The following is a 144,179-nucleotide window of genomic DNA, read 5'->3' as shown; positions in this document are numbered from 1 at the left end:
CGTGTTGGACTTTCTGCGCAGCTCCTCCTGGTACGTGGAGAAGTCCTGACTCAGCTTCGCGATCTCCTCCAACACCTGGCAAGGAGGCCGCAGCGCGTCGTGACACCGAGCTCCCGAGCTACGACTCCAGTCCGTTCACTGGCTTCCAGATCCAACCCCGGATCGAATTCAGTGTCACAGTCACCCGCTTCAACGTCCTCCGTGGGCTCCTTTCCGCCTACCTCTCATCTCACTCTACTCCCCTCCACGCACTCTCATACTTCTGCCCTCTCATCTCACTCCACTCCCCTCCACGCACTCCCCTACCTCTCCCTTTTCATATCACTCTACTCCCCTCCACGCACTCCCCTACCTCTCCCCCTCTCATCACACTCTACTCCCCTTCACGCACTCCCCTACCTCGCCCCTCTCATCTCACTCCACTCCCCTCCACGCACTCTCCTACTTCTGCCCTCTCATCTCACTCTACTCCCCTTCACGCACTCCCCTACCTCGCCCCTCTCATCTCACTCCACTCCCCTCCACGCACTCTCCTACCTCTCCCCTCTCATCTCACTCTACTCCCCTTCACGCACTCCCCTACCTCGCCCCTCTCATCTCACTCCACTCCCCTCCACGCACTCCCCTACCTCTCCCTTTTCATATCACTCTACTCCCCTCCACGCACTCCACTACCTCTCCCCCTCTCATCACACTCTGCTCCCCTTCACGCACTCCCCTACCTCTCCCCTCTCATCTCACTCCACTCCCCTCCACGCACTCCCCTACCTCGCCCCTCTAATCTCACTCTACTCCCCTTCACGCACTCTCCTACCTCTCCCCTCTCGTCTCACTCTACTCCCCTTCACGCACTCTCCTACCTCTCCCTCTCATCTCACTCTACTCCCCTTCCTCTCTCATCTCAATCCACTCCCCTTCACGCCCTCCCCTACCTCGCCCCTCTCGTCTCACTCCACTCCCCTCAACTCACTCTCCACTCCAGCATCCAAGGCGTTCTGTCGAAACCCCCGATCAGTCAACCAATGCCAAGTGTGTGGTCGCTCATAGCCGACTCACAACGCGCTCCACCACCCACCCTCCCCCCCAACCAAAGCGCCCGATCATCGGACGTTGCTTTGCATTTTCTTATAATTGTTATTATCAGCACTGTGCAGTACTAGTGCCGTTTGAGATCGTCGGGGTGCGCACGGACCCACGTGGCTGTGGGTTAGTCCCCGGGCCTGCCTGGGTGGGGTGGAGGTGTCGGGGAGGGTGGGTGGCGGGGGGGGGCGGTGTGGGGGGGAACCGTGGCAGAAGTTGTCACCCACCCCGCTGAGACACGCAGCCTTCTTCTTCGTCTTGTGCCTCCCGTTCGGAGGCTCCGTCTCCTTGGGGCGGGCAGCCCTCGCTCCGACGCCGCCGCCGCCGTCGCGTTTCAGCAGCTGGTCGAGCGTGAGGATCACGTCCCCACCGGCGACTCCTCGCGGGGTCGCACACGTCGGGCTCGCCTTCTTCGGGGGGGCCCCGAGGACACGGGGACCCTCGGGGCGGCTGCGCAGCGCGAGCATTGCGTCTGCGCTGGGCACGCACAAAGGCAAAGGTCCCCCGTGAAGCCTTGGCGGACTGTTGGGGCAAGTGCGTGTTCGCGAGCACACACGAAGGCCGCCACGGCGCACGAGGGGGTGGGTGGCCAGCAGCACCACGCCTGGCCGCTTTTGTCTTCCCCATTACTGATGTTTACGCATTGCACCACGCAGCCATCATGCGTCACGAACACACAAAATATAAAGATCCCACTTAGAGCCCTGTTGGGTCAGTGCTCTTAGCACGGCACACGAGGGGGTGGATCGCCACCACCACGTACAAGCGACTTTTTGTAACCCCAGCGCTGATATTTGATACACCACACCAAGGTACTAATTTAAGGCTGAGTCGACCTAGGGGAGGCCCAGGACCGGTTCAGATAATCGTCACTGGTGTCGGCCGTGAACGGGAATCGAACTTGGATGGCCGGTTTCGTAGCGCAGCTTGATAACCACAAAGACAAAGATGCACCGTGTAGCCATTACAGACTGTAGGGGCAAGAGCTTTTGGCAAGCACCACCGATGCAGACTGCCACGGCACACAAAGGGGTGGGTGGCCAACACCACGCCCGGCCAACTTGATCTCCCTGTTGACTTCACACACACACCACATCAGGTGCCCATTTGAGGCTGACTAGACCTAGGGGAGGCCCAGGACCGGTTCAGATAATCGTCGCTAGTGTTGGCCGTGAGCGGGAATCGAACTCGGGTCGCCGTGTGGACGTGCTCGGTGCCAGGGCGCTGTGAGCGGGCACCTCTCAGTCGCCGGCGTCAACTCGCTCCGCACTCGAGTGCGCGCATCGCGGACGCGGGGGGTTGTGTGTGTGCGTGCCTCCGTGCTTTTTTGAGCGCCCCTCATACCACGTGCCAAGAGTGTGTTTTGAAATGTACGCTAGAGGCCGAACGAAATTCGGTTTCGGCGCCGAAAGTTGGCAAATTGGCCTCTTTCGGCATAGTTTCGGTTTCGGCCGAAATCAATTTTTAACTTTCAGTCTGGTTTTGTTTTCGGCCGAAACCATAAATTCAGTTTCGGTCGGCCTCTAAAGTACACGCGCGCGCGCGCGTATGCGACTCCGGGCAGCGGCGGCGGTGGTTGATGGCAGACGCTCCTCACTCTCTCCGCGATCGCAAGCAGCGCACACACGCACACTCAAGCGAGGATGGGGGTGAGAGGGGGTGAGGGGGGGTGAGAGGGGGTGAGGGGGGTGAGAGGGGGTGAGGGGGGGTGAGGGGGGGGTGAGAGGGGGGGTGGTGGTGGTGGGGGGGGGGGTGAGAGGGGGTGAGAGGGGGTGAGGGGGGGTGAGGGGGGGGTGAGAGGGGTGTGGTGGTGGTGGTGGGGGGGTGAGAGGGGGTGAGAGGGGGTGAGGGGGGGTGAGAGGGGGGTGGTGGGGGGGGGATAAGACAGACGACGGAGAAGAAGAAGAAAAAAATAACTTCGGGGCCGTCCATAAATGACGTCACGCGATTTTGCTGTAGTGAAAGCAGGTACCACCACAGTCAGTATGTACTGCTGTAGTGAAAGCAGGTACCACCACAGTCAGTATGTACTGCTGTCATCATACAGGTACCACCACAGTCGGTATGCACTGCTGTAGTGAAAACAGGTACCACCACAGTCGGTATGTACTGCTGTCATCATACAGGTACCACCACAGTCGGTATGTACTGCTGTAGTGAAAACAGGTACCACCACAGTCGGTATGTACTGCTGTCATCATACAGGTACCACCACAGTCGGTATGCACTGCTGTAGTGAAAGCAGGTATCACCACAGTCAGTATGTACTGCTGTAGTGAAAGCAGGTACCACCACAGTCGGTATGCACTGCTGTAGTGAAAGCAGGTACCACCACAGTCGGGATGTACTGCTGTCATCATACAGGTACCACCACAGTCGGTATGCACTGCTGTAGTGAAAACAGGTACCACCACAGTCGGTATGTACTGCTGTCATCATACAGGTACCACCACAGTCGGTATGCACTGTTGTAGTGAAAGCAGGTATCACCACAGTCAGTATGTACTGCTGTCATCATACAGGTACCACCACAGTCAGGATGCATTGCTGTAGGGAAAGCAGGTACCACCACAGTCAGTATGTACTGCTGTCATCATACAGGTACCACCACAGTCAGGATGCATTGCTGTAGTGAAAGCAGGTACCACCACAGTCGGTATGTACTGCTGTCATCATACAGGTACCACCACAGTCAGTATGCACTGCTGTAGTGAAAGCAGGTATCACCACAGTCAGTATGTACTGCTGTCATCATACAGGTACCACCACAGTCAGGATGCATTGCAGTAGTGAAAGCAGGTACCACCACAGTCAGTATGTACTGCTGTCATCATACAGGTACCACCACAGTCAGTATGTACTGCTGTAGTGAAAGCAGGTACCACCACAGTCAGTATGTACTGCTGTCATCATACAGGTACCACCACAGTCAGGATGCATTGCAGTAGTGAAAGCAGGTACCACCACAGTCGGGATGTACTGCTGTCATCATACAGGTACCACCACAGTCGGGATGCATTGCTGTAGTGAAAGCAGGTACCACCACAGTCGGGATGTACTGCTGTCATCATACAGGTACCACCACAGTCGGGATGCATTGCTGTAGTGAAAGCAGGTACCACCACAGTCGGGATGTACTGCTGTCATCATACAGGTACCACCACAGTCGGGATGCATTGCTGTAGTGAAAGCAGGTACCACCACAGTCAGGATGCATTGCTGTAGTGAAAGCAGGTATCACCACAGTCGGTATGTACTGCTGTAGTGAAAGCAGGTACCACCACAGTCAGTATGTACTGCTGTCATCATACAGGTACCACCACAGTCAGTATGTACTGCTGTAGTGAAAGCAGGTACCACCACAGTCAGTATGTACTGCTGTCATCGTACAGGTACCACCACAGTCAGGATGCATTGCTGTAGTGAAAGCAGGTACCACCACAGTCAGTATGTACTGCTGTCATCGTACAGGTACCACCACAGTCAGTATGCACTGCTGTCATCGTACAGGTACCACCACAGTCAGGATGCATTGCTGTAGTGAAAGCAGGTACCACCACAGTCGGGATGTACTGCTGTCATCGTACAGGTACCACTACAGTCAGGATGCATTGCTGTAGTGAAAACAGGTATCTCCACAGTCAGTATGTACTGCTGTCATCATACAGGTACCACCACAGTCAGGATGCATTGCTGTAGTGAAAGCAGGTATCACCACAGTCAGTATGTACTGCTGTCATCATACAGGTACCACCACAATCAGGATGCATTACTGTAGTGAAAGCAGGTATCACCACAGTCAGTATGTACTGCTGTCATCATACAGGTACCACCACAGTCAGGATGCATTGCTGTAGTGAAAGCAGGTATCACCACAGTCAGTATGTACTGCTGTCATCATACAGGTACCACCACAGTCAGGATGCATTGCTGTAGTGAAAGCAGGTATCACCACAGTCAGTATGTTTTGCTGTCATCATACAGGTACCACCACAGTCAGGATGCATTGCTGTAGTGAAAGCAGGTATCACCACAGTCGGTATGTACTGCTGTAGTGAAAGCAGGTACCACCACAGTCAGTATGTACTGCTGTCATCATACAGGTACCACCACAGTCAGTATGCACTGCTGTAGTGATAGTAGATACTGCTATCAAGTCGGTAGATACTGCAATATCGAGTTAGCAGATACTAAAACAGTCAGTAAAACCCACGACAGTCAGTCAATACTGCTACAGTCAGTATCTACTACTATACAGTCAGTACATACTACTATGGTCAGTAGCTACTAGAGTCAGTAGATACTACTATACAGTCAGTAAATACTGCTATAGAGTTAGTAGTTACTACTATAGTCAGTTGATACTACCATAGAGTCAGCAGATACTACTATACAGTTAGTCGTTACTACTGTAGAGTCGGTAGATACTACTGTAAAGCCAGTAAATACTACTACGGTCAGTCGTTACTACTACAGTCACTAAATACTACTAAACAGTAGCAACTACTGGCTCAGTAGATACTACTGTACAGTCAGTAGATACAACTGCAGAGTCAATCGATACTACTTACTCTGTTGTATGTAGGGTGTGTAGGTATATATTCCTACGTGGGGGTAAAGATATTTTCAGAGGGGCGGGGGTCGACAATTTTCGGAAACCTTTTACATCAACTACTTTCTATAACTTTTTGAACTTTTGCAAACCTCTCATAATTTTGTTGGTGGAGAAATGGACAAACGGCCCACTGGGCTTTCACAATACCTTAGTATCTGTGTATGTATATGTAAGGTTTTTAAGAAAAATTTTGAAAAATATTTTTCGCCCGGGCAACGCCGGGTACTTCCCGCGAGTATATCTATAAGTGTGTGTGTGTGTTTAAATATGAACACACTGCTCCATAAGAGTTTGTTTTGGAACGTGGGCGCGGTGTGGTTGTGTGGTGGTGGGAGTGGTGGTTCGTGATGAAAGTGGTGATCGTGGGAGGGGTGGTGGCGGGAGTGGTTATGGCGGTGGAGGTGTTGGTGGAGGGAGAGAAACAGAGATTTGTTAAACTAAACTTAGTGAATTGCCCAGTTAAGTTCTACATTTGAAGCTTTCGTGACTGCATGGATTAATAGTCTTAGGTTTTTTCGGTAAAGTCACGTAGGTAAAAAATAATGATAGAATAATAATAAATGAAAATAAATTCATTTAGTTATTTTCATTTATTATTATTGATAGAAAAATAACTAAATTAATTTATTTTCATTTATTATTATTCTATCATTATTTTTTACCTACGTGACTTTACCGAAAAAACCTAACAGTAACACCAGTTAGGGTCCACTGAGCTATTTAGCTATTTTTCCATAAGCAGCCTGGCCTCAAATGAAAGCTCAACCAAGTGCCTTATAATCACTTGGAAATGTATAGCAGCCAAACACTCCAAACGCATGTTGCTAAATGTGGAGGGGAAAACCGGAGCACCCGAACAAAAAAATCCACGCGGCCACGAGGAGAACACGCAAACTCCAAATATACAGCAGCAGGCGTCACGGTCGGGATCGAAACCCACGACCTCCTGCATACCAGGCAAGGTTATTAACATCTCGCCACAGTGGCGCCCCTTAAGAAGAGAGGAAGGAATGGAGATAGCGGAGTGCGATTAGAGATATATATAGAGCGCAGGAGCGAGGGAGTGAGGGAGAGTGGGCGAGAGATGGATGGGAGAGAAACGGAGCTGTACGGAGGAAGCGGTAGGTAGGGTGAGGGGCTGGGGAGATGGAGGTAAAGAGGGTGATCATCGTGGGAGGAAGAGAGAGGGAGCCAGCTTGGGATGAGTGTGCGTGTGGGGTGTAAGCGTGTGCGGGAAGCGGTTAGCGCGCTGCACTACGAACCCAGCGACCCGAGTTAGATTCCCGCTCAAAGCCAACACCAGTGAACCGGTCCTGGGCCTCCCCTAGGTCGACTCAGCCTCAAATGAGTACCTGGTAATATATGTAAACATCGCCACTCGGGAGGTGGCCGGGCGTCGTGCTCGCCACACGGGCCTTCATAGGTGCTCGCTAACAGCACTTGCCCCAACAGTCTGTTAAGGCTACACGGGAGATCTTTGTGTCCGTGTGTGTGGTGCTGGGTGGTGGTGGTGGTGGTGGAGCGTTCGGAAAGACCCATCAGAGGCACGCGCCGCTGTGTTAGCGGGGAGGCCCCTGCTCGTCGTGCGCAATGGAAAGAGAGGGAGGGACCCCCCGGGAGCGCCCCCCCCCTAGAGAGTGCAGGGAGCCCCCCCCCACCACCACCACCTCTCCGCGTGCCACTGCGCGTGCGACATCGTGGCGCTATTCCTGGCCCGAGCGCGTCGCTGCGCGGTGAGATCAGCCCTGACACGCGGCCCAAAACACTCTCATCATCCCTCCTGCTGCAGCAGCAGCGGCAGCAGCAGCAGCGGCAGCAGCAGCGGAGGCAGCAGCAGCAGCAGCAGCTCCGCGTTGCGATGATCTAACGGGCGCGCGATCGCTCGCGAGTTCTAAATCCCTCCCCAATGGGACGGTCGTCCGATGGTCGAGATCGACCGGGAACGCGCGTTTCGCGATGCAGTGGGCCACTCCGCGTCTTGGCTGCGGTGCATTGGATGCGAAATACAAACTCGACGCTAGTGTCAATAACACTGCCTTGAAAGGGAAAGGAAAAAAAACCGAATGGTTAATGCGCCGTGAAGGAGGGCCGTTACCAGTAATGCCGCCTATTGTTTTGCTTTTTGTTTTGTTTATGAGCAGTTTTAATGACGAATGTCTTGCTGAGTCGATGAACGTTATGGTGACTCGCTCAAGATTGCAGCGGGGTTGTTTTTCTTTAGAAAGTGGGCAGCATACGGGCAAGCATGGCAACGGTGGCGTAAACAGTTTCATCATCACAAGAACCTACCGCTGGGCAGTCTGCGTCACGGGATTTTTACATCGTGGGGCTTCGAAGCACGGTGGTGGTCAGGGGGCAGCAGTGGCGGAGTGGTTAGGACACTGCACGATTGAGTTCGCTTCCGAGTCACGGCTAACATCAGTAGCGAGTGGAATGTGAGCTGGTCCTAGCCCTCCCGCTTATCCATCCCGCACTGACCAGCGTGGTGAAGTATAGTCGAGTCAAACAACCACCCCCCCCCCCATGACCGTCTAGGCTCGGGGGGAGACCCTATCCAACAGTGGAATAACAGTGCTCGTGAACACGGTCCACCTTTGAATGCTTACCAGGTCTGCCATAATAGAGGTTTTTTTAGGGGTTAGATCACGTAAATATATACGTGTCGTTAAAACCCGCCACCACCCGACACAGCCAACCAGTGAGGGTTGTCACGTAAACAGAACGTGGCCAATTCGTCACTAGTACAGCACACCGGTGTGTTGGAGAGCCAAACCACAACATTTACAATCTTAGCAGGTATCTACGTTCGAAAACAAATCAAGCGTCGTTACGCGCGGCACGCGTCTGATGATTGATACACACGTTCCACGTAGCGTAGAGAGCGCCGGTTCAAATTGCTCTGATTTTAATTAGGCGTTTGTAGTGACATCGAATCGTCAGGCGCGTGTAGCGTGTAAAGACTTAATTAGTATCTGTACGAGGATACGTTTGCTATACTGCCACCTGCTAGCCTGGCTTTCTCAGGTTGTCGCTCAACCAAGTGGTAACCAGGCTGAAGCCTGATTGGCTTCCAACATCTGACAAGTTCGGACGCGTTCAGAGTGATTTCAGTTTCAAATGTGTTTGGTTTAACCAGGTGAGATCTCAAGAAGCCAGGGTGTGTATCATTTGCTCGAGTGACTTAAGTCACTGCAATGGCAATAGCAAAACAAATATAATAAAGTACGGTCATTTATCCAGAACTAATCGCTGACATCATTCCATACTCGCGAGACATTACCCGTGAGCGTGCGACATTCTAGAAAGAAAAAAAACAGACAAAAGTCGAATGCATTTTCTGATCGTAACGCTCCATTGGCATAACCACCACGATCACCACCAACATCCTCATTACCACGAGCGCCATAATCACCACGAACACCATCATTCACCAACGTTATCATCAACGCAACTACCACCATCACCACCACGAGCGCCATAATAACCATCACGACGAAAACCCATCATCATCACCACCACCACCAGCATCACCACCATCAGCATCACCACCACCAATCAGAACCACCAACAGCACGATCACCACGATCACCATTACCACGACCACCAACGCCACCGCGGCCAGCAAGCAAAGCAAAACACCACCACCACCACCTTGGGTACTGAACGAACGAGGGGCTTCAGCGCATGCAGGGTGCACGGTGAACGTGACGGGTCCGTGCTTGACGCACCTGTGGCAGGCGGCTGCGTGAAGATGCTGGCTTCTGGGAGGCACTCCTGGCAACACCTCGCGTGTCTTGGTCGCTCAAAGCGCTCTCTGGCGAGAGGAGACGTGCCGGGGTGAGGAGATGAGGGTGGATGGGGTGGAGGGGGGGGTCCTCACCACGAGTCGGAGATGCGAAGCGTCCTCCACACGCGAGGACAAGCGAAGTGTTCTCGCGACGACCGCTCGAATAAAATTCTACACCGTGGAAACCAACCCCACTCGTTGACGTCAGGGGTATCTCCTTTTGGGGGAGGAGGATGATGGGGGGGGGGATGAGGAGTAGGAGCAGGGCGAGAATGGGGAGGAGGAGAATTTGGAGGAGAATGGGGAGGAAAATAATGGGGGCGGTGGTGGGGGGGGAAGTGGAGGAAGAGATTGGGGAAGATCAGGAGGCCGATGGGAAGCAGGAAGAGAAGGGAGATGAGAGGCGGATTTGCGGCTTAGGGTGTAGCGGGGTGGGTGGTGGTGGCGATGGTGGTGGTGAGAGATTGGTAGTGTTTGGTGGAAGAACTGGTAGTGTCGGTGGTGGTTGTGGTAGAGGTGGTTACTGGTGGTTATAGTGGTGTTCGTGGAAGTAGTCGTTGGAGTTGGAGTGGGTGGCTGTGGTTGTTGTTGTTGCTAGTGGGTAATGGTTATGGCTGTAGCGATTGGTGGTGATGGGTATCTGCCTGTACCTTGCAATCCTCCCTTGTATGTATGGTACGTTGAGCTTCTTTCGCACCGTACGTGGCCAACTGTGCTAATCTGAGGTGCGATATAGGGTCTTGCCTCTGATCTTCACCGTGCGTGTGTGCTGTGTGCAGTGCCGGATTATCCTAGTAGCACAAGTAGCTACAAATGCTACGGGCCCGCACTTTCAAGGGCCAAGCGCTAAATGCTTTCAAGCTATCAATTCCGGTTCAGTAATTATGTACTTGCTGTATTACTATAGTACTATACCGCCTTCAACTTTTATGAACGACTGGGTGTTTACGGTTAGCAATTTGTTGTATTATCTGGCTGTATCGTAAATGAAAAAATACAATGACTTTACTATGCAAGTTAAACATTTGTTTTTAATATTTAAGTGTGTTTTTTTTTTAATTTAGGGCACCTTTATAACATATGCTACAGGCCCCACACTAGCTTCGTCCAGCACTGATTGTGTGTGTGGTGCAGCGGTCAGCGCACTGCGCTACGAACCCGGCCACCGGAGTTTGATTCCCACTCACGGCCAACACCAGTGACGGATATCTGCACCGGTCCTGGGCCTCCCCAGTCTCGAATGAATAGCTGGTGCCGTGCATAAAAAAATCGCCACTCGGGAGACAAAGGCGGCCGGGTGTGGTGCTGCTCACTGACCCCTTCGTGTGTCGTTCCGGCCTTTATAGCTGCTCGCTATAAGCACTTTCACCAAATGTCTGCTATGGATATACGGGGGACTTTTGTATTTGTATGCCTCGGGAGAGTATAATTAGTTCAACCAGTGGGAAGGCGAGGGGGGTCGAGTCTGTGAATGCAGTGAGTGTGTCTGTGTGTCTCAGTTTGTCTGTGTGTGTTGATGTGCGGTGTTGTCTGTGTCAATGCGTTGATGACCAGCACGGCGGATATAAAGGCGACCAGGCAGTCGTGTATTATGTGATCAAGTGCCTGTTTACGTCTGCGTGCGTGTCAAACGAAAAGCTCTCCCTTCATCACGCAGACAAAGATAAACATCCCCCCCCAGTATAGCCTTAACAGATTTTTGGGGCAAGTGCTGTTAGTGAGCACCTATGAAGGCCGGAACGGCACACTAAGGGGTGATTGACCAGCACCACACCCGGCCGCCTTTGTCTCCCTAGTGGCAATCTTTTCACACATCTCACTAGGTACACAATTGAGGCTGAGTCGACCGAGGGGAGGCCCAGGACCGGTTCAGATAACCGTGTACTGGTGTTGGCCGTGAGCGGGAATCGAACTTGGGTTGCTAGGTTCTTAGCGCAGCGCGCTAACCACTACACTACCGCCCCCCCACATCACACAGGACACACACGCGCATATATACATACACACAAGTACTCCGTTTTTATTTGAACTAGAGCTACGTAAACATCGACGTGCGACGCGATCACCAATCAACAGGCGAGTCAAGCGCATCACAACTTCATTTCCGTTTGAAGGGAGAAGAATCGTAAACAACGGAAGGTGGAGCGCGGGGCATGGTTGGTCGCCAAGGGCTGGAATCCAGGACCCCCCCCCTCCCCGCTAATGATGACCACTATTTCCTCGCGTTCTCGGGATTTCTCCGGGCCACCGTGTGGGAGTATAGGGTACCGTGAAGGTTCGGTGCCTCGACTGCCGCATGAGGAAGGAAGCGATGGTGGCATCAGCAGCAACGCTGTCCGTGATGACCTCTATAACTTGAGCTGCCTCCGAATTGGGAGAATGCATTAGTGGAGTCGGGTGGGGTGGGGGGGGCACAGCCCTTCGACCCCATCAAAGCTGTCACAAGCAACGCTAGGGGGCCCGAAGCAGACGCTATTTATTCGTGTGTGTCCCTCTCTCGGCTGATATCACCCTCGTCAGACGGCGACAGACGCGACATTGACAAGTGATACAGATTAATAGTCATGTCGAGAAAGACGAGAAGAGAGTTGCAGACAAGGCAGAGGCGAGAGTCTAATTTGATGTTAATTATCGCGGTCTGCTGGTGAGGATTTGAATTTGAGTTGACACACAATCTATATGCATCCCATATAGATATGCATCCCATATAGATTGTGTTGATGAAACCGGGGGTCTCTCTTGGGTCACTTTGGAGCCGAAGCTTTGTATTGGATTTGCTTCTGCCTCCCGTTAGAACTATTGTCACGCGTGTGTAGCCTTAATAGGCGCTCGCTAACCGTGCCGTGTCTGTCCCAAGAGGTCACGCGGGCTGTAAGGGGACCCCTTGCAGGCTTTGTTGTGTTGAGGGTGTCCCTCCCGGAGTGCATGGGATCATCTTTTCCATTACCCGAGCGTGCCGACTATGGGATGGAGAGAATACTGGGACAGCGTGTGACTTGGGATTATTAATATACGGCGCTCGGCTACGTATAAGCTGAGTGCCGAAGAGGACTTTCAAATAACTTTTAGGCGGTCTACAAATTTGGCCGTGGCTAAGTTGCATTGACCGTGTACTCAGTGCAGTACTTGAACACAACCGGTGACGACGAAGTGTCCGTGATGTCGTATCAGCATCGTGCCATCCATCTCCAGTATCCGATCAGTGCGGCTGCTACACTTGAAGTGATTGATAATTATGGTTCGCGGGGCATTTCGAGGTTGCTCGGTCGACTCAAAGTGGCAACGGTGTCGTACGAAATCAAGTCAGTGGGCCGTTTGGCTCACCACCCTGGACCTACCGTGACTTTACTCCCTACCTGTCAACCCCGTATCAGTGCCTACATTGTTACAGACCAATTCAGACCGTATTGGTCGCCCCGTGCCCTTGTAAATCTCAACGTTCATCCTACAAAGTCCCATCACAAGGAAGAGACACAAATAGACAACAAGATCAAGTTCATTGATTAGGTATAGCCCATGTGAGCCATTCGGCTCTTGAATCGGGTGCAACCGCAACAAACAAAAAACTAAAACACGAACAAGAAAACATCTTAAAGTGACTATGCGCAAACTGAAAATCGCGTTGCCCGTATTGAAACGGCTGTACGCCGTATGGACTTGAAAACTCAATTCCCCTGTACAAGAATCCGGGTGAACCGTATGGGTTGACAGTTGCTACTCGGACTCTAGATCATTGTAGCAGCGAGCTCTTGGTACAATCTGAGGAATTAGCACAGCTGCCTGAAACTCTGTCGAGCCCACCCTGCTGGATTTTCTGATCAGATGTCGATATGTTAACGTGAGTTACGTATGTAAGTTGAACTTCTTTCGCACCGTACGTAGACAAAAGTGATCATCGGAGATACCAGAGCAATGTCGTATCTGTTATAGATTACAATACACGTACGTCACAAAAAAGTGGAACTAAATCTTATTGTTGAGAAAGTAAAACGTTCAGTAATCGATTGAATATAAACTCTTAAGATAATACATCTTGTATCGGTTCACCTGAACTAGGCAATGTGAATGGTTTAAATCTCAAGGATGTTTGTAAACATATTTTGAGTCTGTACCTAGAAACAATGGAAACGTTGAATGCTTAAGATGCGGATAACAACACGAAGACGTAACAATAGAGGGCGGCATCACCCTACTTTTGTTTCCGCTAATAAACCTCCAGATACAGTAACACGCTTTCGTTTGTCGAGATTAAGGGACCGAATATTTAATGCATTTTTCGTGCGCAGCACGTACATCCCATGTGCCACTCCGCTGCTGGATGAGGGCCACCCTTCGTTGCGTGCTGATGGTGCCAACCCTCGGTGGACTGGCACGTCCACCGCACCTCCGACTAGCACGGTTGGCTTGCGTACGGTGCGAAAGAAGTTCCAACACTCACCTAGTACATACATAAGGGGCAGTCTATAAATGACGTCATGCACCTGGGGGGGAGGGTCAGACATTTGTGACGATGTGTGACGAGGAGGCGGGGGGGTTGAGATATGTGACGTCACGTGAAAATGCGCAACTTTAAATAAATATAGACAACACGTTATACTTAATAAAATCGACTTTTTAATAAATGTTTTCTCCTACAACATCAGAGTGCAGCGCCACATTAAATACGCACTACAATGACAATAGTTTAAAGCGATTTGAAGCATGTTTTATTTGGGGGGGGGGGGCAGAGCTTTGTGACGTCATATTTGAGGGGGGGGGGGGTCTGACTTTTTGTGACGTGTGACGAAGGGGGGGGGGAGTCAAAAATAGTCCAAAATCGCGTGACGTCATTTATGGACGGCCCCTAAAGCAGCAGCGACAACAACAACAACGGCCGTACTTCAAACACGCTGGTCAGTTTGCGGGTTGATTAATAGGGGGGGGGGGGGGGCATAGACATGGGCGCACATCCGGCGCAGTGCAATGTTGGGTGATGGCCTTTGCTGCACCGCCCTCTGCTGCCCGCCGGCCCCCAGGGGCCTGGCTTGGCCTCACGTGGGTGACCGCCACAGTCAAGATCGGACGCATTTCCAGGTGATTTCCCCGCACCTCCCGGTAACCGCGTACGGTGCGAAAGAAGTTCAACGTTACAGTGACAATCCACTGCTGGATGAGGGCCTCCCCCCCACCCCCACACGTGTGCGGGGCCCAAGAGAGGTTATTTGGGTTACGTGACCATACTTCACCGTGCTGGTCAGTGCGTGCCCGTGGCGCAGGAGGGGAGAGAAGAGACCGTCTGCTGCCTCTCTGCCAGGTCCCCTCCACCCCCGTGTGCCCCCCACCCCCCACCTCGGTCTCCCCCCACCCCACAATGCCCCCCCCTCCACCCCACGGTGCCCCCCCTCCACCCCACGGTGCCCCCCCCCCCTCCACCCCACGGTGCCCCCTCCCCTCCACCCCCGTGTGCCCCCCCCCACCTCGGTCTCCCCCCACCCCACAATGCCCCCCCCCCCTCCACCCCACGGTGCCCCCCCCTCCACCCCACGGTGCCCCCCCCTTCACCCCACGGTGCCCCCCCTCCACCCCCGTGTGCCCCCCCCCACCACGGTCTCTCCCCACCCCACAATGCCCCCCCCCCCTCCACCCCACGGTGCCCCCCCCTCCACCCCACGGTGCCCCCCCCCACCACCACCCCACAATGCCCCCCCCTCCACCCCACAATGCCCCCCCCTCTACCCCACGGTGCCCCCCCCCTCCACCCCACGGTGCCCCCCCCCTCCACCCCACGGTGCCCCCCCCCCGTACACCTCCCCCCCCGTCCCCCCGCTCCGGCCCCCGACCCCCTCCGGTCGCCCCGCCCCTTTAGCTCGCGCTGCCACGTGAGGCGCGCGCACGTGGGCGAGCGCGTGGACAGTGCCGTGTACAGTGCGGTGTGATTTTGACGGTGCGTGCAGTCGGCGTCCTCGAGAGAGGAAGAGAGAAGCGAGGTGAGGGTGAGAGCGCAGTGAGGTGAGGGTGAGAGAGCAGTGAGGTGAGGGTGAGAGAGAGAGGGGTGAGAGAGGGGGGGAGATAACTGAGGTGAGGGTGAGAGAGAAGTGAGGTGAGGGTGAGAGAGAGAGGGGTGAGGTGAGGGTGAGAGAGGGGTGAGAGAGGGGTGAGAGGGGTGAGAGAGGTGAGAGAGGGGTGAGGTGAGGGTGAGAGGAGTGAGGTGAGGGTGAGAGGAGTGAGGTGAGGGTGAGAGAGAGGGGTGAGGTGAGGGTGAGAGAGAGGGGTGAGGTGAGGGTGAGAGAGAGGAAGAGAGAGGGGTGAGGTGAGGGTGAGAGAGGGGTGAGAGGGGTGAGGTGAGGGTGGGATTGAACAGCGCCTGCCTCGCAACGCCGGAGTAGTTCGCTCCAGCCTTTGTGCAATCATCACGACCCCCCACCATCCTCCTGGTACTCACATTCACACTTTAGACACCCCACTCCGGCCGCACCGTTACACTCCGAACTCACGTCCCTCACTGTCGCGACACACAGACACGCACCCACCCCCCTAACAGTAGCCACATCACTGCCCTTCGTACAGTTCCCAACTCGCACATCACTGGCGTTTACCCGACGACCTGAACGCCAGCACCACGTGATGCTATCAAAGGCCCCCGTCTCGTATTCACGCGCATTGCGACTCTATTATTGCCTTAAAAAAAAACACGAATTCGAAAAAATGTCTCTTCCTGTTATGTTGGTTGTCGATGCCTGCACTCGCCCTACCAGTATGTATGTGGAACTTCTTTCGCACCGTACGTAGCCAACCCACCGAACCGTAGCCTTAACGTTATTATCGTTAACTATAATACTAACCGGAGTGCTAACCTTACATCTAACCCTAGTATGAATCCTCGTCCGATCCAAACACCAACCCCTTGCCTTTCACTCACCATTTATTAACTCTTGCTCCTAAGCCAGTTAATTAAACCTCAGACCCAACCAAATCAGACCATAGCCCTACTTATAACCCTTACCACAATACTCAACTATATAGTAACCATACCCGTAGCCCTAACACTATTAGTCCACCAGATACAGGAGCGGGTAAGCATTTCCTTATTGAGGGCCGAACAGCATTTTTCATATCACTGAAGATTCACACATTAACACGCACACATTCGCATTCTGCAACAATGGGGAAAATAATTTCTCGGCAACTGGGCGTGTTAATATTAGAAACAAGAGACGTGGCCAAGTCGAATCTATACCCCTCGAGTAACTAATCAGTGCCGCTACGACGCTTTCAGTGACGGGGGTCTATTCAAATTCTGCTTAAAACAAGACCCTTGACGGTTTTGTGGATAAATATTTAAATGAACCGTTGGTAGCTTATTCTCCCGGTCGCACCATGAGATCAGCGAATGCTGGCTGAACTTTTGGTAACTATAGGTCCTAGAAGTCGTTTAGGTTCGGGAGGATCGATGACCTCGAGTTGCTATGCTCCCTGCCGTTTGAACTCTGTCCCATGTCATATCGGGAATGCAGGCACAGGCAAGGCAAAGTAAAACAAATAATGTTCGTGCATTAGCTTATCCTTGAGCTGGATTGATTGGCCAGAACTATTTTATTCATTATTATAGTCATAGTTTATATTGCAGAGATGCTCTGTGAGAATATTGCTGAATACAAAAGCAACTGTATTGTTTCAGAGTGACAGGGCTTCCAAGTATGAAATGAAGTCACGGGGCCGTGTCGAGTCCCGCGGGCTCTAGGTCCCTTAATGATCGATTTAGACGCCGTTTAACTCTCATTGTGTCACTTGTGTGTTGTGCTTTAACACAGAATCTCCCTACTGTGGTTGGCTCAGCTGGTCACTGACGGATTCCCCAGGCCAGCACCATGCTGGGGCTGCTGGGCGTGGCGACGCTGCGAGCGGCACCTCGTCTCGGTGGCGGGGCTCGCGCCGCTCTGGGGGGCTCTCGCAGTCTCCCCCGACGAGGTCACACAGCTTCGTGCCTGGTGTACGCCGAGCACGGGGAACCGGCCAAAGTGGTGAAGTGCGTCACGTTTTCGCTCGCGTTACGCCGCGTGCGGGATGTTGCGAGCGTCGGTGAATGGGGACGGACATTGGAGTGGTCTCCACAAGTCTGGCAATCAAGGAGAGGAGAAGACCTAAGACCTTAAAACCCATCTTTTCTCCCGAGCCCATCCTACTGCTACTTCCTGCCCCAACGCCCCATCTACGACCAAGCCTACCCCAACCCCTCCTTAACCACTCCCACCCGTCCTCCTTTCACCATAACCACATCAGCACTTTTAATAACCCCACTCCGTATTTGAACCACTATCATCTAATGTACAAATTTATCATTGTTGCAAAACGCCTTGGAATAAGGTGTTGTATACATCTATATAAGATGGGATTAGACCAGATGGTGGTGGGAGACGGTGGAGGGCAGTTCTTGGAGATCGTGATCTGCAGAGGCTGCGGGATCTGGCGGAGGGTAGAAAACGAGGAGGTGTGGTGGCATTCTCGGCTTTGGCCAAGGTGACATGTTGATCTTTATGATTTGGATTTAGAAGCCTCTGGGCAATTCACCCAAAATGCACCAAATCTCGTCATATCTCAGAAGTCAAGCTGTGTTGAACCTGGATGTTGCTTGGACGTGTGGCGACCGTGCGTAAAAACACGTTGTTATAAAGGGGCTGAGTTGGAAGCAGAGAGCTGTGCAGCAAAATCCATTGTATTGTACTTCTACGCTCCAACGTCTGTGCTGCCCACCTTCACCAACCAACATTGGCCAGCGTGATTAAATATGGTGAAATAACCTCCATATCCCACACGGCGTGGGACGGCCTTCATCCAGTAGTGGATTGACAACCGGGCTGTGTGGGTACAGGGTTACAGCCCTCTAGATGTGGTAGACAAGTCCTAGACGTGGGTCATTGACCAACTCTCAATTATTGGTTTTAATGTGTGATGAATGCATAGCACCAAGAGAATAGTAACTCAAAATCCCCAAGATGGCTCAACAACGTGCATGGACTGCCATTTCCTGGTCAACTCGTGGCCACCTCAAAGCCTCCCTGGGAATGCCATAGCGCACGATGAGATGAGTGCGAGCCAGCAACCCCAACTCGAAAGCGTAGAATAATACTTTCATTCCACAACGCGGTACATGAATTATATACGAGGACGAAATTCCATATACATCCACTACCAAGCAAATGTAAACCTTACTACCAAGCAAAATCTAAAATGAATAAACACATTTAGAAATGGCACCAAAACAAAAAGCACAAACAACAACAAAAAGTCATCACAACAAAGAAATTAGTCCATGAGGTCTACACAACGTTCCAACCAAGCCAGGGAACGTTCACAGGAGGGACGGAGGCGTGGGGCTGGGATCTATCGACTCATTTACGCTTTGGAACACTGTTCAGCAGCGCCCAGAGCCCAGCATCCCTCGAGTCACCTGGGTCTCGTTTCTCGTGACAGGATGGAGGAGCAGCTGCTGCCCCCCATTGGCGAGAGGGAGGTGCTGATCCGCATGCTCGCTGCTCCCATTAACCCCGCCGACATCAACATGTTGCAGGGTGAGAGAGGCAGGGCGCGGACATCGCTCTCTTGAACAGAATGGCACATTTCGATTGGCAGTTTTGTAAAAAACTATGCACTTTGCTTTCCAATTTGCATTTTACCGAAGGTCACAACGAGAGATCGAGAGATTCTGGTTGATATAAAAGCATTTGTAGATCATTTGTAGTTGAGGAAGATGTGGATAAATAGATATGCAGTGCGTTCCTCTAACATTTCCAGTACCTCTAATTGTTTAGCAAATTTGTTGTAGATAAACATTGACGTTGCTTATTTATCCTGTGCCCAACTTTGCAGTCTTCCTGATGAAGTTCTTATACCGTTTACTGTGGGAGAAGCTATATAGATTAATTCCTCGTTAAAGAACACGGGCGGCGAGCAGTCGGGTTCAGTGAGTGTGTCGCGTGTGCGTGCGTGCGTGTGCTCATGTGGCAGGAAAGTACGGGATCCAGCCCCCGTTGCCGGCCATCGGGGGGAACGAGGGAGTGGGGCAGGTGGAGGAGGTCGGGTCAAAAGTCACGAAGGTGAAACCAGGCGACTGGGTCCTCCCAGTGGGCTCGGTGTTTGGTGAGTCAGAGCACAGTCATATCAAACTATGTGTGTGTGTGTTGTGTGTGCGCGTGCAATGCTGGCAGTGTGCTATGAATTAGAGCATGCTGGTCTGTGTGGTATAAGTATGTGCAGGATGGGTGGTGTGTGCGCATGTCTTTTGCTGTGTATGGGGAGCGGTGGTGCAATGGTTAGCGCACCGGGGGCACTGATCTGATGACCCAAATTCAATCCCCACTCATGACCAATAACAGTGGCGAATATTTGAATCGGTCCTAGGCCTCCCCTAGATGATTGACTCCTTCAACAAGTACCTTGTGCAGTGTGTAAACATCATCACTGGTGCGGTGTGTAAACATCGTGGTGTTGGCCACCCACCCCCTCGTGTGTCGTGCCCACCTTGATAGGTGCTTGCCAACAGCATTTGCCCCCAACAGCCTGTTAAAGGCTATACGGGTTTGGGGGGTGGTGTCGGTGTCTTTGTGTTCGTGTAGGCACGTGGCGGACGGCTGGCGTGTGTTCCGAGGATGCCATGGTGACGGTGCCACGTGACCTGCCGCTGCTGTCCGCCGCCACCATTCACGTGAATCCGGCGACGGCGTACCGCATGCTGCACGACTTCACTCCGCTAAAACCAGGCACCCCTCACAACGGCACCGTCACTCTCCTGTCATTGACACCATCACCGGCACCGTCATTCCCTCTACTTTCAATAGCACCGGGATTAGCAGCGGCACTCACCATCTTGTCATTGGCACCATCATTGGCACTGTCACTGGCACTCTTGTCATTGGCACTGGCTTTGTTCCTTTGGTTGACACTCATTTCACTGGCACTTGTCACTGACATTGTAATTAGCACTGTCAGTCACAATTCTTACATTGGCACTGCCATGGACACTTTCACTGCCATTGCCATTAGCACTATCATGGCCATGCCACTGGCACTCCTTAAATTGGCACGGTCATCGTTACTGTCACTGGCACTTACAATAGCACTCTCAATGATGGTTGTCTCCGCGCTTTGCGCACAGGCGATGTGGTGATCCAGAATGGGGCCAACAGCGCGGTGGGGCAGGCGGTGATCCAGATCGCGGCCTCCATGGGCGTAACAACGGTTAACATTGTCCGAGACAGGTGAGCTCACCTCCTTACATCGAACACCACAACCTCGCCACGCCGCAACACACCCCTCCCTCCCTCCGTCCCTCCCTCCCACCCCACCCACTGACCCCGTCTTCCCGTGTCCCGGCTGGATGTTGCCTGTGTCTCTAGTTGAAGTTGCTCCACCATGCCTGACTCCCTTCCTCCTGCTGCTCACCCACTCACTCGCCCACAAAATTCACTCATCCACCCTGCTCGCTTGACGACTCGCCCGCTCGCCCACCCGCTCCGCTGGTTGTTTGACCACCCACTCGCCCACCTGTTCGCCCACGCACCCACTCATCCGCTCGCTCGCCCGCCCACCCACCCACCAACCCGCTCGCGAACCTGGCCAGGCCGGAGCTGGGGAAGTTGGTGGAGAAGCTGAAGGTGATGGGCGCAGACTTCGTCCTCACTGAGGAGGAGCTCAGGAAGGTGGAGGCCAAGGAGCTGTGGAAGGTGGGGGAGGTGTCCTGATAAAACTGCTCGAGGGTTTGTGTGAGTGTGAGTTCCTTATAGTGGGTTAACAACTACTGGACAACAATCGTGAATGAGTGCGTGAAGAGATAGTGAAGTGCTTGGCACACTGCGCTACAAACCACAATATGGCCGAATGTGGTCCTGGCCACGCCATCTCTCGTGCATGTCGGCCTTCATAGGTGCTCGCAACCGGCACTTGCCCCAACAGCCTATGTAGGCTATGAGGGGTGTCTTTGTCTTATCTTTTGTATGGGTACATGAGTGTGTGTGTATGTCTTTGTAACTGTTATTTTAACACCTGCATGAGAACATTCAGCATAAACATTGTGAGTATCGGGTTCAGTGCCCTGACGCTGTAACCCCCGTGACCGTGGACTTGTCCCCGCCCGTGCTTTTCTGAGCAGAAGCTCCCCAAGCCTCGACTTGCGTTCAACTGCGTCGGAGGGAAGAGCGCCACGGAGCTCCTTCGCAATATCGAGTGAGCGACGCGCCTCAAGAACCATCGACCCCACGTACCCTTACATAGAGACACATAGACACACCGATCGAATTTTAATACAAACCACCGCCAACTTTTGGCTTAAAATACAAGAAACAAAAGTGTGTCTTTCAATCTGGAGAATATGGCACAACATCGAGAGATCATCGCGGATAACAGCGCTGATGTCACCGCGCCTCGCCGTCGACACTCGGCCTCACCGTGTCCCGATTGAGCTTTGAGAGACAGCCACCAGTATTGGTACCCGTATTTCGGCAGCGTTAAAAGACATCGGTGGGCAGATAGGTGTTTTCTGGAAGTTATTAAAATTCATAATTTATTTTTGGGCTAGGCCACCTAATCATCCGACCAGATGTGTCTCGAAAGACCCTCTACCACACTGAACATAGCCAAACAATATGTATGTTGAACTTCTTTCGCACCGTACGTAGCCAACCGTGCTAATCGGAGATACTAAACAAGTTGTATTGTCACACGTACAAGTGTTCAATTCACCAATTAATGTTGTTTCGGCTCGCCGGTAAAGTTGAAGAACAGTTCCTACAAATAAAAATGTTTTGCTTGAAACTGCGCAAAGCGTCTTCAGGAAACATCAAGGAAGTCAGGTGGATTGAGGGCGACCTAAGCAACACCAGGTGATGAAGTGACACGCAGTCAAATTCGAATAATTTTGAAATGTGAATTTTAAGCAAATCGGCAGATGCCTATAAACAAAGTCAACTTCAGACATTGTTTGAGCGGGAGGTTTTTGATGGATTACATTGCTTCGACAGATGCTTTCAGATATGTGAATGTTGTAGCTGATGAGTAAATGGGTGAGATGTAAATGGGTGAGGTGTATGAATGTTGTAGGTGAGATGTGTGAATGGCTTAGATGTGTGAATTGGTAAGGTGTGTGAATGGTTGATGTATGTGATTGCTGTAGCCGGTGAGTGAATGTGTGAATGGGTGAGATGAGTGAATTGATGGAATATGTAAATGTTGTAGCTTATGAGTAAATGGGTGAGATGTTAATGTGTGAGTGTGTGCATGATGCAGCTGACGAGCGAACGGTTGAGACGTGTGATTGGGTGAGGTGTGTGAGCGGGTTTGCTGAGATGATGTTCGAGCCCTGGAGCTGACGAGTGATTGCGTGTGATTTCACCGCTTGTGTCACACGACCCCCGTGCCGCGACAGGCGATCTGGCACCATGGTGACGTACGGAGGGATGTCGAGGCAGCCCGTCGTCATCCCCACGGCAAGGGCCTTGCGACCCACACAGTGTCAACGCTGACATTGTCCGCCCGTGACACAGTCCACCTTGAACTTTCTGCCACTTGCACATTCTCCTGCCAAAGACAACATCCCCCCACACCCGTACAGCCTTGACAGACTGTTGGGGCAAGTGCTGTTAGCGAGTAGCACCTATGAAGGCCCGTACGGCACACGAAGGGGGCGGGTGGCCAGCACCACGCCCGGCCGCCTTTGTCTCCCCAATAGCGATGTTTACACACTGCGCCGGGTACTCATTCTGCTGCCACTCACACTTGCCACTTGCGCTGTCAGGGTAGGCAGTGTGAGTGCAACAGTCTGCCACTCGTGTTAACCCACCCTCACATAGTCCACCAGTGACACAGCTCCACTTTTAACGCGATGAATAAAATGTAGAAACTTGTGGTGCGCAGATTGTAACATCTTTTCATCTTGCTACAAATTGCCCTGTCGTCTCCGCTGCAATAGGCGACTGTATTCAGCAGTTAAATGACGTCTTTGTCATCGCGCCCTCAGGTCTCTGCTTGTATCGTTTGTCTCCCACAGAGTGCGCTCATCTTTAATGACGTCAAGGTCCTGGGATTCTGGATGACCCAGTGGAAAAGGCAGTATGCTCAGGGTGAGCTTAAAGGACGGTGCATCCAAAATGAACGATAATTTGATTCTACATGTGTACACTGACACCACATTGTATCAATCCACTGCTGGATGAGGGCCTCGCCACACCATAACGTCACCAATACTGGCCAATGCGGATTGGTGAAGGCAGGGAGCAAGGACTTGGTGGCATAGAAGTACGGTACCGTCGTAGACTTCACTGCACTGCCCTCTGCTGCTCACAGCATTGCCCTGCAGCAGCCTGTTATGCATTGTGGTCACCCAATCCAAAACTTACGCAGCCTCAACCTTGGTCAGCATTGTTTTGTTTATATATGTTTTTATATTCATATTGTATGCTAGTGTTGAGGCTGTGTGTATTTGTGTGTGGATCGATGTGTACATTATTCTATATATGTGTGTATCTGCGAGTGTGTATTTGTGGGGAGCGGTGGCACAGCTTCTAGCGTGCTGCGGTACGAACCCGGCAAACGGAGCACTATTCCCGCTCACGGCTAACACCAGTGAGGATTATCTGAACCGGTTATGAGCCTCCCCTAGATTGACTCAAACACAAATGAGTACCTAACGCGGTGTGTAATCATCACCACAGGGAAGACAAAGGCAGCCGGGCGTGGGTGATGGCCACCCACCCTCTTATTCACCGTGCCAGCCTTCATCGGTGCTACTTGCTAACAGCACTTGCCCCATCAGTATGTTACGGCTATACGAGCGTCTTTGTGTGTGTGTGCGTGAAAACAGACGGTGAGCGGCAGGCACGCATGCTGTCGGAGCTCTGCAGCCTGGCACGCGTGGGGAAGCTGACGGCCCCCATGTGCAACGAGGTCCCTTTCCACGACTTTCAAGTTGCTCTCGAGGCCGCGGTGAAGCCCTTTCTGTCAGAGAAACAGATCCTGGTCATGTGACCCCTCCCCCAAACATATGCCGCCACTTTCACACGCCAAGTTGCCAAGACGCGGCTGAAGGTTTTCCCAGCCAGTTTCTAGGTCACATTGAGGTCATAGTGTCTCCATGCTTGATCAAGCAACAGTGCAGACCTGAACCAGTTAAACATTTCACATTTCCATGGTAGAGCCAGTCTATTCATGATATTGTAGTGGACTAGGGTGCTCTATATGCAAATTAGTCCGGGGCGAAAATGGGAAATGAACTTGAGCCCTGCCAAACTGTTTCGAGTTGTACGTCGTTGACGTGGCTCGGTGACTTGGTGAGTTCGTGAAGTACATGTCAGAGAGCTGAGCTGACACTGCAGAGACGCTGAGTTGAAATCCAGAATGAAGCCATCCACGTATCAACCAGGTTCTCCGGAGTAGCCAGTTGATGGTCTCCACGCAGTCACCAGTACATTTACAAACAGCACTTTTGTCAGTCCACTTCTGGATGACTTTACCACACCGATTTGGTTTCCAATTCGTAGTAATCTTGATTCTTAGTTTAAACATTTGGGTTTGACTGCCATGCGGCGATAATTTGTATAGCACGGTACGTGGAAAAGTGCAATATCCCTTGGTGTGTGGATGAGGGTAACGTGAATGAATTTCAACAGTAGATCTGTAATATCTACGTCCACAGGCCGTTCTCTGAATGAACCCTTTTCATAACGATGCCGATTGCACACGCAATGTTATATTTTGCCACGCAACACTCCACATGGCAACCACTGAGTGTGGGTAAGCCCCTATAGACCTGAGAACATAAATGTTAGTGACGTCATCTTGTTTAGAATCACATTCCCTGACTTGATGTGAAGCTACGCCCGCTCATTGTGAGAGTTGCAAATGGTAATATATTCGTTGTATAGCATTCCAGTTTATTAATGCCACGATTATAATGCAGTAAAAATGTATTGATGACACAAACAACGGAAATTGTACACTGTCTTGATGTGCCATAAGTCACACTGGTGTAAATTGTTTTTGATACAATAAATATAAGATATCCTCCCACAGTACAGTGGTTAGCACACTGGACTATGTAATGATGAGTGATACATAATTTACATATAAATAGCAAAATTCACAAATATACTCTCACGCACATGAATTGCTGAATGTATCATCGTGATCTTAATCGGTTGTAATCGATGCGTCGTCACGTCCCCAACGGACGCTGCCGCAGTGGTGTAATGTTAGCACGACGCTGGACTTGTAAGGTAGAGGCTGCCGGTTCGATTCCATATCCCGACGCTGCTGTCGAAACAGTGGTGCGAGTGTCTTGAATTCCCCCGCTTCTGGCCACCCAGCGATATAAAATTTGGTGGAATAAAGTGTGGGCTACTCCCGCATCTTGCAAGACGTCCAGGCCAGCGTGTAGAAGGAGTAGGACTAAAAGGCCGTCTAGAGCAGGGCTTCTCAAACTTTTTTTAGCCTGCGGATCCCACTCAGCCGATGCAAACATTTCCGCGGACCACCCAGCCCCCCCACCCCTGGTGACAAAACACATTCACTTCTCTCTCTAAATACCACGAATACAAAAGAATTCATATTACGAACATAATTTTTTTTTAATGCAGCAGTAATGTTTTACTGTTTTTAGGTGGTGGTGCATTTAGATCATGCTTAGGGTAGTTTAAATCAGGGTAGTTTACCTAAACTTAATTTTTTATTATTAATTATCACGAGTAAAATATCAACCGACGTCCAAAACAAAGCGTGTAAACATCGTCATTATTTCCGGATCAACCCGCATTTGCACCACAGCCCCGCGGATCAATTGGAGGGATGTCGCGGACCGTACTCTTGAGAACCGCTGGACTCGGGGGACTCTGCATCGCCTCCTCTCGTGGATGCCCTTCCGCCAGAAGTGGCGCATGCAAGCAAAATTGCGAGGCTGAATTCTTTATTGTAAACGTCCACCGCGAAGCGATCTGTACACCGCATTTGCCTATTTGTTGTGATTGCACACGCCTCTGTTGACGTTCAATATGTGCGCGCGTACGCACACGCGCACCGAGTCTCGTAGGAAATGAGACCTGATTTGTATGTGGCCCGCGGCGTGTGTGTGCGCGCGTGTTTTTGGGGACCTGATTTATGCGCTCTGACTGCGCTCATTCAGTGGCCGCGCAGCCGAGCGTACAGATACAAGAAGCGCAGCCAACTCCTGCTGAAATAAGCTGCGTAAACACCTTTTCATTATCTGTCACTCACACACGTACACATACCGAGAGGTGCCTTGCTCTGAAATTGATGCATTCTTGCCTCGGATGAACAATGATGGAGATTTTTTGTAAATAATAAATGTGCATTATGTTCTTGAATCGTACGTATATATTTGTTTTGTTCCTCTGGCTTCTCCCATGTCTGCTTTTCTCGAGACAGATGGGTAATATACAGTTCGTTTGTCAATCCACTGCTGGATGAGGGCCTCCAAATGCTTTGTTGGTCATGGGGTTGTTTGACCATACTTCACCACGCTGGTCAGTGTGAGTTGGTGAACGCGGAGAGCACAGACATGGGGGGGCCGTATGAATCAGAATCTTTAATTAGACTGGAGGAATCCGATGAGCTACGAAGCTCTTTTTCACAGATGCCCAGCAGGAGTACAGCACAAGGGGTGGCTCTTGCTTCACTGCCCTCGGCTGCCCACAATGCATCATTGCAGCGGCCGATAATTCTGAGGCGTGACGAGATGGGGCCAAATTTCGGGTGATTTCATCACGGGCACGACGATTGACAGCTGGGTGGACATCTCGGAGTCTCGCTGCGGCCAACAGCACCGCGTCGTTGTCAGCGCGGGCCGAGCGGAAACGCTCTTAGGGGCCGTCCATAAATGACGTCACGCGATTTTGAACGATTTTTGCCCCCCCCCCTCTCGTCACACGGCGTCACAAAAAGTCAGACCCCCCCCCCTCAAATATGACGTCACAAAGCTCGGCCCCCTCCCCCCCAAAACCATTTTCCATTTTGAATATAAAACATGCTTCAAATCGTTTTAAACTATTGTCAGTGTAGCGCGTATTGATGTTGTAGGAGAAAACATTTATTTAAAAAGTCTAATTAAGTAGAACGTCTTGTCTATATTTACTTAAAGTTGCGCATTTTTATGTGACGTCACATTTCTCAAACCCCCCTCCCCCATCGTCACACATCGTCACAAATGTCTGACCCAACCCCCCCCCCCCCCCAGGTGCGTGACGTCATTTATGGACGGCCCCTAAATATGAGCAAGGCTCGTGGTGTGGTGCGTGACTGTGGTCCGGTACTCCGGACGCAAGGGTCGGTGGATCACTTCGAGATTTGTGACCGAGTGATGTCGGTACAGGAGATGGATTCCGCTAACTCGGCTGTGTGGATTTATACAGAGTTGTTATCTCTGTAGGAGTGTAATATGTCTGGACCTACACAGCGTGCTATCTCTGTGTAGGAGTGGAATATGTCTGGACCTACACAGAATTGTTATCTCTATGTAGGAGTAGAATATCTCTGGACCTACACAGCGTGTTATTTCTGTGTAGGAGTGGAATATGTCTGGACCTACACAGCGTGTTATCTCTGTATAGGAGTGTAATATGTCTGGACCTACACAGCGTGTTATCTCTGTAGGAGTGTAATATGTCTGGACCTACACAGCGTGTTATCTCTGTGTAGGAGTGTAATATGTCTGGACCTACACAGCGTGTTATCTCTGTGTAGGAGTGTAATATGTCAGGACCTACATAGCGTGTTATCTCTGTGTAGAAGTGTAATATGTCTGGACCTACACAGCGTGTTATCTCTGTGTAGGAGTGTAATATGTCTGGACCTACACAGCGTGCTATCTCTGTGTAGGAGTGTAATATGTCTGGACCTACACAGCGTGTTATCTCTGTGTAGGAGTGTAATATGTCTGGACCTACATAGCGTGTTATCTCTGTGTAGGAGTGTAATATGTCTGGACCTACACAGCGTGCTATCTCTGTGTAGGAGTGTAATATGTCTGGACCTACATAGCGTGTTATCTCTGTGTAGGAGTGTAATATGTCTGGACCTACATAGCGTGTTATCTCTGTGTAGGAGTGTAATATGTCTGGACCTACACAGCGTGCTATCTCTGTGTAGGAGTGTAATATGTCTGGACCTACATAGCGTGTTATCTCTGTGTAGGAGTGTAATATGTCTGGACCTACACAGCGTGCTATCTCTGTGTAGGAGTGTAATATGTCTGGACCTACACAGCGTGTTATCTCTGTGTAGGAGTGTAATATGTCTGGACCTACACAGCGTGTTATCTCTGTGTAGGAGTGGAATATGTCTGGACCAACACAGAGTTGTTATCTCTGTGTAGGAGTGGAATATGTCTGGACCAACACAGAGTTGTTATCTCTGTGTAGGAGTGTAATATGTCTGGACCTACACAGCGTGTTATCTCTGTGTAGGAGTGTAATATGTCTGGACCTACACAGCGTGTTATCTCTGTAGGAGTGGAATATCTCTGGACCTACACAGAGTTGTTATCTCTGTGTAGGAGTGTAATATGTCTGGACCTACACAGCGTGTTATCTCTGTGTAGGAGTGGAATATGTCTTGACCTACACAGAGTTGTTATCTCTGTGTAGGAGTGTAATATGTCTGGACCTACACAGCGTGTTATCTCTGTGTAGGAATGTAATATGTCTGGACCTACACAGAGTTGTTATCTCTGTGTAGGAGTGTAATATGTCTGGACCTACACAGCGTGTTATCTCTGTGTAGGAGTGTAATATGTCTGGACCTACACAGCGTGTTATCTCTGTGTAGGAGTGTAATATGTCTGGACCTACACAGTGTTGTTATCTCTATGTAGGAGTGGAATATGTCTGGACCTACACAGTGTTGTTATCTCTGTGTAGGAGTGGAATATGTCTGGACCTACACAGCGTGTTATCTCTGTGTAGGAGTGGAATATGTCTGGACCTACACTGCATGTTATCTCTGTGTAGGAGTGTAATATGTCTGGACCTACACAGCGTGTTTTCTCTGTAGGAGTGTAATATGTCTGGACCTACACAGCGTGTTATCTCTGTGTAGGAGTGGAATATGTCTGGACCTACACAGCGTGTTATCTCTGTGTAGGAGTGCAATATGTCTGGACCTACACAGCGTGTTATCTCTGTGTAGGAGTGTAATATGTCTGGACCTACACAGCGTGTTATCTCTGTGTAGGAGTGTAATATGTCTGGACCTACACAGCGTGCTATCTCTGTGTAGGAGTGTAATATGTCTGGACCTACACAGCGTGCTATCTCTGTGTAGGAGTGTAATATGTCTGGACCTACACAGCGTGTTATCTCTGTGTAGGAGTGTAATATGTCTGGACCTACACAGCGTGTTATCTCTGTGTAGGAGTGTAATATGTCTGGACCTACACAGCGTGTTATCTCTGTGTAGGAGTGGAATATGTCTGGACCAACACAGAGTTGTTATCTCTGTAGGAGTGTAATATCTCTGGACCTACACAGAGTTGTTATCTCTGTGTAGGAGTGTAATATGTCTGGACCTACACAGCGTGTTATCTCTGTGTAGGAGTGTAATATGTCTGGACCTACACAGCGTGTTATCTCTGTAGGAGTGTAATATGTCTGGACCTACACAGCGTGTTATCTCTGTGTAGGAGTGGAATATGTCTGGACCTACACAGCGTGTTATCTCTGTGTAGGAGTGCAATATGTCCGGACCTACACAGCGTGTTATCTCTGTAGGAGTGTAATATGTCTGGACCTACATAGCGTGTTATCTCTGTGTATGAGTAGAATATGTCTGGACCTACACAGCGTGTTATCTCTGTGTAGGAGTGTAATATGTCTGGACCTACACAGCGTGTTATCTCTGTGCAGGAGTGTAATATGTCTGGACCTACACAGTGTTGTTATCTCTGTGTAGGAGTGTAATATGTCTGGACCTACACAGTGTTGTTATCTCTGTGTAGGAGTGTAATATGTCTGGACCTACACAGCGTGTTATCTCTGTGTAGGAGTGTAATATGTCTGGACCTACACAGCGTGTTTTCTTTGTGAAGGAGTGTAATATGTCTGGACCTACACAGCGTGTTATCTCTGTGTAGGAGTGTAATATGTCTGGACCTACACAGCGTGTTATCTCTGTGTAGGAGTGTAATATGTCTGGACCTACACAGCGTGTTATCTCTGTGTAGGAGTGTAATATGTCTGGACCTACACAGCGTGTTATCTCTGTGTAGGAGTGTAATATGTCTGGACCTACACAGCGTGTTATCTCTGTGTAGGAGTGTAATATGTCTGGACCTACACAGCGTGTTATCTCTGTGTAGGAGTGTAATATGTCTGGACCTATACAGCGTGTTATCTCTGTGTAGGAGTGGAATATGTCTAGATCATCCGATTACCTCTAAATGGGAAAACAACTCCTTGAACAGGAATTGTTTAGGGCCGACACCGCAAAGAATCCTGATATTATGTTGGCAATTCTCAAGTACAGTAATAGCGATTCGATTGTCTCAAGACTCGTCACTCTTGGGTGTTTTTTTGACTTAAGGTAATTTCCAGCTCTTACGAAACGTTTGGTTTGCATGTCGTGTGATGAGCACTCGTGTGGCAGGGAGTGTTCGCTACCACCCCAAGGGCCCCTTAGAAGTAGTTCTGCCGTGTTATCTGGGTTGGGAATGCCTTTGTCTTAAGACATCGCGCTCATAGGGGCCGTCCATAAATGACGTCACGTACCTAGGAGGGGGGGGGTCAGACATTTGTGACGATGCGTGACGACGGGGGGGGGGGGGGGTGAGAAATGTGACGTCACATCAAAATGCGCAACTTTAAATAAATATAGACAACACGTTCTACTTAATTAAATAGACTACTTAATACATTTCGATTTAAAGCTTTCGTGACTGCAGGGATTCATCTTCTTGGTTCTTTCGGTAAAGTCACGTAGAAGGGAAATAATAAAATAATAAAAATTAAACATAATAACATACAATTCTCACGACGTTTCGGCCACAACGCAAGCAGCCGTCCTCAGGTGAAGAACAGGTCTGTCTTAATACTTAATACATGTTTTCTCCTACAACATCAGAGTGCAGCGCCACATTAAATACGCACTACAATGACAATAGTTTAAAGCGATTTGGGGCAGAGCTTTGTGACGTCATATTTGAGGGGGGGGTCTGACTTTTTGTGACGCCATGTGACGAAGGGGGGGGGGGTCATAAATCGTCCAACATCGCGTGACGTCATTTATGGACGGCCCCATAGCAACAACTGGAGTTGGGAGGACAACATTACAACAACAACAAATACCGCAGGACACAGTTCCACCGAGTCCTTTGAATAAATGATAGCGAGAGAGAGAGAAAATAGACGATACTATGTCCGTGAGCAAAGCTCGAGAAATCCGTGGAGGGATTATAAGAGTCACAGTTGTGCATATGGGGAATACGTGGATTTGAGTGGTCCAGAAAGAGCCATTGTGCAGCCATGCTGTGGCTCACGGGCGGATTTAAATAACAAAGAAAACTCAACACACCCGTCAAGAACAAATACACAAAAGGCGGCATTTCGGGAGATGTATGGATGTAGGACTTCTTTCGCACCGCACGTAGCCAATCCTGCTAATCGGAGGTGCGGGATGGCCCTTATTATGGCTAATTAACTATGGAGGACGATAGATCATGAGCGATGAATGAGGGCCATTGCCCGAAACGTCGCCCTTATTTTTATTGTATTTTTAAGCCCGTTTTATTGACCAACGTGAGATAGAGGGGGTGGAGGGTTGAGGGGCGGGGCTGCGCGGGGGTTTGCGAGGTGGGGGGCTACGGGGGTTGAGGGGCGGGGCCGTGCGGGGGTTTGCGAGGTGGGGGCTAGTGGGGTTGAGGGGCGGGGCCGTGCGGGGCTTGCGAGTTGGGGGGCTCGGGGGGTTGAGGGGCGGGGTTGTGCGGGGTTTGCGAGGTGGGGGCTACGGGGGGTTGAGGGGCGGGGCCGCGCGGGGGATGGGGCGGGGCCACTGGGAGCGAGGGGCGGGGCCGCAGGGGTTGTCCCTCCCTCCGCCATCTTGAATCGTCTCCGCCTCCGCGCATAGCGGGAACGGGACATCGAAACAGAGCGAAATTAATAAAGAATAACGCCAAAATAACGCGAATATAAATCTCGTTAGGGTCAAGATAGCGCGCAATAGCCTGCAAGCACCACTCTGGGATCGCCGCGAGGCCCGGGGGCGGCGGCTGCTGCTGCGTAGAACCTGATTGGTGAGTTGAGGCCTGTGGGGTCGCGTGGTTAACACTTTGTGGTGGTTTTTGTTGTTAAATAATTTCGTCGTAAATTTCTCGCGATTGAATGGGACGTGTCGTGTGTTGTTGGGCTTGCAAACGCCGCGGCCGCACGCGCGTTTTTATTAAAAATGCGCGAGCCACGCGTTTTTTTGTTGGTGGGTGTAAAAAGAGAAGAAAAATACACGAAAAAAGCCACTTTAAAGTTACCTGCGAACGCTTCGTAATAGCGCTCCGGTGACGTCACTGGCCGGGCTACTTTGTAAAGCGGTGGCGTCACCGGAGCGCTATAATCGATCAATTTGGTTTTATTCCCCGTCCCTGGCCCACAATAACTCTACACACTCGGCTTAAAGAAAAGTCGAACACTTACTTACTTACACGTTTGTTGTACAGACACCGTTGCGGACAACTTCGTTGGCTCGAAACAACATTGACGTAAAATTTTGATTTAAAGCTTTCGTGACTGCAGGGATTCATATTATTGGTTCTTTCGGTAAAGTCACGTAGAAGGGAAATAATAAAATAATACAAATATTAAACAATAATATTATTTACCGAAAGAACCAAGCATCGCATTGACGTTCACGAGTGGCCATGCCACTGTTGTGTCATTCTCCGAATGTGACGGTGGCATTGCGGTGACTTTGGAGTCCTCGCCAAAGTGAACTTTTGCGCTGGGTCACTGCTGTGGCCTGTCGCTGCTAGATGGGGTCACTGCAGGTTGTGGTCACTGCAGGATGGGGTCACTGCTGGATGGGGTCACTGCTGGATGGGGTCACTGCAGGATGGGGTCACTGCAGGATGGGGTCACTGCAGGATGGGGTCACTGCTGGATGGGGTCACTGCTGGATGGGGTCACTGCAGGATGGGGTCACTGCTGGATGGGGTCACTGCTGGATGGGGTCACTGCAGGATGGGGTCACTGCTGGATGGGGTCACTGCTGGATGGGGTCACTGCAGGATGGGGTCACTGCAGGATGGGGTCACTGCAGGATGGGGTCACTGCAGGATGGGGTCACTGCAGGATGGGGTCACTGCAGGATGGGGTCACTGCAGGATGGGGTCACTGCTGGATGGGGTCACTGCTGGATGGGGTCACTGCTGGATGGGGTCACTGACCCGATTTCAAAAGTCTGTGTGGGCCCTCTTTTTTTTGTACGACGCTTCAGACTCTTATCGGGAAATGCGACTTCACGTCTGCGTGCCCGAGGTAAATAGATTACGAGCGATGGCGTATTTAATAGAATAGGTGTGATTTTTTTTTAAATACGCCGTAATTCATGCGGTTTATCCGTATTCTTGTATAGGGAAATTGAGTTTTTCAGGATTGTACGGCGTACAGACGTTTCAATACGGGCAAAAAAGTGCAAATTTGTATGTGTTTCTCCCTTGTGATGGGACTTTGTAGGACGAACGTTGAGATTTATAAGGGCACGGGATGACCAATAAGGTCAGAATTGGTCTGTAATAAAGTAGGCACTGATATTGGTTTGACAGGTGTGATATGCATACCTAGTTATTATAGGCTGCGCGGCTACCCTTGTGAACAGACAATGAAGAAATGTCCATTGTTAGACTCCACTACGACTGTATTCGTATGCTTTCTCTCGTCGGTGCTGCGCGCCTTACAGTTTTCCGCACTTGCTAGCGTGGTGAAGTATGGTCAATGTAACACCCCCCCCACGACCTTCACTGCGTGGGGAGGCCCTCGTCAAAGAAGGGATTGACACAAACGCTGCACATGTTACACATGACACACGGTATTCAAAAACATTGTGTCAGACCATCTGCTCACCGATGCCTGTCACGAATAAGATATGCTAAGGGGCCGTCCATAAATGACGTCACGCACCTGGGGGGGGGAGGGCAGACATTTGTGACGGGGGGGGGGATGAGAAATGTGACGTCACATCAAAATGCGCAACTTTAAATAAATATAGACAACACGTTCTACTTAATTAAGTAGACTTTTTAATAAATGTTTTCTCCTACAACATCAGAGTGCAGCGCCACATTAAATACGCATTATTTTTTTTTCAAAATGTAAATATGGTTTTCGGGGGGGGGGGCAGAGCTTTTTGACGTCAAATTTGAGGGGGGGTCTGACTTTTTGTGACGCCGTGTGACGAGGGGGGGGGAAATCGTCCAAAATCGCGTGACGTCATTTATGGACGGCCCCGACGGTGTGTTGAGGTTTTGTTTATTGATACGTACTTTACTGCTATCTCATGATAACATCACATTGTAATGGTGTAGGCCAATCAGGTGTAGGCCAGTCAGTTTCAAAGACAATGTCATATATTATGAGAGCATGTTTGTTTGCATGCTCACCACAAAGTACTTGTGGTTAATGCGAACTTGATTACTTGCAAAAGGTTTTTATTTGGTGTTTGAACATCTTAACACCTCCTGTTTTATTACCAGAATGGGTAAAACCTTTTTTTTTAAATCATACTTTGATACTGGAACACAAAGGTCCCATTTTATCTCATTTGTATTGCAAATTTTGTAAAGCAATGCATTACAGTGCAAAAAGCGGTACTTTGTGTTTAGTCAAAATCATTACAATGTGATGTTATCAATTACCACTACAGTGAAGATTTCATTGATTCAATGAAGATAAGTAGACAACTGAGGAAATAAAGGTGGTGGTGATGATGGTATAATAATTAGGATATCAAAGCAACCCTAAGTATTACTGCATTGCAATTACAGTTCTGAAAATCTTAGAAAGTTATCATGGCAACATCACAATTGTTGAATTATTACACAGTCGCCACGCTCATATATTTTTAGATGTAATAATTACATGATAGCACTATGACTCGAGAGTAATCGTCATCGATTTTGTGTGCCGTAGTTTATCCACTTCTGGATGAAGGTCCCCCCCCCACCTCCCTGTTGTGTGCTGTGATGCCACAATCAATTTCACACGTGCACGTGAACTGGTCCTCATTGCTCCATGTCATCTCTAGTCTCATCCATCGCTCATCATCTCTTCTCAGGGGGATGTTTTCTTGTCCATACTTAACATTCAATGACATTCGTTTGTTCTCTTATATAATAATTCAAATTTATAATGCGCATTCCAACCTAGGATCCCAATGTACAATGCATGAATGGCAGGAAACAAAAATAGAACCAGGGCAACCGACCAAACTAAAGAGGGAAGGCGAGTTTAAAGAGATGGGTTTTCAAAGCAGACCTAAATATATCTACCGACTGATTGCCTGATTTCAAGTGGCGAAGCGTTCCATAGCTTGGGTGCCACGCTACCAAGAGCCCGATCACCAAAAGAGCGGCAACCTAGACCTGGGAGTGCTGAGCAGTTGGAGATCAAAAGATCTTAAAGACCTTTATGGATTATAGCAACATTTATTAGTTCCTACAAGCAATGTGGGGTGAGCCCTTATAAAGCCTTATAGGTTAATAGCAGTATCTCGAAATGCACTCGGAATTTGACCGCTAGCCAATGAAGAGATTAGATGTCTGGTGTAATGTGCTCACGGAAGTGTACGTGTAAAAGTCATTTAGCAGCTGCATTCTAGACAAGCTGGAGTCTGCCCACTACTTTGCTCGGTATCCCAACCAGTAAGGCGTTGCAGTAGTCGAGTCAGTGTCATTTCAAGGGTTTATTCTCTTAAAGCTTTTGTTGCCATTATGCACTTTACAGATGAGGAAAAGATTATTCTCCCCTCGGATATTGGGTGTGCTCCTTTAAAATAATATATCCAGTTTACCAAAAGCATGCCAACACAGTATGACAGAGAGGGATTATGTTAATTCAGTGGAAGGTCCTGGAACACAAAATGCTATTTAAACAGGATAGTTATTGAAATGGGTTAGTTGGGAATTGTGGCCCTTGTACTTATTATAAACTTTAATTTATCATAACAATGACATAAGTTGTTAAAGATAAATTAATTAAAATACAGTAACAGATAGTCGTAGTAAAAATGTGGATGGTGGTACCTTAATGATAATTATATTTTTAACCATTTCAATACTGTAATGAGAGTGGCATGAATGGATTATTTTCCATAAATGACATTAAATTGTTAGCTTAAAATGTTAGTGTAATTTCACTTTTTTAACTTAGCCTTGCCCCAATTTTTGGATTACATTGTTAAATGTCGTCTATATTTGTTCAATCAAAACTAGTTACAAATATTGTGTGCACTTAAAACTACTTACAGATAGCCCACGCAAAATAGGCATGTGCCTCAATAGGTTTATTTCATCACTTGGTTAATAATAGCAATAGAAAGTGTAATTAACACGAATAAGGCAATGGGTTTTAATTTAGATTTTTTCATATAAGTGATGCTGTTTATAGAGTGAAAAGGTTAGGACAAATCTATGGGATGGAATTAATTATTCTGCATTTAAAATTATATCCATTTGAAAGTGCAGGACGTATTTACACGTAATCTTTTTTCACTTGCATGCCTTTAGGACAGTGAATTAGGCGAGGTTTTTGTTAATGAATTGATATTGAGTAATTGATCTTCTAATTGGAGATCCATTGAGCTACTTATAATATGTTATTACATTCAGGACTACAGTATAATTGATAAAGGGAATATTAATACACAGACATTTTAAAGGACAATGCTGAAATGAATACTGTCATTTATGACTTTAAATTACCTTAAGATTTTCTATATAATTATATAGGTCATGTTGCCAATAGCAGTGATTGTGTAACCTTATACCAATAGTGTATTTTAAAGTGCAGTACAGTACTGCATGATAACCGCTTCTCTTTTGGTATGAACACTGCCATCATTATAACTCAAAAATATACACTGACCCTAACGTTTTTGGCACTGGTCTTTCTTGAGCGCATGATTCATTCTGTCAGTTGACTTAGAAACATAATGACTCATATTCTTTGCAAAATATATTTGGTGCCAAGTCGCACGTTGTATCGTTGTGGAGCAATAGTTGATTTAATAAACACCTTCAGGCAAGTTTGTCACTCATCACAAATGATCAGGTTTTTCTGCATCGTCCAAAAGGAATCTGCACCTTCGTTTTAAAATAAAATCGCTTGACAAACAGACACACTTGTGACTAATTTTGCAATGCAGCGGCTCGCAAAGCATTTTTTTAATATTCCATAAACGTCCATTGCACTGTGCAGTAGTTGTATTTTGCATAGCATCATTACTGTGGTCATAGCCAATGCGTTGATTGCCTTGCGGGTTGAATGTTCATTATGGTGCGGAAATGTGCCAGGGTGGATCTAACGTACTTCCATAGAGGGAGAGAGACTGATGGTAAAAATATTTCCCATCGCAGTACGGTTATGGGGCAATTTGTTGAATGCATAATATGAGTGAATTGCTTGGTTAAGGAAACACCCTTCTATGTGCTATTACGTTTGTTTCACGAGAACTTTCTGGGAACATAAAACAAAAGTCTCCTTTTGTAGGCATGCAACGTGATAGTTTATTGATTAATTTAGACTCCTACGCTTGTAATCACACCTAAAATCGTGTATGAACGAATTAATAATTCATTATGGAACATATTGCTGATACAGTTAGGCCAGTGGAAAAAAAAAAACTAAACTACAAATGAGACAGACAAAATAAGGAAACAATGTATATGAGACATTCAAATGAGACTAAAAATAAATTTTCCTTGAATGGAACCATGATGCTGAATCATGACAATTCATTGCATCTCTGGGTGTGAACAGAGCAATTCACTGTTATAATGCTGTACTCATTACACACAAAGTGCTTTCCACAAAATAACCACAATACCTTGCTGATCTCGTCAAGAAGAATAAATCATCACACAAACTCCGGTCATCCTCGCCGCTGCTTTTGGCTAACCATCGAACAAAGATGGTCACTCATCGCGCACTTTCATATACGCTTCTGCGGCTGTCTGGAACACTCTTATTTCTGATATTAAGAAGCCACTGGAGCTATGCACTTTTAAATTTAGATTGAAACAAATTGTTTTAGAACTGCTTTTTGTGTTTCGTTTGTCCTACCCCCGCACTTCCAATAACACGGTTGGCTACATACGATGCAAAAGAAGTTCAACGTACACACATGCAAACACTTCTGTATTTGTCTTATTATTATTCACGTTAGACACTGCACAATGTGGATCCGTTAATGAACCCGCTGGGTGTCTGCACAATGCATCACAGCCAGGGCTTAATTTCTCACTTAGTATTTCCCAGGTCGCTGGTAGGCTCTAGCAGGTGGCACGGGACCAGTATCCACAGCCGGGTGTGGTGTGCCGGGGCGCGCAAATATTTTCTGCATCCCTGACCTGGACATACACCAGCTGAAATTAAATCTTGGGCACGGCGCTGTGTGGCTCGCCCGCCTTTCCCCTAGGCTCATGGGGACCACGTGTGCTCGGGAGAGATGAGCGCTGGGCAGCTTGTGGGCGGCAGGACCTCTGAGCAGCTGGCGGTCTCTCTCTCTGCGTGCAGCCCACAAGGTCCTTTTGTTTTGCACCGTGACGGGGGTGGGAGTCACAGTGGACATGTGTGGGTGGCATGCAAATGTGAGCCGTGATATACATGGATCGGGCAGCATGAGGGTGTGGCATTGAACCCTGTGTTTTACTGAGCCATGTGTCAATAGCTTTGTAGATTATTTAAAATTAAAGCAGTGCTGTACTAGGTTTTGTTGTGGTTGTGCAGTATTGCTTTAATGTTTATTCAGCTTCTACCACATTCTGCATGATGGCTGATGTCTTGCACCATGTGCTGGGGTAAATTCCTGAATAAGCTCCGAACATGTGGAACAAAACGTCGTGCATCATGCAGAAAATAACAGCACAACCCAAAAACACATCTGAGGTTTTATAGGTTATTTAGAATTAAACCACGGCCTATTTTAAAGCAATATGAGCACTGACTATAGGACTCCGTCCTATATTAATGTGAGTATATGGTGTAGTGTTATGGGAGTAACAGTTAGAACAGTTTAAAGTTAGATGCAGAGCTATATTTGCCATTCCTATTTTATGACTGAATCATTTTAGATTTAACACTGACCAAAGTCTGCTTAACACTGACCATTTTGGTTGCCGCTATGTTACAATAGGGCTTTGACCTACACGTGTCGAAAATCGATATTATTGTGCTAACATATTTAATAGCATCTCTTACACACCTGATTGTGACATGAACATTTCAAATCTAGTTACCAGCTTTGCTGATCAATGTGTGTTGGTGAAAAGTGGGGGCCCCCAGGACCAAGTTCAGATAACATTTTCCACTTATTTCAGCTGGTGCCGGGAATCAAACCGATATCAGCGGGTGCAGAGCACAGTGCACTAACCAGTGTCATTGTTCTCCCATTGCACTTCCCGTGATGGATATGTTTTGGTCAGGTTTCTTTCAATGTACCTATAGTCAAATATCATAGATCGTACATTTCTTACCATCATTAACATAGGTTCCTGGTTCCTCCCAGACAAAATAAGCCCTCACTTGACTCCGTACAACAGCAACAATTATCAAATAAGTGTTACGACTGATTGACAGGCTGATGGACAAATGAAGCATCTTTAAATGTAAGGATGTCCTTTTTTATATCTGCAGCACCTCAGCTGAGTGAGGCATTGGCCAGTGAGGGACCTGCCGTGTCATCTGACCCAGCGGGGCTGCTTGTGACTGTAAGTAGGGTTGGTAGTGCGGGAGTCACCCCCCGTCATTTAGCGCTACCTGTGTCCAGTGCCTCCACTGTAAACAATGAGGCCCTGGCTCACAGCAACCCAGTGGGGGTGGTAGGTGGCAGCTCGTCATGGAGGAAATGTGGAAGTGAGCACAGGAGCCGGAGCGTGGAGGATGATGTCAGCGCCGCACACGACCCGGTCGCGGGAGCCCGCGCAGGCGTGGGCCTGAGGTCATTTAAGAAGCAGGATATGATGTATGGTCCAGCGGTGCAGTCTGGCTCGGCGAGTGGGATCCTGCCAGCTTTACGACAGAGAGGGATGTGCCATCAAGGAGCGGAGATGCACAAGGAGGTGGCGAGTGCCGGAAGCAAGAGTCACCTGAGCCAGGGCACTGGTGGTGGTGAAATGAGCCAGAACAAGAAACTGTGTCTGAGGAGAGGCTCGGAGGGAAGCTCCTCCAGCCAAGACTTTGATGTGATCAGTGCCATGGAGTGGACCAATGGCATTGCCACTCTACCCGGAAGTTCTATCAAGGTACTTATATTTGTTTTTGTTATTAAATTGTAAAGTGAGGCAGTTGAGTGACTCAGGGGGCTAATACTACGTCAGGTTAAGTAAGTCATCAGCTTTCAGAACCTACAACCACAACAAATACATCCAGGTTTCAGAAGGTCTGTGATTAAACTGAGGCTTAACTTGATGCTAAAACAGTTCTCGGATGAGTGGCCACCATGTACAAACAGGTTGTCCTAGGGCTTGCAGTGCAAAGTGGTGGGCAGCAGAGGGCAGTGCAGCATAATCCATCATGTACTATACTTCTATGTAGGCTCCCATATTTATGCTCCCCACCGTCACCAACGCGCACTGACCAGCTTGGTGAAGTATGTTCAAACAACCTCTGCGATTTGCCTGGTGTGGGGAGGCCCTGATCCCCAGGTGGATTGACAGATCGGTTGTACGTGCCTGGCATTACTGTGTAATTGATATTTCTTAAGAGAGCAAATCCCGAGAGCGATTAACGCGTAACGCTGCCTGTTTGCTATCCCGTCGTTAAAGTTCTGCATGAATGAAATTGGAGCTTTGGAGGTGCTGGAGGAGGGACGAGCGAGTGGCAGTTCTGCTGCTGCCACTGCTCAGAAAACAGGTATGAGCCACTGCTGGGAGCTGTCCATGGTACTAAGCTACATGGTATGGCAAAAACGTCAGTAGCCACATCTATGCAATAAACTACAGCAGCTGCTTGAAGTGTGCACCGTTTGCTTATACACACACACCTCTCAGTCGGTTTCACACAGAATGCTCTGAACATTTCTAAACACGTCCACACTGATTTAGCAAACTCAGCTCGTATTTACAACACTATCTATTGAGCCTGACTATTGCCACAACCTGTAACTAACCTCTCGTCCATGTACCATATCAGACATTGTTTCTTCTTGAGGTAACAAAACAAAAGTTATAGCCACTTGGCAAAAACTGGTAAATCGGTGTTTTAGTTTTGTCAATTTTTGTTTTTTTGCCAAACAACTCTTTTTACAACTCACAGTGTAATGTTTCCCATAATGCAGGTTTTACGCGATCTGACCCAAAAAACCTGTATTATGGATGATATTGGTCGCGAAAGCCTAGGTGTTAAAGTGAAATGTGTTTTCTTGGCCCATGGACTAGGTATTGGTGCAGAACTCCCAAGTGTGTCCATTACAGTTCTTTGTGTCACTTGCTGTTACAATTATTCATTGTTTTAACTCGTTCCCAAAGGTCCAGGTAGTTATGTTTACCTATCAGCAAACACCTGCACAGTGTTAACTCATTTATATTTCATTAGAGGGAATGTTGTTAAGCATTGCACAAAATACAGGCTGGGGGGGGGGCAGGTATACGGAGTGGAGTTGAAAACCCCTTCTGTAATTAATCCTACCGTGTGTTGTTCGTTTTTCATACCATAAGGATCAATGTGTTGACTAAAGCACTGCTGAAAAGTTATTTCTGAAAGTTAATATAATCAATGAAAGTGCTTGGCAAAAATCTATGGTTAAATGTTCCATTAATACATCCCAAAAAAATATTTTCCAGGTGGCTTGCACACTTTAATTGTAATTGCATTTTTCTTCACATGGTTTATACTCATCGTTTAATTTTCGAATCTGATTTGGAAGCAGTTGCACGGAGCGAGGTTTGGAAATGCTTTGGCAAAAGCTTGGAGTCAAAGTGTCACCGTACTCTGCTGTGCAGTGACGACTATAGCAGCCGAAAACTGGCAAGGTTAGTTTTGATGTGTGCCGTAGAGTGCGATACCGCTTGTGCAATCATTGGATGATGGTATTTTCATTTCCTGTGTTGTGTGGGTGTTTCAGCCCGATCGTTTGTGTTTTTGTGGGTTGTGTTACTTGACTGCCGATTATACGTAAAATGGTTTATATTGATGATATTTCATTATTCATAGTATGTTTATAACATGGTTTGTGAATGTTTATGAGTCAAAAGAGTTTTGTTTATTTTTCAACTTCATGTTGTTGAATTTATACTAGGCATATAATGATTCGCCTGGCTAGGGATTCGATGAATTGCCACTCTCCAGGTTTGTGATTGATTTCAATAAAAAAAAATCATAATTGTGGGGAGGCCTTCATTGAGCAGTGGATTTACAAACTTGGCTGTACGTGTACTGGTGTGTACCTTTAGAGATTGTTGACAGTTGTTGGTGATTGTTATTTCTCTCTCCAGCAGGCTCGCAGAAGGTGGCGGTGTGGGCAGGGTTAATGCCTCGGTGATTGAGCGACTAAATAAGAAGAGGAAGATCGGGAGGAGGAAGCTGAGCGTGTTGCTGAAGTGCGAGCCGAATGATAAGCCAAACTGGAGCGCAAGGTTTTGTGAGGTGCGACCTTGGCATGAAAATTCTGTATTTGTTGAATTGTGCACCCAAAATAAACAATCGTTGGCAGCATTTAAACGTTGCTGAAATTAAAATTAGAATCTGAATATCTTCTGCTGAGATATATTGAGTATAATACGTCGATCAATAACAAAATTAATCTTTAAACTATTGAAGACAATTGACCAATTTGAAATTGTATCACGGGAAACACTTTCTTTTGCAAATGTGACATTTGGACCCTAATTGCTTTGGCACCAAAGTTTCCGAGCCTGTTCTCCTGCACTTGATCGTTAATTCGTATGTCAAGAAAAAAAAGTTTTATCTACTATTGAAAAATAATGCTTTCACACTACTGGATAAAATTTTAGCATGAAGCTTTTTATTTGACATTTGGAATAGGTTTGTGAAAAGTTTCGTGAATGAGTTATACCATTGGTGCAGTTTCATTGCTCAAAAAAACAATAATCATTTAAAAAAAATTTTGAATCAAACTTTTCCCCCGCAGAGTCTTTCCAAGGACAGAAGTCCCAGGACGGTGAAAATGAAGTGCAAGTCGTCTGAGCATTTGCCTGAGATTCCCTGTAAGCAGAGACGCGTTTGTGATGGTATGAGGCTGTACATTTAATGTATTATCGTTAGCCATGTTCTATCCACAGCTTGATGAAGGCATCCCCAAGCCACCACCATTTTACAATGCATCAACCCATCAATTACCTGCACTTGAGCTGATTTATTCTCTGCATCTGTAAACATTTTTTTTGGACGTGTTCCATCTTTTGGCTGTCGCTCCCATCATCGGTCTCGGCCATTTTTTTTACTTTTTATTGTATGTTGCTTTAATACGTACGCATCTGACTAACATTCCTCTTGTAAATACTCTCTTGATTCATTACTTATAAAATGAAAAAATACAGATTCACATGCATTCTTTCCCATTTTTAAGTTACTTTCTGGCTCCTGAGAATGGCAGGAAAGCCTGTAAAAAGCCGTAATAATTGCATGGATTAACAGAAAGAGATAATGTTGGTTTAGAAGTCATTGGCAAACTTGTATTCAAGATAGATTTTATACACGCAACTACATCACTCCTGGTCTATTTTACTTGATCAAAAATGCATAAAATGAAAGAAATATAACATTGCACACCATTTTATATGTGTATTGAATTTGTGGACTGTTTTTATATGTTGTGTTTTTATCTCTTTCGTGTGTTTCATTTATCGTTCTTTTGCATCTTTGTACGTTTTACAGCTATAACCATCGTACTGAAGACTCCACTAAAACATTTACTAGTTTCAAATGTAAATCCAATTGTACGAAAAAATAACTTACAACTCCAGCTCTAAAGAGCATCAGTGCAATACATTCGCTTCATAATGTACCTAGCTCTGGCACAAAATCTCCTCTTGGCTCTAAAGCCGTCATAAGTTTCTTATGTTAGCCGAGTTTGTTTCATGGCTTAGTAGCGGTTAAGAAAACAGTACCGTATAATCCCAACTGGCAGATCAAATAACATAACCTGGTGCCAACAGTTGGCAAAATGTTCGATTTAAGAGACCAGTATATTATTTAGATTTCCAGTGATATTTTAATTGTGTTATTGGTGGAACTATCACAGTGAGCAGAGCACCATATTGTGTCGGAATGGCTGTTGAATATTGGAAGTGTCACAGAAGAACTTTTGAAATCACTTCCATAGTTCTCATCCAACGCTAGATGGAACTTGTTTCCTGCAAACAGTGTCACTATACCGACATTTAAATGTTCACTGCCAGAGCTGGAATATTGCCAAATTAATAGAAAACCCCCAGTTTCATATTTGGGCTTAACACCGCAGGTTCATTTGACCGAGCTGAGACCATCAACTGACAACACTTGAGAGGACACTGTTTAATCATGCGTGGATTGGCACCGTGATTGGAAACCAGGATTTAAGTATTGTCGGCTTTGTGCTCCGACACAGTCATTAACCACCTGAGCCACTCGGCCTACTATAGGGACAAGCATTTTAAATGTGCTTATGGCATTAATCATCTGATAATGTAATGGCTTTACAAACGTGGTTGCTTTGCGCCTCCCATGCCTGCATTTCTGCGTGTGTGTGATGCAGCACTCCAGGCAGCCAGGAAAGAGGACTGGTCCTGGGATGCCTATATTAAAGCGGAACAGGCGATCGCCGCACCCCTAAAACTCTTCACAGAGGTTAGAGTTGACGTGCGGAATAGTTGACATCGCGCAGAGCAACACGTGGTAACAACCCGAAAACACATTGGAGAGCTGTACAGCACAGCCATGGAAACCTTTGCAGTCAATCTTAGTTTCGGGGCCGCTTGTAGGGAAGCAGTTTTTGCGGTCGTTCAAAGATTCAATGGCTGATCATAAGAGCTTTTGACTCGGAATTCGTAGGTTGTGATTTTCGAATCTTGGGGGACAATTCATGCAATCGTCAGCTTTCAGGGGTCGATAAATTAGCATCACTGTGGGAAGTTAACAATTGTAGTCCAGTGGAGAGACTGGGCCCCGCAATGAAATGCTTGGAATTTTCATCTCCAGCCCAATTAAAAAATACCCTTAATTAATAGCAGTCGATTGAAATGCTTGGAAATTTTTAAAGGAAGTAATGGAACTGTTGATTGCCCCACTAATGGATGTGCGCATCACCTAATGCTTTATCCATGGGGATATACTTTTACACTTTTACTCATCATCAGCCATGATCTATCCACTGCTGGTTGAAGGCCTGTCCAAGCCGTTGCCATACCTCACGATCCTGCGATGTCACATTTTGTCATCTAGCTCCTGGCGGGAACTAGATGGAGGTGATCTCATCACTGATCTCATCAATTAACTCATCACTCCATCTTCAGGGTAGACTCTTTCTCGCTTGTCATGTTTCCCCCTTTCAACTGCTACTCTGTCATTCGTCTGGACAACCGGCTGTTATCCCTTGTAGTGATGTGCCATGTCCACTTATGTTAACAGACAGAATGATTTTAAAGACATATTGTATTAACTATGATGCGAGTTTTAAAAGACCATTATTAAGATAAAATCCAAATGTTTATCCACAGCGAACGAAGTATTATTTAAATGGCATTCTGTGTGTTTAACACATAGGCTTTCGTGACCAATATCACCCATAATAGAGGTTTTTGGGTTTGATCGCGTAAATGCATAAATGTGTCATTAAAACCCACCACCACCCAACACAGCCAACCAGTAAGGGTTGTCACGTAAACAGAACATGCCAATTTGTCACTAGTACGGCACACCGGCATGTTCTGTTTACGTTACAACCCTTACTAGTTGGCTGTATCGGGTGCTGGTGGGTTTTAACGACACATTTATGTATTTACACAATCTTACCCAATAACCTCTATTATGGCATTCTGTATGTATGTTGAGCTTCTTTCTTACCGTACATAACCAACCGTGCTAATCGGAGGTGCATGACTGACCTATGTTTGCAATATGGCTATTTGTGGGATTTCTCTATGTGTATATAGGCCACCCACCCCCCTCGCATGCCATGCCGGCCTTCATAGGTGCTCCCTCACAGCACTTGCATCAATAATCTGTTAAAGGCTACACGGGGTGATCTTTGTCTTTGTATCGTTCGGTCCGTGAGCAGTGCCAGACCTTCCCAACGAGCAGCAACGGGTTCCAGGTGGGGATGAGGCTGGAGGGGGCTGACCCGCAGCACCCATCCCTTCACTGCGTGCTCAGCGTCACTGAGGTCAGTGCGCGTTTGTGTCCGCTCGGTGCTTTTGCAGGTAGAAGCGGTGCAGAAAAAAACTTGGGCACTGTTTTACTGCCTGTGATGCAATGAACCGGGGTGATGGGATGTCACCTTGTGAATGGGGGCACCTTGTCTGTGGGTTGGTGTTAAGGCTGTAGGTTATTTTCGAGGCTGTTGGTTAGTGCCAAGGTTGTGGGTTAGTGTTGAGGCTGTTTGTGTATGTGTCTGTTTAGGTTGTAGGTTAATGTTGAAGCTGTGGGTTAGTTTTGAAACTGGGTTAGTTTTGAAGCTGTACAGATGCCCCACCACACAGCTGTCTGGTTCAGTAATAGCATATTAGTTAATTGTCGGGGGAGGGAGGGTTCACTTTTATTGCACAGTTGAACACAGCCAGACTAAGCCACCTTTAAGATTATTAGGCTTCACCATTAAAGCCCACAGCTCATAAGGCCAGTACCAAGAGCAGAATAGCTGCAGGAAACCACCTCGAATTTTATATGTTGAGGATTTATCGCGGGTGTTAGTGGATAATGGTTTCCTTGTGTTCCGATTTTTCTCCACCTACACACATTCGCAGGTTTTAGGCTATCGTCTGAGGCTTCATTTTGATGGCTACTTGGAAAATTATGACTTTTGGGTCAATGCCAACTCGCTGGAAATCCACCCAGCCGGCTGGTGCAACACAACCGGGCACCGCCTCCTACCACCCAAAGGTGAATCTATTAGAAGTCGATGGTTGAGCTGTTAATGAAGTGCAAAATTTAACAATCATCCATTTGTGATGGCTGAGGAGTCACGAGTGCCAAGCTGGCAGCACCGAGTTCCTGGTTCGAATCCAGGCAGCTGGCTGTGATTAAAATGTCTTCTCAAATGTAGTGAGTTGATGGTCTCAGCCCAGTCACAATGATTGCAAAAAAAATAGCGCATTAAATGTGGTTCTGCAATTAATTGTGACTAAGTTCCAGCTCGTGAGAAATAATACCATAAGTTTGACCGCCATGCAAACCAACATTACTCTCAGTGGCCTAGCGGGTGGGAAAGTACAGTCCAATAATGTGTGGACCAGAGATTTACTTGAAGGCATCTCGGAGGTAGCTCTGCGATATCCACTTTCACGTGCTGTTCCCGAACAGAAGGAGTGTACCACACTCCGAGAGACCTGAGTGGGTTCTTCATCTCGTGACATGATGCCGATAAGACAATGAAGATGAACTTGCAGGGGGCAAAAACAAATGAATTATTTGAATGTGCCCCCTGTCATTGATGTGCAGGTTACTCGGAGGAAGAGTTCAGCTGGCCTGCCTACCTGAAGGTGTGCAAGGCCCAGGCTGCCCCGAAGCATCTTTTCAAAGGCCAGAGCAGGGTGAGTGGAATACAGGTGCCACAATTCAGCTCTTTGGTTTTGTAGATAATGTTATCTGTGTAGTCCGGGGACCAGGTTTCACAGTGCGCATTTTGGTAAATATTAGGCTGCCGTTTTTTTAATCATATCACTTTGACATGTATGCAATGGAAATACATTTTTTGGCATAATTTTTTCTTCGAAAATTAGTGCGCGGTTACGGGGTAAAATTTTTTTTTAATTGGCAAGTGTTGAAATGTAGTTGGTGTTGTAGCTCATACCATAACCTAAACCGCTACTGCCAGAATTTTCGCGTGTCACTCAGCCCAATCTTTCAATTACACTTGGGTGCGCATTGCATTTTTGAACTTGCCGCTTTGCTGTTGGTTATCATCTAGCCGGCAACTACGCACAGCTTCGAGGAGGGAGCGAAGCTTGAGGCGGTGGACAGGAAGAACCCGTCGCTGGTGTGCGTTGCCTCTGTCGCAGACCATGCTGACAGCCGCTTCCTCGTGCATTTCGACAACTGGGACGACACCTACGATTACTGGTACGATCGCTCGGTGGCATAGTGTCGGTGGCACGGGCCTCAGTGCAAGGAATTCAATGGACTCTCCTCTGTTTATTTCCCCGGCTCTTCGTAGCCTGGTGCGCAAGCTCCCAGTGCAGTTTTATCGCCTGCACACTCGATATGTATGTATGTTGAACTTCTTTCACACCATACATAGCCAACCGTGCCAATCGGTGGTGTGGGTTAGTTATGCCACCGATGTAAGTCTACGTAGGTCAATAGGTGTCTATGCAAGTGATTAACGCTGGCGTGTTTGGCATGAACCCATTGAAAAACAATATTTGAAATGAGGCTCTTTCAATTTACCCTCATTGTAGCCTGGTGCCTGGGCCCTAGTGCAGTTTGACTTCCTCCACACTTGGTAATTGCGCAGTAGCTCGCCGTCAATTAAACACCCTGATGTCTGCATCATGATTCCATTCAGCAATAAAATTGTTTATTTTCCCCCATTGTGGTCTCTGTAGAATTTATAGTGGCTGCAGGGTTTCAATGTATGAATAACAAAGCCATTTGATTGTCATAAATAGAAGATGTTGACATGTATTTGGAATTTCAACAATTCCTGTCAATGGGTGTCAGGTAACAACATTTTAAAATGATAACATAATATGAAAAATTCATGTTCATGTTCAGGACATTGACCCATTTGAAATTTGACAGCTGCATTGTGAGTGAGAGACATACTGTGCTAGCACATGAATTTTAGTGGCGGTTAAATGCAGAATTACAGTCTTTGATAGAATTTGTATAAACCCTTAGGTTACAAGTGATAATGTGCATATTGCTGCGTGTTAAAGTGACTCTTGCTGGGATGACCACATCAAAGAAGCATTTATGAAAGTATGTCTTCAACGTTCTTGATATATTCCTCTGTTTTAATGTGGTAAAAATGTAAGTATCATCGGACTCTTCTGAAAAGTATGAACCAAGAAAACCTATGAAACCTCTGGTGACAGAAATAGACTTGCCAAGTCATGCGTTTGTCTATGAACCCGATGCTTCCCCGTATTTCTGTGCCCAGGTGTGATGCAACCAGCCCGTACATACACCCCGTTGGCTGGTGCCAGCGGAATGACGTTCCCCTAACCCCACCTCTCGGTGAGTTACCGGCCACTTGGTCGACTGTTTGACCTAATGGCACCCTTGAGCCGGCAGCATAGGTTCCCTCATTTACAGTTGTAATATGAGGATATATCCGGCTCACTGACGTATCACAACTTGTCATGGTGATTGGCTCTGCCGGTCCTGGTTTACAGCCAATGGGGGGAAGCCTGGGGGCATGGCCCTGATGTGATGGAAAGGTGACAGCTATAAGGATTGGTTCTGCTGGCTTTGGCCACAGCCAATGGGGAGATGAGCCAGGGGCGTGGTCCCGGGAGCTGACGAGGGAGCCTGAAAGTTTCCATGCAGGCTAACGAGGATTGGCGGAACCGTACCACGTGACCCGGGTATTAAATAGGGGTGGAGACGAACGACACGTGGTCAGAACGGGAACGAACAGAGGAAGGGGGGCCACGCGGGAGCGGGGCTCCGGGTTGCCACGTGGCGGTGCGTCTCTCTATCTGTCCCTCTCACGCTGCCTATCAGCAGCGTGAAGTAACTGTAACATAAGTTGAATAAAAGACGGATTCCAGAAGTCGCCTCAACGAGCTTTATTACACAGTTATCCACTTTGTCTTCAACTTGAAATATGATATGACAAATTCCGTTGGTCATGATATATTTACCGAAAATGTCTCTCTGCCATTGTCACAAAACAGGGTGTCAGATCCCCAGTTGACTCGCCCCTGCCTACCTCTCCCCTTTCATCTCTCCCTATTTCCCTGCACGCACTCTCCTACTTCTCCCCTCTCGTCGCACTCTTTCCTTCACGCACTCTCCAATCCGGCAACCAAGCATTTATTTTGAAGATTGCAGTCAACCTTTGATCAGTAGGATGTCACCGATTCCCTTTTGGTGCACTCATTGTCTCGAACTCCCTGCCCCCATCCATCAGGCCAGTGACTCCGTGCACCTGATCAAGTCCATGCTCAATACCTTCTGCCTATGATTGACTGCCTCTTTCTTTCTACAAAATAAATATGCCCACTCCTCCTCTACAGTGCCTTGAGTAGTGGTCGCATTTATATGCCATATATATCCAAGTTGTGCCAGCGAATTATAAATCCACAACACGGTGGTCAGTAGCCCTGATCCAGCTACATGTCTATGATGTAAGACAACAATTGTGTTAAGATACTCAACTTAGGGATCGTTAGCGTGATCAAGATTCGTCATGAGTATAAAAATCGTGCAGAAGGGAAATTGTCTGAAACCAAGCCATACGCTTAAAAAACACACCGGAAGACTGATGAAGCTCTTTCTCCTACAATCAGTATTTGACGTTATATTTTTTTGCAGAGTACGGAGGGGAATGTAAAAAAGTGTATCCTTGGTAGACTTTTGAAAATAATATTGATTGTTACCTTCCTGCGTGTTAATTCTAATTAACTAGTATGGAGTTCACACAGTCTTTCGAAGTTTGTATCTTTTCCTACTTACATTGCTAATCACCACGCACATCCGGTTGTTTTAGGCAATAGGGCCATGTGGTGAGCACAGAGGGCAGTGCAGCAAAATAATTTGTTGTGCTTTACTTCTATGCTCCCATGTCTGAGCTCTCCAAATGCTCTAGTATCCTGCACCATCTGTAAACACATTGGCCGAAAACATTTTAATAGAGGACTCCAGAGTTTGGGCCATTGTTGGTGCCAGATTATTGCCTGGCCGCCTTGCTGCTTGACTGTCGTTTTGTTGCCGTGTGTGAAGACAGCGAGTGTGTGTGTTTTCCCAGGGCACCCCGAGGACAGGGAGTTCAGCTGGGAAATATATTTGGAGGAAATGGGAGCCGATCCAGTGCCTGCGAGAGTCTTTAAGCCGGTAACGTTAGCCTCTACATACATGTGAAGGATGGTGAAATTTTTTTGAAAATAGTGAAAAAAAATCTATACTTATTCAACATTAGTACTTCCAAAAAGAATGCCCTTTCTTGAGTCATATTAAAACATTTTCAGAAGCGTCCTACATTGCAATTTTTGGCCAATACATTCATTCGTGTTTTGCATGTGAGAGAAAACTGAAGCACCTAGATAGAACCCATACAGATAGATTAGCACAGATAGCTCTGCACAGATAGATTGCAAAATAATCTGCATAGAAAGATTCAAGAATGCACTTCCTGTTCTGTCATCTCTTGGCCACCTCACAGCTCATCCCGAATTACTAACCGGGCTAAACCCTGCGAAGTTATCAGGGCCACAACATGTTCAGACGCATTCAGGATGATTTGATATAAATCAGCATACTGCAGACATAAATGTTCATATGTTACGTGATTGATTCAATAATAACGTACCGAGCAGTAATTGGCTTTACATTTTTGTAAGCAACTTCATTGTCAAGACATATTTGATTTCCCCTCCATTACAAGGATATTAAAACATTTTCTGCCTTGTTGCCCTGAAACACTTGTCCACCTCCAATTTTTGTGTTCTCGATTTTCACGTCAGCGTCCACCCCACGGGTTCCGCATTGGCATGAAGGTCGAGGTGGTGGATCGCCGCAACCCCGTGCTCATCCGCGCAGCCTCAGTAGCGGCGACGGATGACCATCACATCAAGGTAACAGATATTTGCGTTTACTCTGGGACGCTCAATGCACTTGGCATTGTGGCTGAAGTGACAAACCAATGCATCCTTCTGCTCAAAGGAGCAAGAGATGGGGCTCACCTTTGTTGATAGTCTTGAGCCAGCAGTAGACATTGCACATATCTGTGATAGAGGCCACTTACTCCACAGGACAGTCTCGTGACTTCCCACAAAGTGTTTTTTTGATTGTGGGCTGGTGTTCATCTCATTTGGTGGCCCTGAACCAGTGCTAGAAATTCCTCATAAAAACTTTCCCAAGTTTGGAACTCTAACCACAGTGCCTCATATGGTCCACGGGGCCCCCAGTTGAGGAACTCGCATGTGTGTTTGCCCGGAGGTGCGTTTCGACGGTTGGAAGGCTCTGTACGACTACTGGCTGGAGGCGGACAGTCCGGACATCCACCCCGTCGGCTGGTGCAGCCGCACTGGTCATCCTCTACAGCCTCCCATCGGTGAGGCCGAACCCCGTTTTAGAAACAACCACTGCACACAGGGCTGTCCATAGGGGGGTGCGGGGCCCGGGGCAAATCACACCGTGTGGACCCCCTGGTGCCTTCAAACTAAACCAGCAGTATTTCATCTTGACACCGTGACGTCAAAACGTGGCGCCCCACCCCCTCCCCCCCCCCCGAAAGCGTGGGGCCCGGGGCGGTCGCCTCGATTCGCCGTACCCTAAGGACGTCTCTGACTGCACATCTGCTCAGCTTGTTAACAACGAATGTTTATGGGCATAATTTTCAATCTATTCCTACACTCACAATTCATCAGTTTCAATTTGATTTCTAAACTCACAGTACGTACCTGACATTGAATCGGCGGTAGGCATGTTTACTATTCATGTTTTCAAACCGTCCCGTTAACGTAACAGTTTTGTTAATTTAGATGTCAATCTGCTGCTGAGTGAAGAACTCCATGTTGTGTTGGTCATCGGGGTTGTTGGATCATACTTCACGCTGGTCAGCGTTGGCTGGTGGAAGAGGTGGGGTGAGAGGCCAGGACTAAATCCAATTTAATTTGCCACTGATGTTAACCTTGGCCAGGAATTGAACTCTTTAAGTGCCTGGGTTCATAGCTCAGTGTGTGTGTGTACCTCTGTGCCACCACTCCACTCCACACTGTGTGATCCACAAACTTTGCCTGCAGAGTGCTGGGCTATGGTCGTACACCACCACACCTCCTGATGTGATATTTTGCTAAAGCACTGTGCGTGAGACTGACGCTTTGAGTTTTTGTTTGCCTAAAAGGTACCAAGGATGTGAGCGTTCTTCCCGGACCAAACGATTGTCCCACGCCCGGATGCACTGGGGTGGGGCACATCAGGGGTGCAAAATACTCTGGTCATCACAGGTACACGTCATAGGAAGCAGAACACGCAGCGGTGGAAAATATACTGCAGTGAATTAAACGCTGGGTTAATTTATTTATTCATTTAAATTCTTAGATAATGATGTTGACTATATTAGATAAAAAAAGAAACAATTTCTCCATATTTGAATGGACTAGTGTTCATCTCTGTTGGTGGCCCAGAGCCACTGGTTAAACTCCATATTCATCTGATGGGGATCAATAGTTTAGCATATTATTTGCTTAATTTTTAAACGCTCGTTTGTCACACGCAAAATTCGATTAATGTATCTTGCTTGGAAAAAAATAGATTTTAATCCACGGATCGATAATGCATCGTCACACATGTGCAGTAAAAGCGCGTCCTTTCCTCGACAGCGCGTTTGGCTGCCCCTACTCGGAGATGAACTTGACCAAGGACTGGGCGAATCCCGATCGCCTGGGCTTGGAGCGTGCAGCCCTGACAACGGCGTCGCTGTCTCGCGGGAAGCGCTCCGACTCGTTTGGAGACTCCTGCTCTGCTGGGATCCCAAAGTAAGAACCCTGAAGCAACTTGCCTTCCCTACGTAATCATCATCAGCCATGATCAATCCACTGCTGAATGGTGGCATGCCGAAACCGTTGCCAAGTCTCGCGTCCCTGCGATGCAACGATCTTTATTAGCACCTGCACATTCAAAGGCATTCCATCATTTGGCTGCCACTCCGGCATTATTTTTATCCACTGGCCATTATCCATGTCTTCTAGCATTGTCCTGCCCATTATCACTTTTTGTAACAGTCAAATTGATGTTATCAGCCTGTGATAACGTAATTCAGTACAGTGTAATTCCAAGCTTGCACTTCTCCACGCTTATTTGCACAGTTTTCAGTTTTTGTTCTGTTTTCTTCGTTAAGTGTCCAAGTTTATGATCCATACATCATAGCTTCCTCCACCGAACATGTCTCACTCAACATGATGCGGGGTGTAGTGGCGCACGCCTGTAAACACAGCCCTATTGAGACAAGGCCCTACTGGTCACACATTTGTTTGACCTAATAACCCTCGCCTACCGGTAGATGTTAGTACAAGAAGTTGATTGGTAAACCCGTTTTCTCTGGTAGTACTTTGATTTCCTCCCATATACAAAATACCTCTTACAAATGAATTCCCTATGTAGAACCTTCAACATTTATCTAAGAAAGCCTCAGCGAGGCTTTACTGATATTTCAGTGCCGTCACGATGTCATCGGTTCCGATTCACGCCCTGGCCGTTTTCGTTCCTCAGCAGGAAATGTCCCACACCGGGTTGTGACGGCTCGGGCCACGTGACCGGCCGCTTCAGCACCCACCACCGGCCCTCGGGCTGTCCCCTGGTAGTTGACCAGCAACAGCCGCAGCAACAGCAGCAACCACAACAGCCGCAGCAACAGGGATGCTTGCCAGTGGGACAGTCTCAACCCACATCTCCCGAGGGCGCAGAAGACAGCAGTGATGAGGACGATGATGATGACGACGTCGAGGAGGAAAAGAACGAGGTGTCGAGCACGTCCTCGCCATCGCCCTCGCTCAGCACCACAACTCCTCAACCAAGGTTGGCTTGTAGCTTTTGTGGGAATGTATGTATGTTGAACTTCTTTTGCACCGTACGTGGCCAACTGTACTAATCGGAAGTGCGGGGAGGAACAACAAGCTAAACAAAAAAATCTGTAAAAAAGAAATTCGTTTTCAATCAAGATTTAAAAGTGCATAGCTCCAGTGGCTTCCCAATATATGGGAAGGAAGAGCGTTCCAGATGGCAGCAGAAGCACATCTGAAAGCGCATAATTCGGTGACTGTCTTTGTTCAGGGGCCAGCCAAAAGCCGCTGCGAGGATGACCGGAGTTAGCGTGATGGTTTATGCTCCTTGACGAGATCGGTTCCCTGAACATGCAGTGGGGTCTTGACTTGTTCACTGTTGGAGGCGGAATGGTGTCGGCTGGCCACGTGTATTGTGACTGGGCAGCGTTGTATGCGTGGGTCTTGCTCGGCAGGTCAACGTACAGACTCCGTTTGCATGGCGGGGCTGCTGGGATGGTATCTTTTTGAAGCAGGGATGGGGAACCTTTTCATCACCGTGGTACCAAAAAAGGACTTTAAAATACCATTGGCTGTTCACATTCAGTCTTAAGTTAAAAGTCTAAAGTACGATTTCAAACTTTGTCACTCAATGTCTCTACGAGCGAGATCTGCTCTGAAAAAAGACTTGCGCTGAAACGTTAGCCTACTATTTAAAATTACATCGTACAGTCGTGTTCAGTTTTAATGCAGTGATTAGTTTAATTTTAGTTACCAGTGTAAAACCTTATTTGTTTTTCCAGTAAAATGCATTTTGCTCTAATTGACTTCACACAGTTGTGTGTCTTTCAAACCTTTTGACATTAACATTTTTACGGACACTTGGAATCTATTCGTTCAAGGAAACCTCACTGAGTCGAGAAACATACTTTAAGGAGTATCCAGCATTGCAATATTTAGATTTTTTCTAGTCATGGTGATGACTTAAAAAAAATGCATTGCCTGCACCGTAGGTCAGGAATCATTTGTGTCTTGCTCTCTCTTGTCACCTTGAAGCCCAGCAGGTTGAGATTACCACACCTCTGATTACATTTTAACAATCCTCTTAACTCCATCAAGCATGCGGGAGAACAGCCTTATTGAATGATACGCTGTGTGTAACTGGCAATGTAAACTCTTACAAGGTTGTATGCTGCACGTATCAGTTGCGTAAGCATCTGCGGACGTGGGAGTGATTTATTCACCGCTCTACCGAATGTAATGGAGCGCAGGAGGCCAGTAAAGCTCCATCTAACGTAATAACGGCTTGTGAACCGAGTTTAACAAAAGATATTGTTCCCCCTACCATACCCGAGCGCGTGAGCCGATTACCAAACTGTTTACACTCTGTAAACGGCGGCTGTCTTGTGATTCACTATAAGGCTTCTCCACGGCTTCTTTCTGAAATGCACAATTGTTGTTACTGTTCAGCTACCATAAAACGACTTGTGATTATCAGCTCCTGTTCATATTCTATACGCTACCCCCACCCCTACCCCTGCAGATTTGCACCGTCTTCACAGCAGGGACAGAACGCTACAGGATTGGAGCTGAATGTCACTGAGGGTATTGCACGCCGCCTACATTATTCTGTCGCTAGGTCATGTCGGTGTAGTGAGACACCTGCTGAGTTGGACACTGCTGATAGGAATTATTCGATGCTCGGTGTAAACCAGTTAACATCACAGGAGGAAATTGCGGTAAAACAAACAGGGTATTGTTTACACTCTATTCTTGTATGTGGCACAATAATAGAATTATCGACAGCCCGTCAATCAATCCAGCCCTGGATAAGGGCCTCCCTGGGACATGTCAGTCATGGAGGTTTGTTGGACTGTTCTTCGACACACTTGTCAGTGTGGGTTGCTGAAGAGGAGTGCCGATATCATTCACCGCTGTTGTTATATTTGACTGGGAATCGGTAGTCGGGTTGCTTGGGTTCACCACTTCTCTCGATACGACATTCCTGTGTAATGAATATATAGTTCATCTGAAGTATATAAATGTGAGCAGTAGTAGTAGCAACTGCAAAGGGTGCATTATAGATAGCTCCCATAGCTCAGCTGGTCATTGCAGATAGCCCTTTCATAATTTTCCCATTTGTCTCTTCTGCCATGTTGTTTTACTGACATGAATTGCTGATGACACATCCTGAGGTCGTCATGCTCACGATGAGACAAATCACTCTCACGTTCCCTTTATATTTTCAGCAAAGTATTTGAAAGGATACAAGGCTTTTATTGTTTAGAGTGCACACGCTGCTGTTACAATATGATTTAGCTTTGAAAAGCATCGAACTGCAACCGTATCTCAGGACACTACAAATAGAGGAGGAGGCTTGTGCCATTCGAGAGCTAAGGAAAGAGGAGGAATTATTTTAGGGATGTTTTAAAAGGGATGTTGGAGGCTGAAGGGCTGAGAGTGGAAGGATATGGCATTAACGTAATGGTTTACCGCCCCAGTGAGTCGATGAATTATTACCGTGAATCAATTATTCATCAACATTGCAGTGAACATAAGTTTCCAATGGCTGAGAGGGTCATGCGAACACATTAAATACACTATATGAATAGAAAAACATTGTTTCTTACACTTTTAGTTAAAAGCACATATCACAAGCTAGGATCGGAGTGGTGGCTCAGTGGTTAGTGTATTGTACTAGGAACCCGTGTTGCCACAGTGAGTTGTGTTCCCAGCCAGAATCATATCTGAATCAGTGGCAAGTGATTTATGAACCAGGACTGGTCCCCCTTCAATCCGCACTGACCAGTATGAGGTATGGCCAAATAAGCCTCTCGTGACCAGCACAGTGTGTAAGAAAGCCTTCATCCAGTCGTGGATTGACAAAGGGCTGCATGCTATTATATTATTATTTTTATTATCTCGACCTTAATTTATATCAATGAGTGTGCCAAGGCATGATTACACCTCTCGACCATGTTATGGTAAATTTGGGACGAAACACATTTTATCAGCAGGGGAGAAGTGAACACGCACCTGGGCGTGCACATAAGAGTGGCGCAGCTGCGCCAGTGTTTGCTGTCCTGCCCTCGCACCTCCGCTTAGCACGGTTGGCTACTTGCGACTGTCCGTGTGTCCCACGCCTCGCAGAGCTGGACGCTGGGATTCTGCAGCAATCCATGTTCCTGTCTGCCCTGTCGCCCAACCCGGCGCGCTCTCTGCCTCTCTTCTGGGAGCAGCACTGCCAGATCCTGCCGCAGGTGGCCGGCATCACGGCCTGCCACGTGTCCAAGTGGGGGGTGGATGAGGTGCGTGTGTGTGTGATGCCACAATGCCAGTTGTTCAAGTTATTAGGTATAGCCCTGTGAGCCATTCGGCTCTTGAATCGGGTGCAACCGCAACAAACAAAAAACATGAACAAAAAACATCTTAAAGTGAATATGTGACTAAGTGCAAACAGAAAATCCAAAAAAGGACAGCAAAGTATTGCAGAAAAAAAATCACCGTACACCAACGCTGTGTGCAAAAATCCCAGTTGGATGCAAGTCAAACAACCAACAACAACCACAAGACAACTTAGATTAAGGCCATCAGTCTAAGTCTGTACTACAACAAACAAACATGGCTAAACCAATACACTTTTCGAAATCACCAAAATAAAGCCATGAAAGCAATGAAACAGTGATCATTCACAATAAATGACATAAACAACATGTACTACCCCGGAGAGCCCATATTGAGTCTCGAGACTAATTTTTTGGACGGTCCTGCATTGGGTTTTTTGGACAATGCTGTTCATGAGTGTTCAGCATATGGGAAGGAAACCAGAGTACCCAGAGGGAGTGGCACTCGAAGCTCCAAACAGACTTATTTCAGAATCTCTTTCTGGACGTGGCCGGCTGGCTATAAGAGGTCAGAATGCAGGGATTCGAAACCAGTTTCAGCCGCCTGAAATTAAATTCGGTTCTCAAGTGCAGTGAGTAAATTGTCTCGGCTCAACTACCAATGACTACACAAACAAACCATCATAATAAAGATTTGTTTCACTTCATTTGGCTCCATTCAAGCTTTGGGAATTAAAATCGGTTTTCTGTCATGTGACAAACACCAATCTGTTAACAGGGTTTAGGAAATTGCACCCCTGTTGTGCATCAAAGGATTTTTCAGACTTTCTGTGAACATCTTTTTGGCGGCCGTTCTCAGATATTCGGCTGAATATTGCATATTTTCCGAATATTCAGTAAAGCTGGAGCAGATGGCAAAAAAAAATTAAGTGGTGTCACTAACCCACAGGCAATGCAAAAGGTACAGGCCCGATGAAAAAGAGCAGTCCCTTTTGGAAAAAAATCCACTTTCCCCATACTCTTAGGTTTTTCTATTTTACTTTACCGAGTGTTAACATCCCCAGCGTTTAACAGCACTCTCCTTTTTGTATGTGATTGTCAACCAACACTGGGTAAAACAACATGGGCATTTTCGTTCTCTTCTAGAATGTGCACCAACAGGTCCAACAGTTCCACATTCACTCTCTTTTAGCCCCCTCCCAATACGTTCCTTTCATTGACCACCACCCCCTTAACTTGTATTTAAGAACTTGTATCTTGGAATCTCTGCTTCACTTGATAAAGCAAATCTAGCTGTGACGGTCCCAGCTGATGACGGAGACTTGTGTTGCCTCGGAAACGTTGTGATTTATTATTTTATTTCTATTATTACTTTCAGTAATTTTTAATTTTATTTTTTACCTACGTGATTTTACCGAAAAAAACCTAAGAGTATGAATCCTTGCAGTCACGAAAGCTTCAAATCTAGAACCACTTTCCCAATGTTTGTTACATTCAATGGAACACCATTGCATCCAGGAAGCATCTAGATTCATTACACATGTGCACTTGGATGCCTAGCAGGTGTGAAACATGACACTCATGACATTTTCTGTATACTTTGAAAAGCTGCTTTCATTGTGTTTGTAATATTTAACTTTTTGAGGAACAGTTCTTCTGTTTTGTTGCCATTGTGATAACCATGGCCAATGAGCTGGAAGCTTATTTCATAGTAATAATAGAAAAAACAATTGTCTTTCGATACAGCACCGCCACATGTACATTCTTAAGCAATGCAAAATTCCTTCCTGCCAAGAAAAGAAACAAATTAAAGGTTGCATTCTTTATCTGCTTAAACAAGGCACTGGGGGCTAACTTCACGTGGTTGACGATCAACGAGAGAGAAGAAACAGCAGGGGGCGATGAGAAACGGCTCTCGGTTGAAGCCTGTGGGGCGGCCCCCGGCAGCTGCTGCTCATTGTAGATCCACGTGGCGTTGCATAAGGGGAGACAGGGAAGCGTTTTTAAAACCGCGTTCTCTTCCGGCAGGTGGCCAAATTCATCAGTGCCCTACCGGGTTGTGATGAGCAAGCCAAGTTCTTTCAAAATGAAGTGAGTCCACACAGACACTCTTGACATCCGCTGTGCTTTTTCCATGTTCAGATTTAATAGTTGGCTAAGTATGAACAATTAGCACTGCATGCAAATTGCACAATACTGCATGCAAATTGCACAATACTCAACTGTGCAGGTGTGAGGAGTGTTATGTGTGCTTGCGGAAATGCCTTGCCCTGATGGGTTTTTTTTTAACCATGAGCTCAATGGAACAACACAGGGTTCTACTGGTAGCTGTGAATCTGCGAGTTGAGGGGTGTCCTGGAAAAACCTGATATCCCTCGTTTCTATTTAGACTCAATAATGAACAGCGTCGTCGTGGAGAACGTGAATAACAATATATAAGCATAAAATATGTCTCCTTGTATCTCTCCACACAAAAATGCTTTAAGCATTTTTTACACAACCCATTGTGGCCCCACAGCCCTCTGAGAGTGCATCATTCATCAGTAGAATCAAACTCTAGACCTTTGATAACATAGTGTCTTTATCAACAGTTAGGCTTGCTTGAAATAATGCTTGTGAACTGCCAGGTGCTATAGGCTTTGCATTATATAATTAATTTGTACTATTTAATTTCGTGTCGAACAAGGGTCAGTAAGTAATAACGTTTAATTTTTATTTTTACGCTCTTATTTCCAAATTGCAGCGGCGAGCTCTTGGTAAAATCTGAGGAATTATCACAGCTGTCTTAAACGCTGTCAAGCCTACCATGCTGGATTTTCTGAGCAGATGCAGATATTCTAACGTGAGATACATATGTATGTTGAACTTCTTTAGCACCATACGTAGCCAACTGTATGTCTTCATGTGTGTGTCTTCATGTTTTTTTCCACGGTATCGTAATTTATTTGAAGGTGGAAGGGTTACCAGCCCCTCGCACCCGTCCCGAGCCCCATTTTAGCCGTTGTGGTGGCTACAAACGCCATAAGGGGGATGGCCAATCGAAATTGGCCCTCCCCCCACGGCACTGCTCACCACAGCGTTACCGTCCGGCACCAACGAGGAGGTAGGGGGTTGTTTTGCCGGACAGCGGGCGTTCGACACTTCATGTGGCCTCAACGTGCACATAGCCTGGCACAAGCGCCGTGGTGACATCACCACCACTTAGTGGCAAATGGCGGTTGTTGTTTTCTTCATGTGGCATTGAACTGATCATGGCCGATGATGACTTGGCAAAACCAGCACTGCGTGTGTGAACACTGTGTAGCTAGCCCCTTATGCATTGGTTATCTTGAGTGACTCCTGTTTCCACCCTCCCCCCCCCCGTGCCAGCAGAAGATTGACGGGCCCGCCTTCCTGCTGCTAACTCAGTGCGACCTGGTGAAGATCATGGCCATCAAGTTGGGGCCCGCCCTCAAGATCTACAACTCCATCCTCATGTTCCAGAACGCCGACTCGCGCACCGAGCTCTGACCCCAACGCCGTCAGCGCCGCCAGCGCCGCCAGCGTTGCCAACGCCCATGATGAAGAGGGGCCGCTCGCTGGTGCGTGCACGAGAGGCTCGCTTAGGGCCGCCAGGCGACGCCGGGAAAATGGGCTAGGGGGTAGAGTGATGTTACGTAAGCCTGACCCTAATAGACGTTGTGTTTTTATCGGCGCATAGACGCAGCTTAAGTTGACGGTGACGAAGCTGCGGCTGTCGCTGCGTTTGAGTGCAGTTTGTTCGGGGAGTCTGTATTCGGGGGATATTCATAACTCAGTACTATAGATACGGTCTCGGGGATGTATGTCTCATCAGCAAATAACCTATAAGTGTAACAGGAATCCAGGCGACCACTGTGGGGATGGCAGCTATTAAGTGTGACGGGCAGAGCAAGTGAAATGCATGTTATTTTCAATGTGAAATAACAGCACGAAGAGCTTCAACTGTGCCTCGCGCTATTCACCTCAAGCAGAACGATTAACTCTGTTGACCTTGGTGCAAATGACAGGGCAGTATCATCACCAAACACTGTGCGTTCAGAACTTGTATGCGACAGTACTGTTCAGGCCTCGCTGCCACTTCTGACAGGGTTGGGTTTTTGTGTGTGTGTGTAACGCCACGTAAATACACGAGTGCATGTACACGTGACCTTGCAAAGAGAAGTTGTTCAGAAGTATTTTTTATTTTATTTTTAAAAAACAAAAAAAAAACACGCAATTTCACACGTGATTCCTTACAGAGTTGTTTGTATATATGGTTGATATTTATTTCAATTTCTTAAAAAAAACACGACACCGTTAATACTGAAACTGAGAAAATCATGCGAGTGATATTGGGCTGTGCCACAGTAAGGTTCCGCTTGTTACATTTTATTTAGAGCACTTTACATTTGTAACCGTTTTGTTGCTTTCGATGTGCTACCGTTGTGTTTTTGTTCTCGTAAACTTGTGTTTATTAAGGTGAGGTCTTTATATTTTTTGAACCGTTAAATAAATAAATACACTCCCATTTTTAAATTAAAAACCTGTGATTGTGTGCCGTCGCTAAAACTATACCAGATTTGAACTTTGACTTTGCTATCGTATGGGACCATATTTTCATTCGGCTTGCAAACCGTTGCTGTTGTGTTTTGAAGACAAAAACACTAGGTGAGGGCTTAGTTCAGTTGATTATCTACAACGATACCAAAAAGTGCAGAGATAAGTTCAAATTGTAGTTTCCACTTTTAACATATACTCAGTTCCCTTGTAAAAGGTGATATTGTACCGTAACCATTAATAAATGAGAGATGATGGAAAGTCATGCACTGTCTTCTGCATTTGTCCCAAAGGTGTTACATGCAAACATTACCAAACATCTGTCAGTATGGAGTTGCTTGCATTGCTACATAAATTGTGCACTAATGCATTTACACATTACAAGTTGAGCGTATAATGACAAATTGCAAGTTGAGGGTATAATGCAAAATTTGTTCCACGCAGAGTTGAAGTCTTAATTTATGCGTCCTGAGAATTCATTAAAAATAGTCTCTGTAGGGTGTGAGCATGGAGTCAGGAAATTAACACCTGGTTTAGAAGCCCAGGGTTGCCTTTCTATTAACAACGTTTCCCTAATCAGCATTCTCAAATGTAGAAGGTGAAATGGCCGCTGCCCAGATGGCTACAAATGTCTCTATGCGAATGTGATTGCGTCGATGTACACTAACTGTCTGTTGCAGAATTTCCCCACAGCTCACTTGGGGCCATATATCCGTTCGTAGTTTTACCACTTTAAATAGTGCACCGTAGACATGACTTGCAATTGAGTGGCAATATACTGGTGGATGTGGTTAAGCCAGAATGTGTCGTGGGCTGAGGGGTCACGAGAGACTACTGGCAGTTTAGGAGACCTCGCCAAAATGACCACCTTGAGAATATTTCTTAACATGTCTTACAACAAGTAGTCTAGCCACCCAAGGCAGTGAGCTCTTTTTTTCAAACCTGGTCTGGAGAAGTAGCCAGGTCGATTTCGTTTTTTTTTTAATATACAATTTTGAAATATTGTTTTCTTATGTAGGCAAAATGCCTCTTCATGTGCCTCCAATAGATGAACTGGCAATCGCAGTCTTGTTTAGTATTCATGAGCTGGAGAAGCTGTCTTAGACCATGGTTGCCCTGGTTGGGATGCACCCAAGTGTAATTGTGGATTCAAGTGCTTAAAAGAGAATGCAGCCAAATGTGCGGGTACGGATGTTGTGCCAAACAGACCTCGTTCGAGTGCTAAACAGCATGCGCCTTGAAAATGTAGAAGGATGACCTTTCTGTTGAAGCTTTATTTCCCTTCTCTAAATGCGCACTTTAATTAGGCTTATGACATCACAGGCGCTTCAGGAAATTGCCTTTTGGGGCCATTTGACATTTAGGCAATTGGACACTTCAGTGGGCACTATCACATTGCTCCTAATTTCGCATCAACGTGCCGTGCTGGTAATTCGTGTCGTTTCCCGCAAACGCAGTATTTAAAAGACACTTTTCCATTACTGCACATTGTTTACAAACAACTGTATGACTGCTAGCGCACAGCAAACAGTGCAGTGTAGACCTAGGTTGCGTGAACTACAGCAAAAGACAAAAGACCCCACGTATAGCCTTAACAGACTGTTGGGGCAATTTCTGTTAGCGAGCATTTATGAAGCCCAGAATGGCACACGAGGGGGTGGGTGGCCAGCACCACGCCCGGCTGCCTTTGTCTCCCCAGTGGTGATGTTTACACACTGCACCAGGTACTCATTGGAGGCTGAGTCGACCAAGGGGAGGCTCAGGACCGTTTCATCATTGGGTGTCGACTGTGAGCAGAAATCAAACCGGATTGCCGGGTTCGTAGCGCAGCACACTACCACTCCCTTATACTACAGCAACACACAAACGTGCATACAATATTGCTTTGATTGGTTTCTTTAAAAAAAATTCACGTAAAGCAACTTCACGTGAAGTTTGTCAGCGTAACAACCTCTACGTATTTGTCATTGTCTCTATTGCATTATGTTTTTAAGAGTATTTTGCGTTTTCATGTTTTCAATACATGCCATCCCTCTGCATAATAATTACTTTCCCATAAAAAAAATCCTCAACTCGGTGTTGACTCATTTTCAGGGAGAGGTTTTGATCGAGCACTTTTGCATAAAACCTTGCAGCATTGCATCTTCAGAAAACAGTCGACACAACTCATCGCTTTACAATCGTTTGCAGTTTTTCTTCGGTGTGAGCTTCCGCAGACGTGTGTCTGCTTTTCACGCCGCTATTGTCGTGAGCGTTGCGAGTGCCAGCGGTCACCAGGCTGGCTCGCGCGCTGCTGCTTGTTTGCCGTGAGGCTTGGATGCATCCGGTCGACCGTTGGGCATCGTGCTCCCTCCCAAGCCGCCGCCGCCGTCGCCACCGACACCTCCGCCCGCCTCCACGTCCGCACCCGCCGTCCCCGAATCGCAGAACGCCAGCGACAGCACGGTGAAGATGACGAAGACGACCACGAGCGGGCACAGCAGGGCGTACAGCGGCGCCAGCATCGCACGCCAACCGGGGCCCTTGTCGCGCCAGCTGAACCAGTCGTAGAGCGGGTCCCGGGCCCAGCACCGCGCCCAGCACCGCTCGCAGCGCCCGTTGAGCTGCATCAGCTTGAGCGCCTGCACCACGGGGCCGGCCACCAGCAGCGCCGGCAGCAGCACGCACAGCCAGCCCACGCCCTTGCCGCGGAACGAATACCAGCGGTGCCCGTCGTCGTAGTGCCAGATGCGGGCGCAGCAGGAGGCGAGCGGGCTGAGCGGCGGGCGCTCGGCGGCGGCGGCGCCGTGCTGGCGCTGAGACTGGGCGTTGCCGCGGGGGTCCGGCCGGATTGCCGATACCCTGCCTCCGGGCTTGGGCCACACGGGAATTGCGATGCCCACGTCTTGGCCCCGCCGGCCCTCGCGCACCACCTGCACCCGGCTGGCGGCGCCCACGATGTTGGTGTTGGCACCGCCGCCGCCGCCGTTGCCCGATCGCTTGGGCTGGGACTCGATGGGCGCGGGCGCGTCCCTGGGGAAGTTGTGCACTGCCCGCACCTCCCGCCACGCCTGCGGGGTGCCCGTGCCGTCCGGGAACTGCGTGTAACTGCGGCTGTAACGGCAGCAACGTCCCGCGGATGTTATTGGTCTCACTGGCGGCCGTGCTGCCACGTGTTGTAAAACGGTGCGGTGACAACGTCATTGATGTATCCCTGTTACGTAGGAGCAACACCGCTCCTGTTGTTTAACCAATACTTTTCTTTCACCAGTCTTTTTGTTTAACGAGGCCCTTCTTGTGGACATCAACCAGGAGTCGAATGTGTTGATATCGCTTCGTATAATTGCATAGCGGTTCACCGCGGTGGACAAGACGCACGGAAGGACTATTCAAGAAACGTGTCGTCGAGTCTCAAACTTCTCTCAGCAGGGTCCTGCGCAGCGTTATTATCGTCAAGTGAGAACCAGTGGGACCAGAATTGAAAGCATTTTGTGAATGGCAGGCAACTGGGAATGAGACGTGATTTTTTGGCAGAACTAGAATACAAATTTCAACTGAAAGTTCAAACTGATGTTGAGAATGGGAACGGATTGCCGTTGAAAAGTAGCGGCCATGATACGGAGGTTGTTTTAAATGTGTTGCGTGCAAAGTATAACCCTGTGTTTACATATTTTGTTTACAGACATTGCTAAATCGTTGAACAGTCGTGTATTTATAAAACGTAAGTGCCTACTTACAATTGCTAGGAGACATCTACTTCAAATGTTATCAAAAGTATTCATGCCTCAAATTGTTTAACAATAGGTGGAACAATGACTCCATATTGGCCAATGAGAAGTCGCACTAAAATGTAATACAATTCCAGAAATAAAACATAAACTATGCTTTCATTAATGCCTGAGAACTAATTTGGTGCGTAAAAACGTACGTAAATTAGGCCATGAAAATGTAATACAGGCTAGCCCGAAAGTCAGGAGACAGGGTTATTTCATTTATCTAACACTCGCATGAAACATTTTTTTATCGTTTATTCTTTAAGTTAATATTTGTATCTGTTATCATTAATATATAGTGTTCTTCTCCTTCCTGTGGGGGGGTGACCTCAAATCCGTAATTTACAAAACTCGACCAAGAACCCCGAATTAATGAGTTGAGACTAAACACAATTAATGAATGTTCAAAGCTTGCACTTGTAATGGTTAAAAATAAAAATCGAATCCGAATTTAATTTCAAAAGTGAATTCATGCATGCATTTATGTTATGGGTAAGTCGGTTTGAACATTTGGTTTAAATGAATGGAATCACCCCTGTGTGATTCGCTCAAATAAATATGACAACCCTACGTGTCCTGACTTTTGGCCCACCCTGTATATGTTCACGTAGAAGTGGGGCGTGATGATGTCGAATGTGCCCATTGTATTGCTTATTGAAGTAATCCGTTAACTTGTGGATCTCTGCAGACGGTCACCGACTACTCTGCGAGTGAGAAACAGCTAATCATAAACCGGCGCGCGTGTATCTTTATTTTGCCCTGTCTCGAGCGCGTTTAATCCGCAACACCATTTGAATCCGCTCACAGATTATCGAGAGTTAACTGCTTGATCGTCTTCTTGGTTCTTTCGGTAAAGTCCCATCTACGTGACTTTACCGAAAGAACCAAGAATATGAATCCCTGCAGTCACGAAAGCTTTACATCGAAATTTGCTTGATCGTCGTTCAGCATCGCTTTGTTGAACTTCTCACCGTGCGTAGCCGACCGTGCTAGTCGGAGGTGCGCAAGCGCGCGGCCAAATTTCACTGCCGCAGATCGCCCTAAACAGTCCCTGGTCCAAGGTCATTTCAGCTTGTTCACCCGTGTGTGTGTGTATGTGCACCTTTGGTAATTTGCCCACAAGTGGTGTTCGTGCGATGTTCTTGGTGTGTAAAGTGCCGTAATTGCACGCCGTAGCGGGGACCTTTGCACAGCAAGGTGAACCGGCCTGGGGCTTTTGGCTTGGACACCGTGACCCTCATCATAAACAGGCAATAATAGAGACCAATTACCACTGATCCATCAACGACCACAGACTATCAATGATATTATCAATTATCGCTTTGATGAAAAAGAAAAAATCGGCATACAATGTGCATTTCACTTGCTTCAACAATTTAGGTTCAGAGCAGTATAAGACAATAATAATTCACTTTAGCAGTGTTATTGTGTGTGTGTGTGCAAGAGCATGAATGCAGTGATGGTTGGGAATTTACTTGAGGACTACGGACGAACATTGGGCCCATGGACTTTAACACGGGACCCATAGGCTTAACGTGGTCAGTGCCGGATAATCCTAGTCGCAAAAGTAGCTACATATGCTATGGGCCCCGCACTTTCAAGGGCCCCGCGTGAAATGCTTTCAAGCTATCAATTCCGGTCCAGTGATTCTACACATGCTCTATAACTATAGTACTATGCTGCCTTCAACTTTTATTAACGACTGAGTGTTTAAGGTTAGCGATTTATAGTATTGTCTGGCTGTATAGCAAATGAAATAATACAATTACTTTACTATGCAAGTTAAAAATGTGTATTTAAATATTTACGTGTTTTTTATTATTTAGGGCCACTTTATGATATTTGCTACAAACCCCGCACTAGCTCAATCCGGCACTGAATGTAGTAACCATATGCGAATGTAGAACCTATAGGCTTAACACTGGTCGTGTTCAGTGACCCCCTACTCAATATAGGGTTGATAACCCTACAACCCTCACGGGGGGGGTGGGGCGGGTGGGGGGCGGACGACGACCCTCCTCTCACCCCATCACCATGTGCGGTGGCGGGTTCCTGGGCGACACGGTGATGACGGTGGTGACGGCGCCGCTGGGTGGTCTGCGGGCTACTGCCGACTTGGGCCGGTTGGCCGGGACGCGCGTGGAGGTGGCCGGGCTGGCCGGGGCCGTGCGGCTCAATCCCGGGGAGGCGGAGGCGATGGGTGGCAGGGGCTCGCCCAGCGAGAGGGCCCCGAAGCTGAACTCCCTTGCAGGTGGCCGTGGGTCACGGTGGCCCAGTTGGCATGGGCACAAACAAACAACAAAACCTCAACACAGTTGTCATTGGCATCTCTGCTATGGAGAAACAAAACTAAATTATTTAGATTTTGCTAAGTAAGGCCCACTGAGCTATAGCGTTCTTTTTCGGAAACGACCTCGCCACAAATGATAGCTCAACAAAGTGCGTTATCGCGTGGAAATGTATAACTGCCAAATACTCTAAACGCATGTTTATTCTAAATGCGGAGGGAAAACCCGGAGGACCCAGAGAACAATCCACGTGACCACGGGGAGAGCATGCTCTCCACGTATCCAGGCGTCAGGGGTCAGGATCGAACCCACGACCTCCTGTGTACCAGGCGAGGTTGTTAACATCTCGCCACTATGGTGGGGACAACTCCCTCCACGGTTATCTCACGCCATCACGAATCGATCTCACGGCTGGCGTTGCCCACTCGCGCGAATTACACATCTCCCGAACGTTTCCAGAGATGGAGCGGTGGGGGGGGGGGGGCATTTTGTACGACCTCGCCAAGCAAGGGTCGGCCTTTGGCTGCGTTGGGAGCCATCAGAACGCTGTGGTCACCTATACTCTCTGGTTCATTCGGTAAAGTCACGTAGATAGAAAAAATAATAAAAGAAAACACAACGTTTCGGTCCCAACACAAGCGTCCGTCTTCAGGTGACAAAATGATCTGCTGATCTTTATATGAAGCCACAACAGCAGATCATTTTCTCACCTGAAGACGGACGTTTGAGTTGCGACCGAAACGTCGTGTTTTCTTTTATTATTTTTTTCTATCTACGTGACTTTACCGAAAGAACCAGAGAGTATAGGTGACCACACCTTTCTCATGGCTCCCAACACAGCCGAAGGCCGACCCTTTCTTGGCGAGGTCGTACAAAATGCCCCCCCCCACCGCTCCATCTCTGGAAACGTTCGGGAGATGTGTAATTCGCGCGAGTGGGCAACGCCAGCCGTGAGATCGATTCGTGATGGCGTGAGACAACCGTGGAGAGAGTTGTCCCCACCACAGTGGAGAGATGTTAACAACCTCGCCTGGTACACAGGAGGTCGTGGGTTCGATCCTGACCCCTGACGCCTGGATACGTGGAGAGCCAGAGAGTCTGGATTCCTGCAGTCACGAAAGCTTCAAATCAAGACCATGGTCACCTGTGGCGGCTGCCGGGTGGAAGTGGCCGGGGTGCCGTCCTCTCCGCCAGCACCACCCCGTCCCTCGCTGGATCTGTCACTCACAACCCCAAGGAGAACATTTAGAGAAAAACGCGGCCCTGCTGCCGTGCGAGCCTTTGACTCGGCAATATGAATACCACAACGGCCGTCGTCTTCGGCTGGACCATGGCTTCCCCCAATCCATTCCAATTTCTCGCGGTCCGGCGTAAACGTCCATTACACTTCACCCTCATCGTCGTCATCGTCAGCCATGATCTACCTACTGCTGGATGCAGCATCCTGACACACACCAACACATAACTCATCGGGAATTTGTTGTTGACTTTTGAAAGGCAATGGGCTGGGTCAATGCCGGATTTGCGAGCCCGGCACTTAGCCAGATAAACAATAACCGGGCAATGGTAATTATATGCTATGCTTCATTTAAGTAGCCCTCTATTACGGTATCATTGCGTTTTTGTGAAATCACATCAAAGTGTTTACGTGCCACTCATTTCACATTGAGTGCACTGAGCCTTCCTAATAATAATACTGTCCTTTGTGTGCCCAGAAAAGCCTTGCTGAATCTAAATAAAACAATTATGTTGGGACATTTGACCAATGCTATTCATGAGTATTTATCTTCATGTGAGTACCTGGAAAAAAATCCACCATGCATACTATGGATTTAACAAATATATACCTATATTCTGTAATAAGTAAATATTTTTCTAAAATGCAACATTTAATTCCATTATCAATGTGCTCACCGGATCGCTGCCCGTCAAACAAATGCGATTGGGCCTTGCCTTTTCTGCATTGGCAAGATCCCAACATTAGAACGTACGCTATCAACAAAGCCACGAGGATACATATTGCTGCGAACCAGGAAATTAATCACGTCCATGTCTCTCCATCTGTCCATGATCACTCACGATGATTTCCCGAAAACCATAAAATCCCAAAACCAATCAACTCTGATACCACACGGCTCACCAACATCGACGCCCACATCTGTTCGGCTTTCGGGCAAGATTGTTAATGACATACGTTATAATTGAACATTTTTTGTTAAGCCAAAAAAAACCCCGTGATACTACTCCACTGCATACCAGCGCACGTGCGTCGATTTGTACGTGCGGATAATGAGCAAAAAAAGCAGAGGCTCACGTTACATACTGGCTTGACGGCTTGTAAATTGCCTTTGCTCGGTCGGCTGGACTGGACTGCACCTCATACGAGCACTCTCGCCTGATTTATACCGCACCCAGACTCGAGTGCTCTTCAGAAAGTCAGACCCCCCCCACCCCTCCTGTAAGCCCTGTGGTCCCAGGCTAACCCAGGCTGCCGAGATCTCATTCAATTGCATCGCATAAGTGACGACCTTATGTCAACACCGTCGGGTGTGGTGTTGTTATTGATGGTCGTGGTGGTGGGTGGTGGTGGAGGGTGGTGGTGGTGGGTGATGGGTGATGATGGTGGTGGGTGATGGTGGTGGTGGGTGATGGTGGTGTTGGTGGTGGGTGGTGGTGGTGGTGGGTGATGGTGGTGCATCACGCCTGCAGTCCAGCCAATTTCAACTCATAGATTGGGTTGGTGGATCAAGCATCGGTTGGAACGAAGTTATTGCCGTGAATATAGCGGCCTCTAGCGGCCGCAAGGGGGTACGTTGCAATACAGCGCATTGGAATTGAAAAAAGAACATTATACATGGCGACTTGATGCGTGTACTGTGGTTTCATTAATGGGTGTTAGTGGACATTAATCGATACATCGTCACACCGCTACGACACCCATCTCCACGGCCTATATGTGGCAGTACAGTAAGTAGGTTGCTTGCGTTTGTTTTTTCATCTGTTCTGTTCCTCGTCTCTGACTCTTAGTGGAATTCCCAGCATGCACATCTCTAAGGGGCCGTCCATAAATGACGTCACACGATTTTGGACGATTTTTGACCCCCCCCCCCCTCAAATATGACGTCGCAAAGCTCTGCCCCCCCCCCCCCCAAAACCATATTTCCATTTTGAAAATAAAACTTGCTTCAACCCCCACCCCCCCCTCGTCACACATCGTCACAAATGTCTAACCCCCGCCCCTAGGTGCGTGACGTCATTTATGGACGGCCCCTAAGCCCATATGTGTGTATGTTGAACTTCTTTAACACCGTACGTAGCCAACCGTGCGTTTTGCGCTCCATTTTTCTCCGTCATTGTCTGCGTTTCGGATCCACGTGTCCTAACTGGTAACATCCAGTGGACATCTGTGAAAAAAAGCTTTATAGTTCATCGGATTCCTCCAGGATAAATGTTCCGATAACGTTCCCCTCCAGGCAACATCGGTGTGCTGCTTTTCCACGATCTATCTTCGGGTTTTCAAAACGCTCGATCCTGCTCCTCCTGTCCGCCTGCGTGTCATCACACGAGTCTCCATCTGCGCGCACGATTTACGCTTTTTTCTTGGTTCTTTCGGTAAAGTCACGGTGAGAATTATTTTATTATGTTTTGTTTTTATTATTTTATTACTTCCCTTCTACGTGACTTTACCGAAAGAACCAAGAAAATGAATCACTGCAGTCACGAAAGCTTTAAATCGAGATTTACGCTTTGTTGCCTTCCCTTCGCGTTGTGCTCGTGCGACAGCTACCTCGAGCCCATGCGCGTTGCAAACCGTAATTGTGTTCTTCAAACCACATCCTCAAGGCAATTTTCATCACTCGTTATAATCATAATGGATCATTCAAATTTACATTTGTAAAACGCCTTTCTACGAAGTACTTGGAGTGCCGTGCTTCACGTAAATAAATAAATCGTTTGCCAAGGGTGGGCGGGGTAAGGAGCACGATGACTGTGTAGTCGACGCATCTTAACGTTGCTAATACTTTCTACGTGTCCCTTTATCTATTCAATTAATTTTCCATGACAACATTTTTTTTTTCAAAAATGTTTCGCTGCCGCTAGTTGCGTATGTTTTTCACGGAACTGCTCTTCTGATTTGTAAATTGCCACTCTCTTCATGAAATCTAGTTACTCCATGTAGCATAGCTTTTTTTAAAATATATATAATTAGGTCTACAAGGGCTTCGGTTTTTTGAGAGCCTGGATGACCGCTTCACGTTCCACCGAAACAACTGGACGTTTCATCTTCTTGGTTCTTTCGATTTAAAGCTTTAAATCGAAATTTTAAGCTTTAAATCGAAATTTAACCGCCACTACGGGGTGGGATTCATTATTATTTCCATTCTACGTGACTTTACCGAAATAACCAAGAAGATGAATCCCTGCAGTCACGAAAGCTTTAAATCGAAACTGGACGTTTGTGAAAAATAGCTCTGTGGCTCATCGGATTCCTCCAGTATGAATATTCTAATTTTGAATTGCATCTTCATCGTCGACCAAAGCCAGACAAAAACGACGCGCCTGTGTTATTAGCGATCGATCACAGCTCCCCACTGATGACCTTGGAACGAGTTGAGATTTTGCTTTAATTATTATCGATGCTCACAAAATATGTGACATTGGTAGCTGTACATCAATTCAAAGTGTCTCCCTGTTCAAGCCACTAAGACCCCCCCACCCCTCCTAGTATAAGTCTTCACAGACTGTTGTGGAAAGTGCTGTAAAGCAAGCACATACGTACACATACAAACTTGAATGTCAGGTCTAAATACTATCTGTCCCTGAGTAAGTCCCTAACTCGTAAGCGCTTCAACGAATGTGTACATTTTGATTTAAAGCTTTCGTGACTGCAGGGATTCATATTATTGGTTCTTTCGGTAAAGTCACGTAGAAGGGAAACAACGAAACAATATAAACATAAAACAATAACAATTCTCACGACGTTTCGACTGCAACACAAGAAATCATCATCAGGTGTGGAATCCACGGCAAGAAATTTTGAAAAAAAAATCTTGTTTAAATTTTTTGTTGTTTCCCATCTACGTGACTTTACCGAAAGAACCAATAATATGAATGTGTACATGTGGTACACATTGGTCGACGGATTAAGTCCGACCGGGATTTGAACCCGCGACCTTCTCTGTGACGAGCGCACAAAACCAAAGCCCCTTTTCTCTCTCAATCCACTGCTGGGTGACAGCCTCCCAGCGTGCCCTCGTCGATCAGTCGACCACAAGTGCGTCATCAGCGAGAAACACTTGACCACACTGCTCAGTGCAGACTTGCGGTTCGGATATAACTCGCCGTTAGCCGCGGCTCGGAGGGTCGAACTTATAACGTCGGGCTTGCATCGCCGCAGCGCACTAACAACCACCTCTGCACCCGCCAATGCGGTGTATCGCAAGAGAGAGAGAGCGAGCGCCCTCTCTGAGGTTCAAGACTCGTTGTTAGGAGGATACTGACGGGGGAGGTTCCACCACGTATTTTGCGTTTCGGATGAGACCTGAGAGTGTCGGGAGAAATCACTCCCCCCCCTACACCCTCCCCCTCTCCCTTCAGACACACACACGCGTGTGGTCAACACTCGAAACATACAGCGGCGCCTCTCCTACTTTCTGTACTGCCCGCATTTGGGCGCGCCTCCCATCTCAGCGTGATCCAACAACCCAACCAAACGAAATTCCTTTTGAAGATTTGACCAGGTCAGGCTCGCTGAGCTATAGACCGTGCAGCTCTTTATTTCAGAAGCGACCTAGCCGACACATGATAGCTGGAACGAAGTGGCTCATCGCACGTGGCGATTTTGAGCGGCCAAATCCTCGAAGCGCACGTTTCGAAACGTGGAGGCAAACACCGCGGAGGACACGGAGGGGGGGGGGGAAACTCCACGCGACCACGAGAGCACGCAAGTTCCAAATATACGGACGGGCGTCGAGATCACGACGGGATCGAACCCACGACCTCCTTGCGTACCAGGCGAGGTAGTTAACATCTCGTCACCGTGGCGGGCACATACCGATGGCTCCACGTCCCAGCTCACCCATTGCGGTCCTCTCTTCCCTTGCGTCTCTCCTCTCGGCGCTGCCTTCCCGTCTCTCCGTCACCGCTGCCGGCTCATCAGTCGCTCCCGCGCCCCTCGCCCGCAACCCCCTCGCGCGTTAAGAGAATCGACATCGTTCGTGAGCTCATGCAGGCGAGACCTCTAAGTTGAGGCTGATCGGATCAGTTAGAGAGAGAGAGAGACGGAGACGGACAAGACAGAGAGTGGGGAGATGGAGGGGTGCGGGAAATCGTGAACACGTTCTCTGGGTTTGTTTGGGGTGGAATTTGTGTGTGTGTGTTTTTTTGGAGTGTGTGTGTGTGTAGGGGAGGGGAGAGGGGTTGGTGAAAGTGTGCGTGTGTGTGTGTATTTAGGAGAGTGTGTGTGTAGTGGATAGGAGGTGCGTGTGTGTGTCAGTCGTCCAGTTCCGGCCTTCATAGTTGCTCGCTAACGGCCCTTTCCCCAAAAGTTGTTGTAGAATATACGGGAATATCTTAGTATGTGTGTGAGGACATGTTTCAGTGTGTCTGTACATATTTACCAATGTCTATGTATGTGTCCCTCTGTATGCTTGCATATGTATATCTGCCTCTTTGTATTTTTTTTTATATCTGTGTATGTACGTCTATGTGTGTATGTAGGCGTCTTGTATCTGTGTATGACTCTGTATATATCTGTATTTTTGTCTTTGTATCTTTGTCTTTCTGTGTGTATCGGTAGTGTAGCGGTTAGCGCGCCACGCTACGAACCCATCGACCCAACCAACACCGGTGACGATTATCTGAACCGGTCCTGGGCCTCTCCTAGGTCGACTCAGCCTCAAATGAGTACCTGGTGCGGTGTGTAAACATCGCCACTGGGGAGACAAAGGCGGCCGGGTGTGGTGCTGGCCACCCACCCCCCTCGTGTGCCATGTCGGCCTTCATAGGTGCTCGCTAATAGCACTTGCCCCCACGGCATGTTAAGGCTACACGGGGGATCTTTGTCTCTGTCTCTATTTTCCCCCTTTTGAGACTGCGGTTTGTTGAAAGCTGTGGTCGTCATGACCACCCCTCGTGAAACCCCTCTCCTGAATTTAACAGCGCTCAATGAATGGCCTCGTGTGAGGGGGGTGGGGGGGGCCTGTGGGGGGGGGGGTTGTGGAGGTGGGTGGGGTGGGGGTCACGGCCCATGCACAGAGGTCACCGTGGGACAAGAGCTGAATATTGAAGGACTAATTTTAAAAATGAGACTTTGACTTTCGTACATGCCCAGACCAACACCAACACGCCAACAACATTCAACCAGCGGCGCGATGACAGAATGACACATTCATTTTTCTTCGTCTTCACGATGCAACCAACACAACAAATCAGGTGTTATTCATAATATAGGTTTTTGGGTCAGATCGCGTTATTTATAAATGGGTCGTCACCCTCCACCACCCGACACGGCCAAACAGTAAAATGTGTCACGTTTTTCAAAGGACAAAATAATTCACTTCTTTAGCCCACCGGTGTGTTGAAGAGAGAATCAACAGCAGTTTTTTATTTGAGTACGACGTTTCGCTGGTGATTACAATCAGCTTCATCGGGCAAGAATGGTGAAGCTCTCCTGTTGCTTCCGGTCTTAAATAGAGCAGCAGCAGGGTGACGTCATCATTTAATTCAATTCAATCTGGTGCAGTGATTCGAGGCAAAGAGGGGGAGGGTATTGTAATTATATAGATTGGTAATCATTCAATGGTTATTCATTGGTATGTTTCCCTTATAAGGAATTTTAATTGTATTTATTTAATAATACGCTTCCAGGCCGCACTAAGCCTGTAGCTGTCAGAGCTATTTAAGTTATTTCTGTTTCTCTCAATTTCAATGGATTCTCTAATTAGTCTTGGCCGGTAAAAATTAGTTTTACACAACACTTCAACGTTATCAAAATCAATTGAGTGTCCTTGTTGACAAGCATGCTCTATCACTGCCGACAGCTGTGTTTGAGATAATTTAATGTTTCTTTAGTGTTCTTTTAATCTTACGCTGATGTTGCGTCCCGTCTGTCCAATATAGCATCTGCCACATAAAAAATGAATCATATATACACACATTTATAAATAACGCGATCTGACCCAAAAACCTATATTATGAATAATATTGGTCGAGAAAGCCTCCGTGTTAAATTCAGGTGTTGTCAACCAGCAGAGGGCAGTGGGAGAAACACCAATTGTTGTACTGTACTATGCCTCGACGTCCTATGCTCCCCCACCTTCACCAACCCGCGTTGATCAGCGTGGCGAGGCACGGTCAAATCACCCAGAGCCGGCCCAGCCATTAAGCGACCCTTGCAATTGCAAAGGGCCCCGTGGCCAGCAGAGGGCCCCCTAGAGTCACTGCTAGCTAGTGGGTGAAAACAATCATACATCAAAGGGGCCTCCAACCAAATTTTGCTTAGGGCCCCCAAAGGTCTAGGGCCTGTTCTGAAATCACCCCTCACGGAAATGCACGGTGTGCGGGGGACCTCATCCAGCAGCGGCGGTACACACACGTGATCCGTGACGATATGAAAACGACGGTGGAGTCAGACAATACAACGCAGTGGGAACGTCACCGCACCGCTGGACGCGTTGATGCGGGAAGGCTCGCAGGCTAATGGATTTGAATGTGGTATTATATGTGCAGTACTGTATATATTTTGGGTAAAATGGAAAGGAACTTAAAATTTTCGGAGCTACGAGTGTCGCGCCCTAACACGATGGGTGTTTCTGGGCCCTGCCACGGAAACGTGGAAACATTGATCACCATCGAATTATCCATCACCCGCTATGATTAGCAATAAAGACAAAACACTCATGAATTCAATGGGAAAATATTGGTCCAGAAGGCAGTTAAGGCCGAGGGATATGCATGTCATTGCTTTCCATAGTTACGTCTTTATTATGATTGTATATGTTTAAGTTATATACATCATATGATATATATATTTTAAATAGTGGTGAGACAGAACCTTGTGTCTTTGTGTGTATCGGTCTAGTGGTTAGCGCGCTGCACTACGAACCCGGCGACCCGAGTTCGATTCCCGCTCACGGCCAACACCGGTGACGATTATCTGAACCGGTCCTGGGCCTCCCCTAGGTCGACTCAGCCTCAAATGAGTACCTGGTGCGGTGTGTAAACATCGCCACTGGGGAGACAAAGGCGGGCCGGGTGTGGTGAACGGCCACTCACCCCTTCGCGCGCCGTGCCGGCCTTCGTGCGTGCTCGCTAACAGCGCTCTGTATTGTTAATTTATGGAAGGTGGTGTGATGTCTGGGTCTGCCTGCAGTGAGTGAATGAATGAATGACTGAATGAATCAGCCACCCCCCATCACCACCCCCCCTTTGCCGTGATGTTGCTTTATGCTCCGGGGCCGAGCATCGCCGCTGGACGTGCGGCGCAAAGCGGACGCCGCGGAATTCGAACCAAGAACAACTTGGGCGACAAAACAAACCCTGCGGAGGTGGGACGTTGAAGATCCTCTGACGCCCCACGGAACTCGTTGTGCCCCCCACCAACCTCCGCTTCTCCTCAGTTGCCCCTAAGGCGATGGAACATCACTGACCCTTGAGATCAGATCCGCTGAGTCAATCTCCACCTTCAAATCTCATTTAAAAACTATTCAAAAGGGTCTTAAAAATCTGGCTTCAATTCCCTCCTCTACTCTCCCACCTGGTATATCCCGTCCCTTGAATGCTCTCCATGCTGCTCTGATGTTTTCTATATACGCACATTGTTTTTTTTTCTTCACGCACGTAGTTTGTTTTAGTATGTATAATATTGAATACTTTTTACTGTTCAGTGCTTCGAGCGTGGGAAAAGCGCTATATAAATAAAATGCATTATTATGAAATCGCCCTCGCCGTCGAAGCGCATAACGCCACTCAAAGAATGAAGAGTTGCGCGATGCAATACAAACGAGGCTCAAAGGGGAATTTGACCGCGTGCGTGTGCGTGTACATCAAGGTCATCGGTGACCATCCTGGACTGATGAGTTGAGACGTGGGCCTGCGGTGAATTTAGCACGGAGGCTTCCGTGACCAAATGTTACGATTTGTAAATTGACGTGGGGTCAGATTGCGTAAGATCTGCACCGTTAGACCCTCCTCTCCCCACCTGACACGCTCCCGAATCGTATCGTCTGGAAACTGCCGGACGATGCCGGTTGTAATCACCAGCAAAAAAAACGTCGTGCCACACTGCTAAACGGCAGACCGAAGCAGTAATAAACTGGCAAGATTGTTGATGTGACACGTGTTAATTGGAGTAAATCATTTGGTCCACTATTTAGTCATTCAATGCAGACGTGATAGTGCCCTTTCCAATATTACCAGGTCAGCCAATCGTTGAGCTCAGTGCCATGTCCTGTACATTTCGCAGATTTTCCACTTCCAGTCCGCCGTTCAGTGATCGCCATCTGCGTCCCCGCCTATGAAGTCAACTGCTTCGCGATGATGAGTCGCGCTTTGGTCTTTGGTGTGAGTAGCGAGTCATCGTCGTCGTCGTCATCCTCGTCGTCGTCGTTACGCTTGACTTTCATCAACTCATGGTAATCTTTGGCTACACGAAACGCGGTTTAACACGTAGTAGGCGGCTTTCGCGACCAATATCATCCATAATACATGTTTTTTTTGGGTTAGATCGCATGAATATATAAATGTGTGTCGTTAAACCCGCCACCACCCGACACAGCCAATTAGTAATGTTTTGTCACGTAAACAGAGCATGCCAATTCGTTATTAGTGCAGCACGCCGGTGTGTTGGAGAGAAAATCCACAACATTTATAATTTGAGTCCGACGTTTCGCCAGTAATGACAACTAGCTTCATTAAATCTAACCGGCTGTCTCGCCAGGAATTACAACTCTCCAACACACCGGTGTTGCTGTACTAGTAACGAATTGGCCACGTTCTGTTTATGTGACAAAACATTACTAATTGGCTGTGTCGGGTGGTGGCGGGTTTAACGACACATTTATATATTTACGCGATCTAACGCAAAAACAAAACTGTGTTATGGATGAACGAAACACGTTGATAAACACTCCTATCGACACACGCATTTTTTTCTCTCGCTGATGTCGTGAACAAAATAAACGCTCGTGAGATATTTCATAGTTTCCAGAGACTCGGGAGACCAACGGGACGTCGTGGATGTCGCATCTGTCAATCGCAAAGGTGCCCTTTTTTATTACACGCTTTTATTTAACTCACTTCGTCTGTTGTATCCTCAAAAAGGAAATCTTGTAACTCAATTGTTACACACTTCCCAATGTGCTATCGACTGCAAACTTCGTATAGCTATGTCATACTGATGACAACACGATATGCTATTATAAAAAATCCAAAACATGTATTTTAAAACTTTTTACACGCTTTTATTTAACTTATTGTATGTGTTGCATCCAAAAATCTTGTAACTCAATTTCAACCGTATTCCCAATGTCGTATCGACTGCAAACTTCGTATAGCTATGTCATACTGATGACAATACTATATTCTATTATAAAAAATAAATTTTATATTTTTAAACAATCGTTTTAACTGCTCTAATTGTCGACGCTCAACTCACGTTGCCTGTAAATCACCACGGTCCCTGACGTCACGGCAAGCCTGGGGGAGCCACGCCCAGGGGCGGGGGATGTGGAAGGAGGGGAGGGACGATGGGGGAAGGGGGCAGGGGCAGCTCGGACAGTACATTTCATTAAAGCGTGTTTAAAGAAAAAAAGTATTTTTAAATATTTTATTACTTTACATAATTATATCTCGGGGGGTCCGGGCATTGACAGATCTTCTGTGGGATGACTCTCACAGACCACTCAAGTGCAAAACACATTAAGTCTCACCAGAGCGTCCAAACCTTTCATTCTTTTTATTTACGTATTCATTTTACCAGCAAATATTATAAGATATGAAATCAAACGCACGCTTACTGATATGAGGCATGATACTGAACCACCCCAACCTCCCAGAATAAAACCAACCGAACTTGATTTCAAGTAAACTGAACACTACATCAAAATATATTTTAAATAAATATAGTCTTACTTTCGAGTAATAAATTAAATTGAATCATAAAGCGCTGTGCCCGGGTGTGCGTGCGTGTACGTATGCATATTTGTGCGCGCGCGTGTGTGTGTGTGTGTAAATGTGTGCGTGTGTGTGTGTAAATGTGTGTGTGTGTGTGTAAATGTGTGCGTGTGTGTGTGTGTGTAAATGTGTGTGTGTAAACGTGTGCGTGTGTAAATGTGTGTGTGTGTGTGTAAATGTGTGCGTGTGATTGACAGCTCAGCGCTCATTAAATACAGACGTTACCGCGACGCGATGGTGCGGTACACATCACGGGAGGAGGGTTTTCTAAGCGCAAAAAGCCGGAACGAGTCACGAACTTCACGATAGTAGAACCATGCAAGTTCAAAGTCCTAGGTCCCCATTTCAAAATCTAGAAGAGGCATACGCACACACAACTGCCTAATCGCCCATCCACCCGTCCGTCTGTCTTTGCCAGTCCCGTTCGCCTCTACACTCACAAAGTTCATACTTTATTGGTATTATAATACACGGGCGTACGCAGTTCTGCAACAACAAAAAAAAGACGTGGGGAGGGGGAAAAATACATCGTGTGAGTCACTTTTACCCCACATCCCTGACCCAGAGTACAGGCTACACACTAATATGGTGGGTTCATGGGCGTGCGTGCAGGTCAAAACATTTAGAGAATTGCCGTTAGCATCGCCACCGTCCTTGTCAACATTGTGGTGACGATTATTGCCGTCGATGTTACGTATTGGCATTGGCCGCAATCGTCTGCTTCGTATCGCATAACAAAGGACAATATTGAGCATGTAGCTATCTCTGGTAGTGGTAGTGGCTTGTTTTTTTTGCTTCATATATATACTGTATATATGTATATTTCATGTATGTATATTACGAGATTATATACATATTAGATGGCAAGAGTACATATGGCACTTTGTAGAATGTCAAAAAACATTAAACTTAACGGCGGGACCGTGGGTAATCACGCCATCGGTGTAGACCCATTTCAACACCCAGTTCACTATGAATACAAAACCCAGGCGCTGGTGGCATGGATTCATTCAATTGTGCAATATGCTTTTCTGTGTGTGTGTATAACTATGTATAGTGTGTGTTTTGATGCGTGTGCGGTAGTGAAGTGATTTGCGCGCTGCTCTACAAACCCGGCGACCCGAGTTTGATTCCCGCTCACGGCCAACACCGGTGACGATTATCTGTACCGGTCCCGGGCCTCTCCTAGGTCGACTCAGCCTCAAATGGGTACTTGGTGCGGTGTGTAAACATCGCCACTGGGGAGATAAAGGCGGTCGGGCGTGGTACTGGCCACCCACCCCCTCGTGTAGCGTTCCGGCCTTCATAGGTGCTCGCTAACAGCACTTTCCCCAAGTCTGTTAAGGCTATACGGGGGATCTTTGTTTTTTTGTATGAATGAGCCGATCCAGCACCTCCCCCTAGGTCGACCTTAAATTAGTACCTTGTGCGGTGTGTAAACATCAGCACCAGGGAGACAAAGGCGGCTGGGTGTGGTGTTTGCCACCCGCCCCCTTGTGTTCTGTGTGGGTCTTCATAGGTGATCGATAACAACACCTGCCCCAACGGCCTGTTGAAGGCTGTACGGGGGGGGATCTTTGACTTTGTATATGAAATGCGTGTGTATGTGCGAAGCTCTGGTGCAGAGGTTCACACAACGCACTATGAACCCGAATAACATGGGGTTCGACTCCAGGTCAAAGATAAAATCAGTCGCATTAAGTGTTATCTGAACCTGTCCTTGGCTTTCCCTATGTCGATTCCGACTTAAATAGGTACCTAATGCAGTTGAACATCAGTACTGGAGCAACAAACGTGGCCAGGCATGACGCTAGCCCATATTTACGAGGAATATTGATGTGTCAGAATGTCGACGGCTGTGCTTATGGATATGCTTGCATATCTGCCCATACATGTATGCACCGCGAATGTTTGCGTACATGGTTTGAGTTGCTTTAAACTGTTTATTTTTTATTAAAACTATTTTTTTTATATTACCAGGTAAGGCCCGCTGAGCTACGTAGCTGTTTTCAGAAGTGACCTGACTGATCATGTGGAAATTTATAGCAGCCAGACGCTCTAAACGCATGTTTCTAAATGCAGAGGGGAAAAAATAAACCGGAGGACCCGGAGAAAAACCCACGTGACCAAGAACATGCAAACTCCAAATATACAACAGGCATCAGCGTAGGGATCGAGTCCATGACCTCCTGTATACCAGGCGAGGTAGTTAACATCTCGCCCCCACGGCACCCTCTTTGGGCACGCACTGCCGCACCGCCACAGTGTGTGCCCCAAGTGTTCGCGCACTCTCAGAGTGTTTAAACATCTGGGCTACCCCCAGCGTGGGGGGTTGGTGGCCTGCCCAGCACTCCGTGTCGTCACCACCAGCACCGACCGGCCGTGACACCGCACACGGTGGTGGCGAGTGCACGATACGCGTGCGGAGGGCGAGCTTGGCGAATTGCGGGGTCCCAACTTATACAACCCCCCCCCCCCCGCATCGCTCACCCTCCCGCCGGGTCGTCTTCTACTTGTGGATGGAGGGAACCTCCTAAAAAACACACATTGGGTCAAAACAAACTCGCTCTATTGGAGTTGTAAGCCTTGGAGGTGGGGTGTGGGGGGTGGTTGGGTAGTGGGCCTTGATGGGCCCCCATCGAATTGCTCAGAAATGTCTGCATTTACATTTGTGCTCTGGCGTTTTGTGTGACTTTGCGTAACTTTCATGTTAAATTCTCCTGTAGTGAGCCGATGTGGTCCTCTTGCCGTTAATGTGAATTGAAATGCAATATGGCCTGAAAGAATGCGTGCATGATATGGTACAGGGCTTTTCATTCTGTTTTTCTCATGGCTATTAGTGGGGGGAGGGGGCGGGGTGATAACTACCGTACGAAAAATGCAAAGATGGTTACTCCAGGGTGCGAAAAGGCCTTCACAAAACACTTTGGGCCCAGAGTGCGTGTGGGCACAGCGGCGGCAGAGCGATGGGTCGCACGTTCTGCGCAAGATTGTCCCCTCGATAGCGGAGGTTCATGAATACCCTGTACTGTTCGCAAACGGACGCCTGCCCGTGGCCCAGCTTCAGCGCCGGGTATGGCCGTGTGGTTATGAATAAATGTGTCACGAGGCGTGGGATTGGAGCCACTGTTTGCCAAGCCCTGCTTCCCGTTGGCACCAAAAAAAGGCTTAGAAAACGAGATTTCGCCAACACTGCTCAGCAACGCGGTTTGGTTTAAAGGAGCGTTGTTTTAGGGACGTTTTTTTGTTCAGTGTAAATTTTTGTTTGGCAGATTTTTCTGATTCCTAACCTACAACATTGGGGCTAGGAGATGGCCTCTGTTCGGCAGCAGGAAAGTTTGGCACAAATAAAGAACTGAGAAGAAGAACAACAACAACCAAACAGACACGCTTACGAGTAGATAAGTACAATGGGTGAAGATAATGGAGAGAAGCATAGTGATTGTGAACAACCATTTTAGTTATAGCCCAAGTACAGAAAAAGAAAACCGAAAAGAACAGAACTCAAATGTCAACTTCACATCCCATAGTAGTGTCCCAGGAAGCCGTCGCCCATGACTGTCTGCCAGAGCTCATTTACTCCACTTAAGCCAACGGCTTAGCCTGGGGCCACACCCCAGCCTACAACTGAGTCTGGGCCCACACTTTGGCCTATCGCCTGAACTGGAGCCAGGCGATAGGCCTGCCATGAGCTCATACTCCAAGCCTATAAACTACCCTGTGCCCACACTCCGGCCTAAAGCCAGCCCCCAGCAACAGTCCGAACTAGGGCCACACGCCATTCTACAGACTGGCATGAGCCCACACTCTGGTCTAAAGCCGCGTCTGGGCCTCAGGCATGAACGAAGCCTCCACGCTGCTGGCCTTCTCCATGCGCGCGGCGCGGTCCGCCGCCGCCGCCACGCCCCCGGCGCCCAGCGGGCCCTCGGCGCCCTCCAGCCAGCCCCGCGGCCGGCTGTCGAAGTCCACAGATCGCTGCCGGCAGGGGAAGGACGGCAACGAGCCCTTGGGTGGTTTCTTGGGCACCGGAGGCGGTACCTTCCGCTCCTCGCGGAAGAAAGCGGCGCGCCGCTCCTCCACCATCAGCGGCGGCGGTAGCATGTGCAGAGGCGGCAGCGGCGGCGAGGAGCTCCGGGACGACTTGGACTCTTCCAGGGGAGACGGCGCCCTCTTGTCTGCCTGGGCGGTTGGGGCCACCCTCCTGTCGTCCTGCTCTCGCTGAACAGCAGAGGAATAATACAAAGATTAAATATAGCATATATAATGATACATATGCAGAATAAATATTGGCTGTGATGAGCGGGAAGCTGGCACTTTTCGGACACAGATGTGGGATGGGCAACAACAGGAAAATTAAAAGTGCGTTGTTCTGGAAAAATGGAATGAGCCGGAAAAAGAGGAAGACCTAACAGAGAAGGCTTGACGGCATAAGAGCTTGGTGCAAGGAAGATGTGACACTACTTGAGCATATTGGCACAAGACAGAGGAAAGTGGAAAAATGTGATGAAATATGCTGTGAACACATACGGCTATCTGCCCATGGATCGTGATGATTACATATAGCAGCTATATTGATCAAATGAACTGGGGCAGTGGTGCTTATTTTATGTTTACGATTATATTCATGTTATAATTTAATAATAGGACAATCACTGTTGACTTTTACGAGATTGTTAATTATTTTATCAGCCTTGGAAGACTGACGGACTGAGTCGATTCCTGATCTGGACTTGGAAATAGTCAACCCATGCTACCTGTAGAAAATGTACACATACGTACAACTTTCCACAAAACACAAGGTGAAACACGAGGACAATGGATTCGAATATGAGATTCACCTGCCTGTGATTAAAATAGGTTCTCAAGTGTAGCGATTTTCGAGGTGTCAGCCTGGTCAACAATAGCTAATATAGAGACTCGTTGAGTTATACAGAGACCCACAGACTCACATAGAGACATAGAGACTATAATAAAGACCCAAAGACTTACACAGATTGAAATGTGATGACACAAGGCTCTCAAGTGTACCGAGTTGATGGTCTAAGCCTGCTCACGAAGACGGCATGAGCAAACCCATCAAAATAAATTGGGGTTTTCACACAACATGGAAACATTTCACCTCTGAGAATGAAAAACATTGCAATTTGACAACCTTGGGAAAAAAATTAATCCCTATTCCAGGCATGTGGTAAGTGCATCGCCACGTGTGTAGATTCAAAGTGATCTCGGAAGCAGTTCTACAATATCTCCCTCTGCGGGACGCTTTCTGAGACACGCGGTGACGCATGGACTCCTGTGAGAGTTCTCAGGACATGATGCCGATGTGCATTTCCAGCCCTTCTCTCAAGCCACTGCCGGACGAGTGCCTTTCCACGCCACGTCGGGGTGTTTTTACAACATTGGTGAAGATGAGGAGCAAAGACGCCAGAGCACAGAGAAGATCACAGCAATGGATTCTGCTGCAGTGTCCCCTGCCCACACTGTAGCCTCGCAGCAGCAGCCTAGGACACCAGTTTGTGTGTATGTTGAACTTTTTTTTCGCACTGTACGTAGTCAATCCTTGCTAATTGGAGGTGGTCACTCATCTAAGCCCTATCCAGGCGCCTCCGATACGAGACCAGGCGCACTGCAGGTGATTTGTTTATAAGTTGGATGCCGACAACGCAACTGCAATCAAATCGTGGACAAAGCCAAACAAATAGTACAAATTCAACCCTGCGGATAATTGCACGAACCCCACACCCCCCCTCCCTCAACTACCGTCCCCACGACCAGCGGCGGCACCGGTACTCGCCTTGCGGTCGCCGTTCTCGGCCGCTTTCCAGTCGTTCGCTCGGAGCTGCAGCAGCTCGTCGAACTTGAGGCTGATCTCCTCGATGGAGAGCTGCAGCGTTTCCCAGAAGCGTGCCATCTCCTGCGACGTAGCCCACGCGTCCGCGCCAGGGTCCTGGGGGCAGCCGGGGACACGAAGCGGGAGGCCCCCAGAGGAGGGGCAGTTGATGCGATTAGATAAACACAGCGGTGGGGAAACCTCCTTCTTGCCAAAGATCGGGGGCACCAGGGTGGTGAGATGTTAACTACCTCGCCTGGTATACAGGAGGTGGTGGGTTCGATCCTGACCTATTTATATATAGAAAAACATTACATATATTTGTATTATTATTATTATTATTCTTTTACCAGGTAAGGCCCACTGAGCTACATAGCTCTTTTTCAGAAGCGACCTGACCACAAATGATAGCTCAACGACCACGGGGAGAACATGCAAACTCCAAATTTACAGGCATCAGGGTCGGGATCAAACCCACAATCCCCCCGTAGTCGCATGGATTTTTGAAGAGAACTTAGAAGTAGCTCTGTGAAATCCGCTTCTATGGGCCATTCTTTTAAACGAAGGGTTGCAGTGCTCTGCGAGAGAGCCTAACTGATTTTTCATTTTGCGATGTGACAATGATAGTACAAACAGGATAACATTTGATAAAACATATTTTTGTTGTTTAACAAAAATATCAGTGATTGGCCAATCTGAAGTCACTATAGCCTCTAACCCTAACCTTATAACACTGACCACTAAAGAAAACCATGAAGACAGCTGCAATTCCATCCCCACTGATGATATAAAGGGAGAGATTCCTCAAACTTTTCAGGCTTAGGTTGCGTGAAAGAGCAATCCGCAGCAGCGGCCAGCTCACTTAATTCATCTTAATCCTGACGGCAGCTTTTGTTAACCCATTCACGGTCCCCATTCTCCCCCCCCACTCCGCAGACTTGCATCCCAAGCGGCAAACGAGAGTGCGGCAGTGATTTATGGTCACATTGCGGTGGCGTCTCAGTTTATGCTAATCATGCGCCCAGACGATCGGAAACATCCTCACCGCGACCGCCACGGTCGGGACCTCGCGTCCCATTTGCGTTTGGCCCTTATTTTGTCTCTGCCGTTTGATGCGCAATTAGCCGCAATGAAGATAAAAATTATTTGCCCAAGGGGTTTTGAGTCACGCAATCCTCCTCCCGAGGCACAGGCGAGCGAAAGGCCGCCTGCGAAAGCCCTCGCTCGCAACGCAAATAAACTGCGGCACAGCGGAATGAAGGAATAACGCCGAGTGCGTAACGAGCAAATGCCGACGGATGAACGTGCAGCTGTACAATCAGTGGGCGTATAAGATTTCCATCTCCCCCATCACCACCACCACCGCCACCATTGGCCATAGAGACTCCGTGATTATCATCACGGAATCTGGGTTGGGATGCAATTTGAGGAAAAATTGGTTATTTCTTATCATGGGACCTTTTTTCAAGTATCAAAGTATGAAAAATAAGAATAGGTTTTACCCTTTCTGGCAATAAAACAGGAGGTGTTAAGTTGTTCAAACACCAAATAGTTACCTTTTTCAAGGAATCAAGTCTGCATTAACCACACGTACTTGTGGTGAACATGCAAACAAACATGCTCTGATAATGTATGCATTGTCTTTGAAACTGGTGTTGGCCAATCAGTGTTTGGTGTTTGAACATATTATTTCTTGTCTTGCTTTTACCGTATTGATTGCGTTGCTTCTCTCTTTTGTATTGCTCCGTCTCATTTGTACGATTTTTTGTTCCACTCCATTAGGCTAAACGTGACAATTGTCACATAATTTGAAAACAATCTGCGTCAAAAACATCATCGTTTCTCGCGAGCGGCATTCTACGCATGTAGCGCGAGTGCAATCATCTATTTTAATCGATGAAGAAGAAGTTACTGAACGGGGTATATACATTGAAACGTTGTGTTGTCGGGTCGACACAATTCTCCCATTCTGGTACCCGATTCGTGCGGCTAAAAAACAGCTGCAGTGACACACGACGAGCGTTTGCCGGCCATTTTCTAAACGGTAGGCCGAGTGAAACGGAGGTCACGGGGTCACGTGCCGCCCGCGTGCTGTGGCCTCCCCCGCCCCTGCTGGTGGGACTGTGTGTGTGCGCGACGTCGCGGCAGCGGCTCACCGTGCACTGGTAACACAGCTCGTGGAACTGCTGGAACTTCTCCGTCATGAGCTCGTGGGCGCTGCCCACGGCGTTGGCGATCTTGCCGAGCACTGCCGGAGGGGCAAGGAGCCGGAGTTAAAACAACGACCACGTCCCTTCATCGGTGTCATCAGAATCTTTTTTTAGACCGGAGGAATCTGATAAGCGTGAAGCTCTGCTTCACACCACATGTCCAGTATGGGTGGGCCGGCATCATCATCCTCAGCCGTGCTCTATCCACGGCTGGATGCAGCCTACTCACACACACCAACACGTCACTCGCAGGAGGAGGTCTGTTGTTGACTACCCGACAAAGTTATTGAATTTTTTTAGCTCTTGAGATGCGATGGGCTGGCTCAATGCCTGATTTGCGAGTCCAGCATCCAGCCAGGTAAACAATAGCGTGGCAATGATAATTCCATGTTTTGCTTCAATAGAGGACTAATGAATGAGTCCCCTCTATTGAAGCCTCGTCATCGTGTCCATGTGCAATCACGTCAAAGTGTTTTTGTGCCACTCATTTCACTTTCATTGAAAGCGACACAGGTGCTCTTTGTTGCTAAAGTGGAATAATGACGACTGCCACCCCACCGTGCAACACAACTACAGGCAGCACCACCACAACCACTGCCACCATCAGAACCACAGCACCACCACAACCACTGCCACCATCAGAACCATAGCACCACCACAACCACTGCCACCATCGCAGCCACAGCACCACCACAACCACTGCCAACATCATAACCACAGCACGGCCACAATCACTGCTACCATCACAACCACAGCACCACCACCACCAACCACCACAGACAGACAGCACCACTCCTAAACTCATGTCTTTACAACTTCTTCTTGTGTTTAGTTTGTTGTCGATTCCCCGCACCTCCAATGAGCACGGTTGGCTATGTACGGTGCGAATGAAGTTCAACAAACAAACATCCTTACCACCTAAACCATACTAATTTGAGGCCGAGTCGACTTAGGGGAGGCCCAGGACCGGTTCAGATAACCGTCACTGGCGTTGGCTGTGGAGCGGAAATTGAACTCGGGTCGTCGAGTTCGTAATTCAGCGTTTAACCACTGTGCCACTGCTCCCCACCTCCGCCACCAGAACCAGGACTGCCACCTTCCACCACCACAAGGACATGAGGTATCGTACCTCGGTTAAAACTGTTTTGTGTGAGCAAATGCCTCCATCCACAGGAGTCTTCTAATTGACTACATTTAGTGATCCCCGCAGGACCACGGGCATGAGCAGAGTAGGCTTATTCAGGCGGGCTCCAAGTGTCCATCCCTGCCACCCGATTTACCATACCCACAATCCCTCATTACTCACTAGCAGAGCAAGACTTAAGGGTAGAAGTAGTATTCATTCAAGAATTACACCTCCAAAACAGCTTGGAGAGAGAAAGAGAGGTGAGGGGTGGGGGGGAGATGGAAAAGTCTGACAGAACAAAACACAGTCCAAGGGAAAGTTCGACGGACGCACTGAACGGCTGACCCGGGCCTGTCATGTGGAACCCTAAATATGTGGCAGAAAAATGTGTCACGGGGATGGACGGGTGACATTCTTGTGGGCAAAAACACCACGAACACCACCAGCAGCAGCAGCACGAGCACTCCACCCACCTTCCTGCGGGAGCTCATTCTCGCGGGCTTCTCGCTCCATCTGGTGGCACCACCCCTCCATGCGCTCCCGCTCCGCGCGCAGCAACCGAGCAAACCACGGCCCGTCGTGCCGGGACAGATGGTGCGGGGGGGGCGGCACCGGCGGCGGCGGCGGTGGCGGCGGCGGCGGCGGAGGCGGTGGCGGAGGCGGTGGCGGAGGCGGTGGCAGCATGAAGGGCAGCGGCACGGGCGATGGCCCCATCGCGTCGTTGGGCATCCACGGCTCGGGGGGCGGTAGCCCCGCCGGGTCAAAATCTGCCAGGCTGTCGTCCAGCTCCACCTCCGCCTGCCGCTGGATCTGCGCGAAGCGGGGGCTGCCGCCGTGGTAGTGGTGGTGGTGGTTCGGTCGCGCCGGCTCAGGCCCGGCGGGGGCCACGCTCGGGGGGGGCGGCCCAGGCGAGCCGTGGGCCGCGGTGCCGGCGGTGGCGTAGCCACGCGTCACGTGCGGGTGCGCGGCGACGGCGGCCGCCGCCGCCACCGCGGCTTCGGCGGCCGCGGCCACGGCGGCGGCGGCGGCGGCGGAAGCCGAGGCGGATGCGGAGGCGGCGAGGGCGTCGGAGTCGGAGCTCCGGCGTGGGGGAGGGGGAGGGGGGGGGCGGCTTGAGGCCGCGGTAAGAGTGGACGCGGTCCAGGCCGCCGGTTGCCGGCGCCGGCGTGTCACCCTCGTACAGGTTCGCCTGCACGCTCGCCGAGATGCTGTTGGAGCGCGCGAAGCGGTGGTGGGACCTGGGGGCGGAGAGGGGATGCCGGCTCAGCCTGCGAGGTGGCCAGGAGGTGGAAGTACATGTTGCACGTGAACACGTTGCGGTTGTTTAATTGTATTTGACCGGGTAAGAAGGCCCCCTGGGCTATACAGCTCTTTTTGAGAAGGGACCTGACCACAAATGATAGCTCAACGAAGTGGCTTATCACGTGGAAATGTATAACGTGTGTTGATTCTAAATGTGGAGGGAAAAACAGGAGGAGCCAGAGAAAATTCCACGCGATCACGGAGAGAACATGCAAACTCCAAATATGTAGACGTCAGGGTCAGGATCGAACCCACGACCTCCTGTTAATCAGGCGAGGTAGTTAACATCTCGCCAACGTTTAATATCAAGGCAGCAATGCCGACCGAACTCTTTGGGAGAATTTTCTCACGACTCCTAAGCCTCTGCAATGCATTGTTTTAGTTTGGCTGTTAGGCCAAGTGGGCTCGTGAACCCGTCCGTGTGGAATTGGCCAAACATCCCAATACAGGAACCTTCTGAAAAGGTGTTTTTGGACCCAGTGAGTATTTCTTGGATAAACATAGGACATTATAATAATTATGATACTTTTTTTTAAATCCCTTCAAATCATCTCGATGTTGCATGTCGCCTTCAAGCGGCACATCTCTTTGAGACGTGGCCGCGTTAGGACGATTCATGAATTCCAATCGTTTCATGAGAGTCAGGTTCCTATACGCTCCGAGCCGGAATGTTCACCTCTTCTCATCCTCCACCTGGATGCCGATGGATTGGAAGCGGCTGACCTTCTTCACCTCGACCGACGAGTCGGAGGACTTTGCCGGGCTGTCCACCTGAGGCACAACAATGAAGTCAACAGCCTAACGAATTGGTGCCGCTCATCGGCAGGCAACCACGGACGCACAACAAGCCTGAGCCACAATCACCGCGTCGCCCAGGAAAACATCCGGCACCGCACCTTCGATTAACACGGTTGGCGTTCAACATACAGACATATAACAGGCACGGAACGATGTACGGGTTCATCATGCATCCAAACATGGCCGTGATAGCACATTACAATTGCTACAAGTTGTACGTTCATGGGTTCGCGTGACCCCTGCAGCCACTAAATGTGCTACATTGACCGCAATGTTGACAGCAACAGCAAAAAAAGTTTTCTTGTGAATCAAAGTGATGCCAAACTGTGACGATGACTTGAATCACGAGGCGGGGGCGAATTATTACAGGCCCCGTAGCAAACGGTGGAAATCCCCCACATTTTTATGACGGGGGACAGTTTTCAAATTTACACACTTCACCAACCCCGAGAGATATGTGGTGCGCCGAGTCGTGTCCAAACAGAAATTTGAATGTGCGCCTTTCTGCGTGTGAAACAGGTGCCCCGATCGCAGCGCTTGCGGGGCCGCTCGGCCCGACTGCCTCGCATTTGTCCCCAACGTCCACGCCACGGAAGCAAAGCCGGAGTGGGGGCCGCGTTGTGGCCGCTGCCGGCGTGGGCGGCCGTCTCTCACCTGAATGCCGATGGATGAGCGCCGCTCGTCAACCTCCGCAACAGACACGTCCGCCAGCGCCAGCGCTGCCCTCTCCACCGGCAGCTCCGCCGTGGGGCCCCGCTCCGCCGCGGCGCCTCGCTCCGCCGTGGGGCCTCGCTCCGCCGTGGGGCCCCGCTCCGCCGTGGGGCCTCGTTCCGCCGTGGGGCCCCGCTCCGCCGTGGGGCCCCGCTCCGCCGTGGGGCTCTGTTGCCGACGCTGCGCTGGGCGCTGCAAGGGCCACCGGCATTCATCCTCCATCTCCTTGCTCTCCCTCTCCCTCTCCTGCTCCCTCTCCTGCTCCCGTTCCCTCTCTCGCTCTCGTTCCCTCTCCCTCTCTTCCTCTTTCTCCCGCTCCCGTTTCCGCTCCCTCTCTGTCTGTGCAACCCTCTCCCTCTCCTCCTGCTCCTCCTCGTCATCCTCATCCTCGTCGTCGTCATCATCATCATCATCATCCTCTTCCTCCTCTTCCTTCCTCTTGACCTCTATTTCCTCTTCATCTTCCTCCTCTGACTCCGAGTCGTCCTCTTCTTCCTCTGCCTCCTCCTCCTCTTCCTCCTCTTCTTCTTCCTCCTCGTCTTCCTCCTCCACCGTGGGGCTCTGCTCCACCAGGGGTCCGGGCCCGTGTATCTGAGCGGCCGCCGCGTCCATGGCGGCCGTGAGGGCCTTGGCGCTGTCGAGGCTCTCCGAGGAGTTGCTGAGCCCCTCCGTGTCCTGGTTGAAGGACGAGTTGGTGGTCTGCGAGCTCAGATCGCCGGCCCGGTGCAGCTGCCGAGGCTGCGTCTGCGTCTGGGCCTGCATCTGAGCCTGCGGCTGGCTCTGCGTCGGCGTCTGAGTCTGGGGCAGCGGCTGTCCTTGTTGGTGCTGTCCGTGCACAGCATGGTGGTGATGGTGCTGCTGTTGCTGCTGCTGGTGTTGGTGCTGCTGCTGCTGTTGTTGCTGATGGTGGTGGTGGTGGTGGTGCGGTTGGTGGTGGTGGTGGTGATGGTGGTGGGCGTGCGGTCTGCTCTCCATGTACGCGTCTTGTGCCGACTCGGTGCTGCTCTGCGCCGTGACGGAGATGAACGGCTTCGAGGTGGTGCGAGGAGGCACGGGCGGCGGGGTCTTCTTGTACGTGGTGATGGTGACTGCGGAGGGCGGTGGGCAGGCAGGGACGCTGTCATCGTCATTGTTATCGCAATCATGGTCAACATCATCATTAAAATTAATTTTCTATTGTATCACCATTATGACACAACCGTCGTCATCATCATCATCATCTTCATGATACAAACCTCGACCACCATGATCATCACAACCACCTCTAGTATGATCGCCATCATCATCACCACCACAATCACCTCCAACACCACCGTCGTCACAACCAATTCGATCAGAATCAAAACCATCACCACCACCATTGTCATCATCATCATCAACGCAATCACTTCCATCATCAATAACACCACCACCTTAATCATGATCATCACCAGCATAACCACTACCACAACTGTCTTTGTATTCGGATCATATGATTGTAAGCATGTACGCCATCAGATCGTGACTGGAAGAAAAACTAAAATGAAATAACTTTATGGGTACTGAGGCTCCCACGAAGCCATGCGGGAGGATGTTGAGTAACAGTTTGGCGCCGGCGATCGTAGAATGCGGGCATGTCGCTACAGTTCTCTGCGGTGAGTACGATGTCTTTAAAAACAACGGCTATATGCCTCTCTAAACAAGGTCCGATATGCCTCTCTAAATAAAATTAATGCATCGCGATCGTTGTCTCTCTCTGCTGCAACGCGAGCCCTCCTCCCTTGCTATTTCTTCGGCGGCTTTAAGCGAACCAAGCGGAAGCCCCAATGCAGAATCCTCGCATGGCTTTTAGAAACGGACGGAGCAGTGCCATCGTTCAGCATGGGGCGATCATAACGACGTGCATCGCGATCCACCGATTAGAACGGACGGACTCTTATGCCGCCTGCCATACGTGCGGCCGTGGCTACGGGGAGAATGGTGGCACGTGGCACTTGATTTCTCACTGAATAAATTCTGGATCACTAGAGTATCCACGGCAATAGGGAGAGGTTTACTGGGCGTGGTGCAGAAATATTTTTCCAGTTTGCTGGACACTCCCTACCCCATACCTCCCCCCCCCCGCCCGCCCTCCTCCCAAGTCCGGCAGAGCATTTGGAGTCTCCTATCCATCGATCTGGACCGCTCTGTCACATGACCTTCGACCCCATCCCATCTCACGAAACGGTTCCAAACACACTTTTTTTTGTTTTTTGTTAAACCATCGTTGTTGTAGCCTTGGGGGGGGGGGGGGGCAAAGCAAAAGTCAGCGGCGCCTCTCCACTCGATCATCGCCACAGCCTCCGACATCGTCTGTGAGACACGGCGCTGAACAAACGAATGTCATTATTATTATCATCATCATCATCGCTCAAAATTATCCCCTGCAACCCTTAGCCAGGAAGAAAGAGGACGCCGTCGGTGTCTGAGCAGAGCCGGGAGGGGGGGGGGAGGCGAGATCGCGCGCCGGAACCCCCACCGGTCTTGATGGTGCTGATTGTGGCGGTGGCGGGGGGCGGCAGCGGCGGCGGTGGCGAGGTGGACTGCAGCGAGGAGGCGGCGTCGTCGTCCTCGTCGCGCACGTACCCCGCCTGGATGGCGCGCAGGTAGCTGTGCGAGCGCGTGCGGAAGCAGCCGGGCAGGTCGAGCGCCTCCACCGCCTGCGCCTCCACCTCGCTGAACACCGACTCGCACACCGTCTCAAACTGCCCGTTCACCTCCACCTCGCTCAGCTGGGGGTTGACGGGCGCCCGCGGCGTGCGGGCGAGCGAGTGGGCGAGCGGGTCGGTTGGGCGAGCAAGGGGTGGACGAGTGGAGGCGACGAGTGTGCGGGGACGCGGAGACGCAGAGACAGACGGACGCAGAGAGGGACACGTGCAGCACCACGCATGCGAACGTACAGGAGCACAGAGACGCAGGAGCACAGGCAGAGACACGCAGGCAGAGATGCATATGCAGAGACACACACAGATGTACAGAGACACCGGCGCACAGAGAGAGACACGCAGGCAGAGACACACGCAGACACAAACACAGATGTATAGAGACACTGGTGCACAGAGAGAGACACGCAGGCAGAGACACACACAGACTCAAACACAGATGTACAGAGACACAGGCGCACAGAGAGAGACACGCAGGCAGAGACACACGCAGACACAAACACAGATGTACAGAGACACTGGTGCACAGAGAGAGACACGCAGGCAGAGAAACACGCAGACACAAACACAGATGTACAGAGACACCGGTGCACAGAGAGAGACACGCAGGCATAGATGCACATACAGAGACACACACACACAGATTTACAGAGACACACAATGAAGCATGCACACAGACCATATGCACAGCCACACACGGGCACAAACACAAATGCACACATTAACACAGACACAGTAATACACATGCAGAAAAGCGGACATGCGCATACGCAAGCATGCAGACAGACGCACACACACACATGGAAACAGAGAGGAAATTGGAGACACAATCATGCAAATACACACATAGTACACACACGCACACCAAAACATGCAGATTCAAACACACAAGGAACATACATACAAACACACACAAAGACACACACAGGAACATATGTGTTATTGGATGGCCAGATGTTCTGATTTAATCAGAGTGGTTCTGCATTAAACACAGAGATTTTCTGATATAAAAATAATGTAATAATACCACTGTTTTAAAAAATCAGGTCACCCTAATATGCATATAGATGGACAATGTTTCGAATACACTCACACTTTACATATTTTGCAATACCACACACGCTGCCTGCTCATACCACTCAGCTGGTGCAAGGATCACTGAAACATGTACAGAGAAAGAAACCACACAAAGATTCCCCGCATAGCCATGCAGACTTAGGGTAAGCATTGTTAGCGAGCCACGCTCGGCTGCCTTTGTCTCCCCAGCGCTGACATTTACGCATTGCAAAACAATAAGGCTGAGCTGACCTAGGAAATGGCCAGCGGTGGGTCGAATATCAATCACCAGTGATGTCAAGCTGTGGCCAGGAATTGAACTTGTCATAATGCAATGTAGTGTGCTAATCACTGCGCCACCGCTACCCGCTCGAGCACGCACACACACACACGCGTGTGCACAGAGACACGTGTAAATATACGCACGCACAAAAACACGTGCACTTGCGTACCCTCAAACACACACAAAAAATCTACACACACGCGTACACACGTGCACATGCGCCCTCGCATACAAGCACAAGTGCGAATTAACATTAGCTCCCCATGTTACATTTACAGACGAACGTCGGGACAAGTGCATAGAAAGACACGCGCACACACACTCAGCCAGGACAAAGACGCACACATTTTCCACAAACACACCCACGAACGCGGCGCCAAATATTTTGGGGGGGAAACTGGTAAACATGCAACCGGTCTCTTGGTTCTTTTCAAGAATAAAATGAGCTGGAAATTGTACACTCAAAGCGATCAAGTTTTTAGATATGGATGTGGCACTATGGCAGCAGCTGGCTCCTGATTTGACCGTTCCGGTGATACATATTCATGGATATTTGGACATAATCTCCTCCAAATACTGCATCCATATTCACGGCTATTTGGAGGAAAATATCCTCAACTGTTGATTTAGCAAGCTGTTGACACAGTTAAAAATCGTATTCGAACCTCTATGATGGAGTCAACGTGTGGCTTTAGCAGTAAAACGACGGGTCGGTTCTTATTCGAGGGCTGAAACACATTGTCTACATTTTGAATTTGGGAGTCAATTAATCAGATTTCTGCCCAATTCCTACGGGGCGTTCTTCGCTTCTCATTACCGTGCTTGGTTCGCCATTCATTTAATTGCATACCATAAATTTGATTTAAAAAAAAAGTGTGTTCATGGAAGAATAATTTATGCTGAAAGACCTGAAAAGACCGACACACCACCACGTCTCCTGTCCATGGTGTTCAAACCAAAGTGCAAATGGCTTTTATAAGCGATATTTGGCAGCATCCTATGTGAAAAAGACTTTTTGCCTGCATGATTATATATGTTTTATGTATTCATGAGCCCCAAATGCTGTTTTTTTTAAACGGGAGCCCCTTGCAATACCATTAAACACGTTACGAGGCTCTGCTATTAAAGGTGTCAAATTCAATGAATACCAAGGTGTTGATTCTCATTTAAATGTATCACACGTGGACACCGTACACAACCTCATAAATAAAGCACCAAGGTTGTTGGGCTCTTCTATGTAAATAACGTTTCTCGTTAACCACCCACTGCCAACGTGTTGCTTCTTCCTGCTTGCCTATTATTATCGTGACATAGTTTATGAATTAGAGATGTTAACTACCTCGCCTGGTATACAGGAGGTGGGTGGGTTCCATCCTGACCCAGACGCCTGTATATTTGGAGTTTGCATGTTCTCCCTGTGGAAGCATGGATTTTTCTCCGGGTCCTCATGTTTTCCCCTCCACATTGAGAGTATTTGGCTGCTATAAATGTCCATACGATAAGCCACTTCAGTGAGCTATAATTTATGGCCAGGTTGCTTCTGAAAAATAAATATATAGCTCAGTGGGCCTTCGGTGGTAAAATAAATAAAAAAAATTGTAGTTTAGTAACAAAAAAACGGATTCTTGTAGATTATTATAGACGTCCACAGCTTTACTCTTTGGTTCTTTCGGTAAAGTCACGTGGGTATAAAATGAATAATAAATCACGACGTTTCGATCGCAACACAAGCAATCATCATCAGGCAGAAAGACACAGCAGCAGAACTGCTGAACTTGCAGAAAGAATGACGATTGCTTGTGTTGCGATCGAAACGTCGTGATTTATTTTTTCTACCTACGTGACTTTACCGAAAGAACCAAAGAGTATGGATTCGTGCAGTCACGAAAACTTCAAGTAAAGATTGAACCGTCCACAGCTTTGTTTACTATTCACATTAGCAATTCCTGCAGGACCTCGAAATGGCGTGCAGGTAAGGTTGCGTTCAGGTAGGCACGCTTCATTTCCCGTGTTCCCCTACCCACAGCGCCTCACTTACGAGCAGAGAACGTTGTGAACTGAATAACAAGATGAGCTGCCTCCCACTGTCAATACAGAGAGACACGCACTGGATTAAGCTGATCTTTATGCAGTTAAGAAATTACCACCACGCTTATCTGGTTTATTAAATCCACGCGATATTCTTTGCAATGCAAGACGTAGGGAATGGAACGGCGCCCGAGATGACACCTGCCGATGAGATGGAGGAATGAAATCAGCTCATGTGCAAGGTGGATTATTACATCGAGAGAGCGCAATTGCCGGGGTGGGTGGGGGGGAGGGCCTTTGTCAAGTAGTGGATTGGCCATGGCTGATGACGATGATGATTTGAGATGTGCCTCAAAATTCTATGTTCCAAAAGAAAATACTAAGTTTGAAAACTGTACTTTCTAACACGATGCTACTTGTACATTTAACAATATCTCATCTCTCTTGTGTTAAAAAAAACCATTCACTCCCAGTGGGTAATTAATGAGAAACTGACTCATTGCTTAGTCAGGGTGATTATAAGTGCTTATGAATTATGCCTCATATGTCATCTTGAAATGCATCTCACTGATATTTTAAGTTACATATTTTGCAAACTTAATAGAGAGTATTCTTTGGATCTTTTGGTAAAGTCACGTAGATAGGTTCAAAGAAAATAAAAAAAAATTACGACGTTTCCATCGCAACACAAGCGGTCGTCATCAGGAAAAGGGGGTTAGCTTCTAAAGGCAAACTGTTTATAAAGGTTTAAAATGGACGTCGCTCAAATGTCAGCAGCATGGGTGGAGCAGCTAATGTTAATGTAGGTGATGGGCAGTGACCGCGATTGGCGGTGGGTTTCCACCAATTAAAGTGCTGCCAGGTAAAAATTAGGATGTTAATGTAAGATTGGTGAGCGGCCTCCACGGCGAGCGCGCTGAGGTGGCTATGTTGATGTGAGAGATTAGCATGTTAATGTAAGGTCGCAGAGCCACCGCCACGTCGAGGTACGGCGCGCGAAGATGGCTGTGTTGGTGTGAGAAATTTAACCTGTTAATGTGAAATTGGAGAGCCAAAAATAACAACTAACATTGGAAGGTGGCAGAATGGGAACATCACAGCCAGTTATGACTTAAACTGGTTGACAACGTCCTTTCAATGATTGCTAAGTTTGTACCCATCTTCTCGGTTGAAATTGTGTCTGTGTCTGTATATATGGATGGCTTCATGAACAAATTTTCGTTGATAGCCAGTGGGTTTGCAAAGTACCTTCGTCTTAGAGAAATACATTTTGCGTGAGCCCACCGCATTAAAACAATGATCAGCCACGGCCGAGGTAAGGGTCCTACCGTGTTTAAAATCTGCCTTATGTTCACGAACACAGTCCGAGACATGTCGCTTAGTTTCCCCAATGTAACAACTGCTGCAGGCACAGCTTAGTTTGTAGGTGCCGGGGTATTGCATGTCAGGGATCACATCCTTCACAGATGGGATCAGATCAGAATTTTTATGTACTGTGTTAAATCGGACCTGGATCTTGTGTTTGCTCATGATTTTGGAAATATTTTTAGTGACCCCTGCTATGTATGGCAAGGTGATGGTTTTGATTGGGTCCTCAGATGGTTCTTTCCCAATGGTTGGGGTGATAGCTTTCCGGATTGTGTAGTCTGAATATCCATTCATCTTGAGAGCTTGGTGTACGTGTCCCAGTTCACTGGCTAGGTGATGATGGTCGGAAATACATCGAGTTCTATGGTGTAGAGTTTTGATGAGGGAATTCTTCTGGGATGGATGGTGGTGGGAGTCAGGTTTTAGGTAGCCACCCATCCAGATGCTACTTTTTACTTGGCAGCCCTTTAATTGGTGGAAACCCACCGCCAATCGCGGTCGCTACCCATCACTTACATTAACATTAGCTGCCCCACCCATGCTGTTGATATTTGGGCTACGCCCATTTTGAACCTTTATAAACAATTTGCCTTTAGAAGCTAACCCCCTTTTCCTGATGACGACCACTTGTGTTGCAATCAAAACGTCGTAGTTTTTTGTTATTTTCTTTGAACCTATATATGTGACTTTACCAAAAGACCCAAAGAATATGAATTCCTGCAGTCACAAAAGCTTTAAGTCAAGATTTATACAGAGTGATGATTTTTATATCGCTCAACATCACACTTCACCTGTGTATGATGATGCTGCTTTGACCTTTTATCACGCATCTATCACACTGATTGTATCACCCAGGTCTCCCTGGCATTAAACACTCGCCTTTATTTTCAATACGGTTTTGCGACGACTGCTTTACGACACAAATACACACACATTTACAAAACGCGCACATGAGCATACACACTCTTACAGAGAGACTGATGAGGAATACAGGCTGGTGTGCCCTATATCACACAGATGTACACCCACCCACTCCCTACCTACATTCTCCCACTGACACTCACTCACCCACACACTTACTTACACACTCTCGCAATTCCTTATCGATATATCCACACGTGGTGAAATGGCTAAAGAACCTGGGCATACATTTATAAGATTTGTTGTCGTCCAAAAGATCAGTTGCGTACGAAATAAGAATAATAACGCACTCACGCATTCACTCTAGCACACAAAGACAACAACAACCGCCATTCACCACTAAGTGGCGGTGACGTCACCACGGCGCTTGTGCCAGGCTATGTGCACGTTGAGGCCACGTGAAGTGTCGAACGCCCGCTGGCAGGAGGTCACGGGGCAGACCCAGGTGCCACGGGTCGACTGACTGAAATGACTGACCAATGCACCACCTGTGCCCCCTACCGGGGGCACACACACACACATACTGTCATGCACAGACGCACTCACACACACCAGAGGCGGGTCTGGGCGGTTGCGCTGGCCGGGGAAAGCGGCTCGCAACACGCGCTGCGCCCCGCGACTAAGCGCCTCGCCCGAGCGCTGCTCCGTAACGACGGCCCGCGCGGCGGCGGGGGGCGGCGGTGGCGGCGGCGGCTGAGCGGCCGGTCTGCGTGCCGGGGGTGCCTCGGGGGGCCCCCCACCTTGGGGGCCACCGCAGCTTACAGGCGGTTCTCTCTCCAGTGGCGCGGACCACCGCTGACATGGGAACACACGTCAGTACAGGGGGGCGCGCCCGCAGTGGTGCCAGGTCAGAGGTCCCCCCCCCCCCCACCGTATACCCCCCCTCCTCCATCCCACTCCAGATCTTTAGTGCAGTCACATTGATGATAATCCACAGCCCTTTGTAAATCCACTGCTGGTTGATGTTTTCCACACACTGCGTTTAGGGCATTTGGCCACTTCTTTGAGCTATCGTTTGTGGCCAGGTCTCTTCTGAAAAAGAGCTATGTAGCTCAATGGGCCTTACCTAGTAAAATTAAACGTAGTTTCTAGTTGTTGTTTTTAATAGCTTCGTGACGTTATTTATTAATGACCACCGACTCGAATTCACATGCGTTTCGGTCCTTGAAACATTGATTACAAAAAATACCGAATTCGAAAATAATTGCTGTGCTTGTTATTTTGGTTGCCGACCCCTGGTTACGGGGGTTGTTTGAACTGTGAAGGAGGGAGGCTCCAGACGGGTCCAGATATCACTCGCCGCTGATGTTAGCCATCGCAGGGAATCGAACTTACGTTGTCGGGTTTGTAATACGGTGCACTGACCGCTGCGCCACCATTCCACCACTTGGTGCATTCACATAGCGGAATTTTATACACCGTGATGAGTATGTTGGTTGGAAATGTTTCGTGATAAAATCTGGGTGGAAAATATTCCACATGGTGGGAGATAGGAGAGCTGTAGCAGTTGCTCCACCTTAGAGTTAGGATTGTTTCAATGAGCCGGCTTTCAGTCGCATTACGCCATTGCGGTTTCAAGGGAAAAATTTGCATCGTGAATGGGGCAATTACTTGTGCAGCTGCGTCCTTTAATTTTTAATTGTCTTCAAAGGATAAAACACAAAATAATTCAGTTTAATGATCTCATGTTCAATTGCACAAGGGCGCCAAATGTCTTTTGATCGTGGAGATCTGACTGCAGCATATTCCGGAAGGGACATTGCACAAAGTATCAGTATCGTCAGGAGCGGTGGGGCAGTGGTTTTGCCACTCGGCCTCCGCGGGTTCGTTTCCCGGCCACAGTTTACATCAGTGGCGAGCGGCACGTGGTCCAGTCCTGGGTGCGCCCCTTCCTTTCAACCCACATTGACCAGCGTAGTGAGGAGTGGCTAAACAAACCCCCATGACTTACGTTGTGTGGGTGGGTTGCCTTCGTACATTCGTGGATTGACAAATTTGGGCTGTGAATATATAATCGGAGGACCACTTACGTTTTGCCGAAAAGGGCATTTACATAGATTGCGAAATCATTAAAAATTTATCTTGAAAACTGAAAAACCACCATGGACTAATAATGTCTCATATGATTGGCACCTTTGCAATAAAAGTAGCACTCTAGATAGACTAGAACATAGTTAATTGGTCCATTTCCACTGATCAGTGAAAGCAGTGAAGATTTGGAATGGTATGATTAATAAGAAGAAAAAAAATAAGATACAGGATCGGGCGCGTTTTGTTTTACAAGTACCGGTCTAGAGGTTTTTATTGCCTCTGATCTGGCAACACCGGAGCAAGGACACAGGACACCCGAACCTAAGACCATATTAACCTTACGTGCCAAATTTACCGATTTTAACAGTAGGCCACCAGTTTTTTAAACCCCTTTTAGCGCATGGCGATTTTCAAAGCCAAATCATGCCGCTTTTTTACAAATATTTTTTGTAACGTAATGCTTGCTTCTAAAATCGGAATGCGATCTCAAGGGGTTCAGAGAATGGCAGCCGACCTCTTAAATCGGCTGGGGTTATCAAAGTGTGAACGGACAAGTACATCAAATCACAAACTCACAAACTGTCTCGACTAAACGTGACACTTGCGAGTGTTGGCTGCCAAAAATAAATTGCGATTGAGAAACAGCGACGACATTTAGGAGCATTTTGCCTTCTTCAGAGCCCAGGAACGGGCGAGAGAGAGAGCCAAAGGATATTATTTGACTTCATAGAAGGGCAAATTGCTTAGCACTTCGAGGCTATTTTCCTAATAAACATGTGAATTTTTGGAAATAACCGCAGTTGCTAACAGCGATATACAAAAAAGATGGGGATGCTGTACAATTTAATACTCGAACGTACGCAACAGAAATGTCAGCGTTGTGCTCTTTTCCTTTCGATTTTTTTATCCTCTCAAAAATTTAAAAACTCCACTAAATGTCTTTGTTTCTCAGCGAAAGACATTTCGCATGTTTTTGATGGTTTTTAACGAACACAATACATTGCTTACTTGAAGGCATGGTAATGATTCATCAACCCACACTAACAAGTATGGTAAGATAAAGTCAAATGACTCTGAAAGACCCACACAAAGTGGGGAGGCCCTCATCCAGCCGGCGCTTGGCAAATGTCTGTACACGTATACGGCTGTGTGAACAACATTCACTTGTGTTTGCTCACTCCCATCGTTTTTTTATTGTTTGTTGCTGTAACTTTATGCCCTGCCCCCGACTGGGACATCTGTGAAAAAAAGCTCCACACCTCATCAGATTTCTCCAGGATAAAAAAAAATAGCGATTCTGATTCTGAATACAATTTTTGCCAGCTGTGACCGCCAATGGATTCACCCAATCCAATGGAAGGGCACAGCGAAGGCCATCATCCTCTCTGCTAATTGACGAAGTGTTGCTTGGAAAAATCCCCGACCGACGCCGCCAGAGGTGCACGCGCAGACCTCCCAATTAAGGCTCCCCCACACACATCGGGCGCGATGACTCATCAGGGAGATCGACTATCCTAAGCCAGTGCAGGCATCCACGTAAACCCCGCTTCATGACTCGTTTACAGCAATGTCACTGCGTGTCGGAGCGGCGCTTGAATGTGGAGCGACCGAGGGAGCCAGGATTTGTCCCGGACAGTTCTCAGCTATGGCCTGGTGAAAACACACAAAATCCACAAAGCCTATTCGATCTCCATCTTTCATTTTGATCAAGGAAGGCCTCACTGAATCCCACGACTTGTTCAGGAAGACCCCGCTACTTTGGGACGTTTGGCCAAATTCAATAACGAGCAGCTTCCCCTTCTTCAGGAGGAAGGCCTCAGCAAGTGGCGTAAAACGTCGGACGTCATGCCAAACAACACAAAAACACATCGGAGAGCTGGGCAGGCACTTGAACAAATGTCAATGAAGGTGATCCGGTCGCCACTCTAATTAAAGTCTTCCACGAAAGGAAATCCCGGCAACTTTTAACAAGCGGCAAACTGAATGGCAGTCGCTTTAACCGTGACATTAAGCCGTCTCTTATATCAAGCTTCCTCACATGTCCCCTTTTAAAGTTCCCCTTGCTTCTGCTAATTAAACCTCCGAGCTGGTTCAGGAGGAGCAACGGGGAAGACCGTGGTTTCAGGCGTAGAGCATTTGCCAGCTCTGTTCTCCACAATTAACGGGATAATGAATGGCTTTTGCACACAACTCCAATCTCATTCGGCGGCCAGATGAGACGGGAGGGCACGATGGAAGGAGGGGCAGGCCAGCGTATCACACAACTCGCTGCTGGCATTACGAAGGCCAGCCCTGCCATTACCATATGCGTGGGTGCACACGTAAATATGTGCATTCACAGGTGTGTGTGTAAGCCACAGCCGAAGCAAAATACGCCCTTAGAGTCTCACTGCAGATGGTGGGGAACCTATTCCACCAGGAAGCCGTGGGTTTGATCCCGATCCCGACGTTTCCTGTATATTTGGAGTTTGCATGTTTTCTCTCCTCGTGGTCGCGTGGATTTTCCTCTGGGTCCTCCGGTGTTTCCCTCCGCATTTAGAAGCATGCGTTTAGATTATTTGGCCGCGACTATGAAATCCCACATATGATGACAGGTCACCTCCGAAAAAGAGCTAATAGCTGAAGTAGGAGTAGAATAGGACTTTCAAACACCTTTGGGAGGCAACCACACACTGCCACACACACATATACACCTCAGAAGTTTCTGTCCCTTGCAAGAGGTTCTTGCTGTGGCAGACGTACATAGCGTGCCAGGTCGAAAATATCCCCCTGCCAGCACCAGATTAGTGTGGCTGTAATGCTGGCAGCCGGTATAAAGATCAAGTCACGGGCCATATCCAGCCTGTGGGCTGTAAGTTCCCCACAACTGTCTAAATTAACAGGCGGAAATGAAATTACATCACAGGATCGATTAATTAATTCGAATCGATTGTTAAATTCAGAAAACATGCTTTGAATTGTGCACGTGAGAACTGAACACCTGCTATTTAGACACATTATATGCAGAGCTAGATCTAACCTCATGCTTCGGCCAATTGAGCGCATAAAGCTGCACAAACATTGGAGAAAAACACAAGAAACAATACAAATGAGACATTAGATATGAGACGAGAAAGATAATTAATTCTTGAATTAAATCACGACCGCAGAAAATGTATGTTATCAATTAGGGTGGGATAAATCATTGCCATGCCTTCTCATGAGCACACATTTCACCGTCAGTATCATTTGGCAGATTGTGGCCCCACAATGTGCCTACGTGGTAGGTTTGCACGATAAAGAGTTGCAGCTAGCCACATACAATAACAATTTAAACCTTAAATGTGCACAGCATTAACTCACTCTCGATGAGAAAAAACAACTCAGAGGTGCGAGGAAGCACAGACAAGGAGGAAAGGCAGCCGTATAGTTAGATGGCATCAGATTTCACCCAAAGCTCTGAGGTCCTCGATATGTTAAGGTGTTTTTATCCAAATAATGAGTGTTTTCACGTGCCTACATTGCTATGGTAGTCGCGTCACTGTGTAGTTAACACAGATGCAAGCCAGCACAGCATGCAAGCTGGGTGGCATGTCATACATGCCCAGCCACCTTGTACTTTCCGTTACTGACTTCCATGACCACATTGCATCAGCAGGGTTGCCAGATCAAAGGTCTTTACCTCCAGACCTCGCAGTGTGGTTTTTCTTCACGGAACTCTCTCACTGTGTCGGAAATTTCCTAAATGGTGAATTAATATTTGAGGTTCTGTTTTTTTTTCCAACCGGAAAGAGAGCACAGTTGTAATGGTGTCGTAGTTCGTCATGTTGGCTGATTTGAAAACATGTTCATTGATCAGAGCGTCTCCAATGTGTTTCCAGCTTGTACCGCGTGTTGTCCGGTATTATGTCTGATGTTTGCTCCACGTGCTGGGAGCTCTGACAAGTGGAGCAGACGGACGCCGTATCCAACACCCCGTGGCACAACCTGAAGGGAAATCGGAGTGCTACAACAGCTTAACCCAAAACACCTACGTGGTAAAAAAAATTGTAAATGTTTTCAAATCTAGATTTTTTTTATTTTTTCACAGCATCCTGAAGTATTTTCACAAGCCTGTCAATCCGTCTCGAATAGTTAATGTCCCAGATTTTGCAACATTGCACACCAAGTACTACCTTTATATCTACCTAAGGAGACACACAAGCCAATGGCTGGTGTTGATGTGGTGTTGATGTGCAACATCATGGCCAGGTTCGAGGAATCGTAGGACAGCGCATGCACTCACATATACACACGCTTACACGGGCACCACACGGACACACAAAAAAACAAAGATCCCCCTTATAGCCTTCAGCAGACTGTTGGAGCAAGTGCTGTTCGCGACACGGCGCAGGGGGTGGGTGGGTGGCCAGCACCACGCCCAGCCGCCTTTAGCTCCTCGATGGTGATGTTTACACACTGCACAAGTCACTGATTTGAGGCTGAGTCGACCTAGGGGAAACCCAGGACCGGTTCGTAATATTTGTCACCAATTGTGGTCATAAGCGGGTAGCCAGATTCGTAGCAGCGGTGTGGTAACCACTACACTGCCACTCCCCACACAGACAGACACACAAACGCACACGCTCACGCACAGGATAACAATGACTCCCGTATATAATCAAACACATGCACACAAAAGTGAGCGCACCAACACACACATTCACACACAAAGACTCCCACATGTACAAATGTGTAAACACACACACACACATAAAAGCGAGCACACAAAAGCACACATTCACGCAGTACGTAGAAATGTGTACACACTCTGACACACATAGAAATGCGCTTACAGTCACGTGCACACAAACACGCAGACACAAAGGGACACAGATAGGAACTGTTCATTTACGTGATTGTGGGCACGTGTCATATCATGCACAGCCACAAGTGGCGAGGAAAAAGAAGTGAAAATGCCGATGCGGTGCGCGGATTAAGCTGCATGTTGACAGCCGGTGAGTCTACACCAAAACAGAATCTCCCGATCTCCGTTCTTCACGACTCACTACGCGCACGAATTCACTACTTTGCCTGCATTTGTATCAACATAGGATGTCATTTACATGCTGCACGTGCCTGACGATCAATATGCAGATCTTTTATGTGCACTTGTGTATGCGTGTGTGGAGCGGCGGGGAGCGATAGTGGAGTGATTTAGGGCACTACGCTACAGACCCGGCGATTTGAATTACAGTCTTCATCACGACCAACATCAGTGGTCATTATCTGAACCGGTCCGGGGTCTGGAAACGACAGCACGATGGAGACAAGAGTGGACGGGCGGACGTGGTGGGGCCATACCACACCATACCTCTTCTTGGTTCTTTCGGTAAAGTCACGTAGAAGGGAGATAATAAAATAATAAATAATAAACCATAATAAAATAATACAATTCTCACGACGTTTCGGCCACAACACAAGCAGCCGTCCTCAGGTGAAGAACAGGTCTGTCGGAAAGACAGTGTCTGAATGAACACCGCCAAGCTTGGTAGCGTATATTTAAGCTGGGTTAGGGGGGGAAGAGCGCCTTGACAAAGGAATTTGCCCCTAACCCAGCTTAAATATACGCCGCCAAGCTTGGCGGTGTTCATTCAGACGCTGTCTTTCCGACAGACCTGTTCTTCACCTGAGGATGGCTGCTTGCGTTGTGGCTGAAACGTCGTGAGAATTGTATTATTTTATTATGTTTTATTTCTTATTATTTTATTATCTCCCTTCTACGTGACTTTACCAAAAGAACCAAGAAGAGGAATCCCTGTAGTCACGAAAGCTGTAAATCGAAATCATACCATACCTGTCAACCCCTCATCAGTGCCCTACCTTATTACAAACCAATTCAGACCTTATTGTTAACCCCGTGCCCTTATAAATCTCAACGTTCATCCTACAATGTCCCATCACAAGGGAGAAACACAAACAAATAGACAATTTGTTTTTTACCCGGATTGAAACGGCTGTACGCCGTATGGACCTGAAAACTCAATTTCCCTGTACAAAAATACGGGTAAACCGTATGAGTGGACACGGTATGCCGTACACGCCTTCCAGGCTTTCATAGGTGCTCGCTAACAGCACTTGACCTTACAGTCTGTAAAAGACTATACACGAGGGGGATAATTGTCTTTGTGCTATTATGTGTGCCTGTGCGTGTCCCTCGTGATGGAGATAGTGCTCTCAATTTGAATCGGCGCTCTCTACTTGGAGTGGAATGTGTTTGGCAATCATCAGGCGAGTGCAACACGTAACGACCTAATTTCCATTTTCAGGGAAAACCTGGACAAGTGAACCACGGTGCACTGTGAGAACTGAATGTTTGTAAAAACCCTGGCCTAGAGACTCAGTGAGGCTGTCCTGGGTAAATAAATATCGATTACAATTATCTTTATTATTATTATTGAACAGAAGCCAATGCGGGACCAGCTCAGTGTCCAGCAAAGCAACATTAGACCTTCATAGGAAAGACCATGAAGGCCACTGTGCCCTCGAGGGTCATCACTCTAATTGTGCTATTGGCGCCCTGTAATGGCATTCAGAAATGTAAAACTACACATTGGGAACACTGCAGTTGAGCAGTGCATCACACTGCGTCAGAGAATGACTCCAGAAGGTAACCACACAGAAATACTTCTGAGGTCACTTCATGAGGTGTCTTCATGTACACTAGAGACATGCCTTACATACATTTATACAGATGCCCTGCAAAGAGTGTTCGTCTCATGTCAATCAAAGTTATTTTTTTTGTACATCTCAGAGTTGAAATTTTGGCAAATTAGGTGACGAACCAAATTTCATTGTGGCGAGTTTTGTGCGCGGTGTAGCCATTGGTAACCACTCTGGACCGTCAGCTCGCTACCGTTTGGGAACCCAGTTTGATAACCAGGGGTGTCTGCCCGCATCCGTACCCAGGATCTCAGTGTTGCCAGGCTCAAGTGTCCCTTGACCACCGAGCCACCGCGGTCACCTTATCCGACTTTGCCGTCAGGTGACTGCCCTTGCTATCGCTGGCCCATTATCTCCACGGTGTTGGTGTGCATCACTCGATCTCCCCCCCACCCACCCTCTCCAAGGTGCTCCTAGCACAAATCAACTCCCCTGCGCCATCGAGCAGCAACGAATTGGCGGCAGTGCTCCAGCGATGATCGGGACGGGTAAGAGAGAGGGGAGCGAGCTCTCGCGGGCACGATTATGCGCGGACGATGAAACGAAACAAATAATGAGAGGGGATCAAGATTTAGTATGCAGATTCGCCCGTGTCGCCACAGCAGCACTGCGCAGATGTGCCGGACGGACGCTGTAACAGCCTTGAGGTGTTACTCTCCGTGTTAGCCTGCTCACTCCTGCACCCGCTCTCTCTCTCTCTCTCTCGAGACATCATCTTCATGCTCCCTGAAACTAATAATGCAATTAAGTATGATTATAATAGTAATAATAGCAATGTTGATGATTCATATCAACAATTGTAATCCTAAGTATGTAGCCAGGGAAGTCTCACCGAGTCTCAAGAATCTTTCTTTGGGGAGGTTTCCTGCAACATTTAGGAAGGAGCGTTTGGCTTCAAGTCAAAGGAAACTGGAATACATGAAGAAAACCCACACACAAGAGGGGGACATGCTGCTATCCACCCCGCAGTAATCTTGTGCTTCACCCCATGTGTCTGCTGTCCCTCCCCCTTCTCCCCCTACCCTCTGCACTTCCCCCCAACCCCCTCCCCCCACCCCCCCCAGCATGTTGTAGCTCACCTGGCTGATGCCACTGTTTTACCTGGTGGTACTCGCCGCTCATGCGCAGTGGTTATGCAACGATGGGTTGTGTGTCGCGAGATGTTAACTACCTCGGCTGGTATACAGGAGGTCGTGGATTCGACCCTGACGCCTGCTGCTGTATATTTTGAGTCAGCAATGCTCTCTTCTCTGGGTCCTCCGGTTTTTCCCTCCACATTTGGAATCAACGTGCTATGTACATTTCCACATGATAAGCCACTTCGTTGAGCGATAATTTGTGGCCAGGTCGTTTCTGAAATGGAGCTATATAGCTCAGCGGGGCCTTACCTGGTAAAATAAAACGTTTGTAGTTTCTTAGCACGTGAGAAGTGTGCGCGCACGCGTGAGTCTCACTCACCTGGCTGATGCAGCTTGCCTGGCTGATGGTGCTCATGGCTCGCATGTAGCTCTCGTTGCGCGAGCGGAACTTGGGCGAGCCGAGCAGCGTGCTCGGGTCCAGGCTCTCCATGCTGCGGTTGATGGACACCTCGCTCACTGCGCGCAGGTAGCTGTGGCTCCGCGCGTAGATCTTCGGGGAGCTCCTGTCGGGGGAAACATGCGCCGCTTTTCAAGCCGTCGCTCAGCAGCTCTTCAAACAAACAAACTCTTTTTTTTTTATCTCACCAGGCAAGGCCCACTGAGCTAATACAGCTGTTTTTCAGAAGCGGACCTGGCCACAAATGATCGCTCAACGAAGAGGCTTATCAGGTGGAAATGTAGAGCAGCAGCCAAATGCTCTAAACGCACGTTGATTCTAAATGTGGAGGGAAAAAGCGGAGGGCAGGCATACAAATCCACTCGACCATGGGGAGAACAAGCAAAGTCCAAATATACAGGCGTCAGGGTCCGGATCGAGCCCACGACCTCCTGTATCCCAGGCGAGGTAGTTAGTATCTAGCCACTGCCGTCACCGCCACTGTTATGAGTTAAAGGTGCAGCCCTGCAATTTTCTTGCTCAGGCCACTGCTGGCGGATGGAGAGCCTCCGCTAGAGGGAGCTCAAAGGAGCTGCTCTCGAGAGGGGTCTTTTGCCTGCTTCCTGGAAGATGTGTGAATACCCACGATTTACATCACCACATTGATCGACTGTGGTGTCCCCATTTATACTGCTGGGTGGACCCAGGTGAGGGGGGGGGGGATTTAAGAACGAGTGTGCAAACCATTATAATAATCATCATCACCACCACCGGCCACGATCGCTCTACTGCTTGATGAAAGCCTCCCCAAGCAGCCGATGTCCTTCACTGTTCTACACAAGGGGTTGATTTCATCGCTCCATCTCTGCAGTGGACGTGTCCGTCAGGCGTGCCCCCCCCCTGGTCATCCCAATTAAGGATTGAGAGAATGGGTGACTGAAGGAATAAATAAACGAATGAGTGAACAACTGAATGGATGGTTGAATGAGAACATCAGTGAATGAATGGGTGAGAGATAGAATCATTGAGCAAATAAATGAACGAGCAAAATTGTGAATGCAAGTAATGCAATGAAATGCTAAATGGCTGAATGCATGCATTAATGAATGGCTGAATTAACAGGTAAATCAATGAGCAACCACCCAAACGAGTGGTCAAACGAACGAAAGAACAAATTAGCCTATTAATGCGCGAGTGAATTGAAGGATGATCGCATGACAAAGTGAACACGGCAGCGGTGGTAGGCGGTGGTAGGTGGTGGTAGGTGGTGGTAGGTGGCGGCACGTGGCAGTAGGTGGTGGTAGTTGGCGGTAGGCGGAGGTAGGCGGTGGTACGTGGTGGTAGGTGGTGGTAGGTTGCGGTAGGCGGAGGTAGGCGGTGGTAGGTGGTGGTAGGTGGTGGTAGATGGCGGCACGTGGCAGTAGGTGGTGGTAGTTGGCGGTAGGTGGAGGCAGGCGGTGGTAGGTGGTGGTATGTGGTGGTAGGTTGCGGTAGGCGGAGGTAGGCGGTAGTAAGTGGTGTTAGGTGGTGGTAGGTGGTGGTAGGTGGCGGTAGGCGGTGGTAGGCGGTGGTAGGTGGCGGTAGGCGGTGGCACGTGGTGGCACGTGGTGGTAGGTGGTGGTAGGCGGCGGCACGTGGCGCTCACTTGAGACAGGCCTGCTCGTTCAGGCTCTGGCCCAGGCTCTGCTGTCCCGTCGCCTTGAGGTAGCTCTCGCGCCGGCACGCGCCGTGCAGCGACAGCTTGGGCAGCGGCGCCGCCTCCATCTCGTCGGCCGCCTCGTCCGCCTCGTCGTCGTCTCCCTCGTCGTCGCGATCCTCGCGTGCCCTGTCCTCCTCCTCTTCCTCCTCCTCCTCCTCGTCCTCGTCCTCCTCGTCGGTCTCCTCCTCGTCCATCGCCTTGATGTAGCTGCCGCTGCGCATGCGGCGGCACGGGATCTCGCTGTCGCCGCTGCGGCCGCCGCTCTCGGGCAGCGTGCTCCAGCCTTCGCGCGGGACCTGGCGGTGCCAGTCGCGTCGGGAATCAGTCCGACGGATCGCAAGCCACGGGGCTCTCGGGGGAAATGGTTGGGGGTGGGCAGGGGTGGGGGGCGGTGGAGGTGGGGGGGGTTTGGAGGTGAAGGCTGCTGCATGGATACTGTGCCACGTCGCGGTGACAAATCGCGCAAACATAAAACACACTAAACTAAGCGAATATATGCATTGTTTCATTTTGCCAGGTAAGATCCACTTAGCCATGAGTACCGTCGGCCAGGCCAGCTGCGTCAGCCAGGTGAGTGAGACTCGCGCAGGCATACACACTCGTGTACTAAAAAAAGTAACAAAAATACACTTTTTTATTTTATCAGGTAAGGCCCACTGAGCTATTTAGCTCTTTTTCAGAAGCAACTTGGCCACAAATGATAGCTCAGCAAAGTGGCTTATGACGTGGAAATTTTTAGCAGCCAAATCCCCTAAACGCGTGTTTATAAATGTCGATGGAAAAACCGGAGGACCCGGAAAAAAATCTACGCAACCATGGGGAGAGAGAACATGCAAACTCCAAATATACAGGTATCAGGGTAGGGATGGAACCCATGACCTATATACCAGGTGAGGCAATTAAAATTTCTCCACCACGGTGCCCAAATACACAACATAAAAAAAATTCATGACTAACGCCGCATTGACGAGAGGAGCGGACGTGTGTTCTCTCTTTATTGTGGCCTTAGTAACCTAGAGGGGATACGAGGACTGGCCCGGAGGAGCACAAAGAACAGCGGTCTTGATTTGGGTTGAAACCGCCACACCAAAAAATGTTGTGGACCACTGGCTCGTGTCACGCTCTCTAGAGACGCAGTGTGGAGCGTGTCTGGTGAGCGAACCTCCCCGGGAATACGGAGTGATGAAGGTCAACTCCAGGTCAACTCCACACTCACTTCGTCCACAGAGACCCCCCCCACCCACCCCTCCAGTTCTCCTCCTCACCACCTTGTGGTATCGTGCACTATGGGGCGTTAAAACCTTGCATAGGGAGACGAATCTGACACACGTCTTAAACAGTGACTGCTTTCACTTGTGCAGACATCTATGAAAGCCACTGCTGCTATTTTAATTGGGTTCTGCTTAAGCTACCCTCATAGCAAGGGCTTGATTTCTCACTGTGAATGTTTTCTGGGTCGCTGGTAGATTGGAGTCGGTACGTGACTGGTGTGCCATGTGTGAAAATATTTTCCAGCTCAAATGAAGCCCTGCTTAATAGCATGCCGTTGCAATTGAATTACCTCTCATGCCATCTATTGCCCATCACCCCACTCCTGCAGGCTCAATAAAATAGGCACCACGTTGTGGGAAGTAAACAACAGCACAGTACAATGCAATACAGATTTATAAAGGGTCGACACGAACTCTATCCCTAGGTGCCGTAGAAAATCAGTCACGAGTACATTTGGTATTGGTGCCATTGTTATTTATCTTTGAGTGGCAACTTTTGTTTTCATGAACCTAGTTGTTGGCTTGACTTCATGATGATTCAGCTTCTCTCCACGTGGGGAAAATCACGCCCCTTATTTAAACGGCATAAGCAGCAAACCGGCCTTGTAAAGCCAGGAGGCCTTGAAATGTTGTCTTTTTCCAAATGAGTCCCAACTATCGGTGTCATATCTTGAGATGAAGAATCCATTTGTCTCAAAGAGGAGTACAACCCTTCCTGTTAGACAACAGATATCATTGAACTGCTTCTGAATTTCCTTCAAGTGGTGGCAATGTCCTCACAGAACGAGGGGCAGCCCTTTGTGAAATATGCAAAACCACATTTTATATGACTGGGCTGCGACCATTAACTCACAACACATGAAAACCTGGTTTAATCACAGAGGCAGCTTCCTACAGCTGAACGCAGGTTCTCAGCAGTGCCAACTCACTTGGCCACTTCTGCTACAATAACTTTTAGATGTAAATACGAGTTACCATTTTTGGCTTTCTAGTGAAATAATTGTGAAATCAAATGCCAGTTAAAGTTAGTTACAGTTCATCAAATCGGGATCATGAGAGGTTGTGGACGCTTTGGGAGGCCTTCATCCAGCAGTTTAGCGATCATGGGCTGACGATAATGATGACGAATTCTGAGGATCTATACTCTACAACAACCACTCGATTAAGGAACAAAACAATTGCACAGAAGTGAACTGGAGAATGAACAAACATTTCTGGAGATCATCAGATGAAAGGAACTGCACCTGAAGATAGTGGCAGGGCCCCGACTTGTCTCCCCGCTCCAGGTTGAGGGACGCCTTGCGGTACACCTCCTGCGCCTTGTTGATGGTGAGAGCCGTCCACGTGCCGTGCTTGATGTACTTTGCCTCATCGGCCGTTTGCGCCGACATCGAGGCTGAGGCCAACGCAGACGAGGAGGGGCCACCGCCACTGCCGCCCGTGCCTGGCGGGGGCAGCTCGTCGTAGCTGGGGCACGGCGGGTCCATGTAGTACGACGCTCCGGGGGGCTCCGAGCCGGGCCCCAAGCCACCCGCCGAGCTCAGGATGCCCATGCCGAGCGCGGTGCTCGCCATGCTGATTCCCCCGCCGCCACCGCCACCGCCGGACCCCACCATCCCCACCGGCGGCATCCCACAGCCTCCGCCTGTCGGCACCATCCCAAATCTCCCTCCGCCGCCGCCACCACCACCACCACCACCACCGGGCGGCCCGGCTCCATGAAGCCCCATGGCCTGGAGGCCTCCACCGGAGCACGACAGGCCCCCCATCCCTCCCACCGGTGATGTCAGAATGCCAATCCCAACGCCCATGTGGTGGTGCTGCTGCTGCTGCTGGTGGTGGTGGTGGTCGAGGGTCGTGTCGGAGCTCCACCAGCTGCTGGCAGACGATCCCCCCGCGCTGCCGCTGCAGGCCTTGTCGAGCGTGCCGCCCACCGGCGGGGCCGCTCCCCCGCCGGCGCCCGCCGGCCCCGCCGCCCCGGGCTTCACTTGTTTGGCGGCAGCGGCGGCGGCAGCGGCGTCCTGTTGCGCGCGGCGGTCCTTGCCACCCTTGCCTTGGCGGCGGTGCGCGTCGGCCCTCAGGCCGCCGTTGAGGCCCTTGCCGGGCCCCTCGAGCGAGTGCGACTTGGTGAAGAGGCGCTGCACCGAGTGCACGAGGTGGCGGATGCGCCCCGAGCTGTTGCTGCGCTGCTCGAGGGTGAGGCGCTGGTACTGCAGCGTGCGGAAGCCGTCGCGCCCGTGCATCGGCAGCTGTCGCTCGAACTGGTCCAACAGGTTGGTGGGCAGGCGGTGGATGCGGCCCGAGAGGCTGCCCGGGTGCGCCAGCGTCATGGAGCCGTCGTCTCGCGGGTCGTAGTAGGAGGGCGAGGGCAGGATGCCGCCGCCGCCACCGCCCCCGCCACCACCGGACATCATGCTGATGCCACCGCCACCACCTCCGCCGCCAGCGTAGTGGTGCATCCTGCGAGGAGGGGGGGGGGGAGGACACGTGTGAGGTTCGAGTCGCTGGGGTTCGGCCCGTTAGATGTTCGTGAAATGTTTTGAGAAATTAATTCATCGTCGAGAGTAGGCCACGATCAATTGAATGCCGGATGAAGGCCTCCGCACGCGGTGTTGGACATTGGGGTTGGTTGCCCATAGTGTCACGTTGTGGAGTGTGACGCCAAAGAGGAGAGTAAGCAAGGGGACAGCCCACTCACTCGTATAAAATAAAAAGGGTCAATAAAACAGGCCGTAAATTCTGCAAAAATGAACACATTATAATCTGTAATAGCGCCCAATGAATATGCTCATGATCTGTAAAAGAGAAAGCTAATAAACAATAGATTTTTAAAATGAAAATTGTATTTTATTGGATGTGGCAGATGTGGGTGTATTAATCACGGTGTCGTGACTCCTAGTTTAATTTCGTATTCCAATTACTGCTGTATGGAGGGCTCCCCTCGCTGCATCAGTCACGAGGGTTGTGTGACCATCATACTTCACCGAGCTGGTTAGCACGAGTTCGCAAAGACGGAGGGCGGTGACGAGGGGGTTCGGGATAGATCGGCAATCACCCGCCACTGATGTTAGGCGTAGCTCGGAAGCAAACCAGTGCACCACCACTCTCCACTGCTTGTAAAGAGTTATGCAGGGTGGTCCAAAAGTCAGGACACAAGGGTTCTATTTATTTTAACAAATGTTCAAACGTATGAAGGTGACCCGTAAGAAAATGTTTTATCCATTCAACCGACCTTCACAAGCAACCTAATGCAGTTATGACTCACAGAATAATGAAATGATGGCATATATAAAACAATCACTCGAAACACACACAGGGGCTTCGCGATCAGTTTATGTTTGATAACTTGAAAAAGGCAGATGGCTCGTAGAGAGATTGAAGGACCTTTGAACTCAAATCCCAGAAAGAAGTGCTGTTGTATTTGTGATGAGCATGTTCCCATGAGCGACTCTTTCAGGATAAGGCTCCCACCCTGTCCCAGTCACCCAATATACATCAGCAATAAGCTGCAGCCCATCCTACAAACGGGGTGAATCTTCTCCAAGCTAATTTCCTAATTACCGCCAATGCCGTTCCTTAACAGCATTGCTCGAGTAACCTGAAACCTCGTTAGGCTCAGAAGGAAAGCATCATGAATGATGCATGGATTAATCAATTCACATCAATTTCTACGCTCGCCACGATAAATTCATTGAATCACGTATGTAACAGTGTATGTTTTTTCATATTTGCACATATTCAGTTAATGTCCTTGCAGTCACTAGCAGCACTACCATTCACCTCAATGTAAAGAATAAATACTTGAATTAATCGTGACCTCCAATCATGACAATTAACCAGATTACCAGGGGAGGGAAATGATGGATTATGAATCTAAATTGGCATTTGTGAAAAGTTGTATCTATTTGTTTAGCCTAGATCCAAATTCATAGATTATGCATAGGTCGTGATCAATACCACAAGTCCCTGGTTCCTGCCAGTGGGAATGAGTCTTTACTCGACTATGTTCAGCCAAAAATTATTCAAGTAAGTGCTGTGAATAGCTGACAGGCAGACTCACAGATGGATAAATGAAATATGCTATGTATATGGATGTGTCAGTCTTACAGGCCACAGGCTACCGTGCTTCAAATACACAGCAACATAAATCACGCGCTACGATTCTACAATTAACATATCTGCCGCACCAATTAAATGGAAATTACGCCGGTCGAATGCGTAACCTGTTGGATGGCTGGAAACCCGTGTATTCTCGCGTGCAAAGAAAATGTAAAATTGTAATGCGTGTGTTTTACGCAAAAAGGGGACAAACGTCTCCCATTTAGCCTTTGGAATTGTCGGGTCAAGTGCCATTAGCTGGTCCATGGCTCGCGTGGTCCTGTAAGAAGGCACACTCAGCACCATGGAGAGCTCCGTGTGTTCCCCAGTGCTGATGTTCACTAAGCACACCAGCTGTTCCGGTGATTAACGCAGGGCACTTTTCTGCCAAACAAAAAGTTTCGAAGACCGAGACTTTTTTAAAACTATAAAGTGAGGACCAGGGGGTGCCCCTTCCTACGGAGCCTAAAATGAGGGGCACGGGCGAAGAGGTCGGGAGATGGGGACGGGTGCAAAGAGGGGCTGTGTCCCTCAGCCGTGAACGGGTCGGAGCGAATCCTTGAGCGGTGGGAGGTTAGTGCATAAGCCCATATGTATGTTTTTTTCATTTGTAGGGGTACTCCTTTGCTTCTATCTTCCCCCCTCCCCCACTCCCCCCGTCCCTGGTTTTCCCTCAGTATATTAGTCACCTTTCCCTTTCCCCATATAAATCCTCATGTCCCTGCACGTGGTTCCCAATTGGCTGGGGCAGCGAGTGCAATTCCCCCCCCCCCGCCCCCCCACTTTGTACGTTTCCGCCGCAGCAAATTGGAGTTGCTGCTCGCGGAATTTTTGTTCCATTCCAATGGCGATCGGCGTATTGTAGCGGGCTCGCGTTGTTTAGCAATGAAAGCATTTAAAAATAATAATAAAGTGAGATGCAATCCAAAACCAAAACAACAAAGAAACAGCTCTGATGTTATAGATACACATCGGCGTATTGTAGCGGGCTCGCGTTGTGTAGCAATAAAAGCATAAAAAAAGTAAAGTGAGATGCAATCGAAAACCAAAACAGCTCTGATGTTGTGCCCAGGGCCGCTCGTCCCAGACTCTCCGACACAAGTTCGAAGCTTCATTCCACATTACGGCGCTTTTGTTAATCCACTGCTGTATGAGGACGCCCTCACGCCACGTTGGTCGTGGGGGCTATTTGATCAGACTTCACCTCGCCGCTCAGTGTGGGTCTGTTACGGTGGTGGAAGTACAGTAGAACAATTTATTTTTACTGCACTGTTCTCCGCCTCCAAGAGCCGATTGGTTTGGACGCATATCGGCGGGGGTGATTAATGAGAGATTTTTAAAAAAACATTCTTTAAAATTTAAGTTCGGAGCACTCCGGTAATTTCACGTCAGCAATCACTGCCACGGCTTTGCATTTGTTATTGCAGTTTGGTATCGCTGGAGCATCGCTGCCTGCGATTTAAAATTGTGTTTAGTTCCTGCGGAAGCCTCGAACTTGCATCAGACGACGATCGGTCACGCGGCGGCATCACCTGGGGAAGGTGCTGCTGGCGCTCAGCTGCTCGGTGAGCACGAGCGGGAACCCGTGTGGGTGGGAGCCGCTGCCCGCCATCCCCGCCATCTCCACCTGCATGGAGGCGCGCGACACCGACGCGGCGCCACCGTGGGGCGGCACGCCGGGCATGATGAGGCCGTGGTGCGCCGCCACGGACGGCGGGCCCCCCCCCGCCACGTGCTCCAGCAGCGGCGGCGGAGGCCCCAGCATGTAGGCCCTCCGCGAGCCGTCGCCCACCGCCGTGGCCCGCAGCGTCTCGTCCGACATCATGGGGCCGCCGCCCCCGCTGAGGCCGCCCAGACTGCCGCCGGAAGCCATCGAGCTCAGCTGCGGCTGAGTGTGGCTTCCCGTGAGTCCCTTCATCGCGACGCGAGTCCGCCGATTGGCCAGTTTTAGCTGTGCTCGCTCGCAGTCGACACTCGGGTTCAGTGGCCTCCACTGGTGCTACTTCAGGTGTCAATCTGGAGATGCTGTGGCAAGTGAATTGTTCGTTCGTCTCTCACCATCCTTCCACTGGAGTCAACATTTGCATTTGCTGCTGCTGCTGCTTCTGTGCTAGCGTTGTCGATTAAAAAACATAGTTTGCTAAGCTGCGTAGGGTTCCGCTGACCGATTACCTCTTCCCTGCAATCTCTTAATTTCAATGTTTTGTTTTGGTCGTCCTTAGGCTGGTTGTAACCGATCTTTTCCACGGTGCCAAGTTAAGTTTCATTGGAAAGAAAATAGATTAAAGCAACAACAAAAAATAGCTCAGGATGGCTTTAACGAATTGATTCCTCAATTTATAGGGTTTTAAAATTTTATTCCAAATCAATTTTGCGTCGATTATTAGAGGCTGGGAAATAAAATAATTTTCCTGCTTGCCCAGATGTCATCCCATGCCGCTTCATCGCTGCCCTGTGGAAAAACAAAAACAAAGCACGGGTTGGCGAGATTAACACATTTATTAACCCTTACCCAATCCGGTGATGTACGTTTATGTCGTCGGTTTTTCTTCTGATTCTGTTCTGAGAACTCTATTTCTACGTCTTTAGGTCGGAAGACGTACTGAGGATCTCACAAGGCCACGCGGGAGGGCTTGGCAGTTTGTCGCCAGCTATCGTAGGGTGCGGTCCTGTTACCTCAGTTATCTGTGGCGAGTACAATGTCTTGAAAAACAACCGACGCAATGCCTCTCTAAACAAAATTAACGCAAAACGCTCGCGCGTTCCGAGATTCAGCGTTGGACGGGACCCACCTTACAACTTGCAGACGTCTCGGAACCAGAAAGGGTTAAATATGCGCATTGTGCACGACTCTTCAATGTGCAGCAGCGCCGAAATGAATTACAAGTGAATTCATGTTGTTTGCCTTAGTACAAGCGTGCAGGCTTTACAAACATAGCGGCGCACGCGGCTACATTTCATTTTCATTTGGAACCCCTTTCAAAAAAATTAAATCATGTGCAGTGAGGCTCGTAGGTAGTGAATTTCCATGGACGCGAGATGTTAACTACCTCGCCTTGTATGCAGGTCGTGGGTTCGATTCCGACCCTGACGCCTGCTATATGTATGGAGTTTGCATGTTTTCCCCACGGTCGTGTGGATTTTTATCCAGGTCCTCCAGTTTTCCCTCCACATTTAGAATCAACATGCATTTAAATTTCCACATGATGATAAGCCACTATCATTTGTGGCCACGTCGCTTCTGAAAAGAGCTATATAGCTCAGTTGGCCTTACCCGGTAAAATAAAAAAAGATTTTTTTAATATCATTAGACCTCCTTTGCCAGTACCAAAATATAATAATAGGGGTTTTCCCCTTTATTATCAGCGTGCGTTTTCTGTTTGCATCTTGACCACAAGTATTGTGGTTAATGCACACACGATTCCTTGTGAAAAGGTTTCAGTTTTGTTGCTAGAAAAAAAATGGGAAAACCCCATTATTATATTTTTAAAAATAATTTTAGTTTGAGTGGGCGGCAGAAATTGAAGGTGGCAGGGGCAGGCACACAGCACGGGGCAAATAGCTGCCACACCAAAACTCTCTCTGCCAAACACACAATTGCTTATCGATAAGGGTAAAGAAACTCGGTGAGTATTCGCACTCGACACTGCTTCCTCACAGCGTGCACACACACACACACACAATTGTTTGTGCTCGCCAATTAAAAACAAATCGCGTCCGAGGGCTACTTAATTTCCCACCCCCCGTGGCCCCTCTACCAAAGGAATAATAACGTCAAATAAACACCGGGCACGCAAGGCAGACGCTCAAAAAATAAATAACCACTGCCAGGAAGTCATACGGACATCTATTAGCGCTTGGAGAGTGCGTAGAATCGCCAAAAATAAAACGTTGGCTGCGGCGACCGAGACAACTCGTTAACATGCATGCGGGGACAGCGACAGCTGTGCAATTTGAACCCCAAGATTCTCACCTTCCCTGCGATCGCGATGGGAGCAGACAGCCCTATCTAGGCGGGATCACTACCCCGTGCAAGGGACGTGGCTGATGGTGCGACGCGTGATGGAGTTGGCGGTTTGTGTTTTTTGCGGGGGAGCCAGGAGGGATGTGAGGATCCTGTGTTTGTGATGCCTCGGATGATGGCTCAAGTCAAAGATCATGTGACATTGCGAGCACTTCCCAAAAACATGGCTATGTTAGCTATGACCACGTTTGTTGTGGGGAGTTTTTTTGTTTTAAGGGAAACAAAGTCAAAAATACAATTTCGATTTAAAGCTTTTGTGATTGTAGGGATTCATTTTCTTGGATCTTTCGGTAAAGTCACGTAGAAGGGAAATTATAAAATAATAAAAATCAAACATAATAAAATTCTCACGACGTTTCGGCCACAATACAAGCAGCCGTCCTCAGGTGAAGAGCAGAGCTGTCGGAAAAACTGCGTCCTAATGAAACACGACTAAGCTTGGCAGCGTATTTTAAGCTGGGTGGGAGGAGCAGAGTGCCTTGAAAAAAATACAAGTGGCACCTATGTCATGAGGCCTCCTTTTCCAGTACCAAAATATAATAATAAGGGTTTTCCCCTTTTTTCTGGCGACAAAACTGAAACCTTTTGCAAGGAATCATGTTTACATTAACCACAATACTTGCAGTCAGGATACAAACCAAAAACAACACTCTGATAATTTATGCATTGTCCTTGAAACTGATTGGTCCACACCAGAGACAGCTTTCCTTAGAGCCTAGTCTCATACGGTGTTCGACCAGATGACGCCAAAAGGCATACAGTTCAAAGACAACGCACTATCAGGGTAATGAGGGCTCGGGGTAAGCATCTACTTCATGAGGCCTCCTTTGCCAGTACCAAAATATAATAGGGTTTTTTCCCTTTTTTCTGGACCAATCAGTTTCAAGGGACAATGCATAAATTATCAGAGTGTTGTTTTTTGTTTGCATTCTGACTGCAAGTATTGTGGTTAATGTAAACATGATTCCTTGCAAAAGGTTTCAGTTTTGTCGCCAGAAAAAAAGGTGAAAACCCCTATTATTATAGCACCTATGTTTTATGTCATTATACGCCGGTGCAATGGTTAGCTCACTCGCGCTGTGAGCCCAGTAAACTGAGTCTCATTCCAGACCACATCTGGCATCATTGGCAAGAGATGAACCAGCCCTGGGTGCTACTGTCACCAGCCAACACTGACCAACGTGTTTATTGTTACAACACTGACCAACGTGTTTATTGTTATTGTTGTTACGTCGTTTATTGTGAAAATTCGGTCACAGTTCCTATGGTCACTGTTTCATTGCTTCCATGGCTTTATTTTGGTGATTTTGAAAAGTGTTTTGGTTTGGCCATGTTTGTTTTTTGTAGTACGGAGTTATACTGATGGCCTTATTCTAAGTTGTCTTGTGCTTGTTGTTGTTTGACTTGCATCCCACTGGGATTTTTGCACACAGCGTTGGTGTACGGTGCTTTTTCTGCAATATTTTGCTGTCTTTTCTTGGATTTTCTGTTTGCACATAGTCACTTTAAGATGTTTTCTTGTTCATGTTTTTGTTTGTTGCGGTTGCACCCGATTCAAGAGACGAAAGGCTCACAGGGCTATACCTAATAAATGAACATGAACTTGAATCAGTATGGTCAAACAACCCCATAACCGACACAGCATGACGAGGTCTTCATCCAGCGTTTGCATTGACAAAGGGCCATATAATCAAAATAATATCCACAGGGCAAACATAGCAGGTAAAATTTGCTTCCGTTGAACGAAAAATCTGGCAATCGGACTCGAAGAGCATGGCTGCAGAATCAAGTGCCACCATTATATATTTAAAATCAGCAAAAGCCTTCCGTAAATCACGTGACTTCTGTGTGACCACCCCGACTCTGAATCCCTCCCCTCTCCCCACCCCCCGTGAAAAGCAAACGCTGCTCTGCTTGCTGTCAAGGCCCTCATGCAGCCTCTGACTTCTCTATCATCTTTCCTCACCATTTGGTCCTCCGATATCACCGTTCCTTTGCCTCTCAATTCCCATCCTTTCTCATCTCTCTCTCTCTCTCTCTTGCCTTTCTCCTTCCTTTGCCCACACATTATATCCTTGACTGGTGGTGGTTTTCAAAGCACCCCTTGGTGTTCTGGGATCCATAAGCTAACATGAGAGCGACCCGCCACATCGCCTCCATCTCACGCCGTGATGCTGGCCGATTTACGACGAGTGATGTCACAGCCACCTGGGCTGTGACATCACTAGGGGGCGCTGCATTCCTGCACCTCGAGTTAGGTGACCCATCATCTCGGGGGTGATCCGTCACCCTCCAAACCCACGAACAACACCGCCGACGCTCGGGTTTGACATCATAATCACTTTATTACCAAAACTATTGTTCGCTAAGTGTCGGTCAAATAAAGCGGTGCGTTAAAACACGATCACCCTCAAACGCTATCGGTTGGCACAGTAAGGGGTACAGCTGGTGCGCATCTACCAGTCATCTCAAATCAGCCAACCCGTGGCACTTTCTGGGTCTGTCCCGAGACCTCCTTGCCAGCGAGCCTTCGACACTTCGCGTGGCCTCAAAGTGCACCTGGCCTGACACACAGGCGCCGTGGTGACGTCACCGCCACTTAGTGGCGAATGGCGGCTGTGTTGGTATCGCTACACGCCATAATTATTCTACAGAATCCCATTAAATTCATCCTAACCCCAAATCTGTCTCGCGCGCTGCTGTATTGCTACGGCTTGCTTGGCAGCTCTTTCTCCCTTAGGGGCCGTCCATAAATGACGTCACGCACCTAGGGGGAGGGGGCAGAGCTTTGTGACGTCATATTTGAGGGGGGGGTCTGACTTTTTGTGACGCCGTGTGACGAAGTGGGGGGGGGGGGTCAAAAATCGTCCAAAATCGCGTGACGTCATTTATGGACGGCCCCTTAACTCTCCGGGATAAAACTCCACCCCAACCCAAGTCCCCGCCTTACCATCGGCAGCTGCTCTCGTCTTGGCCTCTCACGACTCTGTTCTGCTTCTCTGGTCGTCCCAAAATCTTTCTCCACCTTCACGGCAACTCACACGAGCGCATCCGCGCCCCCGCTCATCCCACCTCCAGCCTTTTGAATCTTCCCGCGTGCAGCTGTAAGGGGCCGTCCATAAATGACGTCACGCGATTTTGGACGATTTTTAACCCCCCCCCCCCTACTCGTAACACGGCGTCACAAAAAGTCAGACCCCCCCCCCTCAAATATGACGTCACAGAGCTCTGCACCCCCCCAAATAAAACATGCTTCAAATCGCTTTAAACTATTGTCATTGTAGTACGTATTTAATGTGGCGCTGCTCTCTGAAGCTGTAGGAGAAAACATTTATTAAAAAGACTATTTAATTAAGTAGAACGCGTTGTCTATATTTATTTAAAATTGCGCATTTTGATGTGACGTCACATTTCTCAAACCACCCCCCCTCGTCACACATCGTCACAAATGTCTGACCCCCCCCCCCCCCCCCCCTAGGTGTGTGACGTCATTTATGGACGGCCCCTAAGGAGCGCGGCGCAGACGAACAAGTGGATGCGTCACACCGGCCTCTGCTCTTTAACAGTTCAGCTCGCAGCAAGGAGATCGCAGTCACCGTCAGTCTGAGACCCCCCCCCCACCTCACTTCAGATTCGTGGTCCGATAATTGGTTTTTTTACCCTTCTATCTGGCAACAAAACTGACACCTTTTTACAAGGAGTCATGTTTACATAGACCGCAATACCTGCAGTCATAATACAAACAAAAGAGACTGCAGGTATTGCGGTCTATGCAAACATGACTCCTTGTTAAAAGGTGTCAGTTTTGTTGCCAGATAGAAGGGTAAAAACAACTATTATCATATTTTTACTGGCAAATGAGGTTCCCATAGTGTAGATTCGTGGTCCGCTTAAATAAGCAACAATAACACGAGCGGGGTACGAGGGTCGGGGGAGCCGTCACGTGCGTTCCCAACACAACATCTACAGACGGGCAAGCGAATCAGTCCAAGTCTCGGTATGCATTTACGAAGGCAATAGCTGGATGTTTAAAGGTTATTTATTTTATTCTGCAAGGTAATACTTTTTAAATATGTCCCCCTCCCACCCACCTAAATTATCTTACTGTTGTCATGACACGAGATGAATAAAATAATGTCCAATTGGTACTCGAGTCGAAAATGGCCCACGGAACTAATTGATGACGCCGTTGCTATGATTTATATTTGCTTCATTATTGGACTTAAGTTTGTTTTCTTCTTCAATGTTAATGCTTTTATCATGTTGGTGACCAGGGTCACTCGTGCAAATTACACTATCCTCGCCTCTCTGCGTTCTTACGTGGGTAAACAAAGTCGCACTAAAACGTATCGGCACGCGAGAGAGAGGGGGGGGGGTTACTTTCTCACGCGCCCCTGGTAATTGACAATGACGTGGTGGCGGTCAAAGCCACATTTCACTTTTTAACCCTCATTGCTGGAATTTCGCCAAAGATAGGCGTTGTTTTTTTGGAAGCTCATTGGTGACCACGAAGTCCATCAACTCACCACACCTGAGAGCCCAGTTTCAACTACGGGTGTCTAAAAATCCGGATTAGAACAGAGGAGCTCAGCGGTTCCAGCTGCTGTGGTTCGGTCATGTGGAGAGACAACAGGAAAATTGTGGGTCATGAAGGTGCATGCGATGCAAGTGTAAGGAAAGAGATCAAGAGGAAAGCAGAAGAAGAGGTGGGGGGGCGATGTGGTACGATCGGACCACGGTGGCCCGAGGAACGCAAAGAGAGATGGCGCAGGACAGGGCAGCGCGGAGAAGGATGGTAAGGACAGCGGAACACCCCACGTGGAAGAAGAAGCTGAGCTCCGAGATGCCCAGGTGACTCAGCTACCACGCCCCAAGGGGAAATGTACAGGGCGTTTCAACAAGATGGACCGGATTTGAAATCGCTATATCTTGAAATTGGGTCCACCAAACAGCTGCGCCTCGTATCGTTAAAATGTTGTGTTGTTGGAGGGCTATTCCTGGATTTACTTTGAAGCACTGTCATTGCGTCTTAATTTTGAGCGTGTTAATTTCACCATCAACGGATTCTCAGTGCACTCGTTCCATCTTTTAAACAGTATCTCCTCTGTAGGAAACACAGCCATCACTTCGACAATGTTCAATACGCCTATTTAAAAAATAAAAGATCATTGGATATCAATGGTGTATCTATAAACGCATCACCCTGTATGCTTCATGTTAAAGTATTCTGCGGATTGTAAGGTGCTGCGGAGGATAAAACACACCCCGAAACTGTGTCTGGCGTCAGGTTATAACAAGGACAAAGACCCCCCGTATAGCCTTCGCAGACTGTTGAGCCAAGTGATGTTAGCGAGTAGCACCTATGAAGGCCGGCTCGACAGACGAGGTGGGTGGCAAGTACCACACCTGGCCGCCTTTGTCTCCCCAGTGGCGATGTTTTTTTTATATACCGCACCAGATACTCATTTGAGGCAGAGTCGACCTAGGGGAGGCCCAGGCCCAATTCAGATAATTGTCACTGGTGTTAGCCGTGAGCTGGAATCAAACTCGGGTCGGTGGGTTTGTAGCGCAGCGCGCTAAGCGCTACACCACCGGTCCCCACAAACATGGTCTAACACACACCCACCACATTATAAGACACACATCCAATATTTCATATAAAATACGGGTGGGGGGGGGGGGTTAATATATGCGTCTTAAAATCCGGAGAATATAGTTATTATGCACCGAATTGCATTGTCCTCATTCACTCGGGCAAGCAGCGGAAGTATTGACAGGCGTGGCGTTTCCACAGCACCCAGGAATAGGTATGGTCTGGAGGCATAATTAGACAGTTCACCGTGAATCCTGAACTTTACTCCAAAACCCACGTTTCCCAGTTGACAGCTGTCAAAGGCTCATGAGCGTGCCAATTAGGGAAAATGAGATGTTTGAATCTCAGTCAGGGCTGGTAGGTTTGGAGTGTTTTCATATTGCAGTTCATTAATGGCAACAACGAATCGGCACAGGCAAGATGCATTTCAGCACGGAGTGGTGATTCAGTGGTTAGTGAGCCAGGATTAGCATCCGAGCTCACTCGATACTCGGGGATGGCGAACATCGGTGGCAAGTGGTACCAGAACCAGTCGCACTCCCCCCCACCCCCTTCCCCTTCACCAACCCGCACTGACCAGAATGATGAAGTATGGTCAATAACACGCATGCTGTCGGGCTTCATTCGTTGATGGATTGACAATGGTTGCACACTTTTTAAATCCTTTTTATTAAGTTCACTTGCTTGCTTGCTTGCGTGCTTACGACCGTGCAAATCTTTCGGTCGTTTTTTAACCCACTTCCAGTGATCCAATCGAGCTGACATTTTGCACACAGACTCGTTGTGCGTGACAATTTATTTTCGTGAAAAAAATTTCCAAAATTTTCCACTTTTTAGGGGAAAAAAAATATTTAATTTAAAATACCAATGTGATAAAAATGAAACTCTTACTCAAGAAAAACAGAAATGAATAATAAAATGAAACCGATGCCACGCATATAAAGGATTTATAGTGAAAATCTTTGTTTTTACGGGTTAATTTTTTATACATTGTAATGCTTTCCAACTAAGGATTAATGTGTTACTGCACTCGCTCTCTCTCTGTCTGTCAACACCATGTGAGCAACATAACTTTCATCACGACCATCCGACATGAACAAAATGTGCAGCCAGTATTAAAGGGTTACCCCAAAGCTTGGAAACACTGACAGGGGAAAAACAAAACTCATTGTAAAGCTGAAATTCCGTTTCTCTGTGACAGCTCCCCATGGGCATCCAATGCCCAATTATTAAATACATCCGGCAAGGAAGAATGCACGTTGGAAAGATTTACGGAATCCATGCGTATGCAGTTTTCTAAATCACTTTTATGTATATTGACATCCCAAGGCGTGTACCACCGATGTTTGAGGACCCCACATCTTCTTATATATAAACTCAACTATTTTTTTTCGCCGGTGACAATTGACAGCAATTACTGCCCTAAACCTGCTTGAGTGTGTCATCATGGCCTTAAGGTTGAGCGCCCAAACAAATCAGCTTAAAATATACAAATGAGCACAGCCTGAAAGCCAGGACCTTGGAGGATTACGCAGAGATCATCGTTGTGAGAATCCCAATACTGAACAGCAGACGGGTTGACGATTCACCTGTGCAGGTTCCTTTTGGCGGTTTCAACGTACGTGTTTAATCTGGGAATGACAGCCAAAGGATGGAACACGCCCAAGGGAACACTCACTATGGAGGAGAATCATTGAAATCAGCTCGTGTGCAGGTGCCAGAAAGAATGTAGCATCACGAGACCAACCTTGACGGATGGCGACAAGTTTGTGAACGCCTTTATCCAGCAGTGGATAGAGCAAAGCCGATTATTATGGCAAACGAGATAGGGGGAAAATAAAAGGCAATACAAATGAGATGGTAAAATTTAAACAGAAATTAATTCCTGGATGGAATCGCAAAGCCACGAATCGCGACGATTTAGCAAATAAGTTCACCTCTAAATGCCAGCCAGCAGTGATGGCAGGTTAAATAGGCCCGTAGTATGAGTGTATAATGTACGTGGCACAGTGCATTCACAATTGTCACCGATAGAGGTGGGCGCTCACAACAAGGATACTCCGAAGCATGCTCATTGCTGAAAATTGTGGCTCAAAGACCGCGAGAGAAAATCCTCAGCAGAGGTGCACAACTGTGTGCCGCTTGCCCACTATCAATAATCCCAAAAGTGATTCAGTGGTCTGTGACTATATTTTTTTAAGTGACGTAGACTGCGTCTTGTAAAATTATGGTTCGAGGAAAGAAAATGCCCTCAAAGAGAGATAAAGAATCTCAACGGGCCCTCTCATTATTAAACAAACAATGCTGAAATTTCAGTGTGGCACAATTATTAAGCTGTAATTCGCATCCTAGGGGGGAAGGAACAAATATTTCACTACCAACCAACAAAATGATTGGCATTAAGAAAATGTGCCGGTTGTGAAATGCCCATGCAATGTGGCATCATTTAATTTCTCTTTGTGCTGTGTGATGGATCGTTCCTTGTAAAATCCACAGATACTAAACCTGAGGTTTGTATCAATTACTACATTCTAGAAGATTAGAAGACAGGGGATATACAAGTGCAGGGGGATTTCACCACAGTATTTTTGCTGTGGGGCACAAGTGTTACCACTGTGCTACCCTGCCACCCAAAAAATGACAATCAATAACCAAAATTGTTCTAGGCTTTTGATGAAATTAACCATCTTCAAGGGGCATGGGCCTGCTTTATCTCAGCTAAGTGTGAGAGAAGCCTATTGAAGAGACTTCCGGTGATATGGTTCTGTGACATCGTCTCTCAAGGCCGTCCCATGACACGGTGCGATGCAAATCTCATTGACAACATTCAGAAGGATGCTGCATCATCTCTTTACATGACACCTAGAACACAAGTGGGACTTTATCTAGTGATACAAACCCAAATTACTAACGAGTTTCTCCCCAGTCAATTTTTTTTTTAAAGGGCCTCTGAAAGAAGGGTCATGCCATTGCATAATGGAAGTTGCTGATAAAAGGTCCGAATCTCCGAATATATCGTGAGCCTATTCAACGCCGGAAATGCATTGCGTCCCAATTTAATTCCAAAATTGTGTCCATTTGGATCACTCCGTATAAGAGCATGGTCCTTGGAAGGTGAAATCACAAAACTACTTCAACCTAGTAGTGCAGCATTTTCCTGCATGCCCTGCTATACAAGAGATGTCATAATCAGAATCTTTATTTATCCTATAGAAATTCGATAAGCTATATTGAAGCTATTTTTCACGGATGTCCAGCATATGTTCATTTAACGACAGACAAATTGATATTTTTCCTCTCAGGGCTGGCGATTAAAACTGTCATATGAAAAAGGAAATGTTTATTATGGGTTTTGGGGGGCAATCATTTAGTGTCCAGGCTGACCATCAATGCATGACACCGGGAGTGGCCGAGATCTGGATTGAAACGAAAGATCTCAGCAGTGCCAGCTCAGTCCGCTGACCCAAGTCTCTCGTCCACCTCGACTGGAAATCAACTTAAAAGACTTTAATTGGTAATTAAGAAGGAAGGCAGATGTGAGGAATCAGTTCCAAAGTTAATCAGCACAGGGTGTTAAGGAAGCGGGTGATGGGTTCCAGAGGTTAGCAGCATGGAGAGTTTAGCGGGACGAAGCAAAGCACTTTGAACACAATTCACATGACGGAATGAAGAGAGGCGTGTGACACAAGTGGGTCGGGCAAACAGACACACAGGTGGAACAATGGACTTCAGAACAACACCGCTCGCAGTAGCACTAGTAAGTGAGCCGTCCATTTGGGCAAAACACAGCACTAAAATCTAAAGGCGTAAACCCTCCGCACTGGCAACCCTGACAACGTCTTCTTCACCATTCTGCTTGCACTTGTTTGTGCAGAACAGCAACAGTAGGCGTGCGACCAGTGGCGTACCTATCGAGATTGCAGGCGTTGCAAATGCAATACTCGCGGGCTACGATGAGTTGGCGAAGATGGACAGCATGGCCCCCATTTCCTTCCTGCACCAGGGCCCATACCAACCATGTTACGCCACTGCTTGCAATCGTGCACTGGTTCATAGATTGAGATCGCTTCTCAATATATGTGTACGCATCGTATCAGGTGCATAGTTGATGTTTTTTTTAAATATTTGTTATGTTGAATGTGTAGTGACGCAAATGGAGTCACTATGGCGTATAGCGCCAGCTATTGTCACAAGAGTGGAACTGTGCGTCTTGGGCCTCTCTCTGGCACCAGAGTGGGTATGGCATAGAAGCTGCCCTAGAGGGCATGGTCCTGGTGACGGTCAGAGGGAGGGCAAGTGAGGACGTGACAGTCTGGGTGAACCCGAGAGGGCACGTGACCGGGACAGGGTAGCGTGGGGGCCCAAAAGGGTGGCTTGAGGGACACGTGATGCTCGGTAGAGAACCTTCTGGTGAGATCCAGAAGGAGGCGTGGCCGAAGGTGGAGCCAGGCCACGCTCGAGAGCATAAACGGGAAGTCCCGAGAGCGATCGCGGCTGTCTGCTGAAATGGAACCCGTCGGTGCTACGTCTCTTCGATCTTCGGTCTCCGGTTTTTACGCTCGGTTATGTAGTTACCCCGTTGTGGTCTAGTTAACCAGTGTACGTTTATGTAGTTACCCTGTTGGGGTCGTGTAATAAACGTGTTGCCTCCAAGTTCAAGTGTATGCATCCGTAGAACCCACTACAAATGTAAAGGATGCATGCGGCCCCTGTAGCGCAGAGGTCGCAAACGGGTTTTGATTCCTTACCCGTACCCGTACCCGGCCGCACCAGGGTCGCAAATGGGTACCCGTACCCGGCCGGGTACGGGCTCGGGTACCCTACCCGTACTCGTACCCTACCCGAAATGAGTGACAAACGGTTACTCACCAGTGACTCACGGCCTACCCGTACCCGGCCGCACCAGGGTCGCAAACGGGTACCCGTACCCCGTACCCGGCTGGGTACGGGTAGCCGGGTATCGGGTAGGGTACGGGTATCGGGTACCCGGTTGCGACCTCTGCTGTAGCGACAAGAAGGTACACCATTCACCACGGGTTTATTCCACTTCCTGTAAGAAGAGTATACAAAAGTGGCGTCCAAATATGCTACTTCTATATATTAAAACCACAATACTGTTCTTCTCTGCAATCATTCTATTATGGTGAAACATCTGTTAGGCTCATTATAATGATCTAATTACCTTCCTGTCCTCATCAGTTCATCAGTGCTCTAAAGGCATTATCGTATTAAACCCAAGCCCCACAGTGCATATTTTTAAGATGTGTTGCTCAAATTCTACAACGGCACACCAGGAGCTGGTAAATGCATATGCCGGATAAAACGATCATAAACTAATGTAAATATATGGTGAATTAAATAGAAAGTATCTTCTGGTGGGTGTACCAGTCTCACACTTCTCAGCGCTTCTGAAGACTGCCACGGCCAATGTGGGCCATGTTGAGGCCTCGGTCCACTAGAATGTCGTCTCATGCACAGTGTTCAACCACCACACTGCAGGTCACAACACATACTCACTCACTCACCTACCCACCCACTCACTCACCCACCCACCCACCCACTCACCCACCCACCCACTCACACACCCACCCACTCACTCACTCACTCACCCACCCACCCACTCACTCACTCATCCACCCACCCACTCACCCACCCACTCACTCACTCACCCACCCACCCACTCACCCACCCACCCACTCACCCACCCACTCACTCACTCACTCACCCACCCACCCACCCACTCACTCACCCACTCAATCACCGACCCACCCACCCACTACCAATTACATTGTACGGTTTTTTTTGCTATGGAAGGAAACAGGAGAACCCTTCCGAGGCCCTGCGAGAATTGCTAACGTAAATAGTAGACAAAGCTGCAGACGTCAACAACGATCTAGAAGAACCAGTTTTTTTAACTAAACTATTAAAACATTTTACCAGGTAAGGCCCACTGACCAATTTTTCAAAAGCGACCTGGCTATCACAAATGATAGCTCAACGAAGTGGCTTATCACGTGGAAATTTATAGCAACCAAATACTCTAAACGCATGTTTCCAAATGTGGAGGGAAAAACCGGAGGACCCGGAGAAAATTTCACGCAACCATGGGGAGAGAGACATGCAAACGCCAAATATACAGGCGTCAGGGTCAGGATCAAACCCACCACGTCCTTCATATCAGGCGAAGTAGTTCACATCTCGCTGCCAAACCCAGAGGAAACTAATACAGAATAATGGGGAGATGATTGATTGCAGTGCTGGGAGCATAATATCCACTGAATGTAAATGTTGCGCCGCTGTTATGAGCACAGAGCACATTTGCCCAAAAATACTCTCCATATTTCACTCTTTTGGCAGCAACAGCCGTTCGAACACTCTGCCAGATTTCAGCTCAAGCCAATATCCAGCCATGGAGGATAACGTGCGGTTTATAGTACAACGAAAATAAAACCTCAAACAAAAAAACGCAAAAAAATTGCTTGTGCAACGCATCCGAGGATGTTTTTTCCCTCCTCAGTTTAACAAAAGACATCGCACAACCGGTGTTGCTGCAACAGCGATCGCGAGACATCAGGGCATCAGTGAAACTGCGCAACATTAAACTCCAGACAAAGTAGCGTAGGATAAATGCCGTGCCGTGTCCTCACAGCACCGAACCAAGCCGTGCAGCGGGCTTTCGTTACGATGTTGGAGAAACAATTAAACTTACATGAATCAAAATTATACTAAAGTATATTTATTTGTAACAATAATTTCCCAGATTGAAAATTTGAATTGAAAATGAAATCCTGAATAGCCCACTTTGTACTGTGATTTGGAGGTAATCTGGCCAAGCCGATTTCAGCTGCAGGAACTTTAACGTTAGTGCGCTTCCAATAATTTCGATTCCCATTGCTTTACTTCATCACTGTACTTCGTTTCGTTTGTTTGTGCATTTGAACGTACTGGCGGTATAAAAAGAGCACATTTTTCGCAACAGTTATTAACTTTCCCTCGATTCGCAACCCCGGTCAGGAAATTTAGCAGGGTGCGTGAAAATCAGTTCTCGTGATGTCGAAACAATCGGAAGACGAATGTTATGAGCATCTGAACACGAAGCTTCGCAGTCTGTTGCCGTACAGCAGCACACAGCCTGATGGCGATTGGCTGCTCCGTGTTCCAAAGGTAAAGATTTGACTCCTCATGCCCTATAGACTTGGCCGATTCAACGGACCCAAATCAACGGTCAATACTGACCTTGTTTAGCAAGTCTCAGTAGACTGAATAAACATTCGAATCATGTCAAACTTGGCAACAGGGTCAATTAAAGACTGATACATAGATTTGCTGATTCATATTTAGATTTTAGACTGTTGCATAAGGACCGGTGTGTTATGCTGCACCGGTGTACTGCCAAGGCCTCCATTTCTCATGTTGGTGACCCAGGTCACTCTTGCAAATAAGATACCACGGTCTCTTTGGTTCTTATCAGGTTGACCAAAATAAACCTGAAACTTGATTTATGCATTGTTTTTACAGCGGCCTTCTGATTGGAGTTGCGATCGGACAGAATGTATCATCCGTAGGATATTTCTCCTCTTAATGTGTCCTAAATGCATCTAAAAATATAACTACAGGGTACATTGTTATGCTAGGCTACAGCTTATGAGCAAACATGCGCGTATAACAAAAGTATTCACAAAAACGCAGCACTTGTGAAACCAATTTAAAATAAAAGTCAATTTGAAACTCGCCAGTTGCCTAGACAACGCTGTCTCTTTAGCTTTTAGCTTGGTCTGTACGCGCGATTTGTCATCACACAAACCAGGGGTCTCCTGAGGGAATGGCAGAGATAGCTGCGTGTTTTTTCCCTTACAGAGCCTGGCCCACACGGGTGCTTTGTCAATGCACCATTGCTTCGCGGGTCAGCCAAGAGCATCGTTGCTCCGTCTCCACTCTGTGTCGCGTCACGCGTTACTATATTGAGCGACGACAGGGCAAATATCAACAACATGGCATTGCCAAGGAGTCAACCGGCAACGATCGTCACATCGCTTTGCCAATCACGGTGCAGTGCTCTTCTGGTCTCACACGAAACGCTTTGGGCGGCAATTAGAGCGAAACCCCCCGTTCAAATTGATTACGCATCCGTGGATAATTGCTCTGTGTAGCTCTGTGAAAATCGCAGAGTGTGGACTGCGCTTTTGCACCGATGCATCACCAATTACAGACAGGCACAGTCCTGAAGCTAGAGCAGGCCAATGACGACACCATGTCCAGGCAGGCAAGGAATGGGCGAGGGTGGAGCTAGAGATGTGATAATGAGGACAATGTTTACAAAACGGTGGCATTAATGATAATGGCCGCATTGTGATGAATGATGTTGCACTTTAAAGCTACAGTTTTATACATTAATTGGGTTGTTTAAGTTAGGGAAGATGATACCCAGGGGGAACGAGGCACCAGGGTGAAACAGGATGAACCATTAAAGCTACGTCGTTCCACCCTCCTGATATTGGCACTATCTACGTGTCCGTAAATGAATCATTTTCATTCTTGAGAGGAGCTTACCTATTTAAAAAAAACACAAATTCTGCTGAAAAAGTTTTAAAGAAAGTTACGTTGTTATTTTATTTCCCCTGCTGAGACAGTTTTATTATTGAAGTTACTTCACAGTATAACCTCAAACAGTTTGATTCTTATTCACGTTACTTGAGAAACCATAGGTTCGTTAGGGATAACACCACCACTATAAAAAGCACCCTCCAATTGGCACGGTTGGCTACATCCAGTGCGAAATAAATTCAGCACCCCCCCTTCCTGCCACACACATTCAGAAGTTTAAAAAATTAACCCTAAAAAACAAAGTTTTTCACTTTAAATCCTTTATATGCGTGGCGGCTAGAGTCCTCTCGTCCTCTGGCTTGAGATGGCTGCCACCTATGGGTCAGATGATTGCCTGCCACCATTAAGCAATTGGTAATTAAATATAATTTATTTTTTCCTAAAAAGTGTAAAAATTTTGAAAAAAAATTTCACGAAAATAAATTGTCACGAACAACGAGTCTGTGTGGAAAATGTCAGCTCGATTGGATCACGGGAAGTGGGTTAATAAACGACCGAAAGATTTGCACGGTCGTAAGCGCGCAAGCAAGCAAGTTAACTTAATATAAAGGATTTACAAAGCATAAGTGTTCGATGAGCTCAGTGAAGACTTACAGGGCTCGTTAAGCCAGCCTTCTTTTTACAGTAGAAGGAATGGAACAACAGAACCTATCAACAATAACGACTGCAGTACGTTTGGTATTTACGCGCCATTTTTTAAGCGCAAAGGCACTATAATTCAGACGTGCATATTCTGACAGTGGTGGGGGCGGTGGGGGGCTGCGATATGGTTTAACACAGTAAATCAATTTAAGTAAGTTGCGTAAAATTGAATAAAAAATTGGACAAATTTGGACTCGGACACGAGAAATTTTGCCTACCTTTTTTTATGAACGTCGCGGGATCTTTAACGTCCGCTGTTGAAGCAGAGAGCGCATATTTTACGGTCAATTACATTTCACCCCAGTATTAACCAGGGCGGCCACTGTTCACGAAACCCGAGAACGTCTGCAATGAGTGGCAATACACGGTCAAGCCCTGGACCCACGGCGACTTGGAACCGGACTGGGACAAAGAGCACGGTTCTGTGTCGGTTAACTCTGAGCTCGGTTTGATGGGCATGACAAACTCTACCCACCTTTGAAACAAGGCCAAGACCTCGGATGCTACCACGCACTGCATCGTGATGTCATCACTCATCAATATCGCTCACTGTGAAAACTTACACGGCCAAAACATCCCAAGCAATTGCATAATTCACTTAAAGTATCCCGACTCGACCTATCAAAATGCCGACACCCTTGTTTATGCTTAAGTAAAACGAATTATTTTTAACTTCACTTCCCAGTTACCAACCTTTGCGAACTCACTATAAGCTGCTAACGCTACAGTATGTGCATGCTGTTGTCACCCTGCCAGATGATAGGATATTAAAATAAAGGCGTATTTTGAAAAGTATAATTTATCGCCTTCAACTGAGGCTGAGTCTACAAGAAATGCGTACATTGGTTGGAGTATCAAATGTACTTTCACGTAGATAAATGAAAAAAAGTATTACTACGTACTGTTATTGTTAAACATCTCCCCTGCCTTTACACATAACAGACCGCCATTTTGATTATTGTAACTGTGTTGGCATGACAACTCTGCAAAGCCACCAACCTATAACAACATCTACAAACTTTTTTTTATATATATAAACGTTGCATCTTGTGGATCAAATAAGATTATTAGTCGGTTATTGCTGCCCCTGCACAGACCACGCAGGTCTTCCAACAATCCGAGGTGGCGTATCCCAGTGTTAAAAAAATAACGCGGGCCAATGTTGAGATTAACAACAACAAAAAGACAACTTCACAAACAACGAAGGGTCTCAAGAGGCAACCTTTTTTTCCCGAACGTCAAGCAAGTGCATGCACTGTGGCGGCGAGACATCGACCGTCATTCACTCATCGGCCTTCGCAGCCACACCACATTCGGCGACACAAGACACGAAACCGTCGCCGGCAGCGTCATCCGCGGTCACGAAAGTCAACAACAACAATCACTGCCAAAAGTGAAATGGTGTAATTGAGGTTGTCGAAATTACCATTAATACCAAAACCCCATATACTTCAGCGTATGCAAACACGGTGTTCCAATGCAATTTTATATTCGACAGATTTCCTGCACTCCACTGCTAGAATAGGGCCACATCTGTTTGTTGTTGAAACGTTCTTACCCGCCCCGACTGGACATGTGAAAAAAGAGCTTCATAGCTCATCAGATTCCTCCACGATAAATAGATATTCTGATTCTGAAATGTTGATGAACTGCACTTTTTGCCTAGCTGAGATGATAACCCGTCGCAAAATAATGACTGCCCATTGGATGAGCCCCTCTGTCTCTCGGTGAGTAATCCAATCTAAGTGTGTTCGTTAATCCGTAAGCTCAGCGTGCAAACTCGCCTCAAAGATCTACCATGCACGGAAAATAGTGTGCAGCAATTTAATGTCGTTGTAATTGTTTTTAATCATTAAAACCCCACTTTGCATGATTCATAATTTCTATGCATGTGAAATTACGGTATACATACACGGGTGTTATTTTAGCGACCGTTAATTAAATGTTGATAATTTCATGTCTGTGAATGGATTAACTAAACAGGAAATTGATATTTTGTTTAATGTAAAGTAAAGACTTGTGAGAGAATGGTTTTCCTCTCGTTTTCGCCAAATGCTGCCGGTAAAACAATAAAGAGTTGTTCCCATGATGCAGCTCTAATTCAGTCCTACATTTTCATTTAAATGTGTGTATCATATTTTGCATTATATTTCTGAGGGCTTGCTTTATAGTCAGTGTATACTCGTGAGAAACTGTCCACATGTCAATTCAAACGATTAATTTGTCAACTTTCCTTGCCAGTTTCCATAGGGTAAGAATTTCATCCTGTGAATTAAATTGAATACATTCAATTAAATTAATTGAATTTACTTATCTATCCAGGAAAGCCACACTGAGTCGTAGGACTTTTTTCAGGAGGGTTCTGCAATTTTTTTTAATCTTAAGACGTTTTCACCCATGTAATGATGAGTGTTTATTATACAAGTGGGAGGAAACCGGAGCAAATATGGGTGACAACACTCTATCCTTATACAGATGGAAACAGATGGTGATAAGTCCACGTGATGTTTTGCCTTCTCCTGGCAAGCCAGGGTATGTGGCACCTCGATACCCACAGGAAGGGAGTTCACAACAACTGTGCGATCCACCAACCCTCGCATACGCAGTGTTGGATTACATGTGCCACCACATGCCTGGAGTCCAACTGCCACCCAACAACCGTCGCGCCCAGCAACCGCCACACCCAACAACCGCCGCGCCTGGCAACCGCCGCATCCAACAACCGTCGCGCCCGGCAACCGCCGCACCTAACAACCGTCGCGCCCGGCAACCGCCGCACCCAACAACCACCGCCCCCGGCAACCGCCACATCCAACAACCGCCGCGCCCAACAACCGTCCCACCCGGCAACCGCCGCACCCAACAACCGTCGCACCCGGCAACCGCCATACTCTGCTTAACATATTTTGCATCCTACCACATTTGCCTAACCCACTTGACCCGAGCCACATGGCCCATTTTCTTTTTTTATTTGGTGAGAAATTTGCCGATAATGCGCACTTCAGCCTTCGAGATTGACTGCCAAATTGAAAGGAGGAAAAAAACCCTAACGCGGAATTGACTCCTCAATTTCAAGGGCCGCGCAATCACTGCCAATACTGGGTTGTGCGCAGGTTCAAATCAGAGTGACATTTCGGAGCCATCCACAACACCGCCGCCCCGTAATTCTTTCGGTGGAGTTTGGGTGGCCTGACGTTGCAGCAAATGTGCCGTGAACAACCCGCTTTGACGCACCGTTTCGCAAATCGCCAATTAAGGGACGGAGTGAGAGCAAACTATGATAAGCAAAGCGCTCTTAGCGGGTCACCGTGGACTCAAGTGACACGGCTCTTAATGAGCGAGCGTTATCGGGGATGACGATAACGTGCGCAGTGCAGCCGTGCGATCTGCCATCAGACGGCCAGTGTCTCGCCGCTCGTTGGCTTGAGCTATTCTGAGAGAGCTCGTGCCACATGTTGGGCCCATTTTGTTGGTTAATCCACTGCTGGATGAGGCCCTTCGGTGCGGGTCGTCGAAGGCGGGGAGGATTGACGAGGCAGCACGACAGTACAGTACAACAATTCATGTTGTTGTACATTCACGACTTGTTTAAAAAAAGAAAATGATTTCTTGACGTTAATCACGACAAGCGAATCAATGTGATGATGGGGCGGGGGGGGTGAATCATCAACGACTGAAAACGAGAGTAATATTACGAGATTACAGGTGAGATGCTTTTTGTAATTTCATTACAGCAGTAACATGTGAATTAAAAACGCTGGCGAACAGCAGGAGACCTATCGTCACATGATGTGCCAGTAGCATTCTAACAGTGACAACATCATCTCACTCTGTCTCTCCCATCATCATCATCATCAGCCATGATCAATCCACTGCTGGATGAAGGCCTCCCTCAAGCGCCATCACCATCCCTCAAACACACTCCTACAATGTAACAATCCCAAGCGCTGTCACATCTCTCTCGTATCATCGTCCAATTTCGCAAGCCTGGCCTGACATAGCAACAAAGCATCAGCTGTACACATACACACCCTTGGGGGGGGGGGTGTCTGCTTTAGAATTTTGCGTTGGACATTGCTCTCAGCTGGCCAGCAAAATCATTGGTGTCCAAGTTTACGTAGCAGGATATTGTGTTTTGTCATTACTGTCACACGTACCGTGAGTGGACACCTCATGATGAGGACAACTGATGAAAGATGGGAGAGAAGGCCAAATAAACGGAGCAAGACATGGGGGGGGGGGGGCAGCAGCAGAAGCGAGGCAGCATCAAAGAGTTTGGAGGCTTACTACTGTTTGGTTCTTTCGGTAAAGTCATGTAGGTGTAATGCGGGCGTAAGCGACCTTCCGGATGTGACGTCACGGGGGGTGGAGTCATGTGACGTGGGTGGAAGGTTCGGGTCCTTAAGCGGGTAAACCGGAAGGGGGAAGTCAGTCGGGGTGTGAGCGGAAAAGAGTGAGGCCACGCGGGCGAGTGAGAAGAGGGGGGGGCGCCGACGGCCATCGGGAGCCAACCCCGAAGACAAGAGGAAGCTGCGGAGTGGTGTGCAGCTGCAGAGGAGACAGCCAGAAGGGCTGCGTGTTAGAGGCAGCGGTGTGGCTGCCAGGAGGAGCTGCGGAGAGAGAGAGAGACAGCACGAGGCTGTCAGAGCTGCGGAGGGAGAGAGGGAGACAGCACGAGGCTGTCAGAGCTGTGGAGAGAGAGGAGTTGCAGCGAGTACAGCCAAGGGGGGCTGTGTGAGAGAAACAGCAGCGGGGCTGCTGTTGTGGATCGGGCCGACATTGGAGTCAGCACCGTGGAGAAGCTACAGAGTAAAGACAGCCGTGTGGGTGTACAGCACGAACCGAATAAAGGACACTGAGCCAGACATCGTGGTCCAGTCGTTTATTACACTGGTGTCGGAAGTGCAACGGCATGTCGAAACAAGTGAGGAAGAAAGTTAATCCGGCGCCTGCATCGGCTTCTTCGTCCGACGACGACGAACTCCCTCCAACCACGGATCCTGTTGGGGTGGTGGAGGAGAGCCCGGCTGAGGCGACCACGGGAACGGGAGTGGAGGATGTTGGCGCGGTGGCGGGTCCGTCGACATCATCAGACGCGGATCAACGATGGCAAGCGATGGCGGTACAACTGGAGGCACTTAAGGACGTCCTGGCGCATCTATGCCATCTCGTCGCGCCAGGGACGATGGATGATGCAATTGGTGCTCCGCGGGCCGCCACGTTGCCTGTCCTGCCGCCGCCATTGCCCACGCGGCAAGAGGCCGCCATTTTGCGCGCTCCGTGGCGCCAAACCGCCATCTTGGCCACGCCGCGGGCCGACGCCATTTTGAATTTGCCATCACAACCACCACCATTGGAAGACGGCGGGAAGAGGAGTCGGAGTCGCCACCTTACAACGGTTAAAGAATTTTCCGTCGGTGGGGACTGGAGCGCGTTCGCCTGCCGCTTCTTGGCGGCGGTACGCACAGCAAGATGGACCGATGCGGAGGCTTTGGAGGTGTTGCCGACTCTCCTGGACGACGAATCTGTACGATTCTTCCGTTCCATAACGACCGATAAGAAGGCAACTTTATGTGGTGTTTTTCAAGAAATGGCCGATGCTTATGAGCCACCAGATGATGCGCATCGGCGATTCGCTCAACGACAACGAGCACCAGAGGAGTCGCCCGTGGCGTTCAGGGGTGCGGTGCTGGAGCTGGCCATGGCAGCTTATCCTGAGACGCCACAGGACCTGCTCGAGCCTCTCATATTAGGGAAAATGTTGGAGCTGTCTCGGGATCTAGGGATCCCCATGCCTGTGTGTGGGCATGAGAAGCTAACTTCCCGGACGGCTGCTAAGTGTCTCGATGCGCAATTCAACCTCCGTCGCTGGAAACAAGTGACGGCGTGGACGGGGGGGCCCGTCAAAGAAGGGGATGCGCTGGGGTGGAACCCTGCGCAGGCTGTCTATGTTCCGGATGACCGGGGCCCTCAACAACTGACGGCCGCCTCCGCTCCATGGACGGGACGCGGCGGGCCGAGACCGCGCGCGGCGCTACCAGAACGGGGCCGTCAGGAGGCGAGGCCTGCGCTTCGGC

At 48.3% G+C, this 144,179-nt stretch overlaps 5 protein-coding genes across 16 annotated transcripts in view; 2 read left to right on the top strand and 3 right to left on the bottom strand.

Moving 5' to 3' along the window:
• LOC144718563 (uncharacterized) overlaps window positions 1-1,547 on the bottom strand; it is a 9,634-nt gene extending 8,087 nt beyond the window's left edge. Inside the window, exons 1-2 of the mRNA XM_078593934.1 lie at window positions 1,345-1,547; window positions 1-118 (exon numbers count right to left, since the gene is read on the bottom strand). The exon at window positions 1-118 is cut by the window's left edge and continues 5 nt beyond it. Of these exons, the coding sequence (XP_078450060.1) occupies window positions 1-118; window positions 1,345-1,547 (321 nt within the window). The remainder of the gene's footprint in view (window positions 119-1,344) is intronic.
• A 12,912-nt stretch (window positions 1,548-14,459) lies between these two features.
• LOC144718758 (enoyl-[acyl-carrier-protein] reductase, mitochondrial-like) lies at window positions 14,460-26,827 on the top strand. Of its 3 annotated transcripts, none has more exons than XM_078594274.1 (11): window positions 14,460-14,555; window positions 17,273-17,487; window positions 18,933-19,030; window positions 19,467-19,598; window positions 20,075-20,218; window positions 20,614-20,716; window positions 21,079-21,181; window positions 21,607-21,680; window positions 22,879-22,939; window positions 23,500-23,572; window positions 24,313-26,827. In XM_078594274.1, the coding sequence occupies exons 2-11, from the start codon at window positions 17,330-17,332 to the stop codon at window positions 24,474-24,476; spliced, it is 1,110 nt and encodes a 369-aa protein (XP_078450400.1). In that variant the 5' UTR covers window positions 14,460-14,555; window positions 17,273-17,329; the 3' UTR covers window positions 24,477-26,827. The 3 variants fall into 3 exon arrangements, with proteins under 3 accessions (XP_078450400.1, XP_078450399.1, XP_078450398.1); XM_078594273.1 differs by lacking the exon at window positions 14,460-14,555 and adding an exon at window positions 15,338-15,448; XM_078594272.1 differs by lacking the exon at window positions 14,460-14,555 and adding an exon at window positions 15,787-15,895.
• Window positions 26,828-32,527: 5,700 nt separating this feature from the next.
• LOC144718756 (lethal(3)malignant brain tumor-like protein 4) lies at window positions 32,528-63,681 on the top strand. 10 transcript variants are annotated; one of them, XM_078594268.1, is made up of 23 exons: window positions 32,528-32,742; window positions 39,132-39,237; window positions 40,349-40,422; window positions 41,479-41,566; window positions 42,579-42,684; window positions 43,147-43,297; window positions 43,803-43,902; window positions 45,408-45,499; window positions 46,929-47,033; window positions 47,614-47,749; window positions 48,308-48,414; window positions 48,777-48,928; window positions 49,971-50,047; window positions 51,783-51,868; window positions 52,498-52,608; window positions 52,973-53,087; window positions 53,880-53,982; window positions 54,358-54,513; window positions 55,247-55,552; window positions 57,059-57,120; window positions 58,666-58,823; window positions 60,888-60,950; window positions 62,229-63,681. In XM_078594268.1, exons 2-23 carry the CDS (start codon window positions 39,162-39,164, stop codon window positions 62,367-62,369), a joined length of 2,565 nt encoding a protein of 854 aa, XP_078450394.1. In that variant the 5' UTR covers window positions 32,528-32,742; window positions 39,132-39,161; the 3' UTR covers window positions 62,370-63,681. The 10 variants fall into 10 exon arrangements, with proteins under 10 accessions (XP_078450394.1, XP_078450391.1, XP_078450387.1 ...); XM_078594265.1 differs by having other exon boundaries at window positions 40,349-40,956; window positions 42,582-42,684; window positions 43,150-43,297; XM_078594261.1 differs by having other exon boundaries at window positions 40,349-40,956; window positions 42,582-42,684.
• Window positions 63,124-70,680, bottom strand: LOC144718757 (uncharacterized). Its single transcript, XM_078594271.1, has 3 exons — window positions 70,601-70,680; window positions 69,194-69,412; window positions 63,124-66,509 (listed from the first exon to the last, which is right to left on the bottom strand). The coding sequence occupies exons 2-3, from the start codon at window positions 69,202-69,204 to the stop codon at window positions 65,687-65,689; spliced, it is 834 nt and encodes a 277-aa protein (XP_078450397.1). The 5' UTR covers window positions 69,205-69,412; window positions 70,601-70,680; the 3' UTR covers window positions 63,124-65,686.
• Window positions 70,681-81,395: 10,715 nt separating this feature from the next.
• On the bottom strand, window positions 81,396-117,490 carry LOC144718562 (disks large-associated protein 1-like). Its single transcript, XM_078593933.1, has 11 exons — window positions 116,386-117,490; window positions 113,817-114,166; window positions 112,133-112,298; window positions 96,093-96,357; window positions 93,551-94,695; window positions 92,775-92,869; window positions 91,882-92,034; window positions 91,270-91,685; window positions 89,617-89,708; window positions 87,425-87,577; window positions 81,396-85,683 (listed from the first exon to the last, which is right to left on the bottom strand). The coding sequence occupies exons 1-11, from the start codon at window positions 117,469-117,471 to the stop codon at window positions 85,444-85,446; spliced, it is 4,161 nt and encodes a 1,386-aa protein (XP_078450059.1). The 5' UTR covers window positions 117,472-117,490; the 3' UTR covers window positions 81,396-85,443.
• Window positions 117,491-144,179: the final 26,689 nt, after the last annotated feature.

Source organism: Lampetra planeri, chromosome 5, assembly GCF_965212315.1.
Source record: "Lampetra planeri chromosome 5, kcLamPlan1.2.h2, whole genome shotgun sequence".
In the NCBI taxonomy this organism is placed as follows: Eukaryota; Metazoa; Chordata; class Hyperoartia; order Petromyzontiformes; family Petromyzontidae; genus Lampetra; species Lampetra planeri.
Note: the sequence above shows the minus strand (reverse complement) of the source record. Positions and strands in the feature narration are given on the sequence as shown.

Coding starts and splice junctions, on each gene's coding strand:
- LOC144718758 (XM_078594274.1), top strand. CDS start 17,330: ATGCTGGGGCTGCTGGGCGTGGCGACGCTGCGAGCGGCACCTCGTCTC. Junction 20,717..21,078: donor GTTAACATTGTCCGAGACAG/GTGAGCTCACCT, acceptor GAACCTGGCCAG/GCCGGAGCTGGGGAAGTTGG. Junction 21,182..21,606: donor AGGCCAAGGAGCTGTGGAAG/GTGGGGGAGGTG, acceptor TTTTCTGAGCAG/AAGCTCCCCAAGCCTCGACT.
- LOC144718562 (XM_078593933.1), bottom strand. CDS start 117,471: ATGACGCTGGCGCACCCGGGCAGCCTCTCGGGCCGCATCCACCGCCTG. Junction 89,709..91,269: donor GAATGAGCTCCCGCAGGAAG/GTGGGTGGAGTG, acceptor CCCCTCCGGCAG/TGCTCGGCAAGATCGCCAAC. Junction 87,578..89,616: donor AGCTGTGTTACCAGTGCACG/GTGAGCCGCTGC, acceptor GGCTGCCCCCAG/GACCCTGGCGCGGACGCGTG.
- LOC144718756 (XM_078594259.1), top strand. CDS start 39,162: ATGAGCGCTGGGCAGCTTGTGGGCGGCAGGACCTCTGAGCAGCTGGCG. Junction 47,034..47,613: donor GCGTGCTCAGCGTCACTGAG/GTCAGTGCGCGT, acceptor ACACATTCGCAG/GTTTTAGGCTATCGTCTGAG. Junction 60,951..62,228: donor CCAAGTTCTTTCAAAATGAA/GTGAGTCCACAC, acceptor CCCCCGTGCCAG/CAGAAGATTGACGGGCCCGC.